The following is a 131,925-nucleotide window of genomic DNA, read 5'->3' as shown; positions in this document are numbered from 1 at the left end:
CAGTTCTGTCAGGTTAGCCAATACATGATACTGTTTCCCTGAATTGTTTTGATCTAAACCAAAAGGTACTATATTTATCCCCCTCAGGGATCAATATAGTATATCACAAAAAAAAAAAAAAAAAAAAGAAAGAAATGTATGTTTCCAACCATTAGAAGGAAAAACCCAAACTGAACTCTTTGGATTCTGATCTACTTTTCCTCGACTTATGATGTGAAAAGCAAAAACCAAAAATCTAAGTGGTTTGTGTTGATTTTAGACAATGTTCAGACCAACTTTAGCCAACAGGGGAAAAGAAATTTAACTTTTTCTTTGGTTTCTCTTGCAGCCAACACTGACAGCTGTTTTTCATTCATTTTATAAAGACTTCCTTCAAACTTCTCTTAGTAAAACCTGGGCACACCCCTTTTTCCACTTTAACCTTTCACTGTGTTGCATCTGAATGCTCTCTTAAATGTTTGTGACCCTCACTTCAGAGACAAAACAAAAACACATGTGATGTTTGAGAGATGAATCAACAGTTGTATCTGATCTGGTTCTAGTCCAGCAGTTTGTTTGTCTGTTTTTACTGGATTTGTCACTGGGTTGTCTCCTCCAGCGGAGTCCACCAGAAGAAGAGGCTCCATCGTTCGTAGAGCAGGGGCCTCTAACCACACCCGCCACCGCCACATTGGCCACAAGCCCCGCCCCCACGCAGCCAGAGATAGACGAGTACCTGGGTCCACGCCAGTGTCTGGACAAATCGTTTGTGATTTTATTTTCATTTCTGTTGGGTCCATTCAAGTCTTTGATTCCAAAAATCTGGGTTTAAATAGGAGCATCTGTGGGTGGAGTTCACCAGAAACAACTAGACGGTAGTTGTAGTTGGGGTACAAATGTTCAGATTGTTTTGTAAATTAATGGCACCTCCCACGTTCCTTAAAATGTGGACATAACGTCGTCTTCAAATAAATGTTGGTGTAGGTTGACGATGGGTTCTAATCAAAGAAATGAAACCGCTTTGTTTCTAAAGATCTTAAAATGGCCAGGTGTTATTCAGGTATCTCTGTTTCCTCTAAAGGTCAGTCAGAGACCATATTTTTGATCATTCTGAGTAGTATTCGAATCTTCCAATTTTAAATGTTAATCATTGCTCTGTTCTCTTGTTACTTTTATGGAACAGTATTCCATTCCCATACGTTCCTATGTAAAGAATGAGTGAATATAGACGTGCAGTCTGATTCATCAGGTGGACTCGTGCGTCTTGCGGCCTGGTGTTTTGTTCTCCGTGGCAACGTTGCATTGATGGGAGTTGCTCGTGTAAACCTCCCTATTTGTGTCCAGTTGATAACGTGACCGCTGTTTGTGGGCGAGGAAGCAGGAACTACCGGTCCTACTGCCAGGTAACTAACTATCATGTGTCCTAAATCAGAACCTTTTATAAGATGGGTCTGTTTTTGCTTAATGTTCTGATCTATTTTCCAGGCAATGGCGGTCTCATGTCGGACCAAGGAACCCGTCATGTCCCACTTTGGAGAACGGTGCAGTCAAGGTCTGCTTTCATAGATCCATCCACCCACCACCGTGTGATTTCCTTTTGTGTTCTTTATGTTTAACATCTCCCTTATTTTTCTCTCACTGCAGAGAAATTTCAAAGTTCAGCAGTAGGAAAGAACAGAGTGGTCAAGCTCTTTCTTCCCAGTAGCACGGGAGGTGGGGAGGACTTCCTGGTGTGTGAAAAGCTGTGGGACATGGCGGCCGCCAACGTGTTCTGCAAGGAGACAAAGCATCCACTGTGAGAGCACGTACATTTACAACACACTAAGAACATAAAGAAACAACAAACAACACACTAGATTTTCTACTAACGTTGTCTTGCCAGAGGTGCTGCGTCGGCTGATTCTGTTCCATACGAGTCCCTAAATACTGGGACGTTACCACGCAAATGTGTTAGCGTCCGCTGCCAAGGATACGAGACGTCTCTGGCTGAATGTGTGATCTACAACAAGGAGGAGATTGGAAGTGGGGAGGTGGCTGCTGTAACCTGTTACGATCCATCGCAAGCTCTGACCGGTAAATGTGCTCATTCCACTCTACCTTCCTGAGACCTTGTGTCCTCGGATGGAGACATTAAGGTTTAGGTGTGTGGTAGGCCTGGGCGCATCCATCTAAATATCGATAGCATCGATACCAATGCAAGTATCGGTACCGGATCGATACTAGTGTGTTGAGACCGCATTCCATTAAATTACTCCTCACAGAGTTCCATTTGCCTCTTGGAACAATTTTTATATTTATTATTACATTGGTGCTTTTGTTTACTTATTTTGTTCAACTGACTTATGTTACTGATTTAATTTTCCATTGTTGTTGTGTTGTTATATTCCTTTTTTTTTTTAGGTTACCTTTCCTTATTTTCCTTTTACTAAAACAATTGTGTGTAGTCAAAGGGGAATTATTTAAATTGTATATTGTTAAATTGGTTTATATTGTAATTAATTAATTGAAACAGATTCATTTTATTCAAATATTTGTCCTGTGTTTTATCAAAATCATAATCCACAAACTAAAGGGAAAAATATGAATTTATTCAATGATCATGACGTTTCAAGAAAAAGTACTGTTATTGGTATCGACATCGTTATCTGTATTGGCATCGTATCGCGATACTAGCACTGTCTTTACTTGGTTTGGGTTGATACCAAAATTCCCAGTGGCGTCCTCGGTACCATTTCCTAGTCCTCCACAGCTTGTTGTTAGATGGGATAGTGGAACAGCTGCCACCTTCTCTTTGGTTTGGTGAAATTGTTGACTGACTCCTGTCCAAATAAATATCATTAAAACACCATCTTAACTTTTTTTTTTTTTTTTTTTTTATCCGTCTCCAAAGGAAATGACTGCGGTTTCAGCTGCGTCAACTCAAAGTGTATCTCCCTGAACCAGACGTGTGACGGAGTCGACGACTGTGGCGACCGGAGCGACGAGATGTGCTGCAAAAGTAAAGCGAGCGCAACACAAACGGACATATTGACCTCCGCCCCGTCCCTCCCGTCTTTTCACTGTGTCCACTATCGTGTCCACCAGAATGCAGAGGAGACGCATTCCGATGCAAGACGGGCGTCTGTATTCACAGCGAATCGCTCGTCGACGGACAGCTCGACTGTCTGGACGGAGAGGACGAACTAAAGAAGCATGAGACACGAGCACTTAGTAAGAAATTAGTTTGTCACAGAAACTAAAATTAAAATAAAGGTTGATTCTTATTTGGACCAAGCAAAAACTCCATGTCAAAAAAATTGCAGTTCCTTTATTGTCCACTAGAGGCGGTCTCCTACAGCGAGTCAAAGCCATAGACATATGCCATGAAAGCTCCTCTATAGTGAAGCCAAAGCTAGTAGAGCTCCCCCTGGTGCCTGGAGGCTGCAAGTATAGATCGTAAACTAAATAAAATGTTAATGTGTCAATTGTTTGGAGAAGTTTTAGTTCGTTATTTGACGCTATAGAAACAGGATGTGACATAATGGCGACCATGTTGCCATGTTTCACGTGTTACGTTCTGTCCAATAATGACATTTTTTTTTTTTTCTACAGAACGAAGTGGTCGGGTGGACCAAGCAGCTGGAGGTAACCAACATGATCAAGTTAAAGATGTCACTGGAAACTGGAGATGATGATGATGATAATAATTTGTTGTTTTTATGTTTATTTCAGAGTACGTCTCTCCCAAAACTGGTACGTAGCCTTAGCCTAGCCTAGCATGACCTACCCTAGTCTAAAATAGCCAAACCTACCCTACACTAGCCTTGTCTAGTCTAAACTAGCCTAGTAGAAGAAATCTAGGTGTAATCATTGACCGCTTTGAGTCACAATGTGATAAGCAGGACATCTCGGAATTTATTCACAGTTTTATTTATTGGCAGTTGTTTTATTTAAAGTTTTTTTTTTTTTGCCTATTTTAGCTCATATTTATTAGTTTTATATTAATTGTTGTTCTGCTTGTCCGGCACTTTGGTTCAACTGAGGTAGTTTTTGAATGTGCTTTAGGAATAAACTTTGACTAAACAGCTGTGTGATGAGCTAGAACCTGACATTACGTTCCTTCTAAATCTGAGCATCGGATCCGAACCCCAGAACGAACCCATTGTGCTTCTGGTTTGTGTTCAGAGCTGATGGTGAGCAGGAACCTCTTGGAGTCTCAGCTCTACTGTGGGATTCCCAACAAGACCACTGTGCACGACACGGACGTGGAGCCGAGAGGAAGGACGAGCCGAGTCAAGAGGGTGGTTGGAGGAGTCGAGGCAAATCCAGTGAGTTAGAGCCCCAGTGGATGGAAGCTTCCTTCCTTCCCACTTTCCCTCCGTTTCTTGCTTTCCTTTACTTTCCTTCCTTTTTCATCCTTTCCTCTTAACTAAGACCAGGTGTAGGCGCAGGGAGTTGGACCAGGACAGGTGGGATCTGATTGACCAGGTTGTTTCCATTTCTTCTTCTTCTTCCTCTTCAGACTCAGATCCAGTGGCAGATTGCTCTGGAGGAGAACCGGCGTGTTGACTGTGGAGGAGCGTACATCGGAGGCTGCTGGGTGGTCACAGCAGCTCACTGTGTCAGGTAAACGGTGACGCACTTCCTCTAACGTCCACTAGAGGCTCCAGCAGTGAGTCAGTCCCCATAGACTGAATATAAAGATGGAACAGCTCCTCTGAAGTGAAGCCGAAGGAAGTAGAGCTCCCCCTGGTGGCTGGAGGCTGCAGTATAAGTCATAAGCTCCACCCCCTCCAAATAGTTTTTATTTCAAGGATGTTTTCTGTCATTTCAGGTAGTTAATAATAATGTTGATGAATGTTCATGTGTCATTTTTATTTTTGATAAGTTTCGTTTTAGTTTGTTGTTTGATGCTATACAAACAGGCGACCACCAGTTGCCATGCCAACCACTCCATAAAGAGGCTTGTAAAAGATACATTTAAAAACAAATTCAGTGTATAATCCAACATTTACTTATCCCCGGTGGAGGTAGAGCAAAGAGTAGTATTAATTAAACGAAAACGCGACATAGTCTGGCGAAAGTGTGGGAGGGATATCAACCATGGCTCCGCCCTCGGACCTCGTGATCAGACTCTGACTCAAAGTCACAAGATGGTGCCGCCCGTGTCCCCAGGAAAATAGCCTCAGTTTGGCCAATGAGAGGAAGTGGAGACGTGGTGTCCATATTTATATACAGTCTATGCTATGTCTCCATAGACTTCACTGTAGAATATGTCCCACCAAAGTTGGGTGCAGTTTGAAGTAAAAGATAAATGATGGTAGATGGTGTATTAGCTTTAGCTGAACCTTAGAAGTCTGGGCATCACTGACTGACTTAATTTCTTTAACAGGCCCAAACCATCCGCATTCAAAGTCAAGTTTTCTGTCTGGAAGAAGAGTCGAGCTCAGGACACTACGGACATTGTTCCTGTGGAGGAGATCATCATCCATCCAGGGTACGGTTCCTCCTCAACGCCCACCTGAGCTGTTTCACGTGAACATTTATATTTGACGCTAACTCAACGTCCTGCAGCTACGGTCCCGCCACGTACGAGAACGACATCGCTCTGGTGAAGCTGGACAAGCTTCCGTTCAAGGAGGAATGTGTGGAGGACAACCCGGCCATCAGCGCCGTCTGCCTACCCTGGTCCACGCACCTGTTCCAGCCTGGACACACCTGCAGCATCTCTGGATGGGGACGGACGGCAGGTATGAACACCGACTAATATCTGGAACAGTTCAGCTGAGCAGTAGTCGACACACGTGTTTTAAAGATGGTTTGATAAGATCAAGTAATTCTGTTTGTAGAGAAAATTGCATCTCGTGACATATTTTTGCTCTTAAAGTGAAATTTTGTAAATCAAAACTTACTTTGTTCCCATTAACCCTCTGGAAAACCGTTGTAGCATCAAGGTGTCTCCATTTCAACTTTTGTAGAAAACTATAGAGCAGTTTTTTGATAGTGTGAGCAAAACTAGACTGATGAAGTTCTAAAAATGGTTGGTCCCACCTGTTTGGGGTTTTCTAAGTTGTTCCTACTGGGATTTGATGGTTTTGGTCTTGTTTTAGCTCCAATGTGTTGATGCAGTTTGAAAAAAAAATAAAAAAAGAAGAAAAAAAAATAAATAAAATTAAATTAAATTACTTTAAAGTGAGACTGAGGTGAAAAGAAAAAAGGGTGAATACAGACCATTGGAGTGTGGACTCCAGAGGCTTTAAACTCAAAATTCAGATTGTTGGAAAACGAGGTGAGAAAATTAATTTCCAATTTGTGTCCAGATGGAAAAGCTGCTCAGGTGTTGCTCTGGGCCAACGTGTCCCTCATCGACAGATGTGAGAGGTTCTACAAAGATCGCTTCAGACCAGGCATGATGTGTGCAGGTGGGTGACACGGATGCAACACGCTGCAGTTTGAACCCCTTGACCTACGTCCATCTACGTCCATCTGACGTCCACAGTGTAATTCTGGCTTGCGGTGCAACTTTTACTAAAATGGTATAAAATACACCAGTGAGTTAACATATTAGGAGCAGTAGTTAATTTAATTGAAATAAATGCAGCGTCTCAACGTCTTATATGTCGTTTCCATCCCTTGGGCCAGTTTGGACCTTTGGTGGTCAAACACCACCAGAGATGGAGAAATTTAAGAGCATAGTACAGCGTAACACATGGGGGGTCAAACAAATTTTAGTTAATGGGGCCACATTCAGTCCAATTTGATCTCAAGGGGTGTGACCTGTAAGATAACAGAATAATAACTTATAAATTTGTTTTAGTGTAAAGATGAAAAAATAAATTAGGAGATTCTTTACTTGAAATGAGTGGGTGTGTTCAGGTGACCTGGAAGGCAGCGTGGACTCATGTCAAGGGGACAGCGGGGGTCCTCTGGTCTGCCAGGACGAGCTGGGGGTCTCTTACCTGTGGGGCATCGTCAGCTGGGGAGAGAGGTGTGGACAGCCGGGCTTCCCTGGAGTTTACACCCAGGTAGGAGAATATGTAACCCTCTATATGGTCATAAGGAACCATATGTGGTAACGTTTGTCCTGGTTCCTCTCAGTGAGGTTTAGTGTCATGTGGTTTTCATTGAGCCAATCAGAGAAGATCCAGGAAACATTCAGGTCTAATCAGGGTCTAATGTGGTCTACAAGGTCCCCCTCTGCACTGGTTTATTAGGAACCATGAAGAAGAACAAGTTTGTTTTTAATGTGGTGATGTTGACAAGTGTCTGTATCAGCTCTGATGTTCTAATGTGACAAATACATGTTTACATTAGTTTAAGGACCAGGAACCAGATATGAGACATTCATTCATCTGGATTTAACACAGGAACATTGAAAAATTTCACAAAAGTAATAAAAAGGTTTTCTTATGTCCTACACTCAAGACACTCCAGGGTTAAAATTTAGAATTTCCAAGTATTTCAATGAGAATACTGTAAAGGGTTGATACAGTTTCACACAGGTCAAATACGATTCATTCTCAGGTAAAACACATATTAGTGTCTAAATGCAATCTTCAGGGTCTAATTTACTCCACCATGTTCCTGTAATTAATGGGAAATATTTTAGCACCAGAACCACTGTTTACTGTAAGATTTATCAATCTGTCATTAGATTTATTCACTGATTCACTTTATTTAATCTTATATACATTTGCCCAAATGTCACTAACTTCAATATCCACATTATTACAGTGATTTAAAGACACACTGATACAAAAAATCCAGTCTAGTCTAAATTATGTTCTTTGTCAGTATATAATTAAATTATATCTTACTCCATTTCCGTGTGTTTTATTTATATATCTTTTGTTAACATCTTATTGCAGGAGTCTCAAACTCATTTTAGTTCAGGAGCCACGTTCAGTCCAACTTGATCTTAAAGGGGGCCAGACCAAAAACACAATAAATGAATAGACCATCCTATTACCACAAATAAATACATTTTTTAAGAAGAAATGCAATTTCAGTACATTGGTGTCCAAAGTTTGGACACAGCTTCTCAGTGAATTGATTGGTCCAAACATTTGTCTGGTGGTGTATGTGAATGTATATATATATCATTTCTATTTTTAATTCTCTGTAATATGTTATTGATTCATTTTTTCCTTTCACAATTTAACACACAAAGAACCACAGTTAAAGTAATTAAACTATTACATCTAAGTTGGTTCACATGTATATGAACTATTCATCCACAGTTTGTTTCTTGTTCTATGGTGTTAATTCAACGATATGTTCTAACATCAGCTCCCTGTCTCCTTGCCTCCTTGTCTCCTTGCCTCCTTGCCTCCTTGCCTCTGCAGGTGGCTCATTACTTTGAGTGGATTCGACTTCACACGGGTTGGCCTGCGATCACCAGGTTCAACTCCTGATGACACAAAAACACAACTAACGTCTGTGGCGTCAGACAGACGCGTTCATTAAAATTCCTCATCGGTATCGGTGCCGAAATGTTACTTTGCTTCCAGTAAAGAACCAGTAATAAAATATTGTCTGTGTGGATACAAAAAAGATAAATAAAATGTATACCTATGTCGTATTTGTTTAAATGTATAATTATTCTTCACACTTTGACTTCCACACTAAAAAATACAATAAATCGCGATTAAATATCATTAGTTTTGAATCTATATTAATCGCATGCACTGTAAACTGCGTATTTTGACACATTATTAAAATGTTCACACAATTGTACAGATTCAGACAATATAAATACTGAAGCTGTGTGATCTATATTTTAGAGCTAAAAAAGTATGAAAGCCACAACTTACGTATTTGTTTATATAATGTGTTCACACATGGGCAAATTTGTGTATTTTACAAATTGAATGACTGGCAATGGTTAGAAAATGAGTACAAAATGAGAAATTAAGAATTTACTACTACTATTACAAAAAAAACCTCAACCATGTGGTTACAATGCCAGTCAGGGTTTTTCTAACTTTTCTTTTTCCTAAATAAATACATACATAAATTAATATAATATAATAATATATTATTTTCTGATATTAAACAGAAGATAGAAGAATTAAAAAAGACCCAGGTTAAGAACTTTAAAAATCACATTTATTTATCTTGAACAGAAACGTGACTGCAGTGGTAATATTTAAAGTATTTCTATATTTAATGTCATTTAACGTCGTGGCTCTCAGGCGTCTCTCTGAGGCTGAATCTGATCGACCGGTAGCTGAAGCTGAATGACTCCTCTCAGCCTCCTGAGATCGGCCTCCACCTGAAAACAACAAACACAACCTCAAAGTCATGAACTGATCCTCAGCCAGACGTTGACCCAGGACAGATCACACCGGTCACATCTTTACCTTCGCCAGCTCCTCTTTCAGCTCGTTGTATTTGTCAACGTCAAACTTCTGCTTTGAGGCTTTTCTGTGGAAGAAGAGGAGGAACTGACGATCCCTCGCATCCGGGCAGACCAGGTCCTGAACACATACGAACCCAGAGAAGACAAGATAGAAGACAGAACAAAAGACAAAAAGACAAAAAACAAGATTAAGATGAGATGTAGCTGAATTAAATTAGATGTCGTGAGATAAAGTAAAGAAAAGACGAGAACAGACGCCGTCCAGACTCTCGGGGGTTTCACCTGCTTTGTGAGGACGTAGTAACCAAAGAAGATCATGCTGGTGGTGCAGGAGATGAAATAGGTGACGGGCTCCATGATGTCCCAGGCAAACACATTCCTGATAGAACACAAACACGCAAACATGAATGAAAATGAATATTAACTCAGCACAAACTCTGCAGAACAGAGGGAATCTGGAGACGAAAACTGTCCCTGTCAACCATGAAAATGTCGTCTTGTTGTAGTTTTTTGGAGCCAAAACCCGAAGAATCAAAAAAGAAACAACTTGAAGTTTTATCACAAACCAGTCGCTGCCAGTCATAGACAACTTTGGTTTAATGTGATTAAAAGAAATGATAGGAGTGAGAAATAACAACAATGCGCACACCCTTCATATGATTAGAATAAATCATCACTGTTATTACGTTAAGATAATCATTATTTAGAGGATTCTTGTTACATGTTAATGCTAACCACTAACTAACACAACATTAGTTTTATGTTTTTCTTTTGTGTAGACACTCGGTTTTTCATTTAGGTACGTGTAAATGTAAATGTTTGGCCACTGTGTGGTGGTCAGTGTATTAGTTTATTCTCTAAAATATGTGTTCTCCCCGTCCATTCTTGACAAAACACGTAATCTAACCAGCGTTTACAGGCTATAGTGTTTGAGATGTTTTGCCTCCGGCTAAGCCCCGCCCCTCACAAAGCATCACACTGTTTACAAACTGTGGAGGGGTCTATAGGGCTTCTCATAACAAAAAAACAAACAATGAATTCGAAAAGACGTATTAAAACAAACCGTGTGCCCCTGTTAGGACACAATATCAGGCTACAAACGATTCTAAAGAAAAAAAGAGTCGACTCTCAGAAAGGCGCTGAACGTCCCAACACTGACACACATCTGCTGTAAGAAGAAGTGACTAGAGTTCTTCTAACTTTCTCACCAGGTGAGGTATCCCAGGAATCCCCCCTGCAGGGACAGGTAGGCCAGCCCCACCCAGCCCAACGTGGAGGCTTTAAACTCCGCCTCCCTCGCCAGCCGCTTCTTCACCTGTTTACAAATAAGAGACGTTGGAGACGTTGAAGGTGCATTGTGGGTTGTTGTGTTCCTACCAGTGCAGCCTGTACTCTCTTATCGCTAACTGGCCTTCAACCACTCTCACAGCTCCACAACACAACATCACCACAACCTACGTACCAGTGACTACATTAACTGAACTGTCCTGTTCTGATGATTAACAGCATTTATTTAATCACTTTAATGGCTGGATGAATGAAGGTGAACTAGATGAGTGAATGAGTGAATGACTGAAGTGGTTTTGGTGAGACCTGGTCCAGCGGCTGCAGCTGCTGCCTCAGCTTGTCCTTCCTGACCAGGAGCTCTCTGTGTTGGACGAGGAGACGCTGAGGACGACTCAGAGCAGAGTGGAGGAGGTGGACCAGGTACTTCATGTCATCTACGTCCAGCATGTGTTCATGGGAGGAGCCTGGAGGAGGAGGAGGAGGAAGGTGTTAGTTGTTTCTGAGCACGAATGAAACATGTTGATTACTGATTTTTTCTTTTTCTGACTATGATAAATTCTTCGTTGATCAGTCTACATGACATGAAATAATGCTCGTAAATGTAAAAAAAAATATATCAGGAGTTGCCTGTTGTTGGGAGCAGAGACTGTAACAAAGAGGAGAAGAGGAGGGAGCAGCTAAACAGTAAAGTTAAACTAGATGTGGTGGTGGTTGGACAGACGTCTGGGGGGAGAAGGGGGAGGAGATGAGAACATCCACAGAGTTCATGAAACAGAGAAAGGAAAGTTTAACGCTGACGGGTCCTGGATAAATCATCAAATGTTTTAACACACACGCACAGACACGTTAACACACACACTCCGTCACGTGACCTGGTTTCCATGGAGACCAGGTGAGTCTTACCTTGTCCCAGTGAGTGAACGTTGTAGGTGACGTCATCGACCACCAGCTGGAAGTCTTTGTTTAAAACCGTCTCCATGAACGTACAGGACGAGATTCTCTGTCCATCTACAAGACAAAATGAGATGAAATGAGACGAAAATTAGACAAAATGGGACAAAATGGGACAAAATGAGACGAAACCAGAAAAAAATTAGATGAAAAGCCACAAAAATTAGACAAAACGGGACAAAAATGAGTCAAAATGAGATATAATGGGACAAAATGCGACAAAGTTAGACAAAACTGGACTAAATGAGACAAAATGGGACAAAGTTAGACAAAACTGGACTAAATGAGACAAAAAATAGTCAAACTGGGGCAAAAATGAGACAAAACGAGATGAAAAGAGACAAAATGAGGTGAAATTAGATAAAAAAATGAGACAAAATGAGATAAAATGCGTTGAAATGAGACAAAACAACACAAGACAAAATGAGACAAAATGAGATGAAACGTGACAAAATGAGAGCTCATAGTGGACTCCTCTCATTCACTACCTAGAATCAGCTCCTCTGAATCAGCTCCTCTGATTGACTACACCAGTGTCTCACCCATGTTGAGCAGTGCCGTCGTCTTCACCTCCGAGTCTTTGGCTGCGATGTCTCGTAGGAGGTCGCCCACCGTGGTCAACATGGGCGTCAGAGTGAAACGACACAGCTGACCTGCAGGGAGACGCAGGGAGAGGACCGGGCGACCGAGGCTGTAATGAACTGATGCATCTGAGAGACAGAGAGACAGACAAGGTGAGGTACTTCAGTAACGAGCAGCTCGTTAGTTCAGAGTAAAACCACCAACATGAAACCACCTTAGAACGAAGAATCAACAGTTTTTATTGTCATTGTTGGTTTAAAAGTCGCATAATACACAGACATGTACAGAGAAAACGTAAATAATGTAACAATGCAAATAGAACGCAGCTTAGTGCATGAAGCCTTAGTGAGTCCATCCCTGGGGAGTCATGGTAGAAGAGATCTCAACATTCTTATGGATTGTATGATGTGCACAATGGTTGAACTTGATGATAAATAAAATGCTGAAAGGTTGAACTGTGTGTACGTTGCCTCCTGTAGTGAATCTGTAGTATTTTAGACCCAGATTCTCTTTCAAGAGGTAAAAACCCAGTACAGTTCTTTGCTAACATCCCTAAAAACAACTGTCTGAGTTTATTTCATTTAAAAAGCGTTTGTTTGTTTTGGACACTCTCCACCATGCTGGGTGTCATTTAAAACTAGACAAGCTACTCTTTCTATTAACACCAAGAATCACATATCTGAAGCTAACCAGCTAGCCTTAGCTAACAGAGAAAACACACAACGATCCAGTGTACCATACGATACTTGTACGAGAATCTCACCCTCTGTATGATCCTATAATGTTTGACAATACACAATACATGGATGTTAGCAAACACAAACAGTGCTACTGGGTTATTTAAAGGTAAAACTGTATTATAAGATAAACTGTACGGTCTCGCGTTGGTTATGTACGTTAATTTTTTCCTCAAAATACAATAATAAGCCATTTCCCGTCTGGCAACTCTTCACCACAGAATCGTCACTCGTCACTGTGCTTCAGTTTCATGCATGGTCTGTTTGCTCCACCTAGAGTGCTAACGTTAGCACTACACTCTAACTCTATGAGATTGTTTAGCACCTTTACAGCTACATGTAGCCTTGGTGTCCACTGGCGAGTTACATGTGTGAACAATATGGTGGAATGTGACGATAAATAACCGAACTGTGAGTACGTTGCCTCCTGAAGTGAATCGGTCGTATTTTGGAGCCAGATTCTCTTCCAAGATGTAAAACCCCAACGTGGAGGAACACTTTGGGTTCTTTGGTTTGATCCAAATGTCCAAATGGAGAGTGGACCTGGTTCTGTTTATTAGAACCTTTGGAGAACATGTAAGCTTTGTGGTGGTTCTAGAAACTCTGGGTCCAGGTCTAGTCCGGGGGTTGATGGATCCTCATGGTCTTTACCTCTGGATGGGGGTCCAGTGCTGTAACTGGAGGCGACACCGGCCGACCAGACCCACGTGGGCTGAGGAGGAACAAGAAATGATTTGAGTCTTTGTTTTCTCTCGGCTCTTGTTGCACAATGTACCTGAGACAAGGAAATCCCTTTTTTTGTGTGTGTCGCTGAAACCAACAGACTGAATGTTTGCAGTAACTAGTGGACGAGCTGGTCCGGTTTATTTATTCTTATATATGTGTGTATATACAGTATGGGTGTGGACAGATAAACTCACCGCATTGAGTCTTTTGTTTCCAAGTCTGCAGAGAAGTCTGTAAACCAACATGACCGCAGAGACGCACACCAGGACTGTCTGAGGCGTGGTCGTAAAGCACAGGGCTGCAAGAATGCTGGAGGCAAGTAGAAACAGGCTTCACAGCTGACTGGAGGCGGAGCGTCTCTACAAGCACTCACTGGAACACACCTCCGTTCACGAGGAAGAACCTCCAGATGTGAGCAGCAAGAGGAAGTGGTGGCAAGAAAGAACGGGGCAAAGCTGCTGTCTGCTGAGCCGGGTGGCACCACACCCAGACCAGGACCTAGAGCCGGACTGCTGGCTGGCTTCACACGTGTTGTGTGTTTGTTGAACTGTGTGTACGTAGTGAATCAATATGATTAAAGAGGTAAAAACCCAATGTGGACGAACACTTTGGGTTCTTTGGTTTGATCCTGATGGAGAGCGGACCTGGTTCTATTTTCACTAGAACCTTTGGAGAACATGTGAGCTTTGTGGTGGTTCTAGAAACTCTGGGTCCAGGTCTAGTCCAGGGGTTGATGGATGAGTTCAGAAAATGTTATCAATGTTACTGACACAGAAGTCGGACCTATCCACATAGATTGTAGCCATGCAGCTAACTTCCTCCCACCTTGGGTCCAGTTGGCAGATGAAAAATAAAACAACAACAATCGCTGAACAAAAACCTACAAAAAAGAAGCAGGCAACAACAAACAGAAACACAGACAAAAGCTGGTGGACGAAGCCAAACTACTAAGCACTAAGCAAATATCCCTGTTACACATGTCCCTCTGCCACTATTACACAAGACTCCACAGTGTTACATAAGATTATATTACACACTTCCCATTGTCACCGTGGTGTATGATGACAATACACATCTCTCTTAGTCACTACCACTGCACATTAACCCTGCCTTCATTTCACGTGGGTATAAGAAGAAGAAGTTTGTCAGCTCTTTGGACCAATAAGTAAAAATAGAAACTATAGCAGCTACACAATAAAATACAATACATACAGTAAAAGCACACAATTGGAACAATGAGGGGAAAATAACCGCATTTAAAACAGTAAATAATTAAGGAGCAGCATAAACGTGCAGCTGGACCGGGGAATAAATCTAAATACTGCAGGAGAGGTTTAAGGTGGGAGGGGTTTGACGTCTCCAGGATAGAAGCAAACTCAAGTTAAAAATTAAAACCAAGAAAATAATTAAACAGTTCATTAACAAGCGACAGGATTTCTGTGTAAAGCTGCTCTCTACTGGTCTGTTGTGTACAAACTGGAGACCGGACAGTGTGACTTTATTTTTATTAAAGTAAAACATCTTTGAGTTGTTATTTCTTCATTGTTTTTTATCGATATAGTTTTACGCATGTGTGTGTGTGTGTGTCTGTGTGTGTGTGTGACCGCTGCTCAGTACAATCAACACAAGCTGTTTTACTTCAGGAGTTCTGCACATCTTCAACATATTTATATTATTATTGTTTTCTTAAAGATGACACAAACCACCTACAAACTCAACATATGCATTAACGTGCTTAGTTAGCTCATATTTATGTTTTGATTCCACGCGCCTCCGTCCTGGTTTGTTCAAAAGCTCCAGGTTTCATGTGTGGAGCTGCTGTCTGCTGGTCTGACAAGTCCAAAATGGAGACTGAAGAGTCTCATGTCATTGAGTTACAGATAACAACTCTTTTATTTATAACTTAAAACGTAATTTTTTAATTTGTTTATTGCCATTTTTTTTACTCAGTGATTTTACCTGTGTGACCTTGCTCACTACTGGTACACTCTGAAAAGGGTTTGGTTTAAAAAACAGTTGTGTATTATATTTGATAAACCCCCGCCCTCCAAAAAAAACAACAAAACAAAACAATCAAAAAAATGGTTTAAAGTTTAAACCAGTGATGGGTAGATGAGGGCTGGTGAAGCGTTGCAGCACTTTACCCAAACTACATTGATACTGTGTCTCTGTGTTGCACAATACTGACACCTGCTGGATCTTAAACATCATTGCAGGAAATCTACTTGAGAAACTCAACTGAGAAACTGATTCATTGACCTAGTATATACAATGATATTGTTTCAGTTATCGTATTTTATGTTGTATATTTCTTTATTTTATACCTTAATCTAAGGCTAAAGTATCTTTGATATATATATTAAATATACAGTCTAGAAATAATGTAAACGTGTGCCATAACATGTGAAAAGTGAAACTAAATCTAAAAAATAATAATTAAAAAAAAATAGTTTTAGTCATTAATTACAGTACATTACTTACAAACAAATAAATGCACAAATAAACTGATAAAAGTGAATGCTACGAGAGCTAATGCCGGGGGTTCCGTCTCTGTCAACATTAGAGTTAGCACAGTTTGCCTACATTTAGCACAGTTAGCACACCGATCCCGATCAAACCGCGATCCACCAAAGCACACTGATTTTGATTACCGTAATTCACAGTGGTTTGCGCTATTGACAATATTCAAAGTGTGGCTGAACACTGGGAAGTTGCTTTTGCTTAGAAGACCTTCGTGACATCTCAGGGTATAACAAATTTCGTTTTTACCAACAAATTGGTCCAAATAACTCTTTCCAGGGCTCCTCGACCTTGCGTCGCTCCCAGGCGGTAACCTCCGGCTCTGAGCGGTGAAGCCCATGCGGAAGTGCAAAAAACTGCAGTTTATCTATTGGCCGCTAGAGGCTGGTTGCAAAAGGGAGCAGATCCCCATAGACCCGGTTGTTAAAAAGCCCAACTTTACAGCATTATTAAACATGTTTACAGCCTGGTTCAAAAACGGTTTTGGTCTCAATGGTTTATTTCACTATTCGTGACAACTGTACGGGAGGTGAATTATTTTTAATATTATTATTATTATTTCCATTAACTCATTCGTTTAATTTTTATTAAGGTTTAAAATTCTGCATAATTAAGGGCGTTCCCGCTTTGAGTGACAGGCGCTGCCAGAGGCCGCTAGGCTAGCTGCTAGCCTTGGTCTCTCTGCTGGTCCTCACCTGAGCTAATGACAACAACAACAAAACAAGTTTGAGGTTTTGGTCCATTTGGATCATTTTAAATAAAAAATAATAGTTGTCTGCTTTGCTGCACCTTCCACAAGACCATCCGGTAAGTGAATTTGGAGAATTATTCTTATGGTCGGTGTCAGTGCCCAGTATAACCAGTCTGATAGCTGAAGTTAACTATCTAATGAATTAGCCTTAGGCTAGCCTTCCAGCTAGGCTCCGGTTTGTTAGCCAGGCTATCTATCAAACCGCCACTGATAATAATGATAATTAATAATACTTTTAAGTGAAGTGTGTCATTTGGGAAATATTTATCCACCACGAAAAGTACAAAACATTAATTTCTTGTTCACGTTACTTTTTCTATACGACCAGTGTTACGGTAAAATACGTAAATAAATATTAATGTTATATGACAGTATGGGTTCATACATAACGTTACTCTATTAAAATGAGGTTATAAGCGGGAGCCTCCGCGTCGTCCATTAATTTCTGATAATGGACACCTCATCAGACATTGTCCCTTACGTAGTTTAAGTTAGACGGTAACATAAATTAAGATCAAGAAAACAAAATGTGAATATGCGTAATAATGTTCCGTACACATACACATTATGTACATATAACACATACATTATTTTACATGTTTGTCTGTGTAAAATTCAGAACTGGACTAACAGGACTTCTCATCTGGGCAGAGAACACTTTGAAAGTCATCACTACATCACCGATTTTTATTACAGCCCAGATGTGAAATGTGACTCATAACTTGTAACAGAACACTAATGTCTTTTTTTATTAAAGACATTAATCTCTAAATCATAACTGTATTTAATGTATTATATTGTAGCGTTCGTGACAAATAATGAGGCATTATTAAACAAACTTGCCTTTATTGCAGAACGTCTTAGTTACTGTGGGCCGTCACCACGCCAAAACAACAACACGAACAAGCACAATCTCAAACTTCAACTTCACTCTTCAGTCGGGCTCCTTTCCCTCACACTCAGGCACTCCCTCTGTCCTCCGCTCCCACGCCCCCTCCATCTCACACTCATCACAACACGTTCACAGACCGTGGGAAAACACAGAACTCTAATATGAAGATTAAAACATTGGGAATCTTACTGCAGGATCGCTACACTTCCACCCCCTCCCTCCCCTCTGAGGACGCCTTGGTGTGAACAAAGGCGGCCGCACCTGCAGTCCTGGAACAACCTGTGGATGAACAGGGGGCGAGTTAAGGGATGGGGAACAATGTGGGGCATGGTGTGGGAGACAGTCATTGAATCTGGGGCCATGGCTGTCCTGTTCCTCCAGACAGGTGTTGACGGTCCAGGGCGCTGAAGTGGGCGTGCATCACCTCTGTATGGGGCCAACCTGTCTCTTTGGAGGACCACCCGTCTCCCCCTTGGCGGCAGCTGGACCCTATAAACCACCTCACCCAGCTTCTCCAGAACCTCACAAGGCCCCACCCAGGGGCTGTCTAACTTAGGACATCTGCCCTTCTTCCTCTTTGGGCTATACACCCACACTAAGCCCCCAACCACAAAGTCTCTCCCTCGGGCCCTTGTGTCATAGTTTCTTTTCTGTCTCATGCCTGCTTTCTGCAGCTGGTCACGTGAAAAGGCATGAGCCAACTCCATTCGGTCCTGGAGCCTTCGGGCGTATTCTGGTCCCGGTGGCACTGCTGGTGCATCTGGGGGTCTTCTACACGCCATCTCTGCTGGTGTCCGCAGCTCTCAGCCCAACATGAGCAGGGCAGGTGTGTACGAGGTGGACTCTTGCACAGCTGATCTGTAGGCCAATAGCATGAGAGGGAGGTGCTGGTCCCAATTGCGCTGATGTTCTGCAGTGAGGATGGCGAGCTGTTTTGCCAGAGTTCTGTTGAACCACTCGACAAGCCCATCACTCTGTGGATGTAAAGGAGTAGTTCGAGTCTTTTGCATGCCCATACGCTCACACATAGCAGAGAACACACCTGACTCGAAGTTTCTGCCTTGGTCGCTGTGAATGACCTCGGCTGCTCCAAACCTGGCAAACATGCCCTCCACCAGCGCATCTGCGACAGTCCCTGCCTCCTGGTCTGGTATTGCATACGCCTCCGGCCACTTTGTAAAATAGTCCATGGCAGCTAAAACATAACGGTTGCCCCTGTCTGTGCGTGTTAACGGGCCCATTATGTCCACCGCCACCCTCTCCACTGGGGCCCTTACTGCCAACTGCTGGAGCTGCGCGTGAGACTGATCCAGGGGACCCTTGTGTGCTGTGCAGAGGTCACAGCGTCGACAAAAGTCCTCGACATCTCTCCTCATCCGACCCCAGTAGAAACCCTGCCCGACACGACGGAGGGTTTTTGAGACTCCAAAGTGTCCTGCCCCAGTGGTACCATGAGAGGCTTTCAGCACAGTCTCTCTCAGTGCTCTGGGGACCAACACCTGCCACCTCTCTTCTCCTGTAGCTGGCTCCTTCCAGGCTCTCTGGAGCACTCCATCCTTCACCCATAGAGCCCCAAACTTTTCAAACAGTTCTTTAGTGGCAGGAGAGCATCCAGCAACCTCGTCCCACTGTGGCTGTTGTCCTGACTCCACCCACTGCAGCACAGGGTGCAGATCAGCATCCTGCTGCTGCTGCACTCTCCATTCAGGCGAGCTCCAGCCCTGTACTCCACCTGAAACACGTACGGAGCCAGTGCTTCCAGCCAGCGTGCAATCTGCCCTTCCGGCTCTTTGAAGGACATTAACCACTGTAGGGTATAGTGGTCAGTTCGGACAGTGAAAATACTGAGGTACTGATAGTACTTGAAGTGGCTTATTGCCCTCACGATAGCTAGAAGTTCTCTGCGTGTCAAACAATAGCGCCGTTCAGCTTTGTTGAAAGTTTTATTGAAGTACGCCACCACTTTCTCCCCCTCCACCCCCACCTGACTCAGCACCGCCCCCATCCCAACATCACTGGCGTCTGTGTCTAAGACGAATGGCAGGTTGGGGTCTGGGGGGGTGAGGACCGGAGACTCTGTCAAGGCCTTCTTCAAAGAGCTAAAGGCCTGCTTGCACTCAGGAGTCCAAGAACAATCACTGTCTTTCTGCTGCAGGCGGAACAGGGGGTGCAGTCTCTCACTGCTTGTACCTTCTCCTGTAATGTGCTAATGTCCTCTTCCCCAACCCTGTGCCCCAGAAACTCCAGCTCTCTCCTCATGTAGCAGCACTTGTCTGGGTGAAGCTTTAGGCCGTCCGCCGATATCCTCTGTAGAACCCGCCGCAGTGCCCCCAAGGCTGCATGGAAAGAGTCCTCGTGGACCAGTGTGTCGTCCAAGTAGACCAGACACTCCTGTCGGGGGATGGATGTCACACAGCACCTTCTCCATCAGCCGTTCGAACGTGGACGGGGCGTTGCACAGGCCAAAGCAGAGGACTCAGAACTGCCACAACCCTCTGCCTGTACAGAAAGCAGTCTTTGGTCTCTTAGGTCTAAGGGGGAAAACCAAGATGAGCCAGACACCAAGTCCAGAGATTCGTCGATGCGGGGCAGCGGGTACGAGTCTTTCTTGGTCACACTGTTTAGGGGCCTGTAGTCAACACAGAACCTCATCTTTGGACTCTTTTTCTTATTGACCATCACAACCCCCGAGGCCCATGGGCTGTTAGATGGCTCGATGATGCCAGTCTTCAGCATCTTGTCAATAGCACTGTCTGCAGCAGCTTGGTGCCTCTTGGGAATGCGGCGGGGGCATGTCTTGATGGGCCGCGCATCGCCGGTATCAATTTCGTGCTGCACCAGGTGTGTCAGGCCCACCTCCTCTTCTGTTAGAGCAAAAATGTCCTTAAAACCCAGCAATAAATGCCACAACTCCTGCTGCTGCCCGGGCTCCACATTATCACAGCTGCGCCTCCATATCTCTTGTACTGCTGCCAGTCTGTCCTCCTCACCTGCTGTGGGCTGCTGGTCAGGGGTGGGGGGCTGCTCAACAGCTGGGATACGGGATGTGGGGGAAAGCGGCGTAGGGTAAAAAGCTTGGGGCTGGGGGTCAGGCCCCTGATGTTCCTCTGCTGCTCGTGAGGTATGGTGGGTGTGGCCCTGGGGCCTGGGTGGGGGGCACCATTCCAACTGTGGGCCCCCCTGGGAATGTCAGTGTGTTGTTCCCCAGGTCTAACAAACAGCGGCCGGCCCGCAGGAAGTCCAGTCCTAATATACAGGGGTCCTGCACTGCTGCAACCCACACTTTAAAGTTCACTGAGAGCCCTCCCACTTGTATAGCCACCACCCCTCTTCCAAGCATAGGGGCTAGCTCACCAGTCACTGTCCGCAGCTTCACCACAGTAGGTTCCAGCTGTATCCCAGCAGGGACCAGGTGGGGTCTCATCAGTGTTGCCATGGAGCCGGTGTCGATGAGAAATATACATGGGGCCCCCGCCATCGTGATGGGGACATGGCAGAAATCCCCGAGGTGGGTCCAGTCCACCACTCTCGCAGCCTCTGTGATGTCATCTGCTTCTGGGGGAAGTGGAGCCCCGCTCCCCCGTCTGTACAGTTGTACTCCGTCCCGAGGCAACAAAGCATGGACGGACACAGGGACAGGGGTCTGTGTCGTCCCGTCTACACAGGACACAGAGCGTTTCCCTGGACACCAGCCTGCTTGGGGCACCTCACGCTGATATGGCCGGACTGACCACACACCCAACACACAGGAGGGCCTTGATGAGGACGGTTGTTGCTGCGCGGCGATTGCAGTGACGCAGCACGGATCAATTCAGTCAGCTCATCTGCCCATGCCGGCTTCGCTTGGCCCTCCTGAACCGCAGTTCTCACCACAGGGTTGCCACCGATGCCATTACTTGTCTCCGATGATCTCTCTTTCCAAGGCCAGTTCCAGCGTCTCTTGCAGATTATGGGGGCGCGCTAGTTCTGTCTGTATGCGCAGCTCCCTGGGAGTTATGGCCCGGATGAACTGATCCCTGGCCATTTTCACTCTGCACTTCAGGGGACATGTTTGCATACGCTCTCCTTGTCAGGGTTTCAATGTCATTAGCCAATGCCCGGAGTGGCTCCCCGGCCTGCCTCTTCCTGTTTGACAGTTCTGAGCGCAGAACACCAGGCTGGTTGTATTGTCCAAAACGGCACTGCAGAGCTCCCACTAGAGCTCCATAGTCCTCTCTTTCCTAGCTGACTGCTTTATGTGAGCAACATGCTCTGAAGCACGGTGAAACTCCGCCTCATGCCCTGACATACCGGCGTAAGCATTGTAAATCCGACTTTAACTGGACAACTTAAGTGCATGTAAACACTTTACTCCAACTACTATCAGAGTTATCAGAGTTCTCCTTATCTGATAAAGACACCCAGATAATGAGATTACTCCCACATGTATGACCCTGGAACAAAAACATCCAGGAAAGTCGGTTGCAGAAGAAGAATGTAAACAGAGATGGTAGAAGAACCATCTGAGGGAATAGCGCCATCTATCTGCACCATGAGTAGTGTACACATTAAAAAGCTGAACTATTATCCATCTGACTGTTATTTGAAATGAACGAGTCCAGTAATGGGTCAAGAAAGGAGCCGTATTAGTTATTATTAGTTATTCCATGTAAACTGGGACAAGGACACTTTCAGAAAGTCAAACTTTGGGCATAGCTCCATTAAACTGTGCAAGTAAACACACTGACTCAGTATGTGTCAGCAGGTTGTTGGTTCCAACCTTGGACAGTCCTCAGGTCCTACAGACGTAACGTCTCTGTCCCCTCAGAAGGCTGCTACTGTCTCTAATGGACGTCAGTTTTTCCCACTAACCTTGGATACTCTGTTTGATCTATGGAGGGAACACAAACAAGACCAGGTCAGACAACAGTAAGTTGTTGCTTCACATCTCCCTCTGCTGGTCACATGGAGACACTGCAGGGATGGTGTCAGGTCAGACTGTTCTACACATTAGTTCATTGAAAACACTCAGTGAGGCCTCATTGTTCACAGACACTGAAGCAGTAAAGTGACCTTAGAGAAAAGATCAACAGAATGTCTGAGTTCAGCTGTAATCATGTTCAAACTATGCTCATACACACATTTGATAGATCATTACATCATGGACTTTTCATGTTTAGCTCCTTTTATTCCTTCATTAGTTTTAGAGTTTTATAGGAGACGTAAAGACTCTGTGGTGTTTGGACAGTTTCATCTCTTGTATTTTTACGTAGATTTACTTCAAGTTATTTATCTGTGACTGAGTTTGAAGCAAAAAGAGGAAGAAGCCAGTCAGAGGAAGAGGGCGGGCTTTACATGGTGTCACTGAGAAAAGATGAAAAAAGGTCAGACGAGTGAGAAGGACAATGAAGGAAACGTCTCTACAGCGTCTGCTCTGTAAGTCCACAATCTTTGACTGTTGATAAGTGATGAAGGAGACATGGAAACTAGTCAGGATCAAGTCAGCATGAGGACCAGCTGCAGGTCTAAAGAGGAACTGGAATCATTTAAAGAGGAAACTGGTCAGAAAGGAACAGGTCGGCTTCAGTCAGTGATTCTATCAGTGGAACTGTGAAGTGAACACACACCTGTCTTTATGCTCTGAGCTACAAGTCGTGTGTTTGTTGAATATTGTCACTGTTCATAGTCAGGATAACCACGAGGAAGCTTCAACTTCTGCTTTTAGATTCAAACTACAGCATTAAAGTGGAAGAACCAACATGAGAACAGAGTCAGTTAACTGTGAACTGATCATTATTCTCTAGCACTGACCATAGAACAGCACTGCTGCTGTTTGCATGACTCTTCATCTGGACCTTAGCCTACGTACTGGACTGTAGTGATGCAGTCATTAATACGTTACACTGTCTTCTCTGTCTTTGTTGAACTGGAAATAGAAATGTGTCAGTTCTGTGATGTTGTGTACATTTATATTTGTGTAGCACCACGGTCCTGGTTTTACTGCAACTGAAATAAACATTTAGCAGATGAAGACTTTCAGAACAGCAGCAGTCGACACCTCCTCCTGGTTCCTCTCCTCTCCTCCCTGTGTTCTTGTCTCTTTCTTTCTTTTCTCTGGTTCTCCTGGTGTTTCTGGTTTTCCAGGTGAGACGATGTGTTTGTAGGAAACATGAAGGTGAGACACAGACTCTGGATTCGCTACGAAATAAATAAATTATTCAAAATTTTACAATTAAATAATTCTAACAATTTTGTTTACATGAAATTACATTGTTGTTCGTTTTTGTTCATTTCAGCCGTTGGAGGAAACGTCAGAGAAGACATCACGTACGGTAAAATTAAAATATCACAGAACAAGAAAGACGATCAGACGGAGAAGAGGTAGAGTTGATTATTATTATTGTTATTATTATTATTATTATTATTATTATTATTATTATTATGTCTCTGTATCTTTGTGAGGACCATCGTCTGTTCTGGGGTTTAGACCTAATGAGAGTTAAACAGAGTCTCTGTGACTATTTTGTGTTTTGACATCATACTTTCTGAGACATGAGAATACTTTTAGAAAGTAAGAATCGTTTTTTATAAAATGAGAATCCTTGACGTAACATTGTTTTTTTACCATGTGACAAGATGATAGATAATTTTTGACTCTGAAGGTTTATAGGGACATGATGGACTGTGATGGAGAAAAACAAACACTTCACTCAACTGATCATACAGAGTTCATAAATTACAGTTTTAATTTTAATAATTCACATTTCCTTTGGTATCATAACCCAACAACAACTAGACCATCTGTGGTAAATCTAACCTTTAGTCCATGACTCTGTGTCAGGGAGCTTTGTTCTCTGTGCTGAACCCTGTGGTTTGTTCCTGTGGTGAGTCTCTTAACAGAAACTAACGTCTCTGTTTCCTGGTTCTGATCTAAACATGAACCTGCTCATGGTTCACTGGAGGACCCTGAAAGACACTGGATTTTATCACCTTGCATTAACATCCACATGGAGTTAAGTTATTTCCTCAATCACTGGTGTCTTTATTTCTATTCATCATCATCTCTTCATTAGATTATGGTTCGTATAAAAGCTTTCAGGGTTGGAGTTATAATCTGGATTAAGTTCAGGTTGGAGATCAATAAATAATAACTTAATGTGAGCAAAACTCATAATGCACACACAAAGACAGCAGTTCTAGTCTTTGGAGCAGCGGTAGAGATCCATTAGAGATAACTACTGTTCTACTGCGTCTCAAATGATGTTGGAGTTTATTTACATACATAGAAACTGAGATCAGATCAGGAGAGCTGGATGGAGACATTCAGAGCTGGACACTTGTGACTGGATTCCCAGGACAGATGTTACTGTGGTGGTGGGAAGGTCCATGTTCAAGTCCAGCTCAGGTCTTTGTGGCTGGAGTTTGCATGTTCTCCCTGTGTCTGCGTGGGTTTTCTCCAGGTTCTCTGGTTTCCTCCCACCTCCAAAGACATGCTTGTTAGGCTGATGATTGTTTGTCTCTGTGTTAGTCCTGAGAGACTGGAGATCTGTCCAGGGTGGATCACCCCCCCTCTCACCTGATGTCAGCTGGGATAGGATAGTGTGTATGCAAGGAGGGGGCAGTTACTGATTTCACAGCTCTGGGGAAGAAGCTGCCTCTGATACACTGAAAATCCCGGGTCGACCCAGGACGTCAGCTTCTTCTATTTTTGACTGAGTTCTGTAGCAGAAACAGCGCCACACATAGACCTGGGACATGTACTACAGCCTTTCTACAACTAGATGGGGTTTTACGGAGAGTTTCTCGATATGTCGCCAAGGAAAACTGGAGAAAACAACTTTTTTTAGCTACGTGTGAATGCAGCCATATAGCACGTTCACATTGAGGACAGCAGGTTGATGCAGAATCTTCTGACCTGGGTCGACCTGCCTTCACACAGCAGTCACAGGTCTGACCTCCTGAGGTGGAGCTCAATGCCAGTTTTTTCCTTCCTCTCATACGTCATTACATTGACATCAGCATCATCATCATTAATAAACATATATTATCTCAGGGAAAAACATTGACGTCTGTGAGTAAAATCAAGCTGATACAGTTTAATGGATCCACCTGATCAACTAAAGATCCTGACTGATTTAAATGAACATCAACCAGCATCAGTTGCTGATGTGTTGCTAGTGTTAGTTGTTAGTAGGATCCATTCATCTCTGGTTTGTTGTGGAAATAGTTGAAATGTAAAATGATCAGACTGTCTCAAACTGTCTCTTGATACAGTTATTAATGTAGAACTGTTTAACTCTGCATGTAAAACCACAGCAGCAACTTCCTCCTTCTCTGAACTGAAGTCTGATCAGATGGTGTGATGGTGGTATTTCTCAGTATAGTGTGGCATCCTTTGGCTGCTCTTAGTGTCCACTTCTCTGTTTCACAAACATTCCCACCAGAGGTGTTAAGAAGAGAATAAAACTGTTGGTGATTAGATTCTGATGATGAGAATCAACGTCTCAGATCAATGTCCCAGAGAGACAAAGAGTCTAGACTTCAGTGGTGGAGTCTGAATCTTCCTGGTCTTTGTTCTAGTCCCAGTAATACTGACCAATCATGATGGAGCAGGTTTTCGTAACATGCAGGTAAACAGAGACTAAGTCATCAGATGATACCTGATGTGTTCCCAGACACCAGATCACTGATGGAAACTACAGCTGAGACTCTGTGGACATCCAGAACGATGAGGTGGTGATGGAGAAGATCAAAACATGTTCAATGAACAGAGAGGAGGAAAAATCATTGGACAGTTTAGAGATGATGGAACAGGTTTAGACAGAGACAAAGAAGAAAGATCAGTAGTAACAGGAAACATTCAAAGGTTCAAAACCCAACTAAAGTGGACAGAGTGTGTTTGTGGAAGCATGAGGACTGTAACTCTGTGTTTTGAAGATGATAAAGTTCAGACTGACGTAACCAGACTGGATCTGAGGTCTTCCCTGAGTTTGTGTTAGAAAACCTGTAACCCTACAAGTGTGTCTCATTTTGTTTTCTCTCTGTGTGTCTGTGTTCAGAGTTTTCTCCAGAGTCAACAGTCGTCTACTCTTTAGTCCACCGGTCCAACCACTGATGTCCAGCTGCAGGACTGGTCTACTCAGCCCCTCAGGCCACAGTACATCTCTGAAAAACATGTTTATTTGTCATAAATATGTTTCTGTTTAAAGGTTTCTAATGATAACATCCAGTTCCTTTATGTCTCCAGTAACATATTAACTCAATAACTTGTATTTTATTTGTTTTTGCTCTTGTCACTACAGCAATGGTCTGGCTTTCTCTGCAGGATCAATAACGTTCCTACTTCTGTTGGCTAGGCTAGTTAGCTGGTGTCTCCTTGTTGGTGTTGTTCAGTTGGACTGGGTCTCTAAATATGTTTTTCTCGTGTTTTGCAGAGGGGAGAAGTGTTGGTTGGCATGTAGCCGCTTATCCCATCACATCTAACCTACTGCTGTTGGCTAGTTGGTGGCTTCTTGTTGGTTGCTGGGTGGTAGCTGACTGCTAGCCTGCTGGTCAGTTTTTCAGTTCGACTGAGCTTCTAAATGTGTTTTGACTCAGATCTTAGCTCAAGGGATTGTAACATCTCATCCTGTGTAATAATGATTATGAGGTGTTTGTAATGAAGCACATCTGCCAATCACGGATATTTTGAAGGACAATTAAGCACAATAGTGATTTCTACTGTTTTCATATTTGCACTAATTCAGCCAGGAGCTACCATCCAAAATTTCGTTATGTTCACACATAATGACAATAAATGATTCTTGAATCAAGTGATATGGAGCCCCCAAATTATTTGTGTTTATTTCCTTCTTTGATCCTGTGTACTTTGAGATTCTGCTTGGTCTGTCATTTTGTTGGTTTATGCACATCACTCAGCTGTAATACTTAGAACCACCAGTAGATGGGAGCAGACTCCACATGCGATTAAAGGACACTTCCTGGTTCACTGTGTTAAGAGGCCAGAGTCTGAGCTGGTTGAGGAACAGGTGAGAACATGGGAGGAGATCCAGAATCCAGTTTGAGTCTCACATTCAGGAGTTTGTAGTTTATCAGAGATCGAATCTCTTCTCACTCTGTCACAATGTTCAGAGAGGAGAGACGACTAAAACACAGGACACTCTGACTCTGAGACAGGAGGAATAAACTAAACGTTTAACAAACTAACAAACTGTCCAGGAGAAAACAAAGCATCCAACAAATACACAGGGAGATAGAGAGACAAAGACACACGAGGACAAAGACACTTAACCTTTTAAAATAAAACAGGAAATAACTACAGAACAAAACTGTGACCAAGTAGAATAATGAATATGACAGGTCCTTTATTATCCATCATATCTGATCAGTCTTCAAGAGGAAAGTGTCAACATTTTAAGATATTTCATTTAATCATGAGTCAACTTTAATGTTCATGTGTCTCTAAACAGACAGGACCAGAGTCACATGACCTTCACACTGCTTTCCTCAATGATCTTAACTGATTATTTTAATTAGTTTAGCTTCAGTTTTCATTCCAGGGGAGTTCTGACCCTGACATCACACAAATGCACAAGTTTGTGGTTTTTGTGCATCTGTTTTCACATGAAACCACATGAAAATAAAGGTAAGACCAGGTTGAATATCCTGACCTCATTCCACTCTCTTACTCAGATCGCTTTAAAGGAATTAATCAACACTTGTTCTCTTTTGTTTGTGAAGACTGATCTATTTCACATGTGCCATAACACGATTTCACACGAGCCATAATGTCCTCTGTTTAGCTTAGCTTAGTTACCTTACATATTTTTAGTTGTATGAGACAAGACCAACATTTTTTTTCTCTTCTTAACACCTCTGGTGGGAATGTTTGTGAAACAGAGAAGTGGACGACCACAAACAGTTTGTTGCTATTTGTACAAACTGACACATCTGACAAAACCACACTATACTAAGAAATACCACGACCACACCATCTGATCAGACCACAGTTCGGTGCAGGAGGAAGTTGCTGCTGTGGTTTTAAATGCAGAGTTAAACAGTTCTACATTAATAATTGTATCAAGAGACAGTTTGAGAGGCTGAAAACTCCCAGCAGAACATCTCTGTTCTCATGAGTCTCTTTATTCTCTCATTATTCTGTTACTTTGTTGTCACATGAGGCTCTAATGAGTCTATACAGACTTCTTTACTGAGCTTCATTTAAAATTAGTCCACAAGACTCCATGTTTGTTGCCTAGGAGACGGAGGAGACACCGTAAACAAAAACATGACAAGACGGATGTACTGCGTGCTAGGCTACAAGCTAATCCACATAGACTGGCTCCGCTCAGTCTCTTCCTACCCAATGCTACGTCTACCACTAACACAATAGATGAGATTCAGCTGTGGATTGTACAGCAAGAGAGGTACAGTTGTGTGGCGACTGTCACTGAGACCTGGTTGGACAATCACATTCCAGATGCTACAGTTGAGGTACGGGGGCACTCTATGTTCTGAGCTCATTGAACTGCAGCCTCTAGCAAATGCAAAGGTGGGGGCTTGGCACTATATATCCACAACACATGGTGTACAGCGACCAGTGTCATCAGAACTTTTTGCTCCACTGACCTGGAATATTTGTCATTGAAATTATTCCAATGCACAGAGGCGGTGGAGGCAGCATCTATGTGTATATATCAATGATCTGGTAGAGTGATCAGATCTGGTACCTGTACCGCATGGAGTTGGGGTATGGCAGTAGCCTCGCCGTCCATCTTACCTGCAGCTGGGGCCTCTTGCTCTTTTTAAGAGCGAGATTTACAGTTTACATAATGTCACATGATTTAGCAGTCGGCGTATGTGCAGCCTATTGTTCCTCTCAGCTACATCCTGTCCCAGACTCTGAACTCTCATTCGGACTCTGCAGCCTCACAGCTCCACTCACATAAAGTGAAAACAGAAAGTTATGGATTTCCTGGTCTAATGCTGCTTCTCTGATATTCTCTGAAAGTCTTTTACTCTGAGACAGAGACATGTTTCCTGGAAGATGTTTGTCTCTCTGCTGGACTCTGCTGTCAGTCTGTCAGATGGTTTCTTCCTCTACGGGTGAGTTCAGCTAGACATTATTCACTTTGTGTTGTTCTGTTTCACTCAGACATTCAGAGTCTGTATAAAGTTGGATGTAGTGACAGGTCCTCTAGAGTGAAGACACAACATGTGGAGCTCCTGTTTCTACAGACTGTGGTTAACTCCACCTGGTTTATTTGAACATGAGCTGATAACTGTAGTCTGCTTGCAACATTTTTGTTTTTCTTTCATGAAAAACAAAAAGCTGAAATTGGGGACATTTTCGGGGACATAAAGTTCGGGGAAAGGTCATTCAAAACGGGGTTTGTTATGGGACCATTATTGTAGCAAAAGTATTTGCAAATGTGTATTTTGATCCACAGATGCATAAAATAAATTTGCAAATTCGTACATTGATTTATATGATTCATTCGGCCTCTATGTGACTTTCGCTACACTGCTGCCGTAGAAGATCCAAAAATGTGTGCAGCGATTTGCAAATGCGTGTGGAGACTTGTGTCCCTCCATAGCTATACAGCTCCATACCACCAGGGGGCGCAAGCACAATTGATAGCGGCTACTGCTACCTGGTCTAGTCACATTGACTTTATGACTGGGACTGAATGAGGTGAAACTGCCTTTAGCCATCAACTTCCAGGCTGATCCTCAGTCTGAGAGGCTGGAGAGAGCTGCCCTCAGCTACACGCCCAGGTAGTTCAACGTCTATCTGAGTTATATCATTTAAGAAACTAGGAGTCGGGTGAAGTTATTTCAGCTATTTGATAACCTTAGCAATTGCAGACGAGCTCTGTTTTGCTCAAACTGTTACTGCTAACGTTATTTTTGCTCCTTCCTCCAGCCTTCAGGTCCGCCAGGAGCCCCCTGGTGGTATGGAGCTGTGTACCTACGGAGGGACACAAGTCTCTATGCACATTTGCAAATTGCTGCACACATTTGTGGATCTTCCACAGCAGGAGTGTAGCAAAAGTCACAAGTAAGAAGACGTGTGTTAAGAAGCGCTACTTTGAAGACAGTATTGCACCGCAGCATTCCCAACACTATTTAATCAAATACACTGGTATGGAGGTAAATTAAAAACTCATATCATAACAGATAAAAATACGGATATTTGCTATGAACCGGTATACCACCCAGCCCTACTTAAAGGACAGGAGAGAGATGCCAGCGTTAACAGGCTCTATTGTCCCTCTGTTGGTTGTCTTCTGCTGTCCTCTATTGTCCTTTGGTCCAGTCCTACAGAGACCAGTGTCCTCTCTTTGGTAGCTCCTCCCACTGACTGACTGCTGCATGTTGACCTTTAACCTCTCTGCTCTGTATTGTTTCCTTCAGAACGGACAAACATCAGAGCTGAACCTGGACAGAATGTCTCTCTACCATGTAAAGCTCTGAACAATGAACCTGTCACAGTTGTAGAGTGGAGCAGAACTGACATGAAGAAAGATGAATATGTTCTTTTATATCGGGACAGTATCGACCAACATCCATCTTATAAGAACCGAGTGGATCTACAGGACAAACAGACAGTGAAGGATGGAAACGTGTCTCTGACTCTGAACAATGTGACGACTGATGACAGTGGAACATACGAGTGTCGTGTCATTCAGAGAAAAACAAACCGCAAGAAGAGAGCCATCTTGGACTCTGACCCCATCTGCATCATCAGACTGGATGTGCTTCCACCAGGTGAGTGAGTGTTGTTGAGTTTGTTTGTTTGTCTCTGATCAGAGGTGAAGCTGCTTCCTGGTTGTTGATGTGACAGAGAAAGATCTCAGATCAGATGTTTGACTTTTACAAAGATGTTGTTGATGAGACTTTCTAGAAAACAGCTGGTCTGAGTCATGTGATCAGAGTGACGTAGATAATGTCTGACAGCAGTTTGTTCTTCACTCATCAGCTCCCTCACACCTCACATCTGATCTTTACAAACACAAAGAACATGAGTCCTGGTCCATAGCGTCCTCCTCCTGGTCCTCAGCAGCTTTAAATGTCTCACATCAGTTTCCAGCTGGACTCTGAGTGTCCTGCTGCTGGTTCTAGTTCTTCAGAGGACCTGAGGACAGACAGGAGGTAACAATGCTGGACATCCAGCAGACATGAGCAACCACTGTAGCAGCTGACCTCCAACACCATCATCCTCCACTTTATTGTTAAGTTTGTTAACTGCTTTCAGCTTCTTCTGTGCTGGATTACTGGAGTAATCATTTGCTTCTTATTTTGAAAGTAGCACTCGATACTTGATACCACATGGACCCCCAACTGATATTGTGTGTTAATTTATTATCTTTGAGTTCAGCTTCAGTTTGTTTTTCTCCATTGATGTGTTTCTGTCTCTGTGTCCTCACAATTTCTCTAAGTTCCTCAGTTGAAGTGACTGAGTGGGACCAGTCTGTCCTGCTGCCCTGTGAGTTTCAGACTTCAGGCCTGAACCACCCAATGGTGGAGTGGATCCGCTTTGACCTCAGTCCTTCAACCATCCACCAGCGTCGGATACAAGGTGATGAACTGAAAAACCAAAACCATCTTTACAGCGACCGAACCTCCATGAAGACTGACACTCTGAGAACTGGAGACTTCAACCTGAATCTGAGGAAACCCCGCCTCTCTGACGGTGGAACCTACACCTGCTCCATCACAGACTTCAGGGTTGGATACAAGAGACTGAGAGATGTTCATCTGCAGGTCAAAGGTCAGCAACAAACCAGCTGCTGTAGATACAGGTCAGAGGTCAGAGGTCATGATGTTCTTCATGTTTCTCCACAGAACCACTTCGAGTCTGGCTCATAGTTCTCAAAGTTCTCCTGGTTTTTCTTGTTGTCGTTGGAGGCCTTGTGTACCTTTGTCGACAGTACTTCATGTCAGGTGAGTCTCTACTACTACACTACTTTTTAAAAATTCAACAGAGTCTGAAAGTTTCCATCGTCATCAACACCTCCCCCTCAGTCTGAACCAGGAAGAACAGAGTTGTTCCTCTTTAACACAGTCAGTTCATGTGGAGATGAATCAGACTGAGAGAAGACAAACTCTCCATGAGATTCAGACGTGTTGTGAACAGATGCTCATCCAGAGTCTGAGTCTGGACTCTGTGTCTGTATGTAGACGTTGATCACACCCACTTGGCTGAGTTCCAGACGACAGCAGCTGTATCTCTACACATCTGAAACACAGAGTCAGACTGAGCAACAGCCTGCAGCTAATAACCGTCTCCAGGACCAGAGACGAGTCCTGCATGGCTCTCAATCAACCGTCTCAGTTTGTTCTTGTTAACGGAACAAAATGGAGCAGAGTTGTTGTTGTTTGCAGTGTGACGCTCGTGAAATGTAAGGTCACATTTTATGTTATTTAGTTTGTTGTTTTGAACGCATTGTTTTTGTGCCAAAATGGTCAATTATCACCTCTGGGTAGAGCAAAAGCAAAGAGAGTTATTCAGTGTCACCAGTAGGGGGCAGTGTGGCCAGTTGCTTCTCCGCTTGGACTCTCTTTCCGGACGAGTTCTTGTTGACTTCCTCATTCTACTGAGCGAAGCTACATTGAACAAAAGCAACCAGTCGTCTGTCTAATTCTTTCTCCTGTTTTACAGGAATCTTATCTGTGTACAGGTACTCTGCCTGGGACCTGTTATAGCAGCACAGTCTGAATCAGGAAGTGGTTTCTCCCTCTTTAACCAGCTGCTCTGTAGAGAAACACCTTAAAGAATCCACATCCATGCTGTTCACATTATGTTCTGGACTGTCCTTCTTTAAATCTTATCCAATCCAGTTTCAGACACCTGGATCCTCCCAGTGGCGCTGACACCCTGCATCCTCTGTGGACCGGTTGCTCTGGAAAGCATACTGGTGTGGGTCCACATGTTAACGTGGTTAAAGTCCCCAGACGCCACGTAAAAAGCCTCCGGGTGCTTGTACTGAGCGAGCTGATGTTATTATGTAGCGCTTTCAGTGCGCCGTAAGCTTTAGCATCTCACTGGAAACTCTCAGGCGCAGATGGTCCAGTTTGTTTTCCAAGGGGTGGACGTTGACCAGGAACAGGTGCGGGATCGGTGGTCTGCCGGCATTAGCCTTTAGCCTGGCTAGCATACCGCTTCCTCTTGCCCTGGGCCCGCTGCACGCTCCTCCTCCAGTCTGATGATTTCAGGAGCTTCAGTCTGCCGAGCGTAGTTCTGAGTGCATGGTTTATTGTAGTTGGTGCTGCTGCTGAACCAGCTCCCACAGTGATGAGATCGGTTTGGGAATAGATTGCACGCTTTATTTGTTCATGTTTTTGTTTCTTTATGCATTGCAACTTAGTGAATGATTTACTTAAGGAAGGACCCAAGTCCAGGACAATTAATGAGGAGGCAGGGAATCTGAGATAAGGAGGTTTTTAATGAAATCAAACAGGAACAAAAAGTGCTGCGTACGGCAGGAAAATCCAAAGACAAAAATCAAATAAAGAATCATGGATGTAGCTTGGAGACAACATTAAGGAAGTAACATGAACAAGACGAGGAACAAAGAGATACAGGGCTATAAATACACAAGAGGGCTCAGGGATGACAAGACATGGGTGAGACAGATCAGGGCAATGACACCAGGAGAAACCCATGAACAACCAAGGGACACATGAGGAAACAGAGACAGGAAATCGGAAACTTAACAAAATAAAACAGGAAACACAAAACATGATCACAAAATAAAAGACAGACACAGAACCATGGCAGTATAAATGTAAATGTTGTAGTTCTCATGGACCTCTATGGTTTAGGTATGAACTAGTAGTCACTAAATATGCATCTATGTGGCTTTTAAGGTAACAATTCAGTGGCTGAGACACAAATTTAGTCGATGGCGACACGATACAGGTCGTGATCAAGGTGAGATCCCATTAGTCATAAAAAATGGATGATTGGAAAGTCCTCCTCTTGCACTTTTTTTGTTTTTCGCTAATATTGCTTTTCTTTTAATACAGAGAGATGAGCCATATTTAGTTGTCACCTCCCAGAAGTGAAAAACTTAAACAGTGATGACCAGCGATTGACCTTGAAAATGAAGAGGATGACGAAGATATAACACCAGCACAACAGATGGTAAAATGAGATTTGTTTTTCCAGTACTGGCAATGATTGAACAACATAAAAGTAATTGTGTGAAATTTAAATTAATAAATTAGCAGTGGATCATAGTTCAGTGTCCAGAATCTGGTGTATAATCCGAGTGTCACAGAGATTCGCCACATTTATTGTTATAAGTCTGACCAGCTTCGTCCTCGCTCTGCCAGGGGGTCTGTAAACTGCCAAGAGAGTTACAGTTGATGACAGTGTGTCAGTCTTTGTGAGTAAGGCACAGGGTGTCAGTGCCACTGGGAGGATCCAGGTCTTATTGGTGATTCATCTGAAGGCAGCAGTGGGGATACTTTCATAATGTCACTGTCAAACTATTCTCTCCTCCTGCCTGTGGACTGAAATGGAAGAAACTAACATCAGCTGATGTGTTTTTGTGTTGGTTCTGATCCAGATCTCAGTTTGTCAGTGAAGAACAAAAAGCTGCAGCTTCACTTCCTGGTTTCCTTTCTTTGATCTTTGCTTGACTCTCAGAGTCTCATATCTACACGTTCTTCCTCGTTCTTCCTCCTCAGAAGTTACAGAGTAAACTCCATCATGTGTTCATAGACAAACTGAAGGTCCTGTGCTGCCCCCTGCTGGCTGCATCTACGTGGCGTTTTTACCCAGACTGAGAGGAGGTCTAATGTTTTTATAAACAGTTGTGATGCTGATGCAGTGATGATGAGGAGGGTTAGTTTAGATTTTAAAGATCAGTCCAACACATTTGAGTCTCAGCAGATTCACTGTTGCTACGTCTGAAAACCACCAAGGCTGAACAGTGAGATGGAAACTATCAGGAAAAGACTCAAGACCAAACAGCATTCAAGTATTAAAGAAGAACTCCAGGGATTTTAACAACTGTTTCTGAGACAACAGAGTCCTGCTCAAAAGAATCAGAACCCAGCCGATGAACATTGAGAGAGAACACGGACTGTCTCTGTTTATCAGACTGTTCTGTAGTAGAGTCAGGAGGGAGGTGATGATCAGATCATTATGAGTCCATTCAGAGACCACATCACTGCTGAGTGACACGAACCAGGAAACAACTTGTTAATGTTGGACTTAATTACTGTTGATACTTTAATCTGGAAAATAACTGTCAAGTTTAAAAAGATACATTTGATAATAATAATTTGATCACCCAGTTTGAGACATCCTTTGAGACAGTTGGAGAATCTCTTTGAAGAATCAGTTGAGGGCAGCTCCCTGAGCCTTCATCTCCTCTCAGTCTGACTCTTGACCTTCATGTTCGTTTCCAAAGTGGCAGCTGTGAGGTTCCTCTCTGCAGAGTTCACTGTAAAGTCCTCTGTGCTTCAGCTCTGGGTTCATTTGTAAAGGTCCTGGACAGATCAACTGTGTTTCTGTGAGTTCCTGTTCACGCTGAACATTTTTCAGAATAGTGTTTTACAACAGAGACATTTTTAGTTTACAGCCTTTTTTCCATACCTGCCTAAAACTTTTGCACAATACTGTAAATTCAGAGAGACTGTACTCCTGTCATCAGTGTGAGAATTTATTCAAAATGCTGCTTCATTATGAAACCTGTCAGAGAGACCATACAACCGACATTATTGTGAGATTAAAGACTATACAGCTGTGAACAGTTTAAGATGTCAAAACACCATCACAACAGAAAATTAAAAAAGACTGTATAGCTGCCATCGGTGGAACAATAGTTTCAAAATACTTCTATGCAAAATCTTACAGAGATCACACAGTTGTCATTAGTGTGAGAATGATTTGCAAACAATTGATCATGGACATCAAATACGACCATACAACTCTCAACAAAGTAAGACTTAAACGCACCACAACAACATAAATTTAAGAGAGACTGCATAGCTTCAAACATTCAGTTACATGCACATGAAAAAAAACAAACAAATTATTGCCTTAATCAGAATTTAGCTGACAACTTATATGCATGTATGACTCCATGGTAGAAACTATGACTAAAAATTCAGCAGATTAACTTCTTCATTATAAGGCTTAGAAAAATGAACAAAACATGGATTCAATACAGTTGATGAACTGAATGTGGTACAAATGCTGGATGTTTGATTAAAAGTGTGCATTTTATAGTTTCTGATTTCAGTGGAGAATGAACACTCAGTCACAGAGAGGTTCTGCGGCAATTTAATTTTAATTTGTGATCAGTTTATCTTCAGAACATTACCTTGAATCTAATAAATTCTAAGACAAAACAGCAATTGGATAACAATAATTCAGTAAAAATAATAATTCAGTCTCCCCAGAAAAAGTGCAAAAACCAAACAAAACAAACAAACAAAAAAATCAACGTCTTATCTAGACGTCTAGTGAAGTTAATGAACCTACATGTTATCAGGTTTATTACCGTTTGTTGAGAAGGAGCTGATTGGAGCTTAAATCTTTCACGGATCAAATAACCAGTAACAGAGTGAAGGAGCTGCAGTCAGTGTCTGATTTACTTTACACGCAGCACTCATCGGTAATACTAAGAATCACCAGTAGATGGGAGCAGACACCATATGTGATTAAAGGACACTTCCTGGTTCACTGTGTTAAGAGGCCAGAGCCTGAGCTGGTGAGGACAAAGATACACTTAGCAACCTTTCAAAATAAAACAGGAAATAACTACCGAAAACAACTGTGACTAAGTAGAATAATGAATATGACAGGTTCTTTATCATCCATCATATCTGACCAGTCTTCAAGAGGAAAGTGTCAACATCTAGTTTTAAGATCTTTCATTTAACCATGAGTCAACTTTAATGTCCAGGTGTCTCTAAACAGACAGGACCAGAGTCACATGACCTTCACACTGCTTTCCTCAATGATCTTAACTGATTATTTTAATTAGTTTAGCTTCGGTTTTAATTCCAGGGGAATTCTGACCCTGACATCACACACACACAAGTTTGTGTTTTTTTTGCATTTGTTTTCTGCATTGCATAGAGATGTGTATCAGTCAGTCATAACCAAAATGGAACAAGTCAAATTTTTAACCTGAGATTTTGGTAAAAACCACAGAACCACACAAATATAAAACCCACAAAACCCATAATACATTATATTTATGACAACCATTATTCCATCATATATTTATGACAATAAGTTGATAGTGAAGTAATAGATCCTGGGAAAAGACTCTATTGTGTTCATTTTTTATTCTCCACTTGTTAAACTGCAGTCATTACTGTCAGCATATTTACAGCAGCAGGTTATTAACTGTTTTTTAACTGCCAGGTGAAGCAAGGGGGGAGGTTAAGGTGTGGAGTCTCTATTTTGAATGCTGTGGAGTGGAAGAATGAAAGGAAGGTCTGGCAGTTGTCCGGATATGAAGGATGAACCGGTGTTGTTGTGGGGCTTCAGAAGGGAGGTGGTAGTGGGAAATAGTGTTTCAGGGTTTCTGGAGCCGGATTGGATGATGTGAGAGTAATATACTGACCGGGCAGAGTGGAGGGCATCTCTGTACGTGTGGATGACAAACAAACATAACAGGAGGTTTAAAGCCTTTACAGTCACAGACACATCTACCCATTCTGTAACACACACAAGCACACCCATATTCACAGACCAGTGCCACACAATGGGAGAAACTGGAGGTTCAATGTCTTGCTCAAGGACACTTCAGCATGCAGCACATTGAGTCACCTATTGTCTCCCACAAGAACCAAATCATCATCACAGTCATGTTCTGCCCCTTCTATAATGGATAAAGAATACTTATTTTACACTTACATGTCCTAAATTAGAAGTGTACCTGAAAAAAAAAAAATACTGGATGCTTTACACACCCCAAGTGAACCCCACATATGTTTTGTCTCATCAACATTCAGAGAAAGCTTGTTGGTTCTACACCAGACTGTTGCACCTCTGATCTTTATACTGACTCATTATTCTTACCGATGAGCTCAGTAAACATTCAATTCAATTCAGTTTTATTTATATAGCGCCAATAACAATACAAATTGTCTCAAGACGCTTCACAAAAACCAGCCTGCAACCTCGAGAGCAAGCCTGAGAGCGACGGTGGCAAGGAAAAACTCCCTTTTAACAGGAAGAAACCTTAAGCAGAACCCAGCTCATATGGAGGAACCCATCTGCCGAAGGCCAGCCGGGTAGAAACATTACTTATGGGATTGTAACTGTGTGGTGCCAGTTGTGAGTCAGCAAATTGAGCAGCAGTGATCTGAGCATGTGCATTCAGTGTGGTGGTCCTGGACTAACTGAGGTCTCCCAGACAAATCCAGGACCCAATTGCAGTGGCAGTGGGAGGAGCTGAGGCTCAAAAACTGAGGAGTGATTGTGTTGAATGCTGAGTTTTAGTCTATGACCAGCATTTGTAAATATTTATCTTCAATAAGATGTGCTGTTCATATCTCATGTCTATAAAAGACAAAGAAAAGAGATACTGTTTGTTTTGGTCAAAGACCAGTGATGCTTCTGAATATCTATGATGTATGTTATACATATACATATATGTTTATTATATATTTTTACAAGGGAAGAGGAAAGACTTTAAGGTGATTCATTAAATCTGAAGATAATGAAAGATAAAGAACTGACATTAACTGTAGCTGTTGTTTATTTATTTTTGCTTTACAACCCAGAATACAATGAGTAAAGGTTCTGTGTTAAATAAATCAACTAAGGAAATAGTTTATAGGAAGAGAAAATGAAAATGGAGGTTCTCCATTAACAGCAGACTTTAATGATCCACAAGGGCAATGATTTTGTCACCATAGCTTTGTTGCACATAAAAGTAAACACAAAAAAGATAAAATAAAATGAGATTAAAGGAAAATAAAAAGTGTAATTAAAAAATTTACATATTGAGAAATTATGAAAAAATTTACAAAAATAGTTGGCTAATCAGTGTCTGAAGTTGTTTGGTCAGTTGCATAGCAACAGCAGCATGGGTCATATCATGGCATGGTGTTTCCATGCCAACGGAGTGAGTCCACCCGTAGAGTCTGAAGCCGGGCACAGACGTACTGCGGTCCTATGAACCAGGTCCCCAAGGCTCTCTACATGACACACTCCCTCTGGGTCCCATCAAGCGCATCCTGAAGTTCAGCAGGACTCTCAGGCCAAGCTCCGGGGACACAGACAGCGCCGGCAGCTGATCGCAGGAACACACCAAGAGACACAACGGCCGCTCCACCGAACTCCACAACCAACGACACAGCCAAGAACAAAAGTCCAGAGAAAACAAAACAAAAACAGCACAGAAGACAAAAACGACCATTTGCCCAAACGACCAAAAACCATTTGACTGGTTCAAGGCACAGAAAAAAAACAAGTAGAATGAGAAAAACAAGAAAAAACACTCAGAATGACCTAAAAAAACACTCAGAATTACCAGAAAACACTCAGAATGACCTTAAAAACACACAGAATGACTGGAAAGAAACCTTTAGTCAGCACACCTTCCCCATCTTTGGAATTTAATTTATAACAAATATTAGTCAAATGAAACCGTCCCTGTGGTGGCTCTGAGTTCTAATGATCTCTATGAAGGAAACCATTCAAATAAATACATGTGGTACTGATGTTTGCTCAGAAAGAGCTGATTGGAGATCAGATCAAATCTTTCACTCCTCAAATACCCAGTAACAGACTGAAGGAGCTGCAGTCAATGCCTGATTTACTTTACACATAGCACTCAGCTGTAATACTCAGCATCACCAGAATTATTAGGAATGATCTCAATTCCATTTTATAGGTTTAGCAACCTTTCAAAATAAATGAGTGAATGATTAACATTAGTAGGAGATTCAAACACAGGCTCACTGACAGTGAGAGGTCTTATCTACACCATACTGTCAAAAGTATTCTCTCACCTGCCTTTACAGGCTTACAAACTTCAATCATCCCATTCTTAATCCCTAGGGTTTAATATGACGACTCCAGCCTCTGCAGCTCTAACAGCTCCAAGTATTCATCCAATTCATCCCAAAGGTGCTCTATGGGTTTGAGGTCAGGACTCTGTGCAGGCCAGTCCACTTCTTCCTCATCCAGGCTTTGTACCCTGGAAGGGGGGACATTCCAAAACTGGCCCCACAAAGGTGGGAGCATGGCATTGTCCAGAATCTCTTGGTGTGCAGAAGCATTCAGAGTTCCTTTTACTGAAACTAAAGCCAGATTTCTGTAGACGGCCTACCTCCACACCGCCCCACAGCCCCCCTTTAAATCTCTATTTATACTTTATTTTTAAAATGTCTGTAAAAATTGCTCGTCCTTAAGGCTTATTTTAAGTTTTTATTTTTATTGGGTGCCTCCAGCAGACACACCCACACAGTACTGTACAATATTGACACTTTTTCAACAATTTGAAAGCTATGAAAACGATTATGAATGGTTTGTCTGGTATTGTGATATGCTTGGAATACAGCTCTGACAGTTTTATACTACGACACTTACAGTTTTGTTACAGGACACTGAGAACTTGGGGGAACTTGAACAGTTCATAATAGCAGTTACTGTGACCCCAAAGCCTGGAGCTTCTACAAGCAACAGCCCAAAGGACATAGGAAATGTCATAGAGGGCGTGGAAATCATCACAGGACTGGGAGATATTGCAAGGGTTTGCTCTGTCCTCCTTGGCTTGACCTACACGCTGGATCTCGGTTATCCCAGACAGCCACGAGTTCACCTTTGAGATATTCTAAAGACTTTTCTTGGAGCTGGATGATTCAAAGCTGTTAAACAAAGTCCAGTCCCTCAAGAGCAAACGTCTGACTTGAAATGAGACTGTAGTTGCAGTTCTACCTTTTGTGCTATGCTATGTTCAGCTTCTACAGAGCTTGAGAACAGCACATTTGAAAGTTGTGTTGCTGTTTTTTTGTACAAATTTAAATTGAATGTTTATGTTTAATTTATGTTTGTCAAAAGCAAAGTCATTTTATGTGGCCTGACACTTCCTGACTGAGTTGCTGTCGTTCTCAGGGAAGCAGTCTGCAGCTTAGAGGCTTCCATGTCCACACCTGTGGACATGCATTTGACTGGAACCCCTGGATTCACTGATTAGGATGGAGAGAGAGTACTTTTGGCTGTATAGTGTATCTGCCTCACTTGATGACAATTATGTTCCTTTGAAGCTGAATATCAGTAGGACCAGAGTCATATGACTGTCACACTACGATTAAGAGACAAATTATAGAAAGACCTGAAACACATAAAACTCTTTTTCAACAGGCCTTCTGTGGTCTGAGAGGCTGAGGGGACCAGTCAGAGTCCAGCAGCTGGACATCAGTGGGTGGACGGGTGGACTACTTCACTGAAGAGAAGACGACCTCTGGCTCTGGCGGAACTGCTGAACACAGACACACACAGTTTAAAGTAAGTCAATCATTGTTGTTAAATCACAGGTTTCACAGTCCTGATTATTAGAGGGGGTCAGAGGTGTAGCTGGGGGGGCGAAGATTCTCCTGACCAAGCATCTTACGGCTCCTATTTATTTATTTAATTATCTATTTTGTTTTTTACATTTTAACTTTTTTTTTTTTAACTTTTTCCTTCTAAATGTTCTCTCTCTACAGAACTGAAGGCACTACAACTGAGAACAGTATTGGTTTATAGTCTTGCAATGTGCTACACAGGTGAAAGTATTTCTACCTGCTCACTGATGTGACCTCCAAAGACTCGTTAGGCTGATTGGTGACTACAAATTAAGCTTTGATATTTATAGCAGCAGGTGAAACTGCAGCTGTGGCAAACATTTAATTATTTTATGTACAATGACCAAGCATCTAACCCCCAATTTGCTCCACTGTACCACTGTGTCAACTAATGGATGGGTCAAACAGCAGGAAGTCATCAATTACAAATCAGAACATGATTTTCAAGCAAATAAATACAGAAATAAATCGATAAAAGTGAATAACACAGCTGAATCGATATCAATTATTAGGAAAGCGACCATCAGGAAGTTGTAAATGTCTGTTTATTCTAGGTGTATTTGAGACATTTTCATGCCTCAGCATTAAGGGGGTGCGTTTATTCAGATAAGACAGTTCCATAGAACAAATGGACAGGTCTCCAGTCTGTCTCAGGCCTAACACAGAGACCAACAACCATTCACACTCACACCTAGGGCCAATGTAAAGTCACCAATCAGCCTAACCAGCATGTCTTTGGAGGTGGGAGGAAACCAGAGAACCTGAAGAAAACCCACACGGACACAGGGAGAACATGCAAACTCCACCCAGAAAGACCTGAGCTGAGGCCTGTATCAGGAAGCAGGATTAGGGTCTTATGGAGGTAACTTCAGGGTTAACCCTGGGTTTCTAGTTTCATGAAGCTGGATTCATTCTTATGGAGCTACGTTACCATGGCAACTTACTCTGAACAGCTAACCTGCTTCAGGTCAGAGTAACTTTCAGGATTTATCTGAATCCGATAAAAGGCTCCACCCATCGGCCAATCAGCTGTTCAGGAAAGAATCACGTGTCCTTTCATTGAAGACCTGATTGAGATTGGAGCCCAAATCACTAGAAGATGGAATTAAGAAATCCAATTCCCCAGATGAAATGATGTTTTTGTGCTTTTTTATCTCCTCCCACGTTCTTTTTACTCCAGAGGGGTTACATCTGGAGGAATGACACTAATTCATACTCCTGATTCATCTCTGCAGCTCAGTGACTGGGTTTTGTGGCTTCGTTAAATGTAAACTAATTGGGCCATTGATGTGTAATTTACACATTTATTTAATCTGCAGTCCTTTACCATGGCTTATGGCGTCTCTTCGATGCAGCTGCTGTGTTTGACTTTTGGAGATTTCGAGTGAGGTTTACTTTTTCTTCTTCATATTTGAGGAGAATCAGTCTTTGCTCTTTTTTGGTGGTGGATCAGCCTCATGATCCACATGTATGTTTGTGACAAAAACCCTTAATCGTGATGATGCTAACATTAGCTAATGTCAGTCAGTTATAATGTCAAATTCATGCTATAAAGTCAAAGTAGTAGTAGTAGTAGTAGTAGTAGTAGTAGAATGACGCCTCTGGCCCCTGAATGGGGTCGTTCACCCATTTCTCGGTCGGTACATGGACTTAAGGCTCCTATTTTTTATTTATTCATTTTTTGACATTATATGTCTGCCTGACTAACGGTAGCCTTTTTGCCACTGACGTCTAGACGTCCAGATGTTTTTCCTTCTAAATGTTCTCTCTTTACAGAACTGAAGGCACTACAACTGAGAACAGTATTGGTTGAAGGTGAAACTGCAGCTGTGGCAAACATTTAATTCTTTCATGTACAATTAGGAGGAGATGAACTGAAGACTCTGAAGGTTTCTAGTTTTTCTCTTCTCAACACCTCTGGTGGAAACGTTTGTGAAACAGAGAAGTGGACGACCACAAACACTTTGCTGCTATTTGTAAAAGCTGACACATCTCACAAAAAGGCACAAAACTCACACAATGTACACACCCAGAGCAGCCAAAGAAAACAATACTATTCTGAGAGTGCCACTATCACACCATCTGATCAGACTACAGTTCAGTGAAGGAGGAAGTTGCTGCTGTGTGAGTTAAACATGAATAACTGTATCAAGAGACACTTGAGACACCAGCAAAGTGTCGGTTTTCATCCTTTTATGGAGATAATTTAAAACAGGGAAGAATTCAAATGTACAATTATAACCATCAAGGGATCAGGGTTAGAGGCTTCAGTCAACAATCTTTCCCTGAATGTGGACAAGACTAAAGAGACTGTTGAGGACTTCAGGAGAGCCACACCCAGCATGCTCCTCTGTCCATCAACGGTGTTGCTGTGGAGACGGTGAGCAGCACCAAGTTCCTGGGTGTCCACGTCACAGAGGACGTCTCCTGGGACACCAACACAGCATCACTGGCCAAGAGGCTCAACAGCTCCTCTACTTCCTCCTCAAACTGCCAGGTCATTTCAATCCTGTATTGTGTTGCACATGTCAGACAATAAAGTTGACTTGACTTATTTGACCCTGCACATGATGAATAAATAGTTAAACTAATAGTAGTATGACGCCTCTGGCCCCTGAGTGGGGTCGTTCACCCATTTCTCGGTCGGTACATGGACTTACGGCTCCTATTATTTTATTTATTTTTGACATCATGTGTCTGCCTGACTAACAGCAGCCATTTCCCCCGCTTTCCAGACGATGAATGCTAGCAACACACAATGCTAGCAACACACAATAAACACTGATTAGGGCGGTGTTTGTATTTTCTGCCAGTTTTCACTCAAATGGGGGGGCGTGGCCTAATTTGCTACTCTCTTCTATACAAGCACCAACATTAGGTTTCACTTTATGAGCTGGACACATGCACCGGCCCATCGGTGTTGCCAGATGCTAAATGTGCTAAATGTAGGCTAACTTACAACAACACACACACACTACACAGGTAACTTTGTGATAACAGTAACACACACACATGCACGAACGTCACACACATAAACACACATGTACCTTTATGTTATTAGAGCTACATACACACACACAGGCGCCACACACATGCACACACATGCACACACATACACACACATGCACACAGGTAACTTAATGTTATTACAGTTACAGATACACACAGGAAGAGTAGTAGGATGTACAAACATGTGCGCGAAAGCGCGCATTACTCTCTCACACACAGGCTAACTGTAAGCTAACTGTGCTAACCATAAGCTAACTGTGTTAAATGTAGGCAAAGTGTGCTAATTCCCATGTTGACAGAGACGGTACCCCCGGCATTAGCTCTCATAGCCCCTTCAAAATTTCCCAGAGGGAATTTTCTAGTTAAGCTTTAATATTTATAGCAGCAGGAGAAACTGCAGCTGTGGCAAACATTTAATTCTTTTATGTACAATTAGGAGGAGATGAACTGAAGGCTCTAAAGGTTTCTAGTTTTTCTCTTCTTAACACCTCTGGTGGAAACGTTTGTGAAACAGAGAAGTGGACGACCACAAACACTTTGCTGCTATTTGTACAAACAGACACATCTCACAAAAAGGCACAAAACTCACACAATGTACACACCCAGAGCAGCCAAAGAAAACAATACTATTCTGAGAAGTGCCACTATCACACCATCTGATCAGACTACAGTTCAGTGAAGGAGGAAGTTGCTGCTGTGTGAGTTAAACATGAATAATTGTATCAAGAGACACTTGAGACACCAGCAAAGTGTCGGTTTTCATCTTTTTATGGAGATAATTTATAAACAGGTATAAATTCAAATGTACACTTATAACCATCAAGGGATCAGGGTTAGAGGCTTCAGTCAACAATCTTTCCCTGAATGTGGACAAGACTAAAGAGACTGTTGAGGACTTCAGTAGAGCCACACCCAGCATGCTCCTCTGTCCATCAACGGTGTTGCTGTGGAGACGGTGAGCAGCACCAAGTTCCTGGGTGTCCACGTCACAGAGGACGTCTCCTGGGACACCAACACAGCATCACTGGCCAAGAGGCTCAACAGCTCCTCTACTTCCTCCTCAAACTGAGAGAGCATCCTGACCAGCTGCATCACTGCTTGGTACGGAGCCTGCACCACATCCTGGTCTAAGACCCTCCAGAGCACAGTGAGAGCAGCTGAGAGGACAGTCGGTGTCTCCCCCCCCTCCCTCCAGGACATTTACAACACCAAGCTCATGCACAAGGCCCTCTGCATTGCGGGTGATGACCCCCACCCGTCACACAACTTCCTGAGTCTGCTGCCTTCAGGGAGGAGGCTGTGGAGTCTGGGAGCCAGGACCAGAACCAGGACCAGGACCAGGACCAGGACCAGTACCAGCAGACTGAGGGACAGCTTCATCCACCAAGCTGTCAGGAAACTGAACTCTCTACCTGCTCTGCCCCCCCCCCCCCCCCCCCCCCCCCCCCCCCTCTGCCGATTTCCAACCCACACTAACCAAGGACCCCCTTACCCCTTAGCTGCTGCATTGTAGCCTTTGAGGAAGGTCATTTCAATCCTGTATTGTGTTGCACATGTCAGAGTTGGCAATAAAGTTGACTTGACTTATTTGACCCTGCACATGACGAATAAATAGTTAAACCAATATTAGTTGACATTAAACTGAAGTTAATGACGCACTTCCAGCTTTGAACTGAACAGGAACGATTTAACTGAATAATTTAAAATGACATTTGGACTGTGACAGACAAGTGACCTGCCCTTTGCTCAGGGACAATGGAGATGAATCAACAAATGAATTCATTCCTTCAACAACTGAATGAATGAATGAATGGAAAATGAGTTCACATAGTGAGGCTGGTTAGAAGGAATGAGGTGCTGCCTGCCAAGATTAATTCAGTTCATGACAGTGGTCATGTTCCTTCTCCAACCTTAAAGGTGTTTGCTGTCAGACTCAGTGTTTTCTAACAGTATCACTGGTTGTGTTCATGGTGAGGAGCCAGTGAGGGATTCAATCCTGAACAGTGTTTAGTTTGAATTTCCCCATTGGGAATCAATAAGGTATTATCTTAAATAAAGTTAGTGTCGTTGTTTGAAGCCTCCACCGCCTCACTCCTATGACCAGCTGTGGTGGAACCACTGACTGACAATCAAACAGGACACACACACATGTGTGTTTCAGGTGGACACCACTCACAGACGTTCCTGATAAAACACTGACGAAGCTACAGTAAGTAGCTTTTAATTTAGCTGTGATGTTGACAAAGTGCTGGCATGCTATGTTAGCACGTTGATGTTAGCATTTAGTGTTAGTATGTTGCTGTTAGCGTTTATCTGAGAGTAAAGCCATGAGCCGTGAACATGGTGCAGAGAAAGAGGAGCAGCTGTACCTCTGGCCTTTGACTTGTGTTTCTTGTCTCTGATGAATATTTGTCCATCAGTGACGTCTTGTGTTGTTCTCACTGCTGAGTAGACTGTAGCTGGATCACAGTCTGGAAAATACAACACATACACATCACATTACTGCAGCTACTGCAGCTGATAGCAGTACTGCTGCTGCAGGGAGTACTACGATACTCACATCATCTCTACTCATACTTTAACATGTATGTTAATGGTCTATAGGTGAATAAGGTAAAAAGTTGGTGTCACATGAAAATTAAACCATGAAAACAGAATAATACTGAAGAAAGTCCATTTAATGTAATAAATAACCACATTAATTATCATCGATTAATGTATCATCCTAGTCAGTGAACCATGAGCAGGTTCATGTTTAGATCAGAACCAGGAAACAGAGACATTAGCTTCTGTAAACAGACTCACCACAGGAACAAACCACACAGAACAAAGCTCCCTGACAACAGAGGCATGAACTAAAGAGTAGATTTACCACAGTGGTAGTTGTAGTTGTTGGATAAAGATATCAAATGACATCTGATTATAAATACAGTATAATTATAATGTATTTATGATAATAATTTCTAAGCATGTATTTAAGATGTCAGTTGTCTTGTCATTGAATTGCCTAAATTATTTTAACTTTTTTTAAAAGTATCATCCTGTTTCAGAAAGTTTTCTCCCAAAACACAAACTAGAGAAACCAAAGAAAGACGTCAGAGGAACAGAGCACAGAACCTGTGAGGACTCATATTGATAGAATGTATTATAACCATCATCATCACATATAAATGTCTAATCATAGACAAATAAATGTCCTCAACAAATCAGTCTACATCTGATCTGTCTGATATTTTAACGTCACTGTACGTGATGTCATCTCTGAAGACGTCACAGAAATGAACCACAATGTAACTTAATGAATGAAAATTGTTACAAAATTCAAATAAAAATGAAGAGCAGACATGTAGAAATGATTCTGAATAAAATAAAACCAGAACAGAAGTTTGTGTCTCACCTTCATGTTTCCCACGAACACATCGTCTCACCAGGAAAATCAGAAACACCAGAGGAAAGACAGAAATAAGAAACGACTTTACAAGGAGCAAGAACACAGGGAGGAGAAGAGAGGAACCAGGAGGAGGAGAGGAACCAGGAGGAGGTTTGGACGTAGGAGTAGATGTGGACGTAGGAGGAGGTGTTGATGTAGGAGGAGGTGTTGTTGTAGGAGGAGGTGTGGTGGTGGTGGGTTTCTCTAGAATGAATCAAAGTTAATAATGAACTGATTGTCTCATTGTGAATGTTGAAAGCTGCTGAAGAATCATCTCTGACCTCCTCACCTGTGACAGTGATCCAGCTGGATGGAGACTCTCCATGACTGATGATGTAACATTGTGGCTCAGTGGTTCCCAAACTTTCACTGCTGAGCCCCCCTTTGGTACATCAGAAAATTGCACCCCCCCCCCCCTCCTCACACACAAAAAAAAAATAAAACACATACACACAAAAAAAAACAGGACACACATACACATATTTAGTTTTCAGGCTCCATTTCAGTTTATTTCAAACATTGTATACAAGCCTCAACCTTTTTTGAACAAATAAAAGTAAACTGCCATAAACTACAGGTTGCAATAAACTATATAATTATTTTATGTAATTAAGTTCAGTGTAACAGGTTTCTTTTTGTTCATATTCAACATATTCAACATTCTGTTTTTTGTTTTTGTCTCTGCAAAAATGGGTTTTAAAACGTGACCAACTCCCCGAGAAGAACAAAAAACTAAAATCTAATGGTTTGCTGTGCAAAAATGACACCTTTAATCCTCACCACATCTTTTCAGTGACTGGTGTGGGCCTGCTTCATGCTGCAGATCTTCTCAAACCTGGGTTGCAGTTTTGAGATTGCCACTCTGAGTTCATTTTCAATGTCCAGCTTTGATCTGTATTTAGTCTTGATTGAGGCCACAGCAGAGAAACCTATCTCACAAAGGTAGGATGTGGCAAAAGGAAGAAGAATGGCCAGGGCTCTCTTGCCTAGCAGTGGGTAATCTTTATCCACTCCAATCCAAAATGCAGCCAGTGTCTTTGACTGAAACTGCAGCCTCATTGTTGAATCAGAGGTGACATCAATGAACTGTTCCTCCTCTGATGTGCTGAAGTCGGCAGGTGGTGTTGCACTGAAGGGGTCACGGATCCAGTCATATTCTTTGGGATCCTGCATCAGGAAGTATTTCTGGAAATGTTTCTGAAGAGCGGAGATGTGTGCTTTCATGCATGGGATCACTGTGTTCTGCAGTTTGTTGACTTCAATGAATGCTTTCAGATTCTCAAATGAGTCCACATTTCCATCTTTCACTCGCTGCAGCCACGTCTCAAGTTTTCTGATGAATGATGTGATTGTATCTACCAGATGGGGGAGGTGTGTATTTGTGCCCTGCATTTGCAAATTCACTTTGTTGAGTTTCAGAAACATGTCACTGAGGTATGCAAGTTTCATGAGGAAATGGTTACAGTAAAATTTGTGGACAAGATCATTGCCCTCTTCCTCCAAAAAGATGCGGATTTCATCTTGCAGTTCAAATACCCTGGACAGCACCTTCCCACGTGACAGCCAACGGGACTCGCTGTGCAACAGAACAGCTGTGTGGTCCGAGCCCATTTCCTCGCACAGTGCCGAAAAAATCCGGGCTTTGACAGGTCGTGTTTTGATGTAGTTGACGGTGGCAATGACGTCGGTCATCACATCATTCAGCTCTGGACTCAGCTGTTTAGACGCCAGTGCTTCGCGGTGTATCATGCAGTGTGTCCACTGCGCATTGGGGGAAACGCGCTTGATCAGCGCTTGCAGCCCTCCGCGTTCCCCAGCCATAGTCTGCGCCCCGTCTGTGCAGATCCCCACACAGTCCTCCCATTTCAGACTGGCCTCTTTCAGGTAAGAGTCAATGATTTTAAACAGTTCTTCTGCTGTGGCTCTGCCAGTAACTTGTTTGCAGAAAAGCAGTTCCTCCCTCATGTCATCTCCATCTATGAATCTGACGTAAGTAATCAATAAACAGTCTTTGTTACTGTCAGTGGCTTCATCCATCTGCAGAGAAAAGCTGCTGTCACGCACCTTTTCATGAAGCTGCTCCTCTATGTCCTTTGACATGTCATAAATGCGCCTGCCGATGGTGTTGTTGGACAGAGGAATTGCCCTTAGTTTTCTGGCTGCAGTGTCATCAAGCATAGTTGAAACCATGTCCAGAGCACAGGGAAGTATTAATTCCTCCGCTATTGTGTGCGGCTTTTTACACTGCGCCACTCGGTAGGCAACTTTATATGAGGCGAGTTGAGCACTTGCCGGCATGGATGCAGCTTTAGTAAAGAGAGACTGTTGAGCGCGGCAGTTTACGAGCTTTTGTCTGAAAAACTCAACTGGCTTGTCTTTGTGCTCTGGATGTTTTGTCTCCAAGTGGCGTCTTAGCTTGTTCGGCTTCAAGCTGTCACAAGCTAGCACTTTAAGACAGACAACACACTGCGGTCTCTCCTCATTACCCACCGTTGTACAGGTGAAGCCAAAGACAAGATATGTGTCGTCATATTTTCTCTTCTTTGCCTTGGAAGGCAGTTGCTTTGGAAGCACATTAGGCGATGCTTCATCCTCTGCTTTGCGTTTACGTGGGAGCCCCGCCAAAAACTTGTCCATGTTATGCTAGCTAGTGTCATTTATTGATTGATTCATTCATTCCATTCGCGCCCCCCCCGCAATGCCTCAGCGCCCCCCCTAGGGGGCGCGCCCCCCAGTTTGGGAACCACTGGGCTGATGTCACATGAAGAACCAGCTGGTTCTCCCCACCCAGCTCCACACTGAGTCCTCTGTCCCGTGGTGGTGTTTCTCCTCAGAGTCCATCCAGCAGAGCTGTCGTCCTCCTCACAGCTCAGAGACACAATGTCTCCTCTAAAGAACTGAGAGAAGCTGGGACTCACAGTCAGACGAGCTGGGAGGGTTCAGATGAAACAATAGGATTCATTTAATGTCTTTTCTCTGAGAGATATTGACTGAAAGCTTTGACTCTACTGAGTAATAATGATGAGGACTGAACAGGTTTAAAGTGAATGAAGACGTTGACTAACCTTGGTTTGTTGAGCTGAACAGCAGAGAGCTCAGAACTAAAGAGAAATGACACTCAGGTTAGTTTGAGTTCAACTAAATCATCAAGAAGAGTTTCATTCATCTCCGGTTCCTCTAAGATCTCTGGTGGATCCACTGCTGAGGACTCAGTCATGTTAAAGAATCATTCACTGTAAAAAAAAAAAAAAAAAAAAAAAAAAAAAAAATCCTAAAAAAATGTAAATTTCTGGCAGCAGGGGCGCCAAAAAATACAGTGAAATAACAGAAAATTACTTTCTCGTAAAAATAGTTATTTTCCATAATTAAAATAGTTTGTACTTGTAATTTTAACAAGATTTTGCCTTATTTTTAGGTTGTTTTAACATTTAATGAGATTTTATTTTCACATTTTTAAACAATTACCTACAAATATGGTAAATAAATGTTGTATTATGAATAAAAATGCTTAAATTTACAGAAATGTGCTCTTATTAGTTGGTTTATAAGAGCACATTACAAATTATATTACAAATTAACATTGTAATATGAATAATAATGCTTAAATCTACAGAAATGTGCTCTTGTTAGTTGGTTTTATTGACATTTTATTTAAAAAGGCTGTATATGACTATATTAGATGTAATATAACAGTATACAACAATAATTTGATCTTTCAAAACATGTCAGAAAAAGGTAACTACATATTGGGTGAACAACTGCAACAATTTACTGTTTATTGTAATTTCTGTGATTTCTTTTACATTGATTTCCTAAATATTTAAAGGACTTCCAAGTAAAAATAACACCAGAATTATTTTAATTTTAAATGGTTTAAACCGGTTTTTGGTCAGTGGGAAATTAATTGCTGTGTTTCAATGAGACCAAGCTGAACAAGAACAGCTACAATTTCCCATTCTCCGTATTTTTATTCAACTGTAGCAGGTAGCCATTATTACAGCAATATTCAAAAATCTATTCAATTAAAATGGCTGGTTCAGTGACAGATGTTTCCTGGCTTAAACTGGTCTGAGGACAGAAAGGAGGTCACTCTCCTTCAGGTAGCTCAGGTCCTCAACTCCTAAACATTGCAGATGCTCCAGCAAAGGCTCAGGGTCTCTCAGTTTAGGCACTGATTTGATGAAAGACAGAAGCTCTGCATCCATGACTAGGACGACTAGAAGGGATGAAAAATACTGTTACTGTCAGATTTTAATTTTTCAAACTCCAGATGACTCGGAGTCAACAATGCTATGCTGAAGTGAAATTACTCTTGTCCCACAAAGCTTGTACACATGCAAATGGTAATAATCTAGTTTCTGCTCAGGCTTCCAACATTTCATGCTTGTTTCACTTCATACAATGCAAATGCTGGCACATAGGACACATCATGAGGTGTAACAATAAATTATACATGCTGGTCCTGCATCACAAACACGAGCTCAGTCTGTCTGAATTCAAGTGCCTCACCTTGATTTAAAGACAGAAAGAGTCCTTTTGTACTGAGTGCCTTTCCACTGCACCTTGGTAGCTGCTCAACATTGGGTTCTTTGACTAAGGTTTCTCCTACTGTGGAGCGCACTGCTTTACTGTACAGTTCAGCATGGAAAGGAGTGGAGTTCTAAACCACCAGTTCATGCCATGAAATCAACTCTCACCACTTATCTGCAGAGAGAAAGAAAAAAAAATTATGAATCATGAAATTTGCCAAAATCAAAATAAATGCTGCTGGTTGTGAAAAAGTCAACCTAAACTGTGTTAGCAGATCTCCCCTCAATAAACCAGAAGATGATCGTTAGCTTATCCTTTACATATTTTTCAGTATTGTTTTGAATTTCATGTTGACCAGTGTTGCACCAAAATTAAAATTTGAAAAACCTTGAAAAAGGCAGAGTAGGTCGCTCCTCCTATATTTGTGAGAGGCAAGAGGAAGATGAAAATATTAGTTTTAAGAAAGAGTAACTGGTTAAAATAAACCATTACCAAATCTCAGTACCATTTATAAAACATTTTATCTCTCCTTTGGAAGAAAATGAACTTAAAATGTCTCGGTAGCGATACCTACATGTGGAGGAGTAGGAGCAGTCTGCGTGAAAAGGAGACTTTGACATTTTGACACGTTCCATAAAATCCAGCTTCCTATCCTAGCCAGAAATCATGCATTTCAAGACACGCAGTAAAAGTTATGGCCAAAAAACTAGTGAAAATGTAGAAGAGGGTTAATAATCGATTATTGTTCATTGTTGCAGCTCTAAACAAATGTTGTTCCTCTTTCTCTCCGCCTGTGTTAGTCAGTTCACAAAAGTTAACGTAATGACTCACTGTTAAGTGCTAAGCTAACGTTAGTGTAAATAAAATAAAAAGTGTTTGGTCTGGCTGACTACTAACAGTCATAGATATATATCTATGACTAACACTGGCAGACGCCACGTGAAGACGCCTCCGCCGGCCATACTTTTGTCATCGTAGTTAGCTAACATTTCAATGGACGACATGCTAGCGGATTGGTTTTGTCGACTGAGTAAAGTCAGAGGCATGGTGGTAAATAAAGCTAATACTACTCAGCTTCAGTTTGATACTTGCCTTCTGCCTTCGTCCTTCCTCCAGCCTCGACATTAGCTGCTGTTTGCTCCAAGTTTCTGTGACCAAACGGGAACAGCCGCGTGGTGGTTGTTGACCTTGTTAAGCGTAACGTCAAAGACGGATGTTCAGTGTCCCAACAGCCAATGGCATGTCCTCTTCTTCATCTTCTTCTTCTTCTTCTTCTTCTTCTTCTTCTTCTTCTTCTTCTTCTTCTTCTTCTCCAACCGTTTCTGTCGACCAATCCAAACGGGACCCGCACTTTTCAAAGCACGCACAATGACATGTCGTCTTCACGTTTCTTTTTTTCTTTTGTGTGTTTGTGCAGGGAGACGTTGCAGCAAAATGTCTCCTAATAACACGTGTTTTGTTCAGACATGCTGTTTGACATGACGTTTTATATATATATATATATATATATATATATATATATATATATATATATATATATATAGTGAAATCATTCAAGACGTTTTATATATATATGTATATATGACAGCCTACAATGTTAAATAGTTATTTTACTATAAATTTCTCAGTAATTTTAAATGATTTTTTTAGAGTTTTATAGTTGAATTTTACAGCTTATTCCATTAAATAACAGACAAATATTTGTGAAATTACGATACATTTGTGAACATATTGTAACAATAAATATTGTTTTTTTTTTAAAGAACAGAAATATCGTGTTTTCACTCCTGCTTTCACAGTTACAGTAATTTCATGTTATTTTTGCCATGTAAAATCAGTATCAGTATCTTTCTGTAAATTAAATGGAATTTTAAAAATACGGAAACAATATGTAAAACTACAAAATTCCCTCTGGGAAATTTTGAAGGGGCTACGGGAGCTAATGCCAGGGGTACCGTCTCTGTCAACATGGGAATTCGCGCACTTTGCCTGCATTCAGCACAGTTAGCCTACATTTAGTTCAGTCAACCCACATGTCGCACAGTTAGTACACTTAACCCACATTTTCGCACGCATGTTTGTACATCCTACTACTCTTCCTGAGTGTATCTGTAGCTGTAATAACATTGTGTTACCTATGTGTTTGTGTGTGCATGTGTGTGTGTGGGTGGGTGAGGAGGTCGCGCTTGCACGCGCATGTGTGTGTGGCTGTAATCACAGTAGTCAACTGTGTAGTGTGTGTTGGTGTGTGTTGCTCTAAGTTAGCACAGTTAGCCTACATTTAGCACAGTCAGCTTATGGTTAGCACATTAAGCCTGTGTGTGAGAGATTAATGCGTGCTTTCGCGCGCATGTTTGTGTATGTGTACGTATGTTGTGTGTGTTTGTGTGTGTTGGTGTGTGTTGTTGTAACATACATGTGTGGGACACAGGGATCAGCTGCATTAACAGCAGAAACAGCTGATGAATGAACTGGTCTCAGCTGTGGCTCAGGCCTGAGGGTCAGGGGTTGCCGTGGCAACTCACAGTTGTCGTCAATGACGACGGAAGCGCGCAGAGCCGGGACACAGAAAAGAGCGAGATTTCCCGCCTCTTTACTGGTCTCACATTTAGGCTTACTGTGACAAAACGGTAGCTCGTATCAGAAAACCAAGCAGACCGTGGGCGTCATAAAACTTTCCTGAAGACTTTGATATGTTTTTTGTCCTTCTAGAGTAAATATTTTGGACACACTCGCGAGTTAAACACAAAGGTCCTTCTCCTTCTCTCAGAAAATCTTTGCATTGGAGTGAATGGAGAGCAGAGAGGTACTTTACCACGAACAGAGGCTCGCAGTTTAAATTCTGTACGTCTCACTGCTTTGCTGAGCTCATTGTGAGAGACACAACAAGTTTGTCCACAACTGTGGAAAAATCATGTGTCTAGTGTGTAAATTGTGGCCTGGACGAGCGTCAAGATTCCGCACTCTAAAACGAGATTTTTCGAAAAAGATCATGGTCATTGAATAGTGATTGATCAACAACGATAAGATCTATCAAAACGAGATGATAATACACCAATACACAAGGCTTGTGTCTACATTTTAAAGTTTCAATAAAGTCTGTAGGTGAAAGTATGCCTGAGCAGTAGATCTTTGAAAAACTGTTATTTTTGGGTTCTTTTTTGTGTCTGTCCCATTCATTTCCAATGGGAAATTTTTCGCAGTTTTTCATTACTTAGGTCGCGAAAAATTCGTATTCCGGAAAGAAAAGTAATAGCATACCGATCCCGATTCAGCCACATGTTTTGATATAATACTCTTCGAGCTGTAGGACGAGTTTAGGGACGAAAAAAAGGAGGAAGAGGAAAAATTAAAAAAAAAAATAGGAAGAAGAAACGCGCGGGATATCAATAGCTTAGCTGTAGGGGCTAGGCCTCGGGCGTTGCCCCGTAGCCTCTAATAAGAAGAAGAAATGCGCGGGATAACAATAGGGGCTCGGGCGTTGCCCCGTAGCCCCTAATAAGAAGAAACACATGGGATAACAATAGGGCCTCGGGGCAAATCCCTTACAGCAGCCCTAATAAACAGTAAAATTCTGTTAGATTACAAGTTTTTTTTTTTTTACAATGTTCAACAGTAAACTCCAGACACACTTTATATCGACTACTGCTGTTCTGAAAGTCTTCATCTGCTAAATGTTTATTTCAGTTGCAGTAAAACCAGGACCGAGACCAAGACACAACATCACAGAACTGACACATTTCTATTTCCAGTTCAACAAAGACAGAGAAGACAGTGTAACGTCTTAATGACTGCATCACTACAGTCCAGTACGTAGGCTAAGGTCCAGATGAAGAGTCATGCAAACAGCAGCAGTGCTGTTCTATGGTCAGTGCTAGAGAATAATGATCAGTTCACAGTTAACTGACTCTGTTCTCATGTTGGTTCTTCCGCTTTAATGCTGTAGTTTGAATCTAAAAGCAGAAGCTGAAGCTTCCTCGTGGTTATCCTGACTATGAACAGTGACAATATTCAACAAACACACGACTTGTAGCTCAGAGCATAAAGACAGGTGTGTGTTCACTTCACAGTTCCACTGATAGAATCACTGACTGAAGCTGACCTGTTCCTTTCTGACCAGTTTCCTCTTTAAATGATTCCAGTTCCTCTTTAGACCTGCAGCTGGTCCTCATGCTGACTTGATCCTGACTAGTTTCCATGTCTCCTTCATCACTTATCAACAGTCAAAGATTGTGGACTTACAGAGCAGACGCTGCAGAGACGTTTCCTTCATTGTCCTTCGCACTCGTCTGACGTTTTTTTCATCTTTTCTCAGTGACACCAAGTAAAGCCCGCCCTCTTCCTCTGACTGGCTTCTTCCTCTTTTTGCTTCAAACTCAGAGGGTAATGGGCGATCAACTCTAAGTGTTATAACAACTTCATGCACTGTGCATCAATAATATTCAGATAGTTAGCAGCTTTATGTGTGTGGTTCTGTAACCAATAAATAATTAACAGCAGTAACTATTGAAACTGTGTAGACAATTGTCTACACAGTTACTGCAATAGTTAGAACAGGATAATATGCATCCCTTAATACTATAATTCCAAATATTATGATAATGTCACAAATATATATATATATATAATATTATAATTTTATATAATATATATATAAAATATATTCACTCTGGACAAGACAAACTGGCACAGAACAAAGGGACTTCAGACTTAGGTTGTATTCACACCAGGCTTGTTTCGTCCGCTTGGAACGGTACTTTTCTCTGGTCAGGACGTTTTGCGTAGGTGTGAATACAAATCAGTGGACTCTGGTGCAGACCAAACAGTGAACCGAGACCACCTTTGCGGCTGGAACTCGGTTCACTTGTTTGGTCTGATTCAGAGTCTGTAACGAACCCTGGTCCATTTCATTTGTCCTGTGAAGGCAATCCGAACCTTTTCCGAACCAAATGCAATATCTGAGCGCGTTTTGGATTAAATGGGCTTCCATTAGTAACAATTCACCATACACACAAGGGGGATCTTTTCAGGACAACAGAACCTTTTAAAGTAATTAATATCTTACGCCTTTAAAACCACCCAAACAGTTCTCATTCCCAAGGCGTAATATACCGACTATTTGTCACGCTCCTAGACGTCTGATACTGACGTAAAAGGTACCCTTTCACGTCTGTATAAGACGCTCTGGGTTCTCAGTTGACTTCAATGTAAACACGCTCATGGCTTTAAGAGACGCTTAGAGCAGAGGCTGCAGTCCTCCATTCACTACAATAATAACCCATTCGCGACGACATATGACGCTGCGAGCTTCAATCTGATTGGAGAATCGAGGACCCTCTATATCACTATTTTAAGGATTTATTCTAATGAGATCGTCAACATTTCTCAACTTAAACACATCAAAATATCCCTGATAATTCAGCAATAACATAGCTTCATGCTATGGCTCTCACTTTGAATCTTTTCTTCTTCGATTCTGAGAAATAAACTTTTATTCGTAAGATCCGTCTTGAAACGTTGCTGAACACCGTATGTCATTGAACACACCCTTTTTCGGCGGGATAAAGCTCCCACGTAGAAACAGTAAAAACACTCCAAAAATAGCACTAATGATACTATTAATAGCGTATCTCTACTCAAGATATCAACATGTAGGTTGGGAATATACCTTTCTGTTTGAAAATGAGTGGATATATGTTTTCTGAACCCTAATATCAACATCCTAACCCTGAAGAAGAATTCAGGAACTACATTTTTTTTCCGAGTCACAATACACAACAACTTGCCGCGCCATTTAATTTGTAGTTCCGGTGCATTCTCTCTATTATGTAAAATTGTGACTGTGATCTTAGCAAACTTTACTTCAGGGCCTGGGGAGCACAACTGTTTGATCAGATTTCATCTTTGTCATTGGTAAGAAGGTGAAATCAGGTTTTTTCAAGGTTTCAACACTAGTCAATAGCGCCACCTATTAGTTTGCCCTTAGGTATCATAGTAGAGGTCAATAATTTTCCCAAACCGTTGATCCTGTGTCTGTACCATGTTTTGTTGTTGAACAGTAAGACTTCAAATGTGTCTCAGGTACAAGGTTCAAAGGGCACACCTGAGGAGCAGGAGCCGCCCACAACTCTCATACTGACCTATGTTACTCCCCAGGTCAAGATCTTTCAAACGATGTCATCACTGTTGTCCTACGACAAAGTTTAATTTTCATCTGGCTCTCAGCCATGGCTGTCTCAGGTTTACATCCAAAGACGTCTTTCTGGGCCAAGCTGGATGAAATCAGTCAAACATACTTTAGGGAATATTTAGTGATCAAATTTAGTCAAGATATTCATTTTTGTCTTATACATAGTCATACTTATAAATTAGGACCATTTCACAGCTAATTTGCCCCATAAACCAATTAATGTTTCACAGGTCATATTTACCATTTACATAATATGACCATTAAAAGATTCTTTAACCCCTCCCCCTGTCTTAAAGGATTATCTTTGATGATCAAGAATATAAGGGCTAATTGTATCAGGATTACACCCTTCCAATGGCATGACAACAGTCAAACAGGTGGCATTTTGTCTTGATTGAGACCACAGCAGAAAGACAAAATGTCTTTTAGCCACTGGCTCAGGGTCATGAAGGCAATGAAGGTCACACACTTTCCTTGTTCACAATTATTTTATTTGATCAAACAGATGGAAAACCACAATATGCAGCCATACAAACAATGGTAGATAACTACTGGACTAACTGGAGCATCAAAAATGACAATTTCTGAATATATTCAAAATATAGACAAAACTTTGTGATTCTATGACTGAACAGCCTGCGCATGCTGCCCATGCATTTATAGTTGGTTATAAAATATAGTTACAGTATACATTTTATGTTATAGTAGTATGAATGCAGTTAATTTGTTCAATGAACTTCACACTGTTGTAGTGAGGTTGGCATTTTTGTTATACACTGAAATATATGAGGATCACTTTGATTTTCCATATGTACCACAGAACCTTCAAATATTTCCAGTTTAACAGCTTAATGTCACATAAAATCTGTACAAACCATGATAATGGCTTCATCCCTGATGGATGCCACGTTGTGATTCTTGTAAATGCTATGACAAACGACTTTCTATAGTTGGTCCAGTAATGACTGCAAACGCTACAATCAAGACTCACTTATTATTAATTAAATGTATGTTTTGGAAAGCATTTGATGTAGTGACATGTACATAAGTCAAAAACAGTGTGACTCCTGTTACTGCCTCTCTGCTGTGCAGGACAAAGTGTGTGTGAACTGTAATATCACAGACTCTGTGGATCCAGAGTAGCCAACATATTGTCAATAAGAGAAGGCCTGGCCTCTTTCCGCTTTAGCAGAGATGTGATGGTTGACATGTAGTCGCATCACAACTAACCCTACTGCATCTAACCTTTTGGCTAGGCTAGTTAGCTGGTGTCTCCTTGTTGGTTGCTAGTTGGTAGCTGACTGCTAGCCTGCTGTTCGGTTTTTCAGCTGGACTGGGCTTCTGGTCTTTACTGAAGGGATTGTAACATCTTATTTTGTGTAGTAATGACTGATCTGCCATCTGCCAACAGAATCTCTGCCAAAAGAATCACAGATATTTGAAGCACAATTGTTCGAGAGGCGAGACTCAATGAAGGATTGCTGGTTGAGGCAGCAGACCATGGACATTGATTCCCATTAAAGAATCAGGAAACTTAGACAGAGAGATCTTTTTGTCTTTTTTAATACAGTTCTTTACAACATGTGTGTATTTAGTGTGTGGTCTGAAAATATGAAGAAAATAATAAAATGTATTAGAAATATTCTCTGAATATTATTCAACAGGTAAATCAGAATAAACATTCAAATACACTGCTATATGATTTACAGTTCACCAATAATATTCCTTACTTATTTATGAACTGCTACTTAGCACAATAGAGCAACAGTAATGTAATGTAAACAGTGGAGAAAACTGTACAGTTTCCAACATAACCTTAGCAGGGGCAAAACATGCTTACAGCATTAGCTTATATATCCAGAGTGTAAACAACAGCAAACAATTCGACATTTCAAAATTCTTATTAAGCTTAGACACAATCACAACAATAAACTAAGTTGTAATATTAGTACTAGCAAACTAAATATTCATCATTAAACCACCACAGGCATCCAAACTTATCTGCAGTGCTAGCAAAGGGGAGAGCTAACAGCTACTGTGCTACAAGCTGCTCAGCTTAGCTAACTCAACTCACAGAACATATTTCCATGAAACACAAAGTGCAATGAAAGTCGAAATATTAATAACTAAGAGGTAGAAAATACTTACATATCCTCAAGAACGCACATAGGATACGGTAAACACACACACATAGAGTCCATGCAGCTTCGGCCTGCTCACTAGCCCGTCTGCTGCTCGTCAGTGTGGCTGATATTCTGACCTGTCCAGACTGCGCTACTGCCAATTCACCAGCAGATGGCGTCTCACGTACTGGACTTTCTCACACAGCCACCCCCAAATGTCAACATGTTGAACTCCCAGAGAAAGTCCATCAGTTGGCGTTATCCTCAGAGTCACTGATCTTGGGCAGCTGGATGACCCAGGCGACAGGCCGGACGTAGGTCTTATCCTTAACTTTGACAGTGGCTGTTCTGATGTTTCCATCTGCACCAGGGTGGATCTTGACCACTTTGCCCACTGGCCAGAGAGCTCTTGGGAGCTGTGGATCAACTATCAGGACGACCTGGTCTACGGCCAGCTGGCCGGTATGGTCAGCTCTGTCTGGATGAGCTTGGCGAGTTGAGCGCCAGTGAGTGCTGCAATATGCTCCAGACGTGGCATGCTCAGGCGTTTCTTCGGCGCCACTCTTGATCTGGCTAGCAGGAAGTGTAGGCATTACCTTGATCATCAATGGTGTGTAGGTAGGCCACGTAACCGTACGCTCTCTCCCACACGTCGCAGAAGACATGAAGCTCTCTGGATGCAGTAGGCTGGCCGGCACATAGAGGTGCTTAGGTCCGTGGGAATTGGAGGTGAGTGAGATCGGGGAGCTCCTTCACCCAATCCCTCCACTGCTCTCGCTGAGGCTGGGGTTCGATCAGGTCATCCCGTCCGATGTCTTGATTCCAGATATCTTGGATGAGGACTTTAGCCCTGGTGGTGAAGGGAATGATAAAGCCCAGTGGATCATACAGGCTCGCTAGGGCTCTATAAATGTTCCTCAGGGTTGGCTCAAGGTGGTCCACTGGATGGTGCTTAAAGACCAGTGAGTCAGTGAGACAGTTCCACTGGAGGCCTAAGGTCGACTCCTGCAGGTTGTTACTGCCGTTTGACAGCCAAAGCTCACAGCGCTCTGATTTAGCTTCTGGAGGAAGATGCTTGATCACTGCTGGCACATTACTTGCCCACTGCCTGAGATCAAATCCTCCTTACCGGAGCAGCTTGCGTAGGTCGTCAATGAGAGCTTTGGCTTCAGAAGCAGTGCGGGCACTATGTAGGCAATTGTTCACATAAAAGGAGTGCTCCACAACTTCGACCAAGTTGGACTTGTCGCCACAGTTGTCCTGAACATGGCGTTGGAGGGCGTATACAGCACAACAAGGGCTGCATGTAGTGCCGAATGGCAACACCTGCCATTCGTAGATGGTTGGCTCTTCCTCCCTCTGCATGTCTCTCCAGATGAACGTCAACACCGGTGTATTAGTGGGCTGTAAGCAGACCTGATGGAACATTGCCTTTATGTCCCCGCTCACTGCAACCGAGTGCTGATGGAATCCTAGCAAGACACCAAGCAGGGAAGGCCCCAAGGTTGGTCCAGGCAACAGGAGCTCGTTCAGAACAGTCGAAGACCACTCTGTCCTTTCCGTTGTGGTGGACCATGTGGTGTGGTATAAACCACGACTCTGGCGACTGCCTGGCTTCTCCCAGTGAGACCTTTGAAATGTAGCCCAACTCCTCCAGCTTCCGGATCTCAGCGCAGTAGAATTTAGCTTGTGTAGGGTTCTTAGCAAGCTTCCGCTCTGTGCTGCGAAGCCTGAAGAGTACTGCCTCCGCAGGAGCCTGGAGAGCTACGTCGTACGGCGAAGAAGATGAGTGGCGTAGCATGGGATGCCGTCTACGGTCACTCTAGTGCAGGGGTGGCCAACCAGGCAGAGACCAAGAGCCACATTTTTTACTGTGTTACCGCAAAGAGCCACATCATACACATGGGCACACATGAACATGACCCCATCCCTTCCTCACACACACACACACACACACACACACACACACACACACACACCTTTGCTCAGCCAGATTTATTGTAAATGTCACACACCAACATGATAATGACAGAAATTGACTCCTACAGTTCAAAGACCACAGGCCAATCATTTTCAGCAATGAACATTGTGTGCATTGTCTCACACAAGCTGAAGTGCCGCTGAAGATTTGAAGCTTTTGAGCCATTACGTTAAACAAAAAAATATAAACTCTCCCACTTTGTTAAAAACGTCCTGTGTTCATCTTAATATTTTCATTTTGCTGTGCATTTTTTCCCTGCCATTTTGAGAGTGAAATTGACACAAATTGTTTACTCAAATGATCTTGCTCCTACTGGGAAACTTTGAGGTATTTTCATCCAACGCACATGCGCGTTGGACGAAAATGCCATATTGAACTCAAGCGAAGCAAAACTTCGATATGAACATAAGAGCCACATGGAACCGCGCAAAGAGCCGCACACGGCTCGGGAGCTGCGAGTTGGCCAGCCCTGCTCTAGTGGTAGCTGTTTGGAGCAGAGTGAGAGCTTGTTGGTCTTCCTTTGAGTGAGTGACAGCCTTCTCACTGTAGGGCAAGGTGTCCATTTGCCAAAGGCGGTCCACATACTTGAGAAGCGATGTGGCGATGTGCAGGCACTGTTGGACTCCAGGTGAGAGGTTGACAGTATCAACTGGCCCTTGGAGCAACCAGCCCAGCTTAGTGCAGATGGCAACAGTGCCGCCTGATGGTCCTGCATGCACTGGTTGAACTGGAACTGATCAGGTGGGGCATATCAGACCCGATTAGGAGCCGAGGGTAGCACGGTTCACTGGGGGTAAAGGAAGCCCTCTGAGGTGTTTGTACTTCTGCTTCAACACAGCAACTGTATAAGTGTGTTCAGCGAGAGCCAATCCCTCAGCAGTGAAGGCATGGGGTATCAGGTGCTTCTCGGATGGTCGCAACGGTGATGATACTTCCAGGCAGACTGAAGCGCCATTGAGTTGCCTAACACTTTGGTGCACGGTCTGCAAGAGTAGAGTCTCCGGATGACAGACGAGGTTGAGTTGTTGCACCACTTGAGGAAGGACGATGCTCCTGTTGGACCCGTCATCGAGCACTGCATAAGTCTCCATCCTTTGGTCACCGTTATGGAGGAGGACCTCGACCACCTTCAGCATTACTCTTTGAGACCTGTTGGGCCGATCCAGATACACCTATGTGGGAAGCAGACTGACCATGTACACCTTCCGCTTGGTTTCCTGGACTGAGTCGTGCGAGACGGTGAGGTGTGTCTCCTTACAGGTTTTACAAGGGCAAGACTAGAATGACTTGTTGCCTCACTTGGGGGAGAGGAACAGGTGGGTGCACAACAGGAGTAGGTGTTGGATGTAACTGGATTGACATTGAGAGCTGTGAAGTGGTTGGAAGCGTGTCAGCCCGTCTTGACTGTACTGGTGTTGGTAAGTGCAGGAAGGCGTCTGACTGGTCAGAGTGTATGGATGAAGGTGCAGGTGTCCAGCTACTGGAAAGCATCGAAGAACGAAATCTCAAGCTCCTGTGTATCTTTGGTTAGGCGCTGCTCACTCTCTAGCTTCCTAGTGAGCGCCTCTCTGGCTTTGAGTGCCTCATCTTGTAGTCGCTGTGCCTTCTTGGCTTGGTCATCCAGCAATTTACACTCAAAGTCAGCTTGGGTTTCATGCTCAATCAGATGGTGCATATCTTCTATCTCCAACTGCTTTATTCTCTCTTCCAGGAGCGCAGCTTGTGCAGTTGAGAGACCCTGAGTGGGATACGTACCAACAGAGTAACATGTACGCCTACTGGGTCTGCTGTAGGTGTATGAACTCCTGTTGGATGACCTGCCATGGCTGCTGCCATGGTTACTGCTGTGGTGGCTAATAGGACGAGAAACAGCAGCAGGTGGGTCTGGCTGTGCAGATGGCTGGAATCCAACTTCATAATCCTTCGGGGAAGCAGGTAGGTGATGCTCTCTCCTCGGATGTCTCCAGGGCTCGGCTGTGCCTGAAGCTGCGTTGTCCATGTTCCTCCTCTTAGGTTGCACTCAATCCAGCTCGAAGGATTAATGTTCGAGAGGCGAGACTCAATGAAGGATTGCTGGTTGCTTTACAACGTGTGTATTTAGTGTGTGGTCTGAAAATATGAAGAAAATAATAAAATGTATTAGAAATATTCTCTGAATATTATTCAACAGGTAAATCAGAGTAAACATTCAAATAAACTGCTATATGATTTACAGTTCACCAGTAATATTCCTTACTTATTTATGAACCACTACTTAGCACAATAGAGCAACAGTAATGTAATGTAAACAGTGGAGAAAACTGTACAGTTTCCAACATAACCTTAGCAGGGGCAAAACGTGCTTAACAGCATTAGCTTATAGTGTTATAGTCCAGAGTGTAAACAACAGCAAATATTTCGACATTTCAAAATTCTTATTAATATTAAGCTTAGACACTACATATATATATATATTTTAGATTTTATTAGATAACCAACACCGCAGTCAATTCAATTATTGAGGTCCAGAGATACCTGGCAGAGAGTAATATTCCCAGAATCCTTTAAAATATTCAGGCAACCAGAAGCACACACCCACCCAAACCTCTTCCAGCTGTCCCTACAATTTTTATTTACACAAGCCTCATCAGTATCAGGTCAGTGGGAAGAACTTGCATCAAAAAACAAAAAAAAACTAAACAAAAACATAATCACCTCAATGCCAAGACACTGGAAAAACTTTTGAAAATTTGTAAAATTTGCCTCCAAGACAAGTACAACGTGTGAGTGTATATTTAAAAAAAAAAAAAAAAACATCAAAGATAATTTAAACTTAGATTAACATATAAATTAATAAAATATAAAATACAATAACTTAAATAACATTATTGTATATACTAGGTTTGTCCATAGTATATGCCAGTGATGGATAAATGAGGCCTTGTGAAGTGTTGAAGCACTTCACCAAAAGTGTATTGATACTGTGTCACTGTGTAGCTCAATACTGACACCTGCTGGATCTTAAACATCGTTGCAGGAAACCGAGTTGAGAATCAATTGACAAACTGATTCAATGACCTAGTACAGTTCAAGGTCATTCAGTTTACTGCAGTGATGTATAAAATCCAACATATTGTATATTTTATATCTTTAAATTATCCTTGAGATATATAAATATATAGTAGTAAAGTGCATCTCCCTTTACTGATGTTTCATTAAGCTAGACCCACAACACCTCAAGATGAACAGTGAGCTTCAGCGTCCCGTAATCACCCCCCTCAAAGCAGCTACCATGCAACCATGTAACTTTCAACTGAGAGATTAGATTAGCCCTACTGCTAAATACTAAAACTACTCAGCTAGCCTTACATTTAGCATGTGAGGAGGTTTCCTCCTCAGCTACTCACTTGCTCGCTCTGCTGCCATGGACAGTGTGTTTAGTACAACCCTCTGTTCTTTGAATGCCCAACTTACACAGGAGAACAATGGTGGATCTTGCCACGAATCTACGGCAACTAACTGCTCAGTTTCTGCTGCCATGTTGGATCCTCTTATGTTGGATTTTTTTTTTTTTTTTTTTTTTTTTTTGAATATACAGTCAATTAATAATGTGAATGTGTGCTACAACATAATCAATTACTTTATTGATCCCAGGGGGAATTTACTTTTCATTACAGCATCTCCTACTCAAAGTGTACCAGTGTTCAAAACAAAGAGCAATGTAGGCTATTATAGTAGTATAAGACAAGTACAGTAAAAATACACACATCAATGTAAAAATATAAAAAAAAATATGTATAACAACATGTACAAGCATAAGTGAACTGTGTTCTGAGTTGTTGCTCTATAATAACATTCTATATGGGGTATTATATATATGGGGTAAATTATTAACACAGAAATTACTGCACACGATGAGTCAGGAGTCAAATAATATATAAGGAAATATACAAATATATGAAAATAAAGTGAACTGAGTTATTGTACATTATCAGTATAAATATGGTTATAACTACTTTTAAACTCAGACAAAACTGAAGTTATCGTATTTGGCTCTAAACATGTCAGAGATTCATTATCTAAACACCTGCTTTTGTTGGATGGCGTTACCTTGGCCTCCAGTGCTACTGTGAAAAACCTTGGTGTTATATTTGACCAGGATATGTCCTTTAATTCTCACATAAAGCAGGTGACCAGGACTGCTTTCTTCCACCTTCGTAATATCATCAAAATTAGGAGCATCCTTTCTCAGAGTGATGCGGAAAAACTAGTTCATGCATTTGTGTCTTCCAGGCTGGATTATTGTAACTCGTTACTGTCTGGCTGTCCAAGTAGCTCTTTAAAAAGCCTCCAATTGATTCAAAACGCTGCAGCAAGAGCACTGACAGGAATTAGCAAGAGAGATCATATTACTCCAGTATTAGCTTCTCTTCATTGGCTCCCTTTAAAATCTAGAATTGAATTTAAAATCCTCCTCCTTATATACAAGCCCCTGAAAGGCCTAGCTCCATCATATTTGAAAGACCTCATAGTACCATACTGTCAAGTGCAGGTCTACTTGTGGTTCCTAGAGTTTCTAAAAGTAGAATGGGAGGTAGAGCCTTCAGCTATCAGGCTCCTCTCCTATGGAACCAGCTCCCAGTTTGGGTTCGGGAGGCAGACACAGTCTCTACGTTTAAGGTCAGGACTAAGACTTTCCTTTTTGAAAAAGCTTATAGTTAGAGCTGGACTTAACCATCCCTTAGTTATGCTGCTATAGGCCTAGGCTGCAGGGGGACGATGCACTGAGGACATGTCCTCTCCTCTTTCTTCTCTGTCTCCTGTCCTCTAATATCTTATCATTTTATTTTCTATCTCTTATAATTTACTAACCACTGTGTCTTACTCTCTCCCCTCCGCTCCCCTCCCCCTCCATCATTTTGTGAGGGTCTCTGGTCTGGAGTGCTGAATATCTGACCTGTGGAGTTCTAAGCTACATCTGCTGCCGTGGCCTCATCAACCAGCCCAGTCTTCATGGTCTGGAGTCTGTGTATCAGACCTGTGGAGCTCCATAAACTACATCTGTCCCAGTCTTCATGTCCTCCTCCAGGTGTCCACTCCTACCTAGATGAACAATTCACCAACCTGCCCATAATTCCTGTTATACTCACAAACTGTCACAGATCATCAGCTATGTGTTATATTACTAGATCCTACATGTTTCCTTCCGCTTGATGTATGTATCTATGACAGAAGTTTGTTTATCTTGTTTCTCCTGCTCTTCTTTTCTCTTTATCTTCTCTGTTTCTAACCGGCTGGCCTTCGGCAGATGGGTCCCTCCATATGAGCTGGGTTCTGCTCAAGGTTTCTTCCTGTTAAAAGGGAGTTTTTCCCTCAGGCTGCTCTGGAGGTTGCAGGCTGGTTTTTGTGAAGCGTCTTGAGACGATTTGTATTGTTATTGGCGCTATATAAATAAAACTGAATTGAATTGAATTGAATAAATATGAGTTATGCTCACTCAGAGTGAGGAGTTGTACAGGTTGATGGTCACAGGCAGGAATGATTTCCTGTGGCACAAAAATAGCAAAAACAAATAGAAAAGCCAGATAAAAATAAGAAAAAGTTAGACATGGGCAGTTGTGATTGTAACAGGCAGACAGCACATTCATGCATGTGCACTAGATTTGACATGGTAGAAGATGAGATGAGATGAGCAGGTAGGGGGCTCTCTAAGTCCCTACTCTAAACACTATGTCAGAAACTTGTCATCTTTGACCACTCCCTGTCCTTATGGACAAACATGTCAGCCAGCTCTTGAGCTGATGCTGTTTCCATTGGAGGAATATGGAAAAATTGAGATCTGTGGTAACCAAAACTGAGATGGAGATGATTGTACGTGCTTTTATTTCTCCTCATTTGGATTATTGTAACGTTCTTTTTACCTGTTTAAATGAATCCTCTGTGATTCTGAGTCTGTGTCTTTTATTTGTGATCATGTTTTGAGTTTCCTGTTTTATTTTGTCAAGTTCCTTAGTTTCCTGTCTGTTGTGATCACTCCTTGTGTTTCCCTTGATTGGTCATAAGTTTCTCCTGCTGTGATTGTCCTCATTAGTTTCACCTGTGTGTTGTCATCCATCAGCCCTCTTGTGTATATATAGCCCTGCCTTCCCTTTGTTCTGTCATGTTGTTTTTTTCATCCTGTCTCTGTGGGTTTTTTTGTACCATGCCAGGTTTATACTTTCTTGTGTTTTTCTTTGGCTTATCCTGCCTTCCGCAGCGCCTTTTGTTTCCTTTTATTTTCATTAAATACATTTATATGGAACCACAGCCTCATCTTTGTTTTCCGTCCTGCATGTGGGTCCTCCCCTTAAAACCCTCACTACCTGACACAGTCCAAAGTGTCGTTGCTCTACTTTTAACAAGAAGTAACAAGAGATCTCATATCACCCCATCTAATCCTCCTTACACTGGTTTCCTATTAAAATTCACATTGATTTTAACATTTTGGTTTTAACTTCTAGGGGAGCCCTACATGGTCAAACTCCTCAATATGTCGCTGACCTCCTCCTTCTCTACCCACCCACTCAGTCTCTCAGGTCAGCTGATCAAGATCTACTTACAGTCCCAAAGACCCACAACAAGACAAGAGGTGACTGTGCTTTTCAAGCTGTTGCTATGGACACGCTCACACTGTCCATGAGATCCATAGATTCCTGTGATGTGTTTACAAAAGAGCTGAGAACACTTTTATTTAGGTTTTTGGTTGAATTACTGTTATTACCTCATTTTTTATTGTCCTTTCATCCTTTCATTGTTTGTTTACCATTACCTGAATGAACATTAATGATTCTTTTTATTCATTGTTTTACTACAAATTTTTATGCTATTTGTATTTCATTTTAATTTGCTCTTGTTTTGGTACTTATTTTATTGTCAAGCACTTTTTCTTTGTGAAAGGTGGTATATGAATGAAGTGGATTATGATTATTTATTGGGTATCCGTTTCAGAACTCAAAAATTAGTCCAGGGAATCTCTAATGTTCTCAATGGCCCAGGAGGCCACTCAGGAACAGAGACGTGGGTGGGGGCAGATAGCACTGTGAAAGTCGGAGGTGCAGGCACGGGCACTGTGGGGGCAGGAGCAGGGGCAATAGCCACCCTCGTGGCGGGACCAGGAGCAGGGGTGGAGGCAGAAGCCTGTGCGGTGGTCAACCTCACGTCGGAGACAGGTACCATAGTGGTGATCACCCTTGAGACAGGAGCAGAGCCCCAGGACTGGTGCGGTCCTGGGGGTGGGTAGACCGGCCCGTCTGGAGCTGCCTGCCACCAGGTCTGCCTCCGTGGAGACCGTAAGGGCCATGCCTCCCTGTCGGGGCCCTTATGCCCAGACGAGTTCCCTCAAAAAGGGGCTGAAACTCTGGTGTGAGCCAGGGCTTCTACTCAAGCATAAGTTCTGTGTAATATGACACCACTTGCCTTCTTTCTGCTGCCTCATCAAAAAGATGACAAACCATGAGGCAGGGTATTGCAGAAAACAGTTATTCTTTTAATAATAAACAAAAATCAAACAGAAAGAGCTGCAGAGAGGCAGCGAAATCCAACGACAAAAACTAAACTCAAGATACATGGCTCGGGAAAACACGACAGAAACATGGTCAGGAAACGACACATGGGAGGAAGACAACGACGCAACAGGGAACAAAGGGAAGGCAGACTTCTAAATACACATGAGGGCTGAGAGATGACAAGACACAGGTGAGACAAACCAGGGCCATCACATGGGGACAAACCAATGAGCAATGAGGAAATACAACAGACAGGAAGTCGGGAAACTTAACAGAATAAGACAGGAAACTTGAACAACATAAAACAGGAAACTCAGCATATTCACAAATAAAGGACAAGGACACAGAACCATGATAAAGACTGTATAACTGCCATCTGTGTGAAAATGATTTTAAAATATCTTATAATGATGATGAGGCCTTCTATGACGACATTAGCTTGAATCTAATAAATTCTAAGACATAACGTCAACTGCAAATTAAATAAAGTACAGCCTCACTGACAGAAAAAGTAATAATTCAGTCTCCACACAAAAAGTGCAAAGAAAATTAAAATAAACACTGGTTCAGTTTGTCTTTGCAATGACAGAGTAAGACGCCTAGTGAAGTTAATGCTCAAGTTAATGCTGACCAGGTCTCCAAGGCTCTCTACATGACACACTCCCTCTGGGTCCCATCAAGCGCATCTATTCACTGCCAAAGACCTCACGTTCCCCGTGAATACAGACGGCACCACTGACCCAAACTTCCTTCTCTGCTCCTCCACCACCGACTCCAGTCCAGCATCCCCAGCACCTCTCCTGAAGTTCAGCAGGACTCTCAGGCCTAGCTCTGGGGACACAGACAGCGCCGGCAGCTGATCGCAGGAACACACCAAGAGACACAACGGCCGCTCCACCGAACTCCACAACCAACGAAACAGCCAAAAACAAAAGTCCAGAGAAAACAAAACAAAAACAGAACAAAAAGACAAAAACGTCAATTTGACCAAACGAGCAAAAACTATTTGACTGGTTCAAGGCACAGAAAAAAACAAGTAGAATGAGAAAAACAAGAAAAAGCACTCAGAATGACCTAAAAATGTTATTCTTCACGGTGCTACTGCTGACATGCAGCCACTCTTTCAGGCGCATTTTTCAAAAAGCCAATCTGCTGCTTCAACAGGACATGATCCATAGATCAAAGAACAAGTCTCCAGAATGTTAGCCAGCACAGAACAACTGGAAAGAAACCTTTAGTCAGCACACCTTCCCCATCTTTGGAAATTAATTCATAACAAATATTAGTCAAATTAAACCGTCCTTGTGGCGGCTCTGAGTTCTCATGATCTCTATGAAGGAAACCATTCAAATAAATACATGTGGTACTGATGTTTGCTCAGAAAGAGCTGATTGGAGATCAAATCTTTCAGCCCTCAAATACCCAGTAACAGACTGAAGGAGCTGCAGTCAATGTCGGATTTACTTTACACACAGCACTCAGCTGTAATACTCAGGATCACCAGAATTATTAGGAATGAACTCAATTCCATTTTTAAACGTTTAGTAACCTTTCAAAATAAATGAGTAAATGATTAGTAGGAGATTCAAACACAGGCTCACTGACAGTGAGAAGTCTTATCTACACCATACTGTCAAAAGTATTCTCTCACCTGCAAACTTCAATGACATCCCATTCTTAATCCCTAGGGTTTAATATGACGACTCCAGCCTCTTCAGCTTTAACAGCTCCAAGTATTCATCCAATTCATCCCAAAGGTGGTCTGTGGGTTTGAGGTCAGGACTCTGTGCAGGCCAGTCCACTTCTTCCTCATCCAGGCTTTGTGCTCTGGAAGGGGGGACATTCCAAAACTGGCCCCACAAAGTTGGGAGCATGGAATTGTCCAGAATCTCTTGGTGTGCAGAAGCATTCAGAGTTCCTTTCACTGGAACTAAAGCCGTATTTCTGTAGACGGCCTACCTCCACACCGCCCCACAGCGCCCCCTTTAAATCTCTATTTCCTTTGCTAGAAGGTGGGAGGAACGAGGCCAAAGGGATACTTTTCTGGGTACTTTCTAGTGCCTCCTCTGTGGTTGGTCCGAAGTAGGTGAATTGTGGCTTAAAATGTGACGTAGAACGCTGCTTACTACTGATTGGTCAGGCTTCCACTTTGCTCTAAAACCACTGACAGTTCACTGTGTTATATTAGTAGGGACTGGACTGTTACTCAGATGGCGTCCTATCACAGTACCACGCTGGAACCCACTGAGCTCCTGAGAGCCCCCCCATTCTTTCACTGTTTGTAGAAGCAGTCTGCAGCTTAGAGGCTTCCATGTCCACACCTGTGGACATGCAATTGACTGGAACCCCTGGATTCACTGATTAGGATGGAGAGAGAGTACTTTTGGCTGTATAGTGTATCTGCCTCACTTGATGACAATTATGTTCCTTTGAAGCTTAATATCAGTAGGACCAGAGTCATATGACTGTCACACTACGATTAAGAGACAAATTATAGAAAGACCTGAAACACATAAAACTCTTTTTCAACAGGCCTGCTTTGGTCTGAGGGACTGAGGGGACCAGTCAGAGTCCAGCAGCTGGACATCAGTGGGTGGACGGGTGGACTACTTCAGTGAAGAGAAGACGACCTCTGGCTCTGGTGGAACTGCTGAACACAGACACACATCGTTTAAGGTAAATCAATCATTGTTGTTAAATCACAGGTTTCACAGTCTTGATTATTAGAGGGGGTCAGAGGTGTATCTGGGGGGGCGAAGATTCTCCTGACCAAGCATCTTACGGCTCCTATTTATTTATTTAATTATCTATTTTGTTTTTTACATTTTAACTTTTTTTTTTTTTAACTTTTTCCTTCTAAATGTTCTCTCTCCACAGAACTGAAGGCACTACAACTGAGAACAGTATTGGTTTATAGTCTTGCAATGTGCTACACAGGTGAAAGTATTTCTACCTGCTCACTGATGTGACCTCCAAAGACTCGTTAGGCTGATTGGTGACTACAAATTAAGCTTTGATATTTATAGCAGCAGGTGAAACTGCAGCTGTGGCAAACATTTAATTATTTTATGTACAATTAGGAGGAGATGAACTGAAGGCTCTAAAGGTTTCTTTTTTTCTCTTCTTAACACCTCTGGTGGAAACGTTTGTGAAACAGAGAAGTGGACGACCACAAACAGTTTGCTGCTATTTGTACAAACAGACACATCTCACAAAAAGGCACAAAACTCACACAATGTACACACCCAGAGCAGCCAAAGAAAACAACACTATTCTGAGAAGTGCCACTATCACAGCATCTGATCAGACTACAGTTCTGTGAAGGAGGAAGTTGCTGCTGTGTGAGTTAAATATGAATAATTGTATCAAGAGACATTTGAGACACCAGCAAAGTGTCGGTTTTCATCTTTTTATGGAGATAATTTAAAACAGGTATGAATTCAAATGTACAATTATAACCATCAAGGGATCAGGGTTAGAGGCTTCAGTCAACAATCTTTCCCTGAATGTAGACAAGACAATAGAGACTGTTGAGGACTTCAGGAGAGCCACACCCAGCATGCTCCTCTGTCCATCAACAGTGTTGCTGTGGAGACGGTGAGCAGCACCAAGTTCCTGGGTGTCCACGTCACAGAGGACGTCTCCTGGGACACCAACACAGCATCACTGGCCAAGAAGCTCCACAGCTCCTCTACTTCCTCCTCAAACTGAGAGAGCATCCTGACCAGCTGCATCACTGTTTTGTACGGAGCCTGCACCACATCCTGGTCTAAGACCCTCCAGAGCACAGTGAGAGCAGCTGAGAGGACAGTCGGTGTCCCTCCCCCCTCCCTCCAGGACATTTACAACACCCAGCTCATGCACAAGGCCCTCTGCATTGCGGGTGATGACCCCCACCCGTCACACAGCTTCCTGAGTCTGCTGCCTTCAGGGAGGAGACTGTGGAGTTTGGGAGCCAGGACCAAGACCAGGACCAAGACCAGGACCAGGACCAGGACCAGGACCAGGATCAGGACCAGCAGACTGAGGGACAGCTTCATCCACCAGGCTGTCAGGAAAGACAGCCAAAGAGAGGTCGTAACATCTACCAAGACACAACATCACAGAACTGACACATTTCTATTTCCAGTTCAACAAAGACAGAGAAGACAGTGTAACGTATTAATGACTGCATCACTACAGTCCAGTACGTTAAGGTCCAGATGAAGAGTCATGCAAACAGCAGCAGTGCTGTTCTATGGTCAGTGCTATAGAATAATGATCAGTTCACAGTTAACTGACTCTGTTCTCATGTTGGTTCTTCCACTTTAATGCTGTAGTTTGAATCTAAAAGCAGAAGCTGAAGCTTCCTCGTGGTTATCCTGACTATGAACAGTGTCAATATTCAACAAACACACGACTTGTAGCTCAGAGCATAAAGACGGGTGTGTGTTCACTTCACAGTTCCACTGATAGAATCACTGACTGAAGCTGACCTGTTCCTTTCTGACCAGTTTCCTCTTTAAATGATTCCAGTTCCTCTTTAGACCTGCAGCTGGTCCTCATGCTGACTTGATCCTGACTAGTCTCCATGTCTCCTTCATCACTTATCAACAGTCAAAGATTTTGGACTTACAGAGCAGACGATGTAGAGACGTTTCCTTCATTGTCCTTCTCACTCGTCTGACCTTTTTTCATCTTTTCTCAGTGACACCAAGTAAAGCCTGCCCTCTTCCTACAACTGGCTTCTTCCTCTTATTGGTTCCAACTCAGTCACAGATAAATAACTTGAAGTAAATCTACGTAAAAATACAAGAGATGAAACTGTCCAAACACCACAGAGTCTTTATGTCTCCTATAAAACTCTAAAACTAATGAAGGAATAAAAGGAGCTAAACATGAAAAGTCCATGATGTAATAATGTATCAAATGTGTGTATGAGCATAGTTTGAACATGATTACAGCTGAACTCAGACATTCTCTTGATCTTTTCTCTAAGGTCACTTTACTGCTTCAGTGTCTGTGAACAATGAGGCCTCACTGAGTGTTTTCAATGAACTAATGTGTAGAACAGTCTGACCTGACACCATCCCTGCAGTGTCTCCATGTGACCAGCAGAGGGAGATGTGAAGCAACAACTTACTGTTGTCTGACCTGGTCTTGTTTGTGTTCCTTCCGTAGATCAAACAGAGTATCCAAGGTTAGTGGGAGACACTGACTGCCTCCACACATGGTGATAATTCCCACCTCATTTCAGCCCTAACCCTGTTTCTCTTGGTGTGAGTGGCTCATCAGAATGGTTCTAGCTCTGAATGCATGAACAGCTGTTACAATTTCTCCTGATCAGTAAATCTTAAGTCATTACAAGCCATTTGAAACTTCAGTGTCATGTCCACTAGCCTCATAATTCCACCAACATGACGTCCATTAGAGACAGTAGCAGCCTTCTGAGGGGACAGAGACGTTACATCTGCAGGACCTGAGGTTGGAACCAACAACCTGCTGACACATACTGAGTCAGTGTGTTTACATGCACAGTTTAATGGAGCTATGCTCAAAGTTTGACTTTCTGAATGTGTCCTTGTCCCAGTTTACATGGAATAACTGACGGGAACATGTCCTCCTCCTCCTCCACACTAGGTGGCGATATATATCTCTTCAGGGTGTTAATACGGCTCCTTTCTTGACCTATTACTGGACTCGTTCATTTCAAATAACAGTCAGATAGATAATAGTTCCTCCTTTTAATGTGTACACTACTCATGGTGCAGATAGATGGCGCTATCCCTCAGGTGGTTTTCTTTTGGCTCTGTTTACCTTCTTCTTCTGCAGCTGACTTTCTTGGATGTTTTTGTTCCAGGGTCATACACCAGCACAGTGATTGTGGCACATGTGCACATATATGATCCAGTTAAACTCGGATTAAGGCGTATACATGTGGGAGTAATCTCATTATCTGGGTGTCTTAATCAGATAAGGAGAACTCTGATAGTAGTTGGAGTAAAGTGTTAACATGCACTTACATTGTCCAGTTAAAGTCGGATTAAGGCAGTAATTTATTTTTTTCATGTGCCTGTAAATGTAGTGAGTGACAGGACGTGATGGAGGTGGAGCAGCTCCACAGCAGCCTGCTGATATGCAGTAAATATCAAAAGCTACAGAGGATGATGTTTTCCTGGCTTTGTTAGATTCAGTCTCAAAGCAGCTTACACTTCCTGAAGGATATGCCAGGGTTTTGTTTGTAGACTTCAGTGCAGCTTTTAATTCTATGAAGGTGAATATCCTTCTGAAAAGGCTGGTTGACCTAAATGTTGATGTGGGCCTGATTCTTTGGATCAGAGACTTTCTATAAATAATAAAGAATATAAATAATAAAATGTACAATATAAAACACACTAACTTAAATAATAATATTGTATTTACTAGTTTTGTCCATAGTATGAACCAGTGATGGGTAGATGAGGCCTTGTGAAGTGTTGCAGCACTTTACCCAACGTCACTGTGTTGCTCAACACTGACACCTGTTGCAGGAAACCTTGTTGAGAGACTCAACTGACAAACTGATTCAGTGATATTTTTTAACAGTCAATAAATGATGTGAACGTGTGCCATAATATGTGAAAATCAAAGGGAAAGTGTTGTGATGTAATGTTGCCTAAGTACCCGTCTTTTTTATAAATTTTCCAATGTCTTGGCATTCAAATTAAATTTTTTTTGATGCAAGTTCTCCAGCTTTGGAAAACCCCCACTCACGTGTGTGTGTGTGTGTGTGTGTGTGTGTGTGTGTGTGTGTGTGCACACACACACACACACATATAGTGACGGGACATGAAACTACAACACTGCAAAAATAAGAGGAAAATAAAATAAAACGACCAGCAACCAAGACACCAGCTAACTAGCCTAGCCGACAGCAGCAGACAGTATACAGCACATCATTGAGGTTCTCAACTGGGCCCCTCCCTTCATCAATGTTTTGTTAAGTTAGGCCCATGACACCTCAATAAGGATTAACAGTGAGCTCCAGCGTCCTGGAGTCACCCCCCTCCATGCAGCCACCACGCAACCATGTGAATTTCAACTGAGAGATTAGCTTAGCACTGCTGCTAACTAATAAAATGTTTCTTCCTCAGCCATTCACTCCAGCTCACACAGGAGTGCAATGGTTGATGTTGTCAAGGATCTATGGCAAACCACCTCCACCGATAGCACACGGGTGCTCCAGCCTCGCTGCTCAGCTTCTGCTGCCATCTCTGCATATCTAGCTCCCTTGCTCTCATTAGCCTCCTCAACTCTGTCTTCACACGGGACAGTAAGTTCAATAAAATACACTACTTTCTCTGCTTCCAACCACAACAGTAGGTCCGGTCTCAGTCGGGTACTCACTATCTGCGCTGGGGCGATCAGCTGTTCATTTATGCCGGCCCTCAACTCCCAGCCGCTGCCTACCTTTAGCTGCCCTGAACTACGCCTGAGTCTCACTGGTCTGGCCTTATCTCCCTCCTGAACAAAAATAATATGCCTCTTCTACTTTTTAACAGATGAGAAATTTGCTTCAACCTGTTTTTCCTCAATTGGATTGAACTTCCGGTGGATTGACGATGGCGCCGGTGTGTGTGGCCTGCCGTCTCTCGCTGGAAACTCTGTTTGTGTTTGTGCTATTTGTGTCGATTTTTATCTCTACTGTCAGCTCACTGCTTATGTACGACCGCCAAACACTGCTGGATCTTTGCCCCTCTGACAAGGATTTGGTGAAAGTCGACTACGATGGTCATACAACGTTTCAGCCGCCTCACTTAGGGCGGGATACCTACTCACCAGTGGCGCACCCTCGCTCCACTCCCTCCACGTAAACGCCGACGCCGCCAGGATAAACGCAGTGGCCAGCTTGTAAAACTTAAGGCTCTTTCGGCACGAATTCCCGTGGCCTCCCGGAGGAGAAATGGAGCGGTACCTGGTCTCTTTTTCCACCCGCGATAGCTGGACCCGGTCGGCTCCTGACTGGTACAGGTCGTCAGTTCGGATGAGGAATTCCGCCCCCGTGGCCCCTTGAGCTCCTCGTCCCCGCTGTCGTGGAGGGAATTCCCGTCACCTACGGACCTTGTGTCGAGCCCCACCAACAGCTGATGCCTCGGATGTGCCTGTCCGTGCCAGGTTCGGCCTTGTCAACGCAAGATCGCTGGCAAATAAAACTTTTATTCTGAAGGATTTGTTTATGTCCCGTGGACTTGATTTTCTCTGTGTAACGGAGACATGGCTGAATTCTTGTGATTCCATCTCTCTTGTTGAACTCTCACCACCGGATTGCTGCGGTTGTCGGGTCGGAAAGGAGGAGGAATAGTAGTTTTTTTTAAAAGTGGCCTTTTATGCCGACACATCTGCCTGCAGTCCTCATTCACAAGCTTCGAACTTCGCTTATTTGAACTGGGCCGCTTTCATGTTGTCTTGTGTGCTGTCATTTATCGACCACCCAAGTATAATAAGAACTTTATCAGTGAGTTTTCTGAATTCCTGGCTGAAATCCTGCCTAAATACGTTCATGTCCTTATTATTAATATTCACACTTGCTGCCCAGATGAGTCGATCTCCAGGAACTTTTTAAATGTCATTGACTCTTTTAACTTAGTGCAGTCTGTGTGTGGTCCTACCCATGAAGTTGGGAACACACTTGACTTAGTACTCTCGCACAATCTGTGTGTTTCAATTTGGACATTTGTGACGCTGTTTTCTCGGATCACATGCCGATTTTATTTGACATCCCCATTCAGTGTCCGGTTAAACTGTGTGCTCCTCCCCAACGTTGTCATATGTTTAACTCTTCTACTCCAGCTCTGTTCTCCACAACTTTTATTGGTCTCTGTGAGCTAGAGGATAACTCTAAAGCCTCCATGTGCTTGAATACTGAGGAGCTGGCATTGAGTTTTCATTCAATGTGTCTATAAACACTGGACATGATCGCTCCCTTGAAGAGCTGACGCACCAAAACGACGAACCCTGGCTGAGAAAAATAAATATCTTTCAGAAAAAATTGCTTCTAATAGTAACAACCCCAGTGCTCTGTTCAAAACCATAATTATTATCCTCGATGCTCCCAACTTTATTGGTTTTGATACCTCTACTGAAATCTGTGAAAGATTCTCAACTTCTTCACTGATAAGATTGTGTCTACAAGACAGGCCTTGACCCCTCCTTCTGTTCCAACTTCAGGCCAATCTCTAATCTTTCATACATTTCCAAACTTTTAGAGAAGGTTGTCTACAATCAGCTGTTAGCATTCTTAGAAGATAATGGCAGCACTGAGCTTTTCCAGTCAGGGTTCAAAGCCCTCCATAGCACAGAGTCAGCACTTTTGAAAGTTTCAAATGATACACTTCTGTCAACAGACTCTGGAAAATTTGTTGTCCTAGTGCTTTTAGATTTGTCTGCTGCATTTGACACTGTTGATCACAGCATTTAGATCTCTTGTCTCCAGCACTGTGTGGGCATCAAGGGTGTTGCCCTTGACTGGTTTCGGTCATACTTAACTGACAGAAGCTTCTATGTAAAACTTGACAACTTTGTGTCTTCAACAGCCCCTCTTCCACATGGGGTCTCTCAGGGCTCAATCCTCTGCCCTCTTTTATTTGCTCTTTACTTACTGGGGAGTCGGCTCTGTTTTTAGGAAACAAAGTATTTCATTTCATTTTTATGCCGATGACTGCCAGATTTATCTTCCATTGGCACAAAACAATGCCCACTCAGTCCAACCAGTCATAGACTGTCTTAACGACATTAAAGCTGGGCTCTCATTAAATTTTCTTATTCTTAATGAGAACAAAACTGAAGTAATGATGTTCGGACCAAGTTGTTATTCTCTCCCCAATGTTGACCTTGGCTCTCTGTCATTGTATCTCAAGGACTGTGTCACTAATCTGGGGGTCAAGTTTGATTCTGATTTTAAATTTGAGAAACAGATCAGCGGTGTAGTACAAAAAAGCTTTTATCAACTGCGTCAAATAGAAAAGGTGAAACCCATTTTATCAAGACCTGACTTGGATAAATTAATCCATGCTTTTATTACGACTTGTCTTGATTACTGCAATTCCGTGTACATAGGGATCAGCCAGGCTTCCCTTGCCCGTCTGCAGCTTGTGCAGAACTCTGCTGCACGCCTGCCAACCCAGACCCGCAGACGTGAGCACATCACTCCTATCCTGGCATTCCTACACTGGCTCCCTGTGTACAACAGAAACAATTTTAAACTTTTGTTATTTGTTTTTAAATGCTTGAACAACCTTGCTCCACCATATTTATCTGATCTGCTTCAGCCTTACTGCCCATCCCGATCCCTAAGATCAGCCGACCAGCTGTTGCTGACAGTCCCTAAAACAAGGCTGAAGCTCAGAGGTGACAGAGCATTTGCCGTTGCTGCACCCAAGCTTTGGAATGACCTCCCTTTAAATGTCAGACAGGCCTCCTCGCTTCCTGTTTTTAAATCTCTTCTAAAAACGCACTTTTACTCCCTCGCCTTTAACTTACCTTAATGTTTGTCTGTCATTGGCTAAAAAGCACTTGCAGTGAGCTTGTTTGTTCTTTTATTCTGTTTTCTTTGCTTGTCTATTTTTGAAGTGATTTTGTGTTTGTGTTTTTTATGCCTTTTATCTGAATCTTAAACCTATTTTATGTCCCAATGTAAAGCACTTTGGCTTCCCCTGTGGTTTTTAAATGTGCTATATAAAAAAAGTTGATTGATTGATTGATTTATTGAATTGCAGCTGCTAAATATTTCGGCACCTGGTTGTGACGCCAGGTATATCTCCCTTGGGAGAGACTAACCCTGCAACTTGTCAAAATGTGGCTGAGCATACATAAACAAGAACAAAGTGGGCAGGCAGCATTATCCTCTGACCACTGGTTTAGGTTCTGGGGAGATGGCAGCACATCATAAACTGCCCCTATCACAAATCTAACCCTGCTAGCCTCCATGTTCCACAGCTCTCTCCACTTCAACTTCCTTTTCTCTACACTCTCCCAGTTCACCCACTGTCCTTGCTTAGCCTGCGATACTGCCTTAGCACATCTTACTTCTTCCTCTTCCCTATGAATTTCCTCCACTACCATCTTCCCTTTTCCTGCTACTGACGCCTTGCTCCACAGAGGTTTCCCTGCACACAATCCCAGGCCTCCACGCCTTTGCTGCACATGCCCCATGATGTCCCTGAGCCTGAGGGCAGCCTGTGGCTCCTGAACTGCGTCTCGGATTCCACTTTCTCCCTGTTCTAACCGTGGGGGCTCCGCCTGACTACTGGACCTTTGGACTGAGTGAGAGTCATCTCCAGTCTAGATCACAGTTAGTGCTTTTACATGCACGTGATAAAAACACAATTATTGCCTTAATCGGACTAGAACAGGAGAACTTAAGTTCTCATTATCCAATTGAGACACCCAGATTATGCGATTGGAATTCGGTTTTCTCCGGCATGTATACAGTCAGGCACTGACTCTACACAGTGCCTGACTGCATACATGACTGTATAGACTGTATGACTCTGACTATTATCCGTCTGGCTGTTGTTTGAAACCACGGTCTGCTGCATGAACGACTCTTGTTTATTATATCACGTAATAGGTCAACGGGAAATCGGGACGTATTAATGTGGTATTATCCCGCTGAAAAGACACGTATCGCCACCTAGTGTGGAGGAGGTGAATAGTTATTAGATTTTCTTGCACTGCATGTAAAGTGGGACAAGGACTGTAGACAGAAAGTCGAAATTTTTGCATAGCTCGATTAAACTCTACATGTAAACGAACTGAGTGACAGGGGAAACAGCAGCTGTATCATTCACGTGACTTTTTCTTAAAGCGACACGTGGACTAATACAGCGTCAACCTCCGGGTCTGAGCGATGAAGCCCATGTGGAAGTGCAAAAAACTGCACCTCCTCCAGTGACCACTAGAGGCTCCAAAAGGGAGCAAATCCCTATAGACCCCCATGTTAAAAAGACCAGCTTACAGCATTATTAAAGACTGTTCTGAAAGAACAGCCTGGTACAAAAAATGGTTTTGGTCTCAATGGTTTATTTCACTATTCATGACAACTGTTTGGGGGTGGGCCGGTCCTAGCGTTCGACACCCATCACTAGTTTAAACAATTTCATTCTTGTCATCTGCCCCCTGGTGGACACTTTTTTCCCCCCAAAGAAATCTTTGCTAAGGTTGAAATTACTACATTAAGAATATTTTTTATGTTGTAAATGACATTTCAACATGAATATTTACTTTACTGAAGCAGCCTATAATTACTGAACACCTTAGATGTTAAGTCTTTGTGGAATCATCGTGGATCAAATAAAGTACAGACGTTATATGTGGTCATTTACCTTGCGAAAACAACAACAACAATACACATCTAAACTGATTATTTAAAACATAAAAAAAATTATTTAGTTTGGAGTAGTTTAACTGATGTTTTTTAAACTTCACAGAGAAGTAGCACACTGGGTGGCACACCGTATCAGCACCATTCCTGAAGCAGCACTGCTCCAGCTCCACAGGCATTAGCATCCACCTCCAGTTAAAGAAGTTTAGAGAAGTTGGGTGCAGCCAGAACTGGAGCGCTGCAGAGAAGAGACTTGGCAGCAGCAAAGGCATCTTCACAATCCTCATTCCAAGCAAAAGGAACAGCAGTATTACACAGCTTAGTCATGGGTGCCACCACCACAGAGAAGTTCCTACAGAAACACCGATAGTAGCCTGCCATTCCCAAGAAACGCCTGAGCTCACGTCTAGTGGTGGGAGTGGGGAGAGTCAACACTGCCTCCACCTTAGCAGTTACAGGGCGGACCTGCCCAAGGCCAACCTGTTTCCCCAGGTATGTGACAGTAGCCTTGCCAAACTCACATTTAGCCAGATTTAACGTCAGTCGCGCATCAGCAAGCTGCTGAAACACATTCCTCAGGCTGGACATATGATTCTCCCACTCATCGGAATAGATGACAACATCATCCAAGTACACACTACAGTTTTCCACATCACCTAGCACATGCTGCACTAGGCGCTGGAACGTGGCGGGGGCATTCCTCATGCCAAAAGCAATAACCGCATACTGCATGAAAGGGTCGGGAGTGACAAACAAAGAGATATTAGACGCTCATGGGGTTAAGGGAACCTGCCAGTATCCCTTCAGCAGATCTAGTTTGGTGATACAGGCAGCTGGGCCAATACTGTCAATGCAATCATCCATGCGGGGCAAACGGAATGAGTCAGGTACCGTGACAACGTTCACCTTCCGAAAATCTGTACAGAACAGAGGAGTTCCATCAGATTTGGACGCTAACAAACATGGAGAACTCCACGGACTACAGCTAGGCTGGGCAAGACCATGTTCCACCAGATAGGCAACCTCCCTTTTCATCGCCACCCTCTTTTCCAAAGGACAGCATGCTGTTTGATGGGAGTAGCAACGTCTACATCAATATCATGCTCTACCACATTGGTGCGGGATGACACATCACCAAACAAGGTGGCAAAACCCTCAAGCAGATTAAGCACATCTTGTCTATGAGCTGGACATAAGTAAGACAGATGGTGCTCAGCGCTAGACAAAAATACTGAATTAAACAGCCTGCCACACTGCTGTCCATCAGAGGGCAACATCACATCATCTTCCTCAGATTTCACACACACAAGCGAAGGGGCAATGGTGATTTTCTCCTCTGCAGGTCTCTCAACTGATTCCTGCTTGGCCTCACGAGTATGGTATGCCTTAAGCATGTTTATATGGCACAAATGTGTCTTTCTCCTGCGCTCAGGGGTACGGATGACATAATCTGTACTTGAGATCTTACTTAACACTGAGTAGGGACTTGAGAAACGGGCAGTGAGAGCAGAACCAGGCGCAGGTAATAAAACCAACACTTGATTGCCTGGCTGAAACTGCTGCTCAACTGCCTTCCTGTCAAATCTCACTTTCATGGTCTCCTGTGAATTGAGGAGGGCCTCCTTCGCCAGCAGAGAGGCATGGTGCAGACACTCTCTACACTGGGAAAACAAAATCCAACATGTTCTGTCTAGGTGAAGAGTTCTGCTGGGCTGAAACCAAGAGACTCCTGTTTAGCATCCCAAATACCAAACACCACAAATGGTACACCCTCAACCCAATCCTGACCACTATCATGGCAGTACTTACTCAGCATAGACTTTAGAGTCAGATTTTACATGTGCATGATGTAGGGGTGCAGGAACAAAACCCATTTCAATCCCTCTTACGACCACAGCACTCACATCAGACGTGACAGCTGCAGGTAGGACACTGTCAAGAATAAGCCACTGAGAACAAGCAGTGTCACACAAGACTCTCACCAGACGCTGGTCCTCTGGCTTTCCTGTGGCAGACACATAACAGGAAAAAATAACACAGACCATAACACAGCGATCACATAGTAATCCGCAATCACATGTAATTCACTCTTTTTGCACCTATCCAACACAGTCAGAGATGGGTTGGAGGCAAACACATCAATATCAAAAGCTGCCATGCTTCCCACACACCTTGGGAAAAGGAAGACACACACACACAGTAACCAAACAGCAACGCGGCTGCAACACCACCGGAGACAAACGCGGCAAATATGACGTCGGAGACCAAACAGCAACGGTGCTAATTAATAAACAAACCTCCCCAGAACCTGCCTAACACAAACTTACCTATCCATCTTCTGAGGCGTGTCGGGCTCGAGGCGTCTTACAGGCATAAACATTAGCGGCGGAAACCCTGACAAGCCAGCCCCCTCTGGAGAACAAAATCCCCGCCTGGAGTTAACCCCGAAAATAAAAAAGGCAAAACAACAAAAGAGTGCCTGTTGGAAAGGCTGATTACTCAGCCCAGCTGGACACTCACCTGACTTAACTGGGGAAGCCACACACCACGCGATGGCACTCAGACACCACTACTCACCGTGAGAGACACCGGACCACCATCACGGATGAGCCCCCAAAACTGTTATGACCCCGATTGTGTCTAGGAGTGAGGGAAGTAACGAGCAAAATCAACTCAAACAAAAATATACCAAAACACCAGAGATCTAAACGAAATTTTATTCATTGTCAAACTAAAGACGAGCTTCCAAAAACAAGGGAAACCGATTGATGATGAGGCAGTCAAACACGTGGACGTGTATGTGGATGATGATCCACATACACTGGATTAAAACTAGTTAAGCACTATAAATGTAAACATCTGGAATATATAAACTAAGGCACATGGCAGATGGAGGTGAGTCCATGAATAAAAGACGACAGTGAATGTGTGGGAATAGGCGTCTGGTTGTGATTCATCTACTGCTGCACAAGATGAGTCAAAACTTGTTTGTTCAGCTTTAGCCAGAAGGAAAAAGGAGAAGAGGTGGAACCAGAAAACGACAGAACAGGCTCAAAGAAATGGGACACAGACACACAATGACCAAAACTATTATTTATAAAAGAAGTGAAAGCAGAAAGACTCAAAACGAGGAGAATGAGACATAGATGAAAAATACCAGGAAACAACCAAAAAGGGATGAAAACCAGACACTAAATAATAAAAAAAACTCTCAATAAAAAAACATAAGAAACAAAAAATGACCAAAAAGTCAGTTGAAACCTTGGCACATCAGCCAAAATGAGGCAAAAAACAACCTAATGTAGATGAAAAAGTTAAGAAAATGACCAAAAGAGATGGAAACCTGAACCTTAATTAAATAAAAAACAGCAACAGAAGAGAAATGAAAACCTCCACACAGGTGAAACGTTACAAAACTGAGGTGAAAACATAAAAAAAAAGAAAAATTCTAAAAAGAGAAACAAAGATGAATAAAACCACAAAGAGATGAACTGTGATTGAAAACAGGAGAATAGAGTCAGTGTGAAGCTCGGACTCCCCAGCAGACAGCAGCTCCACGGCAAAACCTCCTCTACTGGACAAGTTCACACCTGCCTCACACAGAAAGAATAATTATAAAGAAAACACCTAGTAAAAAGTACGTGTTGACCGATCTAAAGTCAAGATGTTGATCGTATTTTTCAGCTCTACTCTGGACAGAGCCAGTCTGATCCCAGGCTGGAGGCGTGGAGGTCTGGGGGTCTGGAGATGTTTCCAACCCAGCAGACAGCAGCTTTTCTTCACACCTCCTGCAGGGAGGAGGTGTGAAGAAAAAAAGAAAAGTAACCAACAAGTGAGTCAAAAGACAACAGAAAAGAAATGAAAACCTTCAAATGAGATGGAAAACAACCAAATATAGACCGGAAGGTTTAGATGAATCACAAAAAATGGTAGAGCAGACTCTAAATGTGAGAGATGAAGATAAACAAAGACTAAAACTTGGCGAAAACCAGAAACTTAAAGAACAAAAAGACAAAATATGACTAGAATGAGATACAAAACCACCACAAAGACGTGAGCAACAAAAAACATCAGTAAATGACCGAAACAGTTAAATTGACACTTGACACTAGATTAAAAAAAGACAGAAAATGACTAAAAAGTGAGCTGAAACTTCCACTTCAAAAAAATTACAAAACAACCAGAATGAGATGCAAAAAATGACCACAAAGAGCCAAACCAAACCAAAAGCACCAGCAAATGATCAAAAGAGATGAAGACTTGATGCTATATATCAAAAAATACACATAAAATAGACAAAAATTTACCGAAAAGTGAGTTAAAACTTCCACTATGGACCAAAAGGGAAATGGGACCAAATATAGACTGGAAGGTGGAGATAAATTCGGAAAATGACCGAGTAGACTTAAAATAACCAAAAAGTTATTTTAAATATGGGGAAAAAAATAACAAGGTGACAAAAACGAGACAGGAGGAAAATGGCCAAAGACATGGAAACCTGACACTAAATCAAAAAAGGAAAAAAATACTGAAAATAGAGAAAATATTACCAAAAAGTGAGTTGAAAGAAGAGAGAAGAGAAGTGAAAACCTCAAGAATGTCCAGACTGAGATGGAAAACAATCACATACAGATTTTAAGCTTCAGATAAATATAAGAAACACTGACACAAGTAGACGTCATGTTTGGGAGGAGAAGTCAAACAAGGGCCACGCCCTGAGGCTCCTGGCCTGGCTTCAAACCAGTTCACCGGGGTCTCACACACAAAAAAAAAACACTTCATGAGTCAACAATGGCAAAAATGTGGAAACGGCGTCCGGGCTGCAAAGACGAGACGCTGGTTATTTTTGGCTGGATGCGAGTGCGACCCGAAGCGGTCCAGACTGAGGGGTTAGAACCTGCAGCCCAGCAGACAGCAGCTTCATACCTCCACCCTGCAACGAGTCCACTTCCGCCTGAAACCCTCCAGACTTTTCATGTCGTAAAAGTTCTTCAGAGCAAAAACATGAGCTCGCCTCGGCCAGAAAGGAAGGATTCTAGAGACGTCTAGAAACAGGAAATAAAATGAGGAACCAAGAGGAGGTTTAATTTGGTGTCAACTTTCCATCTCATAGGCTCATTTTTAAATATTTCACATCTATATTTGGACGTTTTTCCATCTCGTTTTGGGTTTTTATGGAAAACTGAACTCACTTTTTGGTCAATTATTTTGTGTCTTTTCTGAATTATTTGATTATTGAGTGTCTGGTCACATGTGGTCACTACTGTTTATGGTAATTCTTTTTGTTTCTCACCTCTTTGTGGTTGTTTTACGTCTCTTTTTTGTTGATCAAGTTTCCAGTTTTCATCTGGTTTTGGTCTCATTTATGTCTCTCAGTCTTATTTCTGTCATTCCTCGTCTTGTTTTGGTCTTTCTTTGTCTTTTTTCCCCATATTTAAAGTCTACCTCATTGTTTTCCATTTTTATTTAAACCTTCCCATCTATATTTGGTTGTTTTTAATCTCGTTTTGAATATGTTTGGAGGTTTTCATTTTTTTTCTGTTGTTTTTCAACCAAATTTTTGGCCATATTTTGTCTATTTTAGGGTTTTTTTGTTTTGTTTTTTAATCTATGTTTGGTCTGTATTTTAGTGTATTTTATCTAATTTTAGACACTCTGCAGGTTTGATGTCATCAAGTTCTTTAAGTGAAGTATGAACTTGTCTCAACCAGAAGAGAAAGATTCTAGAAACGTTTTCAGAGGAAATAAATCAAGTAACAGACAGGACGCTTGAGAATTTCCTACTTTAATCACACAGTGAACTCACCACAGACACTGAAATTTCCCACTTTCATCACAGACATTAAACTTACGACAGGAGTTAAACAGTTTTACGACAAACAATGAACTCACCACAGACACTAAAGCTTCACACTTTCATTACAGAGTGTGAACTAACCACCAACGCTTCATTGTCCCACTGTTTTAAGAACATTTAATTCACCGTGGATGGTTAAGGGTCCCACGTTTAGTACAAACCATGAACTTACCTACAAACACCATAATTCCTGTGTGTGTGTGTGTGTGTGTGTGTGTTTTTTTAGAGAATCTTAAACTCACCGTAGATGTTGATTAGTCGCACTTCTTTTCACACACAGACACACACAGACCACGTGTCTCACCACAGACACTGAACTCATCACACTCTTTCCTTCAGTCGTGGGTTTAAATCTTCGACTCGTCGCCATCATCGTGAGCAGACACCAGGCCTGAAGGGACGGTTTCCTGAAGCTTCTGCCTCGACTGATCTCGTTCTCTGACAAACCTCCACGCAGCTTCAACAGGAAACTGGTTTCTGCTGCAAACAGGAAGTGAAGACGGTTTTGTGGCTTCCTCTTTACTGTAAAACCCCCTCGGCCCAGTTTCCTGCCAGACGCGGGAATTCAGTTCATTCGTCTGGTTTCCATTCGTCAACAAGAAGAAGAAGAAGAATCATCATCAAGCAGATGAACAGGAGACACAAAATGGTCGAAATTAGCAGACGACACAAAAAACAGCAAAATGGCAACGGGAAGTGAAGATGATCTAACAACTTCCTCTTTACAAAACACAAGGCAGCATTAAGAGATCCACCAAAAGATCAAAACCATTCATGAAAGACTTACATAAAAAACAAGATGTAAAACCAACCACAAGGAGGTGAAGAAACAAAACAAAGCATCAGTCAACAATGAAAATAGATGAAAACCTGACATTCAATAAGGAAAAGATTTAACAAATACATAAAAGAGATGAAAATGCCAAAAAAACGAGTTGACACCTCCACAAATGTCCAAAATGAGCCCAGATATAGACATGAAGGTTTAGACAAATATGAAAAACTAGCAGGTAGACTTTAAATACGGGGAAACAAGACAAAGAAAAACCACAATGAGATGAGAAATTACAGAAATTAAGCTGAAACACAAAAATGAGACCAAAACCAGATGAAAACCACAAAAAGAAGAGACACAAAACAACCACAAAGAGGTGAGAAAGAAAAAAACACACAAAAAGAGACCAAAGAGATGAGACAGACAATAAGTCATCAAAAGATTAAATAATACAGAAAAGGGACAAAAACATTTACAAAAACCACGACGAGATGAGAAATGACAGAAATAAGATTGACAGACACAAACGAGACCAAAACTAGATGAAAACCAGAAACTTGATGAACAAAAAGACACAAAATGACACGTAAAACAAACACAAAGATGTAAGAAACAGCAAACACCATCATCTAAATAATGAAAGGATTTAAAAAAATACATAAAAGAGACAAAAAAATTAAAGAAAGTGAGTTGAATCATCCACATGTGACCAGAACGAGACGGAAAAGCATCAGATATAATTGAGAAAGATCAGAAAGTGACTAAAAAGAGGAAAACCTGAAACTAAATTTAGCAGAATAAACAAAATGGTCACAAAACGAAATAAAACAAACAAAACGAGATGGAAAACAACCAAATATAGACGAGAAGGTTTAGATAAGTGTGAAATACGAGCACGTAGACTTTAAAGACAAAGAAAGAGCAAAACAAGATGAGAAACGAGAAAAATAGACGTAAATGAGACCAAAACCAGATGAAAACCAGAAACTTCATCAACAAAAAGATGCAAATGGGCCAGGATGAGAATTAAAACCAACAACAAGGAAAAACATCAGTAAATGACCAAAAGACATGAAAACAGACACTAAGTAATAAAAAAACACACAAAAGAAACAAAATGAGCAGAAAATGAGTTGAAACAAAAAGACAAAAAACATGTTTATAACGGATGGAAATCAGAGTTTCATCAAAATGACTTTTTAAATGAATAAAAGTTTGAATTTGTCCTGAAAGCTGCAGTTACAGCTGTTGACCGCAGAGGGCCGCTGCTGCCCTTTGAATCCTCCTCATTTTAATCAAAAACTGATAAAAGCATTTATATTAACGGTAAAGTTTTATTTAAATCAAAGTCAGACACAGTTTAGTCCCATAAACTTTATTTAAATGTGAACGTGAGATGTTGTCTTGTCCTCAGGCTGACGTGACGTGACGTGACATAACGCAGGGCGCCGCCGTCTCTGTTTATTTATTAAAGGTGACATTTAACGCGTGTTTTTATTTCTTATCTGTGGTTGAAAGGTTGAAGGTTTCTGACAAAGGTCATCGAGATGGAATCAGACACGACGACACGACACCGTGGACCAGGTGAAGATCACACCAGCCCCCGTTAGCTTCACATCTACAGACTCATGTTATCACCATGATTAGAATTAAAAGAAATAAGCCCCGCCCCCACATATCCACCCAGAACACCTGCGACACGTTGTGTTCAAGTGTTTTTGTGTCATTACTGAGTTCATATTGTAGGTCTCTACAAGATTTAGTATGAAACACTATAAACAACTTATATTATTATTATTATTATTATTATTATTATTATTATTATTATTATTATTACATCATGTCCTCATTAAATCAATATATTCACAGAGAAACAATAAATATCAGCTGTGGAATCAGAAGATGTTTGAGACGTAAAGAAAACAAAGACATTTTTTCTCCACTCACTTTATTTCGTTTTAACTGTGACTTTATAAATAAAAACAACACATGGTGGGTTCTTTTTTATGTTTCATTTGTAGTATGTTTTATTCATTATATTTGATCACATTTGTTTTTTATCTATTTATTTATTTTATAATATTTTTTTTAGGATTCAACAGCTCATTTCATTTAGTGTCATTTAGTGCTACTCTGTCTAAACTTTATTACTTTTAATGTTTTTAGCAAAATTGTGTTTGCATGTAACAGGAAATAGAAACTGCATCAAGTTCACATGAGATTTTTCTCTTTTTTTATCAAAACAGATCATGTTAAAAGTGCAGTTTCAGAATGAAGGTTCCTCCTCTGTTGTTCTTCCTTGTGTTTTGTGACCTCTCAGTTTTTTCTGGTGACCCTCTGAAGGCCCCGACCCTCACGTTGGATTCCAAACAAAACAACCGTTGATGTAAATCCAGCTGAAAGCTTTTATCTCCTGACTGGAGGACATTGAGATGCTAATTCACTTGTTTTTAGGCTCCAGCTGAAGAAACTTGAACCTGTCCGGACTAAAATCAGCTAATAAAACATTTAACTGTTCACTTTAAACACATTCATTTCACATGATCATTAGTGAAAGATATTTTTATTATTCTGCACTTTTCAATTTAACATCTGGACTCAGAAAGAGGTTCTGTGGAGGAAGAACATGAAATGACCTCATGTCACTTCAAATCTTTTAAGTCCTACGAGTTTTTACTGAAGCATCAACACATCTACAAAACATTTAGTTTCTGCTGCTTTTTACCTGCAGAGTTTCAAAAGCAATAATCAAAAGCCACTTGAGACTTGTTCATTTCTGTTAATGGTTTAATACCAAAAAATAAAAAAAATAAAAATAAAAAGTGTCACGGTTTAACAACTTGAGGCTGAATGTTTTAACTTAAACATCATTTTAAAATAAAGTTTTCATCTAAATGGTGAAACTTACATGGACATTTGAATGTGAATTTTCCAACCAGGAGGCTGAGGACAGAGGAAGAGCAGCGGTGAGGTTAACGTAGCTTAAAACGTCTTCAGTTTATTTTAAATCATATTAGTTTTTAGGGAAGTGTCATCACTTCTACAAAACATTTGCAGAACTTTATAGTTTTGAAACTTTTTTTGAAACAGACATGAGTTGTGTTCATTTTCAGTCTTTACTTTAAATTCAAGTTTCAGTGGAAACAATAACAATAATAAGAAAAGTCCTCAAACCAAAAAAGGAAAGTTTTATTCACCCACTGCTGTTTGTGTTGATGTTGTTCATGTACTTTTAGTGTCACGGTTTAACGCGGCTTTGTGCCCGAATGTTTAACATCAAACAAAACTTTAAAATAAATGTTAAAGTTTGCGTCTAAATGTTATTTGTGCATTTTAAAATACAAGTTTTCCTCTAAAACTGAAGTTTTCTAAAGGGACTTCTGAATGACGACCTTCTAAGCCAGGCCCCGCCCCCTCCCTTCTTCTCTGTATCGATGGCTGCAGGTGAGAGGGGGGCGCGCGGGTATCGGTACGGAGGGATGGGGCGCGTGGCCAGGTGGGCGGACCGGATCGTCTCACGCGTCACTTTGGATCAGCCTTTTAAAAAGGATGAGGGCGCGTGCTGCTCTCACCTGTCCTCGAGGCGACGGACGGATGCGTTCACGTGCTCACCTGAGATTTAAAGACGCTTCATTTAAACATCAACAACAACAACAGGTGAGTTTTAAATCTTCTTCGGGGTTTAATTCCTCCGTCTTTGATGGTAACGATGAGGACGACGCGTTTTCTCTCGAGTAATAAAACGTTTTTGACCTTTTTCTTTTTCAGTCATGACTCCTCTCGTGGTGCTGATGATGGTGACTCTCGGGCTCGCGCTCATGGCGTGTTCACGCGGCGTGGAGGCGCGTGTCCGGCTCAACTCCATCCGCACCGTGATTCTCAGGGAGGGTCACGCGCTACCGGTGAACAAGAGCGCGTGGGAACCGAGCGTGGACCTCACGGTGAGTTCATCCACGTTTACGAATAAATGTAGAAATTTAGTACAACTTTAAAAACACACTGGAAAATAAGTAAGATTAAAAAATAAGGTAAATAAAATCAATAAATGCGCGCGCGCACACACAAACACACACAGTAGTGTATTATTTATTCACCACAGGTCACAACAAAACTTTATTGATAATATAGTTACATTTAAATCAGTTTTCAGTATCTTTTCATGCTTTATTAACTTTATTAACTAACTCAAAACTTTATTGGTAACAACGTTACATTCAAAGAGAATATTTTAAATAAGATTACTACAATATTTCAAGCTGTTAAAAAGTTTCAAAAGTTTTAACTTTATTTAAACTGTGAACATTATGTCGCTGCTGTTGTTACATGTTGTTACCAAAGAATAATAAGATTAATACAACGTTTCAAAAACGTTATTGGTTAAAGCAATGAAGGTTTTGGAACTTTCAAAACTTTATACATAAAATCGTTTCAAAACTTGATTGGCAAGATTGTAATGAAATTTTTTGAGACATTATTTGAAAGTAAAATAGTGACAACATTTCAAAGTCTTATGTCAACATGTGTAACGTCTGTGTAACGTTTGTGTAACGTTGTGTGTCCCTGCAGCTCTACCAGTGCATGAGTGACCTGGAGTGCAGTGAGGGCAGCTACTGCCACGCCCCCTCCAAAGGCCCCGCCCACTCTCGATGCCAGACCTGCCGCAGGAGGAAGAGGCGTTGCCATAGGGATGGGATGTGTTGCCCCGGCAACCGCTGCAGCAGCAGTAAGAGACAGATGACTCTTTGTGGTTGATGTGCGAGGGTTTGTTGTTTTTCTCTCATGGTTGTGACACCTCCTCCTGTCTCCTTCAGACGTTTGCGTCCCCATCATGGACGTCTTCGTGTCCCAGAGGATCCCCGACACCGACGGAGGAGCGAGTCTGCTCCCAAAGAAGAAGGGATGGAGGAAGAGGGGGAGAGTGGAGGTGAAACCGTCCCCAGGTAAAGAAGCAGCAGCTCCTCTTTTAGCCCCTGGAGCCCGACTATAATCTGAGTCCTTCTACTTCCTGATAAAAACCTGGTTCCTTGTTTGGTTTCGTTCTTTTCAGCTCAACCTCACATGTGACTTTATAGATGTTTTTTTCATTCTAACAAACTGTGTGAACATATTGGACCTAAACCAGACTAAAACCATCAGATCCCAGTAGGAACACGTTAGAAAACCACAAACATTTTGGACTGGACTGAAACTTTATTTATATATTGTTAGAACATTTCCAGTTATTAAGAGGTTTGGAACGTTTTAAACAGTTTTTAAAGACTTATTAATACGACATTTTAAAACTTCATTGGTGAGAACAATGTCGTCTTTTCATGCTTTCAAAGCTTTTATTCATAAAAATTGTCAGAACATTTTATACTGTCGGTATCATCAATACAACATTTTAAAACTTTATTGGTAAGATTGTCATGACATTTTAAAACTTTATTGGTAGAAATGTCACAACATTTTCAAAAACTTTGTTGGTAAAATTGTCAGAACATTTTATACTGTTAGAATAATTGATAACATTAATACAAGGTTTCAAAACTTTATTCGTAAAAATTGTTACCACATTTTCAAACACTTTATTGGAGATAAAGAAGAATATCAGAACATTTTGTACTGTTTGACTTTTTTTTTAATTGATAACATTAATACAACATTATTGGTAAGATTTTCACAACTTTTTGAAAAGGTGAAAAGTTTTTATAGGAAAGAACAAAATATTTTTTTCATGGTTTAAAAACTTTATTCATAAAAATGAACACACATTTTCAAAAACTTTATCGATGAGAATTTCCAACGATTACAAACTATCATGTTGGTGCTATTGTTACATTTTAAAACTGATGGTAAGATTGTGACAACATTTTAAAACTTGCAGTATCATCTTTTCATGCTTTCAAAACTTTATTTGTAAAAATTGTTACCACATTTTCAAAAATTTTAAGATCACAACTTTGTCATGACTTTTTAAAACTTTATTGGTAAAAACAAGATCATTATTTTTAAAAACTCAAAACTTTATTTGTAAACATTTCCAACTAATATTTTTCAAACACTTTACTGGTTCTGTTGTAACATTGTGCTGAAGTTCCGCTGAATGTGGCCCCCGGGACTAAAATGAAGAACCTGGGGGTCATTTTAGAGCAGAACATCATTTTCCTTTGTTTGTTTCTGTGCTTTAGAAATGAACTTTGACTTGACTAAAGACGACTTCTCCTCTCCAGTGTCTCCAGGTCAGGTGGGAGACCCCTGCCTGCGGTCGGCCGACTGCTCCGACGGTTTGTGCTGCGCTCGCCACTTCTGGACTCGAATCTGTAAGCCGGTGTTGCGGGAGGGACAGGTTTGCACGCGACACCGGCGCAAAGGAAACCATGGCCTGGAGCTGTTCCAGCGCTGCCCCTGTGGAGACAAGCTCACCTGTAGGACGGTGCTGGAGGCGCCTTCATCACCATCATCTTCATCATCATCATCATCATCTTTACTGGCTGTGGCTGCAAAGTCCAAGTTTGCTGCTTCTTCTTCTTCTGCTTCTTCTTTACCACCGCTGCCTTCCTCATCCTCATCATCAAAGTCGTCAAAAACGAGACTCCACATCTGCCAGAGAAACTAATTGAACATGGAAAGAAAAGACTGGGGCCGAGAGGAAGAGCTCCTTCTCTTCACCAATGACCTGCCCTGGAGGGAAGGCCGAGAGAGGCCGAGGAGGAGGAGGAGGAGGAGGAAGGAGGAGGAAGGAGAGGGTGAACCCGTTTGTCTCGATGCTAATGAGCTTCCTGTCAGGCTGCATTCACACAACAGCTGAAAGTCTTTGTGGCTCAGCTCTGGTTTCCTCCCGGAGCATCTAGACGAGCAGAAACTGCTTTGAAATCCAGTTTGACTCCGTTTTGACAGGAAAATCTGTAACGAATAAAAACATGAAGTTTGGCATGTGTTAGCTAATGTAAGAACATTTCAGCTTTATCTGGAACATTGTTAGGAGGTAAAATCTTTAACACCTTCTGATCATGTGTTAAAGTTTGAGTTTCACAGTAATAAACATTTAGCATAGGTTAGCATAGCTGCTGAATACCTGTTAGCTTAAGACAGAGACTAATTTACATGGAAATAAAGGGCGTCGTGGATACAGTGTTCCACTGAAACCACACACACACAAAGAAACACTACAACTTCAAGATGAAAAATACTGGTGCAATTTATTCAAATGACTAAATTCAGACTGTCGCTTGCTTTCGCTGTATATTTCTGTATATTTCAGATAAATGTTGGTGTAATTATTGTGTGTCTGTTCGCTGTGTTCAGAAGGAGTCGCTGATGTAGAACAGCCACCGAGCAGTTTGTCATTAAAATGATTTTATTCTTCACTCCTCCTTTGTCTGGGTTTTATTTCTCATAAACAACTGGTTGGCTGCTACCGTTGTTAGCTAGCACAACAGCTAGCATCTTTAAATGAAGACTTCTCATTTCCCCAGATCTCAAAGTTCTGGATGGGCTCCGACCACATGTGTCTTCGATGTTTTTATGTTTTTTTCTGTTAGCTGCTGATAACTTGATGAAGACGAGGGAAGAAACGTCCCCACGGGGAAACCATTCCTGATCTTCAGATTAAAGCTCGTGATTCCTCTCATCATCATCGTCTGGTAATGAAAAGCAGACCTCAGAGAGACGAACAGAGGAGCAATCTGAGGGGTTCAGAGCACTGTTTCTATGAATTTATTAGAACAAAACACTATATGTATATGTACATTTATATCATTAGCCTAATAGCATAATTGTCTAAGTCATAAACATGCGTTTTTATGCTATTTTTAACAATAAGTCAAACAATGATGCTATACTATATTGGACACTGCCTGGCCTTAACCCCAACTTTATCTTGTCAATAAAGTTTTGGACCATCACTATAGCATTGACATAATAGTTAAAATATTCTAAACTTCTGACTGATGAAGTTTTTGAAATGTCGTGACAATCTTATTGATACATTTATGAGACGCGCTAACAGCTTGAAATATTGTATTAATAGTTATTTAATGGTTTTAAATCTTCTGAACTCATTACAGATAACGTTTTGAAATGTTACAACATCACCAGTTTGAAGTGTTTGAAACTATTTTACGAATAAAGTTATGAAAGCGTGAAAAGCATCGCATCGCTCTTAACAATAAGGTTTTCAAATATTATAACAGTTTGAAATGTCAGTTTTAACTGAAACAATCTTATCAATAAAGTTTTAACTGAAACAATGTTACCAATAAAGTTTTGAACGGTTTTACACGTTCTAATAAACTTGAAAAGATGTTGAAAAATCTCTTTTAAATGTAACATTGTCACTAATATAGTTTTGTTGTGACCAGTGGTGAATAAAAATGACACAACTTAGCCAAAAAACAAACAAACAAACAAACAAAAAAATCAACAAGGGTCCACCTGGCTGTGACTGAGCCATTAGTCCAGCGCCTCCTGGTGGATAATTAGGTAGTTAGTGATTATTTTCAAAAATTCGTTTAAAACCAACTGATGCAATGAGGAGTTTCTCATTTCTTCAACAACCTGTGGAAAAACGTTTAGGCTCCTTCCTTCCTGATGTAGAAATAATACAACACTCTTCTTCTATGGTTGTCGGTCCTGGGCCAAATGCACATGTAGTTCATTCATTCATTCATTCATTCATTCTTTCTTTCTTTCTTTCTTTCTTTCTTTCTTTCTTTCTTTCTTTCTTTCTTTCTTTCTTTCTTCATTTTAGAGAAAACAATTTAAGAAAGAATTTAACCTTTTTATTCCTCGTGAAATCAGCTCACACACTCACAGATACATATCTATGTGTCTATATAGAGAGAGATATATTTAGACATAGATATGTATAAACATGCCCTGGTGTGTTTGATTTGTTTTCTTTCTTTTCCTAGAATAGATTTGGATCTTTTGGAGTTCCTCTGACGACCCACAGGCAGAAAATGACTGTGCGTTCTACTCTCTGTGGTTGTGTAGCTGTTGGGCACAACTGTCCCTACTTTGGTTAAGGAGGTTGTGATGATAAAACACCAGGTCTGTTCCACGTGTGTTCAGTGTAGCTCGCTGTGTTTCCTCGCTGTGTTTCCTCGCTGTGTTTCCTCGTTGTGTTTCCTCGTTGTTCCACCTGTTCCTATCTCTGTGAAGACCAGCGTTGATGACGACAGCCTGAAATGAGTTAAGACATTCCCTGAGTTCTCAGTCCTAGAACTAAACAGGAATTTGTCCTCATTAGAAAAGTCCAGTTGTTCATTAAATGTTGTGTAATTGTTCATTCATTAAAGCTGTAGTGAATCAAGGTGATGTTCAGAAGATGAACACAAGGAGTCACTGTACGTGGCCTCACACTTCAACCTTTGTTCTATAAGCACTGACAGTCGACTGAGGAATATTTAGCAGAGACTGGACTAGTTGTATTGATGACATCACATCTATCAAATCATCTATCACATCATTAATCACATAATCTATCACATCTGTCACATCATCTATCACATCATTTATCACATCATCTATCACATCATCTATCACAGTACCACGCTCCTTCCTTCCTTCCTTGAGGAACTAGTTTCTGTGCCATCCATCCATCCATCCATCCATCCATCCATCCATGCATCCATCCATCCATCCATCCATCCATCCATCCATCCATCCATCCATCCCTCCATCCACCAGGTGTTTTTATTGATGATGAATCTCATTTAGTTTGAGAATCACAATGAGGAGCCATGACGTCAAGGAGCTGATGGAGGCTCTAAAAGTCCTTTTAGTCCTTTGAGTCCTTTTGGTCTCGTGTCCGTCGTCTCTGGACCACGGACCATAGGGAAAGATGTGTGCAGATAACAGAACAAAGAGCTGATGTACGTGAGGGTTAAAGGGTTAAAGGTCTGTTTGGAGTCTGAGGGCCGGAGTCCTCACAGCGATGGAACAACATGCAGAGTGTTCAGGCTGTAATAAAAGATGTTATCAGGACAAACTGGGAGCAGATGACGACGGCTCTCCGTCCTACGGCCTGGAGACAGGTTTGACTTCATCTACACAGACACCAGCTTCACATATTTAAACCCACACATGTTCCTGATCCTGGTTTGGGCCCAGAGGAAACTCATGAAACATGAAACATTTACAGGTGAGTAACAAAGAAGTCCAGAAATGTTTTATGGCCTCATAAACCTGTAGAGTGACAGATGGTTGGGTTATAATTTAACCAGTAACCACTCCTATAAGCAAAACACACAGCACACACACAGATCAGTCAGTCTGTCAGTCCTCGTCAGCTGAAGGTAAGACTCACTCACCCACTCTCATTCATCGTTTTTAGCAGCCTCATATAATTCTTTATACATCCCTATAAAATACGATTCAATCGTAAAGATAGGAAAGTTATTTTATGTCGAGTTGTGTTTGTGATTCTCTAGATGAACCTGCAACCATTTTATTTTCTGATATTTTAGTGTTTCTATCTGTATTTTCCATTTCTTTTACATGGAATAGAATATCAAAAAAATCATAATTTATAATTATAAATTTTACTGTACTATCTTTAGCATTACTGTAAATTATTGAGATTGTATCTAGATTTTTTTGTTATTATAATTTTTCTTATTTTGAAGAAATCTTTGTTTTATTTCATTTTCTAATCAACATTTTTCCCAGGTAAAATAATAATATTCATAAATAAAATTAAAATAATATTTTTCACAAATATAATTAAAATAATTCTAGGTGATTTGTGCCAGATATGCTGTTAAACATTAAAACATAATTTTATAAATTTTATTAAGTCTTTTTTATTCTTCGTCTTGTTTTTAGATGGATCCCGGTATCAATGAACACAGGCTGGCTTTGAATGTGCTGTTGCTAGGCGACAGACAGAGTGGGAGGAGCTCTGTAGGGAACGCTCTGATTGGTCAGTACCACTCTCATTTTGCTCTTTGTTGTAGTTTGATTTGGAACAAGCTAACATGTTGCTCAACATCCTGTTTTATTGGCTCAGTATAAACTAGTGGACAGCTGGTAGACCCTCAGACCCACTTAAGTCTTTACAGTCCAGTCTGTCAACGTATTGTCTTCTGAGCTGGTCTGGTGGGATTCACAAAATAAAACTGGACTTTGCCTGAAGTCGCATTTTATATTGAACTGTTGCTGTGGACAACGGGTGTCAAACATATGGTCCAACAGAGGGTCTAATCTGGACCCTGGAATTAATTTGTAATGTGCGAAAATTACATAGAAGACGGTAATTTATCAATGAAAATAACTTCTGTTAACCTCTAATTTATCCAGTGTTCAGAGAAGTGAACACAACACAACACTGAGACCAGGACTAGACAGATCCAGGACTAAATAGACCAGGACTAAATAGACCAGGAGAGCAGGCGGACATGAACTCAGACTACACTAAAAATGGAAAAAATGCCGCGTGTGGCCCCTGAAGTAACAGTTTGATGTTGATGATACTACGTTTTGATTGGCTCATCATTCTTCTTGTGCTACAGTGTGTAATTCCATAGTTCGCCACGCTGTGGAGGGGGGCGCTGCTCCACACATCGTAAGATCCTCAGTAATTAACTTATTAAATAAGTAAAAGACGAAGAAGAGACTGTTAAAGGAGTGTTTTTATTGAATGACAGATACAGAGTGTGGTTACCACCAAATATTCCAGCTACATGATGTTAGCCTATTAGCATAACTGGCTAACTGGTCATTTTTTTGGGTGTAACAATATAATAAAATATAATATAATGTAACAATATAATATATAGCAACTCTGTGGTTGTGTTAAGTTGTTTTGTGATTGGGTTGAGACTCTTTGTGACAGTTTTGTGTCTCTTTGCGATCAGTTTATGGTCGTTTAACGTCATTGTGTGACTGTGTTGCATGTCTGCCTGTGGTTTCCGTGTCTCCTTGTGATGGCGTTGTGTAGTTTTGTGATTGTGTTGAGGCTCTTTGTGGTGGTTTTGCATCATTTTGTGAAGATGTTGTGTCTCTTTGTGGTTGTGTTACAGCAGGCATTTTAGCTGCAGTTGCTCAGTTGCTATAGTAACCATGTTACCACCACTTTTTCCATCGGATAATTCATTCATTACTTGTGTCTGAAGGAGGACATGAGTTCCACACAGGTCCGAGCTTCTCCGGCGTCTCCGTGACGACTGAGTGTCGCATCCTCAGCCGAACTTTCCCCAGATACTTCAGACGTCAGGGGGCGGAGTCAGACCTGCTGCTGAGAGTCGTTGACACGCCCCCAGGGATGCCCCTCCCACAAATGCTCCAGAAGGTGAAGCTCCACCCAGAGGGCGTTCACGTCCTCGTCTTCGTCGTCAGGGCCGACCTCCCCCATGACAACACACACCTGCAGCATCACGCACAGGTGAACCCACAGAGACACACAAACATTTATGGATGTTTTCTATTATTCTGCATTTTGTCTTTTTATAGTTGTGTTGTGCCTCTTTAACCTTATTTTGTGTGTCTTTGTGGTGCTTTGTATCTTTGTGATGGTTTCGTGTCTCTTTATGGTGGTTTTGCGTGTCATTGTTGTGGTTTTGTGTCTCCTCAACCTTATTTTGCAGTGGTTTTGTGTCTTTGTGGTGTTTTGGATCTTTGTGATGGTTTTGCGTCTCTTTCTGGTTGTGTTGTTGTCGTTCTGCCTTCTGTACATACTCAGATTGTTTGAATTTGTGCGTTTGTGTTGCCCCAGAGTGTCCTCGGGCCTGAGTGGCGCCATCATTCCTTACTTGTCCTCACGCACGCCGACCAGCTGGAAGAGGCGGGGCTTAGCCCGCCCATCTACCTCAGTCAGGCCCCTGATTGGCTGAGAGCTCTGGCCGAGGAGCTGAGGGGCGGAGTTTGTTTCTTGGATAACAGCTGTGATTGGCCGTCCATCCGAGGACGAGTCCTGAGAGACCGTGTGCTCCACCTGTCGGCAGGAAACCACCACAGAGCTCTGAGCGTCAGGACGGAGGTCTCACTCTGACACAGATTTAATGTCCCAACACCACAAAGCTCTGAGCAACAGGACGGAGGCTGAAGGGGAAGCTGACACAGATTTGTGGTTGTGTCAAGAGTGTGTGTCTTTGTTGTGGTTTTGTGTCTTTTTGTGATAGTTCTCCATCTCTTTGTGATGGTGTTGCATCTCTTTTATGGTTTTGTGTCTCTTTGTGGTAGTGTTTGGCGTCTCTATGATTGTGTTGTGCGTCTTTGTGTTGTGGTTTTGTGTCTTTTTGTGTAGTGTTGTGTGTCTCTTTGTGATGGTTTTGTGTCTCTATCTGATGGGGCAGCTGGTGAGGGACGGGGCTCGACACAGGCCCTTCCCCTTCACCTCGAACCCACAGCGTTTGTAGTTGGCCACGCCCCTACTGTCCACCTGCAGGTGGCGCTGCACCAGCTCCCAAACCCTCTCCTTGGCCTGGAGCTCCCGGTCCGGCTCACCTGGACACACAATCACAAACACACAATCACTACAAAATCTTCATCTATTTGACACAACTCTTGTGTGTTTTAGATTTGACTAAATAGTGTATTTGGACTATTTAAAAGCAAACTGTTGCCTAGCAACGGTGTCTCGGCCTGCATTCTTACCAGCTACTGCTAACACACACGTTAGCATCAGACCCATGAGCCGCTAACAGCCCAGACTGATCGTTGCTTTCATCAAATGTGTCAGAAATATAAACTCTTAGAGCCTCTCTGTTGTTGTGTCAAAGTTTGTCATCAATTCAATTGTTGTAAAGTTTCAGGTAATTAACTGAAAAGATATTGTGTCAGTATGTGTGTTTATTGCTAAGCTAACACGGAGTCATATCGACTCATTGACTGTGTTGATTATTATGGTGGCCATTTTGAAATTTGTAATGAGCTATTAGCCGTTAGCTTTCGTTGTTTTGATTTGTCTGTGAACGTTTATTAAAGCATCATCTTTCTCCTCCAAGTACTTGTGCTGGAATTGAACGGTAACCATGTTACCGGGGTAGTTCAGGAAGGTGACTCGGTCTCCGGGGGCGGAGCCCGTGGGCGGGGCCAACAGCTCTACATAGTCGTCGGGGGCGGAGCAACACATGAGACGGGCCTGGGAGACCACGCCCCTCAGCTTACAGGCCTTGACGTTGCATAGCAACACAGCGAGAGACCCCTGGAGCTAAAATAATAAATAATGACAACATAAAAAACTAGTCAACGGTCAATCAATGTTAAGAAAGTCATAAAATATTCAAAAAAAGGTCATAAGATTTTCAGAATAAAAGACTGATATTCTTAGAATAAAAGTCATCATATTTTCAAAATAAATATTTTCAGAATAAAGATGACAGTATTTTCAGATAAATATAATACTTTCGCCATAACTGTCATAATATTTTCAGAATGAAGGTCATCATTAATATTATTTTATATTACTATTTTCAGAATAAAGGTAATAAGATATTCATATTTTGTTACATTAATATTTTCAGAATAAAGGTCACCATATTTTAATACTCCCTTTCAAAATAAAGCCTTACCTGCTCCAGGTGTGTCGTCCCTCCCAGCTGACTGACCACCGTCCGTGGAGCGTTTTCTCCCACGTCCACTTCCTGGACTGTCAAGGCGTTGGCCAGCGGGTGGCGCCGGACGCTGAGGATTCGTCCGACTCTCAGGTCTAGACGTGACACGTCGTCCCGAGACTCCGCCCCCAGAGAGAGAGAGTCCTCCTCTCCTTTCCTCTCTCCACGTTTCCTCCTGCTCTGCTTCTCTCTGATTGGTTGACTGACAGGGGATTCGGGGGCGGGGCTAAGACTCCGAGGAGGCGGGGCCTTGACTGAAAGATAAAGTGATGCGTGGTCAGTAAAACAGGAAAACTGATTAACTTTAAACAACAGTAAAGTTGTTGTGCTCCATTAGCTTCTGGCTAATAATGTCCTACCGCTGCGTCTCCTCTGTTTGTCCTGTAGTTGTCCTCTCAGCTGTTCGATGTCTTTCTTCAGTTTGGCATTTTCCACCAGAAGCTTCTTCTGCTCTCGTACCGACGTCTGCAGGACTGAAACACACAAACACGTCTCAGCCACCAGGGGGAGCTCTATCTGCTCTATTTAAAGTAGATGTGTACGTGTTCAGTTGAATCCAAAGACAAACTGGGACCAGTCAGCAACTTACGAGCTTTCTCTCTTGACAGCAGGGCGTGAGTTTTGAAATACTCCATGATCTGTTCACCATCCTCAGGGTCGAGCTTCAGGATGGCAGCTTCAAGGCTGAGAGACAAACACGTATACAAACACAAACAAACAAACACACAAACACATCAACAGATCAAAGTTCATGAAAGAAAAACGCAATGAAAACTTTACCCATGTTCACATAAACCGTTCCTCAAAGAAGAAGATCTTGAAGACAGTAAGTGGGCGGTACTAAGATGAACAAAGCTATTCCTAGCCATTCAGCTAATGGTATCTCTTCCTGGCCTCTGAGCTAATAGTAGCTCTTCCTAGCCTCTTGGCTAATGGTAGTTCTCCCTAACCTCACAGCTAACAGAAGACCTTCCTAGTCTCTCTGTTAATGGTAGCACTTCCTAGCCTCCTAGCATCCCAGCTAATAATAGCTCTTCTTAGCCTCTGAGCTAATAGCAGCTCTTCCTAGCCTCCCTGCTAATGGTAGCTCTCCCTTGCTACTCAGCTAATAGTAGCTCTTCCTGGCCTCTGAACTAATGGTAGCTCTTTTTAGCCTCCCAGCTAATAGAAGCTCCTCCTAGTCTCTCAGCTAATCGTAGCTTCTCCTTGCCTCAAAGCTAACAGTAGGCCTTCCTAGTCTCTCAGCCAATAGTAGCTCTTCATAGCCTCATAGCTAACTCTTCTTAGCCTCGTAGCTAATAGTAGCTCTTCTTAGCCTCGCAGCTAATAGTAGCTCTTCCCGTTTCCTCATTACAATGACGAAGCTGGACCGTGTGGCTAAACCATTATTCAAATCAGACAGGAAGTGATGATCAGACGTTTATACAGATCAGATGTTATCGTAGAGAAAACGATGTCACAAACCAAATGTCAGAGTTAATTAAAGGGGATGTATCAAAACAGAAGCTAAACTCTTCAAAGCCCTTTTGGTCTGAGTATTTAGGGATGTGTGGAGGAATATTATCGTTATTATAATTAACAATAACAAGGAGGTCACAATCTCCACTCTAAGGACATTTTACACTCAGCTGTTTCCAAAACTAAGAACAGAATTTTAGGTTTTTAGGCATCAATCTGAACTACATCTATGAAACCTCACACCTGTGACTGTATTTAAAGCTCTGAAGAAAACAGTGGAGGCCAGGATTCCTGGAGAAAAGTGAAAAAGCGAATGGAAAAACCTGGAGTTGTCATTATTTATAGGTTATTATGATGTTGTGTTACTGGTTCAGCCCATGGAGATTAAACTGGGTCTAAATGTGGCTCCAGATCCAGAGGAGACTTGTGAGCATAGAAAGAGGTGCCAGTAAAGTTTAGAGGGACGTTATCGGAGGGGAAGCTCTACACACTCGATTATCCATTTGAATAATGAAAACGTTGTGACGCAGTCGTCAGCTGCTTCTCAACATTTACAGGAACAAACGTTTATTATCTCAGATGAAAGGAAAATCCCTTCAACTGTGAGACTCACACGAGTCACGTAGCTTCTCTCTACACACCAGAGAAACTAGTGCCTCCTAGCTAATAGCAGCTATCCTTAACTTCTTAGCCTCTAAGCTTATGGTAGCAATCCCAATGGTCCCTCCTAGCTAATAGTAGCTCTTCCTAGCTTCCTAGCCTCCCTGCTAATAATAGCTCTTTCTGGCCTCTTAGCTAACAGCAGTGCTTCCTGGCCTGCTGGTCGACATTAGCTCTTCCTTGCCTGCTAGCTAACAGTAGCTCTTCCTAGACTCCCAGGAAACAGTAGCTCTTCCTAGCCTGCTAGCTAACAGTAGCTCTTCCTATCCCCACATGTAGAATGTATGTTTATTGTATTTATGCTACAGCTACACAGTCGTAGCTAGCTTAACAATGAAAACAAGCTGTAAAGACTCGTTCCAGTTCATTTCCTGTTGGCTGTATCTCTGCTCATCCTGGCCTTAGCTATTAACTCTTAGCTCTTAGCTCTCTCTGAATGTCCTCACATTGTCCTAACAACACACAGCAGCTGCTGCGCTACTGAAATGCAAAGCGACAGCTGCTGTCCAGCCTGCTGCTATAAATAACACCAACTGGCACAAACACACATGAAAACACAAAGCTTTCACACTCACAACTCAACTTTAAAGTTATCAAAAGAAAAGGAAACAAGAGAATAAAGTAAAAGTCCTGACAAAAAATATTAAAATGTCTAAATAAATTTCTTCAAAACACAAAATAGTCATTTCACAGTTAAATATGATCTTTAAACTTTAAAATACTTTGAAATGATGATAAAAGACAAACTGATTTAACCATTAAAAGTCCTCTGGCTCCATTTTATCACATATTTATGATAAAGACATGAAAGAAAGAAATAAAAGCGTGTACCTGGGGGGAAGCAGGTCGGCAGTTTTGTCCATGTTTAAGGAAGTTTGTCGTTCTCAGACTGAAAGCTCACGGACGATGTCCTCGGCAGGGAGACGCCGTCAGCTGTCCATGTCCATCTCCAGCCGTGGGTCAGAGGTCAAACACCTCCTCCCCTTTAAACCCAGAAAATAAAAGCTCCGACTCAGAGACACGTGTTTAGGCAACAGTTCAGTTAGATTTTATTAATTTATTTATTTATTCATCTTATTTTAAAAAAGTAATGTCACTACAATTATTTTAATCAAGTTTACTCAGTTTTTATTAAATATTACAACATGATTTTAAAACAATCATTTACTTCTTTTTGATATTTTAACTTGAATATTTAAAAAAATTGTGGATCGGCTACGTTACAGCAGCTAAGTGGTCATTTACCAAATTAATTAGACTGATTATTTAAAAGACTGTCCCATTTATTCCATATTAGTGGAATATATATATATATATATATATGTATTATGCATTAATTTATTCCATATTAATGGACTTTTCATATGTTAATTTGTTATTTTTGCTAAATTGTAATAACAATTCGCTTTCAGGCTTTTGGCAGCCGTCTCCGTAATTGCTTTTTTACATTTTTTTGCAAAAGAAACTTTACTCATTTTCATTATTTATGTTCAATATTCAAGTTTACTTTACAATTACATCATACTTGATGCATTTAATGAAGGAATCTGCCTGTTTAACTTGTTTCTCAATAAAAAAAATTGCCATTGTTTTGCTTCTGATTTCATTAAATAAAATCTTAAATTATGCATCATTTATGTCATATTAGTGGAATTAAATGACTCTTACACCTTAGAGAATAAATGTTTACTAACGCAGAGACACAGACGGGTTTTTAGTCCATCCAGAAATAAAAAAAATAAATAAATAAATAAAAACCAAGAGAGCAGCAATAAACTGTCGTTTCTCTCTGTATGTAGATGTCCAGCTTCCTCCTAATGGTTCAGACCGGTACAAGTAACGTTTGTAAAGAGACCCCCCCTCTTTTGATTGAGTGCGTTTGGACGTTTTTTTTAATTGTATTTCGACTTTTAATTAATAATTAATAATATTTAATTATTTTATTGTTTTTGAACTTGTCTCCAGTTTGTACTCCCTTTGGTTTTTGTTCTGATTTGATTCTATTTTAAAAATTGCAGTGTCTTCATTGTTTTAATATTTTTTTTTCTTTATTGTTGTATTTTTTTACTGTTATTGTAAAAAGTTGTTATATTGTTTCATGTGTGTTTTTCTACTGAAATAGAAGCTTTGAGACAAGTTCACCTAAATTAAGGTAACCTGAACCTGAACATGTCCTCATTGGGACGCGAACCCACGCAGCTCACCTCTGCGGGCTGACGTCACAGTGGGTTCGTCCTTCTTCGTGATCTCGGGGCGGTCGCGTGTCCAGGCGGAACACACCAGGAGGAGGAAGAAGCAGCAGATCGGGCCCGGAGATAAAAAGCTGAAATCTCATTTTTATATCGGTAAGTTCTCATTTAATCAACCGCACACGCGCTTCGGGGCGCGCGGGCCTCCCGAACGCGCTTCTTTTACCCGTTTACCTGCTTTTACACCTGGGAATGTCGCACAGGTGTGTTTCCGGGTTCCTCTTGCGTCCCTGCGCGTCCTCATCGGTCGATAACACATCAAGTTATTTAAAAAATTAACCAAAGAGGCGAAGTTAATCAGTCATGAGTGAATTATTAATAAAGTTTGAGTCGATTATTAAAAGTTTCTTTAATCAACTCTCAGTAAATTGGTCTGAAACGTTTGGCTCGTGAGTTGTGAGGCTCCGTGTTGTGACTCCAGGGTTTGTCTCACTCACTTTGAAAGCGTTTAATGAATAACTACCAGCTGACGCCTCTAACTTTTAACCCTTGTGTTGTGTTGGGTTAAATTTGACCCGTTTATGAGTTAAAATGTGAAAACAGTTATTATAACACAACTAAACCATTTCTCACCCAGAATATTGAATATTTGTAGTAACATGAACCCATGGATCATAGAGAAAGTTTTAATTTGCTCTGTGGATCAAATTTAACTCAATTTTTTTTTTTGTTTTGTTTTTTTGTTTTTTTTTAGATGTAAAGTGTTTTATTCAAACATAGAAGGTGATTGGGCCCAAAAAAATCACATTTGCTCCGGTGTTTACATGAATGTGAATGAATACGAAGTCAGACATGAGGTGAAAAATGACACTGATAATGATAAATATTGTTTTTTTTTTAGCATTATAAAGGTTAAAGTAATACAAATAACTTGCTTTAATTATTAAAAATATGTCTTTTTTTGTTTTGCTGCAAAAATAATCAGTTTCTGGTGGAAAATGAAACGTTAAATGGCTTAAAATGAGACTTTTATGTGTAAAAACGAACCATTTTTGAGTACTTTGTGCTTTTAAAGCTGATCAGAGCCTGGCTGGGTGCGTGGTGGAGATGCTCCCGGTTCGTCTTGTGTCCGTGAATCATCCCTGATTCTGCCTTAAATTGAATTCTCATGCACTCGTAACGTGATTAGGTTTAATTTTCTTGTAAACAGGAAGCAGAGAGTTTGGTGGAGGAGAAACTCGGATGCCGTCACATGTTTGAAGTGTGGAGCCTTGTTTAATCTAAATTATCTGGTTGGTTTGCAGTTGAATCTGGATTAAGACATTTTAGAGCAGCGTTGGATGTTTATCTGTGGGAGTTTCCTGGGTGGGTGGTGAATATAAAGCTCCTCCCTGTTGAACAGGTGCAGGCGAACAAGTTTGTTTGTTGCTTTCACTTCACGTTTACACCTCCTGGCCACTTTATTAGGTACACCAGTGAACCTGTTGTAATGTAAATAACGTGTTTCTGTTATTCAATAACCCACTGACTATTGTGTCAAAACATTAGGAACACATGTGAGTCGATTAGAACTACACAATGAAAATTAATCAACAGTTTTCTGAGTTTCCATAAGGCGTTGAATAAAGACATCTGGACTTGTAGAATTTCTGTTTTTCCTGAAGTTTTCTGAGTTGTTAGACCTTCATGGAGACCAGATTTAGAGCAGGGCTGATTTCAGTGGTGTACCTAATGAAGTGGTCGGGTGGGGGGGGGGGGGGGGGGGGGGGGGGGCTGTATGTGAAATCACACATGAACGTCACAGTGAGAGACACAAAAGGTATTTAACAGGAGACAGAGACATGAGCACAACAATTTGACAGCTGACAGTAGATCCTCCTAGCCTCCCAGCTAATAGTAGCTCTTCCTAGCCACCTAGCCCATAGTAACTTTTCCTAGCTTCCTAGCCTCCCAGCTAATAGTAGCTCTTCCTAGCCTCCCAGTGGGATCATCCCTATGTTTTCCGGGTCCTATGTTCCCTGGTCACATACAAAGCGGGGAACATAGGACCCGGGGAACATAGGTACGCTCCCCTCCCAGCTAACAGTGGCTCTTCCTAGCCTCCTAGCTCATAGTAACTTCCTAGCTTCCTAGCCTCCCAGCTAATTGTAGCACTTTCTAACATCCTAGCCACTAGTAGGCTAATTTTGTTTTAAGTTCATCACTGGATTTTAGGAAGCAGGAAGTTGTGATTGCGTTAGTCTGCTGTATCGTCGTCAGTATCAGTCTGGGTTTCATGACGTGGGTGTGAACTGATAATGAAATAATAAAAACCTCTGTCACTAAGGATTCAGACTCCGTGTTTGATTAAGGTGACGCTAGCAGCATGTTTTTATGTACTCGCTAATGCCGTGTTCACACCTGATTTTATGGTTTAACTTATATAATCTGATGATGGTCATAGAACAGAGAAGGTCCTCACTAAGATAGAAAACAGTTGGAGAGTGTTTTATAGGGAGTGGCTTCCTCTTTCAGCCACTTCAACTCAAATTCCCAAGGTTCATTTCTCTACTTCCTGGTGAGGGTGTGAATTAGTCATGCTACGGGGCCAACACACCGGTGTAACCCCTGAACCTGAATACAACAAATTGTGGCCATTCAAGAACTCCATTTAGAATAATTATTAAAAATCTGCTTCTTTTAAAAATTCACAAATTCACATCATTTCAATTATTTCACAAAAAAATAACGTAATATAAATAATATGTAAAATAAATATGAATAATATACACAGATAATTGTTCTATTGATACTAATGTTAATTATTGTCTCATAACATAAATATATTAAAAATACACAGATATTTTCCAAATTATTTTAATGTTTTACTTGTTATAAATGTTTATGTTTTATAAAAAATTGTAATTTCTTTACAATTTGAAGAATTATTTCTTCATTGATTATATCCACGTTGTTCTTGCTCAGACGACCATCAGGACTGGATCGATGGCGAGGTCAGGAGGGTCACATGACGACAGCGACGTTTGCGTAGACGTGATCGCCAACGCCACCTCACCCGACCCCCCCCCACCTCCTCTCTCGGAGAGACTTTCCAACGGTAGCCTGGTCCGCCACGTCTCCTTGACGGCCCGCGCCGTGGACCTCGTGGACCACGTGGACGTCCTGGGCGACGAAGGCGAGTGCAGCCGACTGATTGGCTTCCTGAAGCAGACCGTGAGCGGCCGGCGGAGGCGACGGCGCGACTACAACAAGATCAACGAACTGGACGACCCCCTCCCCGCAGAGTGGTGGAAGACGGGCGTGGCCTTCCTCTACGCCTTCTTCAATCTCGTCTTCACCACTGTCGTCATCACCGTCGTCCACGAGAGGGTTCCAGACAAGTCGGTGAGCCCGCCGCTGCCCGACAAGTTCTTCGACTACCTGGACCGGATGCCTTGGGCCTTCACCGTCACCGAGGTCAACGGGCTCATCCTGGTCGGACTCTGGTTCGTCCAGTGGCTCACTCTCCAGCACAAGTACGACGAGACCTCTACACGGCCTACATCCACACTCTTAACATTTTAAAACATCCAGTCAGGATAGATGTTAACCAGGCAGGATGTCTCACTCTGCTGGATGTGTCGGAACTGTGGATAAGATGAGTCCACTCTGACTGAGCAGCAGAGTGAAGCCTTTTATTTAGGCCTATCTAGGACAGATCCAAAGCAAACTGAATGCTGTTCATAATACTTTTAGCGCTCATTCATGGCCTTGGTCTCTTTAAAGCCAAGACTCTGAAGTTTCTATCACAAAAGTCAGAATCACTCTATCTGGCACACGGTTAAAAATAACAAGTTGTTGGGTTCATCTGAAATTTTTGTGTTGGTTGAATAATATCATGACTTTTATCAATGGAACTAGAACAAAATGATATCAGCATTTACTCAAAAACACTCGACTGGGAATGGTGTGCTATGACTTTTTGAAGCGATTCGTCCAACAGGGTGGACATAAACGTTAAGAAAGTGAGTGATTTTTCCCGTAGACTTCCATTCAAAAGCCCAGAAAAATCATTCCAAAATCTACTCACTTATTTTGCAGAAAGATTACTCGGCCATGCTTTGGAGTAGGAAAATGATTGAAAGTTTATTGGATGCGCGACAATTGTAGCTTTTTTTTCTACTAAACAGCATTTCGATACTTGCTACAGTTTGGTCACTGTCGCAATTTACGTTGTAGTGAAATTTTGGAGAAAACGTTAAAAAATCTGGTTTGACATGAGAGTTTGTGGCTCCACTCTAACGTCAGGATTTCTTCAAATTTCACAAAAAAAGTTGTTCAAAGTTGTCTGGTGGCCACATTTTTGTGAGGTACAGAGATAAAAACTACATAAAACAGTAGGAATGTTTGTTGGCTTTCTGATGGTATGGCTCTGATTCCTGTAGGTCCTACGGTTTGGACTCCAGGCTCAGCTGAGTGTGTCCAGCAGTTTTCGAACCTTTTCACATTTGTGCGTGTGTGATAATTCTCTCCTATTTTTCAACGGAAATCCAAACACATACTCTTCTCTCTCTCATCACAGTGGCCACAGTTTTCACTGTACGTGCGTGGAACCAACATTAAATCGAAGAGGACCCCCTTCTGACGCTCACAATGCCTTCATTTTCCCCATACGACCTATCGTTGTCGAGATAAAAGCAGTTTGTACAGAGGGAAAAACCCAGGGTACAATATTTGTACCTGAAGGTCTGTATGGGCTGCACCGGGCCCCAGTAGCCATGGCAACAGAACCTTAACGAGCAGCCACACACAGAGAAGGCTGACAGTACAACAGCAGCATTGCTGTCCTAAAAATTTCCACGGGAACTTTCTGTAAGTTTATTCTTTAGTCTTAGTTAGCGTGGTTCCCCTTAAAGAGGAAGATTGTTTAGGCTGCTGCACTGTTTGTCCCTGCAGGTTTACGGTAGTTCCTTTTCAGCCAGTCGTCAAAGTTTTTTTCTCCACTCACGGTTCATTTTCTTCCCGCTTTACCTTGAAGGGATAGAAGTCTGTGAGTAAATATGTTGTTTGTGTGTGAATTACCTGTGTGACTTACCTGTTGTGGTGTCCTGCTCTGGTTCATCATTTGTGTTTAAAAATTAATGGCACAACTAATGCTCTAAGAAATTTCAATTGGAATTTATGTTTTCTCCTTTTTAAACATGTTTTGTAATTTAATTTAATATTTTTTATTTAAAAAAAAAAATATATATATATATATATAAATATATATATATATATATTTTTTTTTTTACCTAAAATTGAGAATGCGTGAGTATCAAACATTAATAAATATTTTATAACTTATATTTTCTCCTTTTTAAACATGTTTTAAAATGTATTTAAATGTTTTTAATAAGACATTTAAAGTAAAAAATACATAAATAATATATAATTAATGATATTTAAAAGTTTCAGGTCTCATTTATTTTTCCAATTTTTACCATTTTGTTTATAATATAATTTCTTCTAGATACAAAAATCTCAAATAAAAAGCTCTTAAATAAATTTGGACATAATCACAGTTTTTATGTTTTAGTTGGTGTAAATTTAGGCTACACAAAATTATGTGTGTGTGTGTGTGTGTGTGTGTGTGTGTGTGTATTTCATAATTTAGAATTTATGTTTTCTGCTTTTTAAACATGTTTTGTAATTTATTTAAATATTTTTCAATAAAACATAAAATGGGGAAAAAACTAAAAATATATGATATAATTAATATACAGCATTTAAAATGCTTAAGGTTTCAGTTACCAATCTAATGTCATTTAAGTAGAAAAATCTCAAGTAAATTTAGACTCACTCATAGTGTGGGGTTGGAGAGTTTTGATAATTAGAATAAAAATGACTTGACCCCTCTTCTCTCTCTTTTTTTTTGATTTCATTTAATTTGTTAAAGCTGGAAATGTTTTGTTGGTGAATACGTAGTGTGGTGGTTATTGAAGTAACCCCGTCTCTGTGCAGAGCTATCATCGGCCGTCGTTGTTTCTTCCTGATCGGGACTCTCTACATGTACCGCTGTGTCACCATGTACATCACCACGCTGCCGGTACCGGGGAAACACATGGTCTGCGCTCCAAAGGTACGACAACACTTTTTGTGTGTTTACACTCACATGCTCCTCCCACTCCACTGGTAAACAGCTGTTTGTTTGTTGTCTCTCTGCAGCTCTACAACGACTCGACGGGGAAAATATGGAGGATTCTACGGCTGATTTCAGGAGGAGGTGACAGTTTTAAATAACTTTTAATTCCTGACACAGAATCGGAAACTGTGCTCTCTGATGGCTGACAGGTGTCCGTTTAAAAAAGAAACTCTGGACTTTTATATTTACTTGGTTTTCTTAACAGAGTCACTTTAAACTTTGCACTTCCTCTAAAGGTGAAGCCAAAGCTAGTAGAAATATGTATGTGAAGGTTCTCAGTCATCCAGGTCATGGTATTCCAAAAAAGAATAAGGTCAGCTGGACTTGTAGAATTTCTACAAGTCCAGCTGACCTTATTCAACGCTTTTTTGGAACAAAGCTAGTAGAGCTCCCCCTGGTGGCTAGAGGCTGCAGTGTAGGTCATAAGCTCCATAAGCTCCCCTCCATGTTAGTGGGTGGGCCAAACTAAAACGCTAAAATTACACTTTAAATAATTTTTATTCAAGGACGGTTCCAGGTGCTTTGTTTAATTTGTTATGTGACGCTATAGAAACAGGATGTGACATAATGGCGACCACCAGTTGCCATGCCAACCGCTCTGTGAAGAGGTCATAAAAAGAAAAAAATAAATCATTTTATACAATCTTTGGTGGAGATGTGACGTCCATATTTATATACAGTCTATGCTCTGTTTGTCTGTTTGTTTGTGGTCCAGGTCTGTCTCTGACCGGCTCTCACCTGATGTGTGGAGACTTCCTGTACAGTGGACACACCGTCATGTTGACGCTGTCCTACCTCTTCATCAAAGAGTGTGAGTCCACCAACGCAGTCATCATCTACCTGGTGTTAATTAATTCATTAAAACGTGTCCTCAGTCAGATCTGGACACCTGGTCTCAGTCTGTGTGTCAATCAGCAGCAGCGCCACCATGTGATCAGTAGAATATTGTATCAGCTGCTGCCTCTGATGGATCTCTACCTACCACTGGACCAGAACCAGGACCACATGGAAGGAAGGAAAGAAGGAAAGAAGGAAGGAAGGAAGGAAGGAAGGAAGGAAGGAAGGAAGGAAGGAAGGAAATAAAGGAGGCATGGAAATGAAGGGAGGGAGGAAAGGACAGGGGAAAGAAAGAAGGAAGGAATGAAGGAAAGGATGAAAGAAAAGAAGCAATGAAGGAAAGGGAGGGAGGGAAGAGCGAAATAAAAGGTGAAGGGTGGAGGGTGAAGTTCTGGCCCTAGCCTTGGCCCTGGCCTTGGCCCTGTTTCTGGTCCTGGTCCTGGTCCTGGTCCTGGATTTGACTTGTGTCCTGTGTGTGCTCAGACTCTCCTCCTAGATGGTGGTGGTACCACTGGTTCTGTTGGCTCCTCAGCGCCTCCGGAGTCGTCTGCATCCTCCTGGGTCACGAACACTACAGCATCGACGTGGTGATCGGATACTTCGCCACCACCCGGCTCTTCTGGTGGTACCACGCCATGGTCAACATGCCTGTAGGTGGCGACGCCTCTGGTCTCCTTTAATAGTTTCAACAGGAAACAAACTGGAAGAAGAAAAGGCTCTGAGACTAGGAAGAGCTACCATTAGCTAGGATGCTAGGAAGAGCTACTGCTTATAGAGAGGCTAAGAAGAGTTACTATTAGCTAGGAGGCTAGGAAAAGCTACTGTTCATGATGAATTGTGTTTAGTTGTTTACCTCCTTTTCTCTAATGGTTGTGACATGTTTTTTATTTGCCATTCAGGAAGTTCGTCAGGTTTCCAACAGCTTCCTGTCGAGGACGTGGTGGAACCCGATCTTTAACTTCCTGGAGAAGAACGTCCAGGCGCCGGTTCCCCTCACGATCTCGTCTCTGGTGAAGCTTCCGTTCTGCAGACAGAACTACAGCAAGGTGGAGGTGGGACGAGACGAGTGAGCTCAGTGACATCATCATCATCTGTGACTCTTTAAATCTGTTAATTTATTAGAACCAACATTTCCAGCTCTCTCCTAAACCCAGAGGAAGAGGAGGCACGTTTACATTATTTCCGTCATCCTCCTCCTATTGACGATCGCTTCAATCAACACCGTGGAGTTCAGTGTTCAGTCCAACGCTAGTAGAAAGAACAGATGGAGGACAGGTTTAATGTGCCATTAGCTATAAGCTACCTCATCAGGCTAAACCAGGGGCGTCATTTTAGTTAAGTGGGGGCCACGTAAAACCCTAGTTTGATCTTAAAGGAGCCGGACCAGTAACACAACAGCATATTAATCTATAAATAACAACAACTCTAAATGTTTCTAAATGTTTTAGTGCAAATAAGTTCACAAGTGTTCACATTTAATTAATTTATTTTATTTTATTTAAAGAAATAGGAGAGTCATTTCTATTTAGTTCCAGGTCTCGTGTCGTGTCGTGTTATATTCACAACTCTTTCCTAAAACTTTATGAAACCTTGAATTTAGCATGTGTGCTAAACAATGTCACACCAACAAAGCTAACAGTTAGCTTTAGCAAACATGGGTTGCAGATAAATGTTCATAGTTAAAGAAATTTGACTTAAAGTTTAAAAACTGCCCTTATTCACATCAGGACTGTAACCTGGACTCTAGAAACTCATAAACACCTGTCGTAAGTGACACCATGCTAATGAAGCTAAAATAATACATTTAACATGCATGAAAAGCAAATACACAATCCTGATTAGGTTAAAGTTAAAAAATTAAACCTTCTGAACTATATTCTGGACTAAATCTAAACTTCTAAAGTGAAACGAAGAGTTTATTTATTACTGTTACGTTTGTAAGCTAGAGTCTAGGGTTTCAACTGAAGCTAATGTTAGCTGTGCTGTTTGTTAGCCACAATGTCATTGTGATAAACTATCAAACTATGAGTGAAGTTGACAAACTCCTGAAAGGTAGATTTATATGTCTGAAACATGTTTAACAAAACAACTGGGTTTGTAGAGTTTAGAGAAGACGTTTCATCCGAGTGGCCACTCAGATGAAACTTCATCTCTAAACTCTACAAACCCACTAGCTTTTTTTTAAACGTTTTTAAACTGTCATCTGGATAAGTAAGAACCTTCACAGCCATAGTTTAGTCTTATTTTTGAGTGGTTTGTAAAATTAGCCAGATGTTCTGGACCACGGCTAACCTGCTAGCTACGCTGACACAAGCTAGCTAATTTTTGCCAATCTGAACAAACGTATGGTAGCCATGTTTGATGTAACTTCCAGCTCGTGTTCTTGGGTATGAAAGTGAAAACCACTGAACTGGGTCCAGTTAGTCCGTAATAATCCCAGCTCCATTTAAAAAATGCGAAGTTGGCACATGCTAGCTCATTATGCTAGATCACAGGCGGCCCTCCACAGGGCAAAATTTATATAGAAGACTAATCTAAGGGTTCACATAGTTTTAGTTTTAGTTGTGGACATAACACGACACACTGAGAACCAGAACTAAACACAAATTACACTTTTTTTTCTTACAAAAACTTCCAGTTGTTCATTAAATGTTTTGTAATAGTGAAGTTTATTAAATATAGACACTTTTATAATAAGTTAATTTGCACTGAAACAAAGGAAACAATCGGACCTGCCTTTATTTATAGGTTAACTCTCAAACTAAACGAATCCACATTAAAGCTCCATACGACTCCTTTCCACTCAGTGTCTGTAAATAATTATTGTTGATTCTCTTTCTGTTCTTGATTATTGTCGTTTACCTTTAGTTCTCAAGTCAGAAGGTAGAAAAAAAAGTATTGAACCGCTGTTGAGGATCTTTGTTCTTTTTTTTTGTTTGTTTTGTTTTTCATTCTTTATTATAAAATGAGACACTGGAAACAACTGCCATCCAAACTCTGAACAATGCTGCTCATTTCAAACCTGATTCATGAAGGATTTTCTGCCATTAAGCTCCAGTTGTGTTAAAGGAAACCGCATTGGAAAAAACTGACGCAGTCAGATGTTTGCTTTGATAATAAAAAAAATTTATATATTTTCAACACACGGTGGCTGTTCAATATTGAGCTTCTTTCTTTTCTTTCAAGAAACATAGTGGGACGCTGTTGTTCTACCCTTGTGGCGTAATATACATAACATTTACAGATGGAAACCTACGTACAGGTGAATGACAACATGTACACAACATGTACACTACAACAGGATGAAAAACTATTAAATGTAAGTGGACTGTAGACAGGACAACATTTAAAATGCTTAAGGTTTCAGTTACCAATCTAATTTCATTTAAGTAGAAAAATCTCAAGTAAATTTAGACTCACTCATAGTGTGGGGTTGGAGAGTTTTGATAAGAATAAAAATGACGTGACCCCTCAAATATTTTTAAACTATTATTATTTTTTTTATTTCATTTAATTTGTTAAAGCTGGAAATGTTTTGTTGGTGAATACGTAGTGTGGTGGTTAATGAAGTAGAACATGAAACATGAACGTGAAATGGGCAGATGATAAATAACATGATACAAACACAGATAAAGTGAACACAGTGATCTATTCGAACCCATCAGTCTGTATAAATCGTTCCTCACAATCAGCACTGACGAAGGCGGTTAATGGTTTATTGTTAAATGTGGATTCTGACCAGGCTTCGGCTTTATTGGCTTTGATTGTCTTTGATGTTGGCCTTTGATACAGTCGACTACCACAACATTTTACTTCAGCGTCTCTGGCTGTTGGGAGGTGCTGTTGTGTCTCCAGTCCTATTGTCAGACAGATCTCAGAGCATTTTGTTTAGTAATGTTCTGTCCGAGTCTTGTTCAGTTAGGCATGGGGTTCCACAAGGCTTTGTCCCGGGTCCTCTGCTCTTCACTCTATCTCTATCTCTCACCACTGGGTCACATTTTACGAAAGCCTGAATTCTGCGATAATAAGACAGATATGGCAGCAAACTAAATGTCAAGCTTAGCATTTACAGTGTTGATATTTAGCATTTAGCGTCTTGTTTTCTTTTGATCTTCTTTGACACCTTCACAGTTACAGACATTTATTATTTATTATTATTTTACAGCGGCTCTCAATACAAATGTGAAACATTTTATTTAATCCAAAACACATGAATCACTTCTAATAATTTAATAATTGTTGAATTCACTGTAAAATTTTTACAGACGAAGCTGAACTGAGTCGATGATTTGAGAAAAATAATCACAGTCAATAATACATCGGTTTAATAATCTGGTGACTTATTATTTAACTTGCTGTGTTGAAACCTGGACCATCTGAGTGTACACACCAAAGAGCCATAACATTATGACCGGACTGTGAGGGCCAGATAACTCCGATACAGACCTTCATTAATCCCACCAGTGGTGACTGGCCTGGACAGTTTGAATATTATTATACACAAGTACATAGAATAAGAACTGATAAAAAAAAAAAAAAGTAAAATGAAAAGAAACAAACTGGAATCACTGACCAATAAATAAGATTGGAAAGATTAATATAAACATAAAGATAATAAATAATTTAGGAGATGAACGGCGGAGAGAATAAAACAAGAAGACACAATGTTGGTTGGTTTCCTAAGAGTTTGTTGGTCCAGAGACCCAGGGGGGTTGGTTTAGTGTGACCTGGCTTTAAATTATTCACAGAAAAAATTTAAATGTTGGACCTGGAGCAGCTTCCTGGTCTCAGCTGGTTCTGTTTCTTCTTCCTCTTCCCCTGTAAAAAAACAAGAAATAAGATTTGCTCCTCACACAAGCTGGACATGTTTGACATTTACACACTGTGTCGTTGGGTTTTGACCTTCAGGGCCACCGTATCATAACAGTAAAGTATTCCATCCCGAGTCAGTCTACTGCATTAACTCCTCTCTAAACCAGTAGAATTTATTATTATGATCATGCATAAAAAGAAATATAACGATGTAAACCTTTTTGGTGATACTGCCCAGTCCTAATGTTACGGCAGACCTGCATACAGCGTATTTGTACATACGTAGTTGTCCCTGGCCGACCACCCGGGGTACAGCTGCATGTGGAGCAGCCTTTCCTTCTGGGCCAGGTCGTAGTATTTGGACTGTTCAGACTGAGGCAGAGCGTTCCACTGAGGACCAAAGGAGACGTTTATTAGAACAAATAAATATCCAGAATTAAAAGTCAGCAGCTCCTGACTCCAGCTAACTGGTCAATGTGCACAGTAAACCCACAGGACCACTCTGACACCAGAGAAAACTTAAAATGGAGACATTTTAAAGCAGGTTCTGAATGAGGCTGGTTGAAGTCTCACCCTTCGTCCCAGGATGCGGTTGATGGCGGCGCTCTCTCTCTCCCCCCCTTCCTCCAGCACTTTATGTCTCGTCTCCTTCATGTAGAGCATGAACGCGTTCAGAGGCTTCTTCACGGCAGGACGACTACTGAGGAGGAGGAGGAGGAGGAGGAGCAGGAGCAGGAGCAGGAAGATGATTTTGTATCTTTGTTGTTGAACCAATCAGAGCTCAGTTCACTGAGTTCATCAACAACATTCAGTTCCTTTGTCCTGAACAGATTATTAATCAATAGTTTTACCTGAACTCTTTGCCAGCTCACCTGTAGAGGCCGTTACCACGGTGACAGGGGCGTGTCTCAGAGTGGGCGTCGGCCTGTCTGTCCGTGCTGATTGGTTGACTGTAGGGGGAGGAAGGAGGGAACTGTCTGTGGCTGTAGAGGAGCAGAGGGACCAGAGGATGGACGTAGGTCTGTAGGGACAAGAGACAGGAGACGGACGGGTTTATAATGTTATTAACATAGAGTTTAATGAGTAGAGGTCGTATTAATCACATTAAATATTAATCATCTTTAATTAATCATGTTCCAATCAGAATGAGGAGGGACACGTCTGGACTTGACGTCTTCATTAAATCTCATCATCATCACCTTGTCCTTTTGTACCTTGTCTCCTTGTCTCCACCTCTTGTCTCCTCATCTCCTTGTCTCTTTGTCCCCTTGTCCCCTTGTCTCCCCATTCTCTCGTCCCTTTGTCCCGTTGTCTCCTCATCCCCACGTCCTCTCATCTCCTCGTCTCCTTGTCGCTTTGTCTCCTTGTACCTTTTGTCTCCTTGTCCTCTCATCTCCTCATCTTCTTGTCCCGTTTGTCTCCTCGTCGTCCTTGTTTGTCGTTATTTATGGTTATTATTTATTGTCCCAGTTTTAATATTTTCTTTCTCTCTTCATTAATAAACTTCTCCTCTTTTTGACTCTGATGTTTAATCTCTGACAGTAACTCGGTCAGAAAGGAGCTCGTAGCTCAGTTTTTCATTTAGTACTTTGAAGGCAAAGTGACACAAAGAGGACAGTGAACACATTAGAAACATGGAGCCGGAAGGCAGTGAACGCCTCACGCTGCTTTAACACTGATGGTGTTGGAAGGGAAACATATTGGCTGAAGGGAGAGTTTGAACAAGCATGAGAAAACACGCACAACACACACACTTTAGGACTTTACAATGATTTACATTCATTTACTGTATATTATCCCAAACTACCTTAATCTTACACAAAGTTAAACCTTATCCTGACTCTAGATAACCAGAATCAATCTTATTCTAATCTTAACACAACATTAAATCTAAATTAAACTAGTCTAACCAAAAGCTAACCTTAAATTACCATTAGCCTCACCAAAATCAACCAAAACAAATATAAAACTGCCCAAAATTTAAAAAACAAACAAGCCTCAATCTAAACGTGTCCTAATCTAACTTAATGCAAGCTTTAAACTACCCCACGCCTAATCAAAATCTAACAAAAAATCTACCCAAAGTTTAACCGAAAACTACCATTAGCCTCACCAAACCAACGTAAACCTGATCTAAACGTATCCTAACCTACATCAAAGTGTAATCTAACCGACTCCAGACATTAAACTACCCTAAGCATGACCAAGATCTAACCCAAAAACTAGCAGGAACCTAACCTCACATTAACTTCACTAAAATCAACCAAATGAAACGTGAACCTGCTCAAAACGATAAGCAAAACCTAAATCTAAAATTTAATAAACCTAATATCAACTCTGAAATTGCCCTAAGCAAAACATCTAACTAACAGCTAACCAAAAACTAGCAAAACTTCATCTTAGCCTAAATCTAAACGTGGTCCTGACCTATATCTAACTTTAAACTGACTTTGTGTCCCCACAACATCAGTGACATAAAAACACTCACAGACTCATCAGTGGTGTGGTTTCGCCCCCCGTTGGTCAGACTGAGGTACTGCTGCTGCTGCTGAGGAGGGAACCAGTTAAACTCTGGTGGTTTATCTGAATCAAACAAACAAACAAACAAAAACATTTAAAATATTCATGAGAACAATGACATGATATTTATGTTTAAGGTTATTTTTACTCACCACAGGTCGACTCTGATGGCTTCAGACTGAATCCAGCCATCGGCCCCATCTCCTGGAACAATATTTAACATTTAATCTACGCTCACTGAGCCTGAAGAGTAACAGATGAGAGAACTAAAAGAGTTTCACTTTTATATATTAGCACCAAATTACCCCTCTGCTGGACATCTGACTGATCCACAATGGAATATTGAATTAATATAAACTAGATTTAGTGGTTTAATAATAATAATAATAATAATAATAATAATAATAATAATAAAGTTGAGGCTTCCTCTCACACCATCAGATGGACCCCGACTGGTGGATTAAACTCATGTCCATGGTTTTTATACCAAACTCCACCAACACACAAACACACACATAGAAAAAAACCTGTCAGTCATTTTCTTGCCTCCAGTTCTTCACATGTTCATGCACGGACTTAAAATAACTGTTAATACCTAAAAATTAAAACTTAATAAGACACATTAATAATCATTTGAAACAGAAAATTGAATACAAATAATATTATAGCTGTGTATCAATTTATTATGAGTTTTACTGCTTTATTATATATTTTTTCTATTTTTGCTCTTTTCTCTTTTTATGTGTTTTACTCATTATTTCTTCATTGCGGAAATATTTATTGTAGCTTTATATTATTATTAATTAACAATGTTTACAAACTGTTTATGTCAGTTAAAAAATAAATAAATAAATGTAACCGCACTTTTTAAAGTTAATACTTAATAAATGAATTCATTTTATAAGGAATGAAATAATTAAAACTTTTTGAAATAAATCTCTAAGTTCGAAGTATGTTACGAAATAAAGCCTCATTCAGAGGATTTCACCATATTACATTTTAGTTTTTTAAGAACAAAACATTTAGTTGTGCCTAGTTTTACACGATTTAGTTTGCTTCATTTTTCTAATATACTCAAAAATATCACGAGTTACTTTTACAGTTAAATAATTAGTAATAGTTATGTTTCATTTACCTTTTCAGGTTAAATATTTGAAGTAGTTTGTTTATGTGACATTTTATTAATATGTTAGTGTGAAAATTCAACAAAAATAGCTAATAATTAGCTAATAGGTAATTAGCATAAAGACTGCTAGCATGGCCATATCTAAAGTCACACAGCAACACCAGCATATGCTAAGCTAACCACATATGACTCATTGAACAGAGGCTTTAATGACATTAAAATGAAGTTTAAATCATTTCTGTGCCCATAAACCGATCCAGCACCACATCATAACGTCTCTGACCCCCTTTCTACCCCCCCCCCCCCCCCCCCCCCCCAGGGTTAGGACCAGGGTCAGGGGTGAGTCTCCCCCCATGGATTTTCTAGCTTGGTTGTCAGAAGTTATTTTACTGTGAAGCTTCACTGATGCTAAAGTCAAACCAGAGCTGATGTTCACACTAATATACGACTCTGGGAAGGTCCTACTACACAAAGACAGGAATGTCTCATAGTTTTAATATATTACTTCAAAGATGGAGAGGAGTGTGTGAAGGAGGATATTTTCCTCTCCTTCAGCCCAGGATCTTTATACCGTTTGGAAAGGGTAGTTCACCTACGCACAAATCACGCAACAATTTCTCACATTTTGGATATTTATTGTTACACAGAGAATAGATATTGATTTCAGCGCTGAGGCTTTGGTCAGTTCACCTTAGGGGTAAAAAGAACCAAAAGCTCCACTTCAGGGACGTACAGTGACCTTATTCTACCTAGACCCCACCCGTAAGACAATGGGGAGGAGTCCTGCCTCTCATGTGTCAGTGAATTTCTATGTGTAGCCAATTAGCTTTATCTGGTTTCCAGCAAGTGAGATATTAGGGTGTGATGTGTCCTAATCTGTGAGCAAGCTGTAGCAAAGCGGAAGACAACTCCTTGTACGGTGAGTTAACAGAAATAACATTCTTCCTGATTCTTCCCAGTGTTATACACAGGCTGAAGGCCTTATTAACCCCTTTAAACCCAACAAATCCCCCTGTTGGCGTGCCTTAAGGGTACGCCACCCCTAAATTATCATGTAATGTAAAAACCCTGTATGAAATGGGTGTATGAATGCAATCTAAACTATATTTGTAACCTGGGTCTCCTTCCAGCGGTCACGTGAACGTGCTCCCACAAACACGTTGCCATCTCTCCGGTAGGCTCAGGTTGTGTGTGCAACATCTTTGGAAAATTAACTAACATTCACTATATGTGTATAAAATGCATATATACGTATATATCAAAAGCCAAAGCCTAGAAGCAAGCCACACAGCAAAATACTATTCTAACATAGTAAGATCAGTTATTGTAGACCCTGAGCTCATACTAAATCATCTGGGTCAGGCTCGTTGTCAGAGTCCCCATCTGAATATTGGAATGGCCTCTCCTGTATCTCGGCACTTGCATCGAGCAGAGTCACGCCCTCTGCTTGGTTCATCTGATAAACTGGTGGTGCTTCCTTGGACTCCACATTCCCCAGCGTGTTGTCGATACACCGCACGATGAGAGTCCTAGCACATGGGATACAACGACAACCTCACAGAGCAAACACCACAAATGCAATAGCCAGTGAGGTAGCTACGCTAGCTACTAATTTTTTCCAATTTACCAAAGAATTACCAAACAGGCCAGATAAGGGGTCTGTGACCCCAGAATGTTCTTCTAATTCATTCGAGAGGCTCTAAGGCCTCTCAAGGTTTTGGTCAGGGATCCGTCAGGGGCAGTATTATTTGGGATGAATGTACAACACACTTCTCCAAACATGTTACAGACACCTCCCTTTTCAGTCAGGATCAGAGCAAGTCTATTCTGGTGTGCAGTAAGAGACCCATCTCTTGTATAGTTTGCCAATCTCTAGATATTATAATGTAAATAACTTATTCCATCCACATTTTTGTTTGGGGTAATCCAGAGGAATATGGATCCCCACCCGGCTGTGATCTTATCAGCTAATTTATACTTATCTGGTTCCCGTTCATAATAAAGCTCAACCCCTCGTACTTCTGTATATATTGATCTTGGTGAGTTTCTCGTCGTGTTCGAATTTTAGATCCCCCTGTTGGAATAATAATTCTGTGGGGGAAACTTACAGCATCCTTTTCCTTAATCTGTGATCTGTCCTCTACATTCAGCCATACTAACAGCATGGCCGCCATCAGACTTACCGCCGCCAAACAGGCCAGTGTAAGCCATGACCTGTAGGTCATCATCTTATTCTCCCTCTGTGTCTTTGCCTATGTCCCTTAGGTGCTTTCTGATTTCTCTAAGGTTTCTCTCTGGGGACGGCTGTCCTTTTCTACAGTGTGTTTTGTGCCAATATTTACTTAGCTTAGTCTGCTATTCATTCAGCCAGACCCTCACACCATATGTAGTTGATGATACTACCTTGAACGGGCCGATCCACCTTGGCCCCTCCCACATCGTGTGGAACACTCTTCTGTAAATCCACTCTCCTTCTTTTATCTCCTCCCGTGGAGCTCCAGTGGGCTCCTTTTTTAAGGATTTTCTGTATCCAGGGAGACAAAAACTAAAACGCTTCCTGCATCTCTTTCTCCTGAGTGGCCAGGTCAGGAGCTTCACCACTATGCAGGATATTTGTAAATGGACAGGGCATTTTTCTTCCTGTCAACAGCTCGTGAGGTGAGAGTCCTGTTGTGTTGCTTGGGCTGGATCTCAATGGGAATAGGACCAGAGGTTTAGCCTCTGTCCAACTTTAAGGACTCTTCTATAAAATGGGTCCCATTATCCGAACAGATACTTTCTAGGACCCCGTAGCGAGGTATTAAGTCATATATCTACCAATTTATGACCTCTTGAGCTGTCTCAGTTCTGGTGGGTTTAGCTTCCACCCATCCAGAAAAAGTATCAACACAAACAAGCAAATATCTACAGCCTTTTACTCTCTGATTAATTCCCATGTCTGTGAAGTCAATCACCACTTCTTGCCTGTTTGGGACGGGAAACACTCCCATCCCCATCTTAAGAGTTGCTCATGGGTTAAACTTGGAGCAACTGGAACATGTATCTACAAAATATTTACACACTTCTGATAGATAGGGATGCTACCACTTTTGCCCTATCTCCTCCCTTGACCTCCGGGCTGCTACAGTACGGAGCTCACAAAACCCTCTTGTTCTTTCACATCAAATTCAAACATTTTACTCAAATCGGGAGCCGAGAGCTCTCTAGCCTGAGCTAGCTGTTGTTTTAGGGCAATGAAGGCTTCCTCAGCTTCTTTAGTCCAGGTAAGATTTGCTTTTAGCTGGCTATGTCCTGTATCTGTAATGAGTCTCCTTAAAGGGGACCCAGTTTCAGCGTACTCTGATATGTAATTCTTATTGTAATTTGCCATCCCAAAAAGGCCATCATTTGTTGTATAGTAGTAGGTTTTGCATATGAAAGTATGTTGTTTTTGTGGTTTTGTTTGTTTTGTGGCTGTCATACCTACCCCCCGTCCTGAAATTATTCTCCCGAGGAACGCCACTCGAGCTCTGCAGTTCTGTAATTTAGAGTCGGATACTTTAAACCCTTTCTCCCCTGACCATGTGAGCAAAGCGACTGTCAGTTGTGCTATGTTTTCCTCAGTCTCGCCTGCGATCAGAATGTCATCAACATATTGCAATATACAACAGATTTCGGAATTTGGTATTTAGACATTAGAACCCATAGTGAGTGGTTAAACAGGGAAGGACTATCCGTGAGGCCTTGTGGTAATCTAGTATAGATATAGTGCTTCCCTTCAAAAGTGAATGCAAACAGGTGTCTACACTCTGGCGCTATAGGGATGTTGATCTAGATTCGAGAGCATTGTGTATGGGTTGGGATAGGGGATATTGAGGTTGGTTTATGATCTCTGGTGTTTTCATCTATAGTATGATAGGAGGTATTTCTCTGCAATGTCCTACATCAAAAGGTCCAGTTGCCCACACTTCGTCTGGTATTTGTTTCAAGAGTGGCATAGCCAATTCAGAGTCAGTGTTTTCTCTGACATGTGTTCTGCTTTTTTCATCTTTTTCCAACTCACACTGAAATGTTCCATTATACTTTAGCTTGTAGCATTTACAAGAGGGACTATATTCCATTAGCGTGGTCCCTGTCACTGCCTGCCAATCACTTGCATCAATAGCTTGTGTTATCATAGATCCTAAGTTGTTAGCTTCCCCTGCATTGGCCACCTGGGGGATATTGTTGATACATTTGATATATGCGTACCAGCCCTTCATCTGCTGGCAGGGGTATTTGAGTTTGGCCACTAAGCGGAGCTGTAGATACAGCAGGCATTTGGGCTTTAATCTTTTTGGTTTTTTATTTTATCAGTGACCTTGTCTTTCAGCTCCTTCAACTGTTCTTGCAGCAGCTGCATATTAAGTTTTTCAAGCTCCCTGTCTTGTCTCTTTTTACTCTTATCTTCCCGATCTAAGTGGTGAACCAAAGTGGCAATCCACATTTCCAGGGGCATGCTATCTCCGGCTACCAATTTCTCCATTTCTTCTCTAACTGCACCTGTTTGTCCTTTTATCACGGCTTGCTTAAACAGTCTCTGTAGCGAGTCAGTTAATGGGCTAGACCCCGTGTGACCCTCCCATAGTTTTAACAAACGGTTTATGTTACTCCTTCCCTGCTTCCCCGGGCTTTTTGTAGGTATCATTCATTTGATTAGAGTCAGTTTTTACTGGATATTGAGTTCTCAAAGCCACCCAGAGTCTAGGGGCCAGGCATTGAAGAGGTTCCGCTGCAACGACCTGTACGGTTCTGGCGGCTGTTTCCAACTGGGCTAGTTCATGGGGTTCCAAGTGTGCAGCCAAACACGCTCTTACGTCTCCCATGGCCAGCACTTGCCCACTAAAAGTTTTTAGAAATTCTCTTATCCAGTTATTTCTTCCGTCTTTGGGGTCTGGCAGTGTGGTTTTTAGCAGTGCTTGGTCTGCATAGGACAGGGGTTGTACTGTCCCATTCTGGTCCTAGTGTCTATCAGGGGGAACTGACCAGGAGTCTCATTCTTCAGTCCAGACCTCAGCTGATAATGACCTGTCCCTTTTTGTCCATATACCCGTTCTGTATCTTGGGTCAGGTCACGTGGATACAGCATGTATGTTGGTGTAGCCCCCCCTTGTTCTGTGTCGCTGTCAAATTGTGAAACAGAACAGCTTGTTTTCGGTCTGGCTCCATAATTTTTTGTTTCTATACTAGTGTGCTTAGGACGCGGTTTGTTACAACTGTGTTGCGGCCCCTGTTCTAATCTTTCCAAGGCCTCTATCGGTTCTGTGGCTTGCTCTCCCAACTGTTTCAGGGTCTTTGTTAGTTGTTCCATATCATGTGGCTTTGTTGTTTGTTCTTCCAGATATCTTATCACGTCCCTGTCATCCACTTTCTTAACCCCCATGCTCTATCTCCCTCACTCCCTTCGTCACTCCCTCCTGTGTCTCCATACTCTGACCGTGACTCCACTTCACTGGCTTGAATGGTTAATTTGGCCATTTCATCTTTTAATTCATTCAGTGTACTTTTCATTTCTTTTAACTGCTCCTCTCTTACCTCTTCTTTATATGCTTGCTCAATAGCCTCCTCCGGCGTGGGTTTTTAATTCACATGTAAGCATGCCTTTGGTTACAATCATTTGTGGCATTTGTACAAACAAATTATTTGGGCTATACTGTTCATTAGAGTTCTCCTGTCCTGCTCTCTCCATTATAGTCCTAGTGTCCACAAACAGATTTTTTATTTATTTATTTATTTATTTTTTATGTTGGCGCATTAGCCTGCGCTTCCCGTGGTGTGTATGGAAGGGGTATCTCACCAGTTGTCGCGGCGGTTGTCCTTGTTAGTCCGTCCTTATCTTCCTGCTTTTCTCCGGTCTGGACTGCTTGCACTGGAATGTTATTGTGGCTAGAAAAGCAACTGCTAAAATGCATACTTGTAAATTTTATATGATCTTTAATCTTTACCTTTTCTTTTCTTTCTTTCCCTCTGATAACCTTCCCGATTTTTTTAAATTGTGTCATCAGTTGAATCAATTGTTTTTGTTTGTTTTTTATATTTTAGAGAGTTCCCGTATAGAGTGGTTGTCGGTGGGGGGGGCCCCCCATGCCACCGAACAGACCATCTGTTGTTACGTCTCTGCATCATTTTTCAAAATCTTTAAGCTCTCTTTTTGCTCCCTTCTCCAGGAAGGATTGTTTTATCCTGTCCCACCTTTCCTTTAAGTGGGCACCTAAAGTCCCTGGTTCAGCTGTGTCTGAATCACACATACTGTGTTCTCATTCACGCACTCTGGCCAGCTGAGAGGTATGGCACGCTATGTCCCGAGTTCTCAGCCCAAGTGACCGTTCACGTAAGGACCTGGTCACGACACCAGAACTTATTTAGACCCTTGAACAGCTTACTTCAACAGACAGTGGACTTATGTTATCACCGTTAGGTTTCTGTCCACCCGCTGCTTCGGCGTGGTCTACAGATCTCACTCACAACAGTAAAAACAAAAGACACCTTTTTAATACCTACATAAACCTCCTAGGCTCTTTTATCTTTCTCTATTTCTGCTATTTTATAATGATTTCTTATTTTTCATTCTATTACCTCAGATGGTGTCTTTTACACTCAGACACACAGGCAATATCGGGCCCGAATTGTCTGAATGAGAGACATCTAAATTCTTCTCCTGTACTTCTCCTATTCCTACTCCCTTACCTCATTTCATTTCGGGGATGAATGAAGTAATCGATCTATCTATCTACTCAGACATTCGGAGTGGTAGCTTTTATTCTCTGAATACCCAGGGGATCCACTGCCTAAATATTCAGACAAAGGGGGACCTTTTAAACCCTAACTCCTAGTCTGTTCTACTTGAGCACTCGGAGTGGCAGCTTTTATTCTCTGAATACCCAGGGGATCCACATGCCTAAGTATTCAAACAAAGGGAGGCCTTTTAAACCCTAATTCCTAGTCTCTTCTACTCAAGACCCTCAGAGTGGTGGCTTTTATTGTTTGAATACCTAGGCGATCTACAAGCCTAGATATTCCGACAAAGGGAGACCTTTTAAACCCTAACTCTTTTAGTCTTATCTACTCAGACACTCAGAGTGGTAGCTTTAATTGTCTGAATACCTAGGCGATCTACAAGCCGAAATATTTAGACAAAGGGGACCTTCTAAACCCTAAACTCCTAGACTGCAGTCCTTTTTGGGGGCTGATCAGACCCCTCTGGCCTTTAAACCATGCTAGTCGGCCCATTTTCTTATCTTATCTTCTTTTCTCTTCTTTTCTGGCCTTTTCTCTTCTTTTCTCATAAACTCAGAGGGCAGCTTTTACATCCAGGCAATCAGGCAATATCCGGCCCGACTATCTGGATGAGGGGACCTTCTAACCCCTTCTCTGGTCTTTTATGAGACTAATCCGTACGTATTCTCTGTGTTTTATTCTTATAAACAGTACTACTGTTGAATCATACTCTCACAGCCACGAAATGTCTCATAAGACATACAGAAATTTGGTTAATAGGTTTTCTGCTCACCTTTTACTTAGTTGCGGCTGCTGACTGTAAGAGATGCTCCTCCA

At 41.7% G+C, this 131,925-nt stretch overlaps 8 protein-coding genes and 2 long non-coding RNA genes across 14 annotated transcripts in view; 5 read left to right on the top strand and 5 right to left on the bottom strand.

Annotated features, from left to right (window-relative positions):
* Positions 1 to 8,539, top strand: part of cfi (complement factor I) — an 8,851-nt gene extending 312 nt beyond the window's left edge. The window contains exons 2-17 of the mRNA XM_047586473.1: positions 599 to 744; positions 1,229 to 1,382; positions 1,465 to 1,531; positions 1,624 to 1,774; positions 1,862 to 2,052; positions 2,870 to 2,977; positions 3,064 to 3,189; positions 3,571 to 3,603; positions 3,691 to 3,711; positions 4,144 to 4,286; positions 4,481 to 4,584; positions 5,351 to 5,455; positions 5,533 to 5,708; positions 6,279 to 6,380; positions 6,835 to 6,983; positions 8,304 to 8,539. Of these exons, the coding sequence (XP_047442429.1) occupies positions 599 to 744; positions 1,229 to 1,382; positions 1,465 to 1,531; positions 1,624 to 1,774; positions 1,862 to 2,052; positions 2,870 to 2,977; positions 3,064 to 3,189; positions 3,571 to 3,603; positions 3,691 to 3,711; positions 4,144 to 4,286; positions 4,481 to 4,584; positions 5,351 to 5,455; positions 5,533 to 5,708; positions 6,279 to 6,380; positions 6,835 to 6,983; positions 8,304 to 8,372 (1,845 nt within the window). The 3' untranslated portion in view covers positions 8,373 to 8,539. The remainder of the gene's footprint in view (positions 1 to 598; positions 745 to 1,228; positions 1,383 to 1,464; positions 1,532 to 1,623; positions 1,775 to 1,861; positions 2,053 to 2,869; positions 2,978 to 3,063; positions 3,190 to 3,570; positions 3,604 to 3,690; positions 3,712 to 4,143; positions 4,287 to 4,480; positions 4,585 to 5,350; positions 5,456 to 5,532; positions 5,709 to 6,278; positions 6,381 to 6,834; positions 6,984 to 8,303) is intronic.
* Positions 8,540 to 9,044: 505 nt separating this feature from the next.
* Positions 9,045 to 14,026, bottom strand: LOC125009640 (calcium uniporter protein, mitochondrial-like). Its single transcript, XM_047587754.1, has 9 exons — positions 13,797 to 14,026; positions 13,528 to 13,588; positions 12,100 to 12,267; positions 11,510 to 11,614; positions 10,913 to 11,070; positions 10,528 to 10,634; positions 9,602 to 9,698; positions 9,321 to 9,437; positions 9,045 to 9,232 (listed from the first exon to the last, which is right to left on the bottom strand). Exons 1-9 carry the CDS (start codon positions 13,845 to 13,847, stop codon positions 9,149 to 9,151), a joined length of 948 nt encoding a protein of 315 aa, XP_047443710.1. The 5' UTR covers positions 13,848 to 14,026; the 3' UTR covers positions 9,045 to 9,148.
* An 8,205-nt stretch (positions 14,027 to 22,231) lies between these two features.
* Positions 22,232 to 27,549, top strand: LOC125010436. 2 transcript variants are annotated; one of them, XR_007113073.1, is made up of 4 exons: positions 22,232 to 23,180; positions 23,726 to 23,919; positions 24,041 to 24,125; positions 26,804 to 27,549. It is a non-coding gene; the product is annotated as an uncharacterized LOC125010436 (long non-coding RNA). The 2 variants fall into 2 exon arrangements; XR_007113072.1 differs by lacking the exon at positions 22,232 to 23,180 and having other exon boundaries at positions 23,213 to 23,919.
* Positions 27,550 to 39,688: 12,139 nt separating this feature from the next.
* Positions 39,689 to 57,542, bottom strand: LOC125009022 (zinc finger BED domain-containing protein 5). 4 transcript variants are annotated; one of them, XM_047586524.1, is made up of 6 exons: positions 57,505 to 57,542; positions 51,798 to 51,833; positions 49,022 to 51,661; positions 48,700 to 48,936; positions 47,672 to 47,773; positions 39,689 to 42,208 (listed from the first exon to the last, which is right to left on the bottom strand). In XM_047586524.1, the coding sequence occupies exon 3, from the start codon at positions 51,367 to 51,369 to the stop codon at positions 49,522 to 49,524; it is 1,848 nt and encodes a 615-aa protein (XP_047442480.1). In that variant the 5' UTR covers positions 51,370 to 51,661; positions 51,798 to 51,833; positions 57,505 to 57,542; the 3' UTR covers positions 39,689 to 42,208; positions 47,672 to 47,773; positions 48,700 to 48,936; positions 49,022 to 49,521. The 4 variants fall into 4 exon arrangements, with proteins under 4 accessions (XP_047442480.1, XP_047442464.1, XP_047442490.1 ...); XM_047586508.1 differs by having other exon boundaries at positions 48,700 to 51,661; XM_047586534.1 differs by having other exon boundaries at positions 39,689 to 42,205; positions 48,700 to 51,661.
* A 28,954-nt stretch (positions 57,543 to 86,496) lies between these two features.
* On the bottom strand, positions 86,497 to 89,979 carry LOC125010425. Its single transcript, XR_007113069.1, has 2 exons — positions 89,519 to 89,979; positions 86,497 to 88,464 (listed from the first exon to the last, which is right to left on the bottom strand). It is a non-coding gene; the product is annotated as an uncharacterized LOC125010425 (long non-coding RNA).
* Positions 89,980 to 93,833: 3,854 nt separating this feature from the next.
* LOC125009820 (dickkopf-related protein 2-like) lies at positions 93,834 to 97,400 on the top strand. The gene is made up of 4 exons (XM_047588040.1): positions 93,834 to 93,992; positions 94,618 to 94,774; positions 94,863 to 94,991; positions 96,264 to 97,400. Exons 1-4 carry the CDS (start codon positions 93,843 to 93,845, stop codon positions 96,647 to 96,649), a joined length of 822 nt encoding a protein of 273 aa, XP_047443996.1. The 5' UTR covers positions 93,834 to 93,842; the 3' UTR covers positions 96,650 to 97,400.
* Positions 97,401 to 100,316: 2,916 nt separating this feature from the next.
* Positions 100,317 to 103,031, top strand: LOC125009985 (GTPase IMAP family member GIMD1-like). Its single transcript, XM_047588319.1, has 4 exons — positions 100,317 to 100,331; positions 100,861 to 100,957; positions 102,150 to 102,418; positions 102,749 to 103,031. The coding sequence occupies exons 2-4, from the start codon at positions 100,861 to 100,863 to the stop codon at positions 103,022 to 103,024; spliced, it is 642 nt and encodes a 213-aa protein (XP_047444275.1). The 5' UTR covers positions 100,317 to 100,331; the 3' UTR covers positions 103,025 to 103,031.
* A 276-nt stretch (positions 103,032 to 103,307) lies between these two features.
* Positions 103,308 to 109,021, bottom strand: aimp1b (aminoacyl tRNA synthetase complex interacting multifunctional protein 1b). The gene is made up of 7 exons (XM_047587925.1): positions 108,911 to 109,021; positions 107,538 to 107,689; positions 105,178 to 105,272; positions 104,948 to 105,061; positions 104,547 to 104,842; positions 104,014 to 104,185; positions 103,308 to 103,479 (listed from the first exon to the last, which is right to left on the bottom strand). Exons 2-7 carry the CDS (start codon positions 107,567 to 107,569, stop codon positions 103,313 to 103,315), a joined length of 876 nt encoding a protein of 291 aa, XP_047443881.1. The 5' UTR covers positions 107,570 to 107,689; positions 108,911 to 109,021; the 3' UTR covers positions 103,308 to 103,312.
* Positions 108,951 to 119,038, top strand: sgms2b (sphingomyelin synthase 2b). Its single transcript, XM_047587453.1, has 7 exons — positions 108,951 to 109,051; positions 111,860 to 112,410; positions 114,878 to 114,995; positions 115,082 to 115,139; positions 115,774 to 115,869; positions 116,379 to 116,545; positions 116,795 to 119,038. Exons 2-7 carry the CDS (start codon positions 111,881 to 111,883, stop codon positions 116,963 to 116,965), a joined length of 1,140 nt encoding a protein of 379 aa, XP_047443409.1. The 5' UTR covers positions 108,951 to 109,051; positions 111,860 to 111,880; the 3' UTR covers positions 116,966 to 119,038.
* Positions 118,821 to 122,166, bottom strand: LOC125010272 (transcription factor 7-like). Its single transcript, XM_047588763.1, has 3 exons — positions 121,281 to 122,166; positions 120,990 to 121,097; positions 118,821 to 120,713 (listed from the first exon to the last, which is right to left on the bottom strand). The coding sequence occupies exons 1-3, from the start codon at positions 121,368 to 121,370 to the stop codon at positions 120,651 to 120,653; spliced, it is 261 nt and encodes an 86-aa protein (XP_047444719.1). The 5' UTR covers positions 121,371 to 122,166; the 3' UTR covers positions 118,821 to 120,650.
* Positions 122,167 to 131,925: the final 9,759 nt, after the last annotated feature.

Source organism: Mugil cephalus, chromosome 1 (assembly GCF_022458985.1).
Source record: "Mugil cephalus isolate CIBA_MC_2020 chromosome 1, CIBA_Mcephalus_1.1, whole genome shotgun sequence".
NCBI classification, from domain to species: domain Eukaryota; kingdom Metazoa; phylum Chordata; class Actinopteri; order Mugiliformes; family Mugilidae; genus Mugil; species Mugil cephalus.
Note: the sequence above shows the minus strand (reverse complement) of the source record. Positions and strands in the feature narration are given on the sequence as shown.

Coding starts and splice junctions, on each gene's coding strand:
- aimp1b (XM_047587925.1), bottom strand. CDS start 107,569: ATGGACAAAACTGCCGACCTGCTTCCCCCCAG. Junction 105,062..105,177: donor GCTGTCAAGAGAGAAAGCTC/GTAAGTTGCTGA, acceptor TGTGTGTTTCAG/TCCTGCAGACGTCGGTACGA. Junction 104,843..104,947: donor CAAACAGAGGAGACGCAGCG/GTAGGACATTAT, acceptor TTTATCTTTCAG/TCAAGGCCCCGCCTCCTCGG.
- LOC125009820 (XM_047588040.1), top strand. CDS start 93,843: ATGATGGTGACTCTCGGGCTCGCGCTCATGGCGTGTTCACGCGGCGTG. Junction 94,775..94,862: donor CGGCAACCGCTGCAGCAGCA/GTAAGAGACAGA, acceptor TGTCTCCTTCAG/ACGTTTGCGTCCCCATCATG. Junction 94,992..96,263: donor GGAGGTGAAACCGTCCCCAG/GTAAAGAAGCAG, acceptor TCTCCTCTCCAG/TGTCTCCAGGTCAGGTGGGA.
- LOC125009022 (XM_047586508.1), bottom strand. CDS start 51,369: ATGGACAAGTTTTTGGCGGGGCTCCCACGTAAACGCAAAGCAGAGGAT.
- LOC125010272 (XM_047588763.1), bottom strand. CDS start 121,370: ATGCTCTACATGAAGGAGACGAGACATAAAGTGCTGGAGGAAGGGGGG. Junction 121,098..121,280: donor ACCGCATCCTGGGACGAAGG/GTGAGACTTCAA, acceptor TTTGGTCCTCAG/TGGAACGCTCTGCCTCAGTC. Junction 120,714..120,989: donor GGTCGGCCAGGGACAACTAC/GTATGTACAAAT, acceptor GTTTTTTTACAG/GGGAAGAGGAAGAAGAAACA.
- LOC125009640 (XM_047587754.1), bottom strand. CDS start 13,847: ATGTTGGTTTACAGACTTCTCTGCAGACTTGGAAACAAAAGACTCAAT. Junction 12,268..13,527: donor CACTGGACCCCCATCCAGAG/GTAAAGACCATG, acceptor TCTGTCTCTCAG/ATGCATCAGTTCATTACAGC. Junction 9,438..9,601: donor ACTACGTCCTCACAAAGCAG/GTGAAACCCCCG, acceptor GTATGTGTTCAG/GACCTGGTCTGCCCGGATGC.
- sgms2b (XM_047587453.1), top strand. CDS start 111,881: ATGGCGAGGTCAGGAGGGTCACATGACGACAGCGACGTTTGCGTAGAC. Junction 115,140..115,773: donor ACGGCTGATTTCAGGAGGAG/GTGACAGTTTTA, acceptor TTTGTGGTCCAG/GTCTGTCTCTGACCGGCTCT. Junction 115,870..116,378: donor CTACCTCTTCATCAAAGAGT/GTGAGTCCACCA, acceptor GTGTGTGCTCAG/ACTCTCCTCCTAGATGGTGG.
- LOC125009985 (XM_047588319.1), top strand. CDS start 100,861: ATGGATCCCGGTATCAATGAACACAGGCTGGCTTTGAATGTGCTGTTG. Junction 100,958..102,149: donor TGTAGGGAACGCTCTGATTG/GTCAGTACCACT, acceptor TTGTGTCTGAAG/GAGGACATGAGTTCCACACA. Junction 102,419..102,748: donor ACCTGCAGCATCACGCACAG/GTGAACCCACAG, acceptor GTGTTGCCCCAG/AGTGTCCTCGGGCCTGAGTG.